Source organism: Oncorhynchus mykiss, chromosome 18 (genome assembly GCF_013265735.2).
Source record: "Oncorhynchus mykiss isolate Arlee chromosome 18, USDA_OmykA_1.1, whole genome shotgun sequence".
Classification (NCBI taxonomy): domain Eukaryota; kingdom Metazoa; phylum Chordata; class Actinopteri; order Salmoniformes; family Salmonidae; genus Oncorhynchus; species Oncorhynchus mykiss.
The window spans coordinates 50,092,728-50,236,906 of NC_048582.1; the positions used below are offsets into that span (position 1 = coordinate 50,092,728).

At 43.4% G+C, this 144,179-nt stretch overlaps 5 protein-coding genes and 1 long non-coding RNA gene across 12 annotated transcripts; 3 read left to right on the forward strand and 3 right to left on the reverse strand.

Annotated features, from left to right (window-relative positions):
* Positions 1-8,700: 8,700 nt before the first annotated feature.
* LOC110496436 (glycoprotein-N-acetylgalactosamine 3-beta-galactosyltransferase 1-like) lies at positions 8,701-12,193 on the forward strand. Its single transcript, XM_021572339.2, has 2 exons — positions 8,701-9,890; positions 11,906-12,193. Exons 1-2 carry the CDS (start codon positions 9,285-9,287, stop codon positions 12,080-12,082), a joined length of 783 nt encoding a protein of 260 aa, XP_021428014.1. The 5' UTR covers positions 8,701-9,284; the 3' UTR covers positions 12,083-12,193.
* Positions 12,194-12,554: 361 nt separating this feature from the next.
* LOC110496842 (collagen alpha-1(XXVIII) chain) lies at positions 12,555-50,641 on the reverse strand. 2 transcript variants are annotated; one of them, XM_036953015.1, is made up of 38 exons: positions 50,434-50,641; positions 49,468-49,614; positions 49,165-49,336; positions 46,817-46,943; positions 46,258-46,524; positions 46,007-46,027; positions 45,852-45,911; positions 44,636-44,689; positions 42,326-42,370; positions 42,193-42,219; positions 41,880-41,924; positions 41,550-41,594; positions 40,339-40,392; positions 40,159-40,227; positions 39,967-40,035; positions 31,941-32,009; positions 31,695-31,763; positions 31,359-31,427; positions 31,156-31,224; positions 30,964-31,032; positions 30,770-30,841; positions 30,479-30,547; positions 29,720-29,791; positions 22,036-22,104; positions 21,721-21,789; positions 21,523-21,591; positions 21,216-21,284; positions 20,971-21,039; positions 20,628-20,696; positions 19,382-19,450; positions 19,113-19,193; positions 18,984-19,019; positions 18,847-18,883; positions 18,309-18,535; positions 17,759-18,086; positions 16,158-16,300; positions 15,272-15,548; positions 12,555-13,516 (listed from the first exon to the last, which is right to left on the reverse strand). In XM_036953015.1, exons 2-38 carry the CDS (start codon positions 49,586-49,588, stop codon positions 13,344-13,346), a joined length of 3,519 nt encoding a protein of 1,172 aa, XP_036808910.1. In that variant the 5' UTR covers positions 49,589-49,614; positions 50,434-50,641; the 3' UTR covers positions 12,555-13,343. The 2 variants fall into 2 exon arrangements, with proteins under 2 accessions (XP_036808910.1, XP_036808911.1); XM_036953016.1 differs by lacking the exons at positions 49,165-49,336; positions 49,468-49,614; positions 50,434-50,641 and adding an exon at positions 48,635-48,678.
* Positions 50,642-55,576: 4,935 nt separating this feature from the next.
* On the reverse strand, positions 55,577-56,878 carry rfa3 (Replication protein A 14 kDa subunit). The gene is given in 4 exon segments (NM_001165089.2): positions 55,577-55,802; positions 56,144-56,255; positions 56,453-56,527; positions 56,675-56,878. Coding segments are annotated over 4 exon segments (366 nt in total). The 5' UTR covers positions 56,771-56,878; the 3' UTR covers positions 55,577-55,719.
* A 170-nt stretch (positions 56,879-57,048) lies between these two features.
* On the forward strand, positions 57,049-69,193 carry LOC118941182 (UBAP1-MVB12-associated (UMA)-domain containing protein 1-like). 2 transcript variants are annotated; one of them, XM_036953019.1, is made up of 5 exons: positions 57,049-57,250; positions 57,431-57,459; positions 57,557-57,659; positions 65,448-65,533; positions 66,954-69,193. In XM_036953019.1, the coding sequence occupies exons 3-5, from the start codon at positions 57,575-57,577 to the stop codon at positions 67,257-67,259; spliced, it is 477 nt and encodes a 158-aa protein (XP_036808914.1). In that variant the 5' UTR covers positions 57,049-57,250; positions 57,431-57,459; positions 57,557-57,574; the 3' UTR covers positions 67,260-69,193. The 2 variants fall into 2 exon arrangements, with proteins under 2 accessions (XP_036808914.1, XP_036808913.1); XM_036953018.1 differs by lacking the exon at positions 57,431-57,459.
* LOC118941183 lies at positions 59,296-104,487 on the reverse strand. The gene is made up of 3 exons (XR_005037496.1): positions 104,361-104,487; positions 94,282-94,382; positions 59,296-59,705 (listed from the first exon to the last, which is right to left on the reverse strand). It is a non-coding gene; the product is annotated as an uncharacterized LOC118941183 (long non-coding RNA).
* LOC110496437 (glucocorticoid-induced transcript 1 protein) lies at positions 72,158-115,687 on the forward strand. Of its 5 annotated transcripts, none has more exons than XM_021572343.2 (8): positions 72,158-72,995; positions 86,715-86,866; positions 104,192-104,278; positions 113,354-113,503; positions 113,743-113,889; positions 114,322-114,538; positions 114,702-114,822; positions 114,962-115,687. In XM_021572343.2, exons 1-8 carry the CDS (start codon positions 72,596-72,598, stop codon positions 115,266-115,268), a joined length of 1,581 nt encoding a protein of 526 aa, XP_021428018.1. In that variant the 5' UTR covers positions 72,158-72,595; the 3' UTR covers positions 115,269-115,687. The 5 variants fall into 5 exon arrangements, with proteins under 5 accessions (XP_021428018.1, XP_021428019.1, XP_021428016.1 ...); XM_021572341.2 differs by having other exon boundaries at positions 72,159-72,995; positions 86,712-86,866; XM_021572342.2 differs by having other exon boundaries at positions 72,203-72,995; positions 86,712-86,866; positions 113,357-113,503.
* Positions 115,688-144,179: the final 28,492 nt, after the last annotated feature.

Here is a 144,179-nt window from a genome sequence, read left to right on the forward strand (position 1 = left end):
TTACTCTTAAATCGACATAACCTGAAAGGCCGCTCAGCAAGGAAGAAGCCACTGCTCCAAAATCTCCATAAAAAAGCCAGACTACGGTTTGCAACTTCACATGGGGACAAAGATTGTACTTTTTTGAGAAATGTCCTCTGGTCAGATGAAACAAAAATAGAACTGTTTGGCCATAATTACCATAGTTATGTTTGGAGGAAAAAGGGGGATGCTTGCAAGCCAAAGAACACCGTCCCAACGGAATAAATCATTCTCTCTACAATTATTCTGACATTTCACATTCTTAAAATAAAGTGGTGACTCTAACTGACCTAAGACAGTGAATATTTACTTGGATTAAATGTCAGGAGTTTAAATATATTTGGCCAAGGTGTATGTTAATTTCCGACTTCAACTGTACTTATAGTCTCATCATCAGATGTATCAGGGAAGGAAACATCCAGTCAAACCTACTTGGTATCATCCTGTAAAACAAAAATATTCCAAAATGTGTTTTTTTTTTTTACTTTAAAAAGCAACAATGTCTTTGGTTACAATATATTTTTTTATTCATACTCCCCCCTTTGTAAACTGATCTTGAAACTGATAGCACAATCGATTGCAGTTGTATACTGTATTCAGTATATGTGCATGTTTGCATATTATTTTAACAGGTTGGAAGTAACACGTGTTTGTTCCCCTGCCCTAATTCACTTTTCCTTCATTTTTTTTCACAGGGTTTGGTCTGAAAGAGGGGAATGAAGATCACACTTTCACCTGTACTTTTTGTGTCTGTGCTGTGTATAGAATTGATGTATATCCAATACTTTGTTTACTCAGACCCTAGCACTGTAGAACCTGCTGTTTTCTCACTGGGTAACCCCAGTAGAGATCATTATGACAGCGGGGTTCCAAGACACATGCACCCAGGTACTTGACTTCTGAATATCAATTCACTGTATGTGTGTGTATATACGTCCAAAAATTTATGTAGCAGCTACAGATTGCCCTTTAAGTCTATCAAATTTAGATTGAGCAATAAAAGCTTCACTTTTATACCATTGGCTGGGATCACATTTTTCATTGGCTGTCAAAAACAATGATTGATAGGCAGTTTAAACTTCTTGAATTCAACCATTATTGGATTCAAATACACATTTAGATTTGTGAACAGCCATCCACAACAACCACAATCCATAAGGCGCAAATAGCTAAATGAGAGAGCAGCAGTGTGATTCACATCAATGCGCTATTTAGATATCAATAATAAATTATGTCCGTATCGTCATAGACTATACCACTGCGGTCATCCTTACCTTCAAGCGTTTATTCAAGTTGGATAATCTTTGGATGCCGACAGCAGTCGCACCATTGGAAGACATAGCTTGGACTGTGGCCTGCAAAAGCCGTTTCCTGCACTTTACCCACAATCCATCAAACACATTTGGTGTCATCATAGTGGTCTCTGATTTACGGTCATACTCGCTCAAGTGGAACAAATTTAAATTTAGTGCTGATTTGAATGTCATTGAGAAAACAAAGAAGTGTCAAATATATTTTTTTCGCAAGCATCCTTTCTGGATTCAAAAGTATCTGTAATCTGAATACAATATTTTTGCTGGCAATGTAACAGATTACATTTACCGTTTTTTTTAATCCCTTACTTTTAATGGATTACATGTAATCCGTTACTCCCCAACCCTGGTTACATACTAATCTTCAACATAATAGACATTAATGAATATAGAGCAAATTAATAAAAACCAACTGGGGTGGTTTAAACTATAGAGTAATATAATAGAAATGTGTTTTTTAATGAAATTCTTTCTAGTGTGGGAACCATGCTTGGGGTGCCAAGGTTTAGTTAGAGCATTGGGCCAGTAACCAGAAGGCTTCTAGTTCAAATCCCCAACCTGACAAGGTAAAAATCGGAAGCTAAGGTTTTAATACAAGGTCACATGACAAATTTAACAGCTTCCTATTGTTTGATTTTATTACGCTCCTAAGTGAACAGCTATCAACTGATATTAAATCATAGGTCACCATTTCTCTCCCTCCCCAGCATATCTGGTGTTTGGGTTAAAGATAAGTTGTGCCCTTGACGTTGTGAACTCAAACAGTCTGTAAGAGACACAGTGGACAAATTGGAACAGAGTTAGGCTATATGAATAATTGAATAGGATACATGTTTGTCAATCTAAGTGGATTTCTAATTATTATTTCTCAATTCGATAGTTTAAATAACGCCAGTGACATAAAACAGTAATTTTCATGGAAAACTGTCCAAAATGAAATTAAATTAGATCCATAGGAATGTTTTTAGTACAAGTGAACCAGAAAAAAGCTGATAAACTGGCACCAACTTTTGCAGGCCCTAGCAGATTTACTAAACAATAAGTTTCATATTTTGACTATTTGATCTCCCAGTGACAGAAAGTACAGAATGCAGGCATTTGTCAATGCAACAGGTCTGTACAATAAGATTACAAGTGAAAGGAGCTCTGGGATTGTTTTACTTTAGCAGGTGCTTATTCCGGTATGATTACAGTTGAAGTCGGAAGTTTACATACACTTTAGCCAAATACATTTAAACTCAGTTTTTTACAATTCCTGATATTTAATCCTAGTAAATATTCCCTGTCTTAGGTCAGTTAGAATCACCACTTTATTTTAAGAGTGTGAAATGTCAGAATAATTGTAGAGAGAATGATTTATTTCAGCTTTTATTTCTTTCATCACATTCCCAGTGGGTCAGAAGTTTACATACACTAAATTAGTATTTGGTAGTATTGCCTTTAAATTGTTTAACTTGGGTCAAACTTTTCGGGTAGCCTTCCACAAGCTTCCCACAATAAGTTGGGTGAATTTTGGCCCATTCCTCCTGACAGAGCTGGTGTAACTCAGTCAGGTTTGTAGGCCTCCTTGCTCATGCACGCTTTTATAGTTCTGCCCACAAATCTTCTCTAGGATTGAGGTCAGGGCTTTGTGATGGCCACTCCAATACCTTGACTTTGTTGTCCTTAAGCCATAACTTTGGAAGTATGCTTGGGGTTATTGTCCATTTGGAAGACCAAGCTTTAACTTCCTGACTGATGTCTTGAGATGTTGCTTCAATCCACATACTTTTTCTCCCTCATGAAGCATTCTATTTTGTGCAGCAAAGCAACCCCACAACATAATGCTGCCACCCCCATGCTTCATGGTTGGGATGGTGTTCTTCGGCTTGCAAGCCTCCCCCTTTTTCCTCCAAATTTAACTATGATCATTATGGTCAAACAGTTCTATTTTTGTTTCATCTGACCAGAGGACATTTCTCCAAAAAGTACGATCTTTGTCCCCATGTGCAGTTGCAAACCATAGTCTGGCTTTTTTATGGTGGTTTTGGAGCAGTGGCTTCTTCCTTGCTGAGCGGCCTTTCAGGTTATGTCGATATAGGACTTGTTTTACTGTGGATATAGATACTTTTGTACCTGTTTCATCCAGCATCTTCACAAGGTCCCCTGTTGTTTTTCTGGGATTGATTTGCTCTTCTCGCACCAAAGCACGTTCATCTCTAGGAAACAGAAACGCCTATCCTTCCTGAGCGGAATGACGGCTGCGTGGTCCCATGGTGTTTATACTTGCGTACTATTGTTTTTTCAGATGACAAACGTAACTGCAGGCGTTTGGAAATTGCTCCCAAGGATGAACCATACTTGTGGAGGTCTACAATTATTTTTCTGCGGTCTTGGCTGATTTCTTTTGATTTCCCCATGATGTCAAGCAAAGGCACTGAGTTTGAAGGTAGGCCTTGAAATACATCCACAGGTACACCTCCAATTGACTCAAATGATGACAATTAGCCTATCAGAAGCTTCAAAAGCCATGACATAATTCTCTGGAATTTTCCAAGCTGTTTAATGGCTCAGTCAACTTAGTGTAAGTAAACGTCTGACTCACTGGAATTGTGATACAGTGAATTATAAGTGAAATAATCTGTCTGTAAACAATTTTCTGAAAAATGACTTGTGTCATGCACAAAGTAGATGTCCTAACCGACTTGCCAAAACTATAGTTTCTTAACAAGAAATTTGTGGAGTGGTTGAAAAATGAGTTTTAATGACTCCAACATAAGTGTATGTAAACTTCCGATTTCAACTGTATATGTAGGGTGAATTCAGAAAAAGTGGGACACACGTTCGGAGATTTAATTTTTTCAATTTATTTAAACCTTTATTTAACTCGGCAAGTCAGTTAAGAACAAATTCTTATTTACAATGACAGCCTACCAACGGAGGGGTGCAACTCATTATTAGGAAGGTGTTCTGAATGTTTTGTACACTCAGGGTAGGTTCTGCCAGTGTCTGTTTGTGCAAGGACCACCAATAACCACCAAGGACAGCGAGTGTTGCTGTTTTATCGAGTGAAAAACAGACTTCTTGGCATTTATAGATAAATGATGCTGTTTAATTAGAATGTATGAGAAGAAATGTGTAGCTGAAATAGGCTACTGCCGAGAAATGTTTCCAATTCCAATGATGATGATGATTATAAGTACATGATGTGGATTATTGCCACAACACAACTTTGTCTTCAGGGTCACTGGCTCTGTCAGACAGATTTACTATGGGTTCTATGGTATGTAATTACACATGTTCTGTCATCAGTAAATTTCACACAGTTCACCCGGTTTATTTTGATTTGATTTGTTTTTATGTATGTATTTATTTAATAATTTTGTTACTTTACTATCTACCTCCTGTTGCATTTTGTGAAATGTAATCTGACATAATGACCAAAGTTGCATCCCTGAAGATGATAGACAAGTAATTATTGTTGTTATTGTATATTGATTGTTAATGCTGTAAAGGATTTCCCCCTCAATTATATCCAATTCGTTTTTTTGCCTGCCTAGTACATTTATCCAGTAGAGTCCCATTAAGTATTTTTACCTTCCTTATATCATTCTTCCTTTTCAGGAAGGGTTTTTGGGTTCTTGGAAGCAGCTTTCATTCTGCCACTGATTGAAATGCCCTGATGGAATGGAGGAAAATAGTCTCTTCTCCAAAGAGAATGTTAAGAATGTTTTTTCCCAATTGGTACTTAGCCTCTGGGTAACCTCTCTAAGGTCAGAGGTCACCATAAAGCAGAACCTGGTAACTTGGTAAGCGGGCCTTTAGCTGTAATCCAGCCAGGGTGACTCCCAAGCAAGATGTTCAAATGTTTAGCCTACTTTGACCCGATGCAATATTAAACTACGCTACATTGTTTTGACCAGGGTCCCGGAACACTTGGAGAACAAACAGATAATCAAGAGTATTTATGCCTGCCTGCCCTTGAGGAGGTTTGCAGATTGCTATGAACCTTTCAGAAGAACGAGTCTGTCTCCCCATATGCATGTGTCTGTCTATTGTTTGTCTATTTAATTATTAAATATAGAAGTTGTTCGCCTTCTGCTTGGGTTCAACTTTTTTCACACCTTGAGCAAATCCATTATTCCCGACAGCTCCATTTTTCAACACTGTTGCATTATCCACAATCAGAGGAGAATAATACCAATATTTCAATACATTTTTGTGTGAACAGGTAAGCTAATATAATTTATTAAAATATTCAAACGTGTTTTTGTAACTTTAAAAGCAACAATGATTTTGGTTGACATCCATTATTACAATGCATTCTTTTTCAAATACTTTTCCCCCTTGTAAGCTGATCTTGAAACTGATAGCACAATTATTGTTAGTTGTATACTGTATACAGTATATTTGCATGTTTGCATATTATTTTAACAAGTTTGAAGTAGCACGTCTTTGTTCATCTGCCCAAACTCACTTCTCCTTCATATTTGTATCACTCACAGGGTTTGATCTGAAGGAGAGGGGAATGAGGATCAATCTTTCAACTGTATTCTTTGTGTCTGGGCTGTGTATAGGATTTCTGTCTATCCTATACATTGTTTACTCAGATCCTAGCACTGTAGACCCAGCTGTTTTCCTTCTGGGTAATTCCAATGGAGTTCAGTATGACAGGGGGGTTCCAAGACACATGCACTCAGGTAAATGACTTATTACTTATTATTGATAATAAATTACAAATAGCTGTAATTAATTTTTTATTACAATGTAATATCATTCAGTTATAAAAATTGAATTTAATTGAAACAACTAGGTTATTGGGTCTCTTTCCTCTTAATATGGAGGTGTACAGTGAGTGTACAAAACATTATGAACACCTGCTCTTTCAATGACAAACTGACTTTGTGAATCCAGGGGAAAGCTATGATCCCTTATACGGTTACATAAAAACTGTAATATCTTATGCTTCACGGAGTCGTGGCTAAACGACTATATTATCAACATGCAGCTGGCTGGTTATACCTTGTATCGGCAGGATAGAACAATGGCGTCTGGTAAGACAAGGAGTGGGGGGCCTATGCATAAGTCTCACGGTTTTGCTCGCCTGAGGTAGAGTATCTCATGATAAGCTGTAGACCACACTATCTACCTGTATCTTTAGTAGCTGTCTACATACCACCACAGACCGATGCTGACACTAAGACCGCACTGAATGAGCTGTATAAGGCCATAAGCAAACAGAAAAACGCTCATCCAGAGGCGGCGCTCTTAGTGGCCGGGGACTTCAATGCAGGGAAACTTAAATCTGTTTTACCAAATTTCTATCAGCATGTTGAATGTGCAAACAGAGGGAAAAACTCTAGACCACCTTGACTCCACACACAAAACTCTCCCTCACCCTCCATTTGGCAAATCTGACCGTAATTCTATCCTCCTGATTCCTGCTTACAAGCTAAAATTAAAGCAGGAAGCACCAATGACTCAGTCAATAAAAAAGAGGTCAGATGAAGCAGATGCTAAGCAACAGGACTGTTTTGCTAGCACCGACTGGAATATGTTCCCGGATTCTTCCTATGGCATTGAAGAGTACACCACATCAGTCATTGGCTTCATCAATAAGTGCATCGATGACGTCGTCCCCACAGAGACTGTATGTACAAACCCCAACCAGAAGCCGTGGATTACAGGCAACATCCGCACTGAGCTAAAGGCTAGAGCTGCCGCTTTCAAGGAGCGGGACTCTTACCCGGAAGCTTAGAAGAAATCCCGCTATGCCCTCCGACGAACCATCAAAAAGGCAACGTGTCAATATGGGACTAAGATCGAATCATACTACACCAGCTCCAAAGCTCGTCAGATGTGACAGGGCTTGTAACCATTACAGACTACAAAGAGAAGCGCAGCCGAGAGCTGCCCAGTGACACGAGACTACCAGATGACACGAGCCTTGTGTACCCTCAAGCATGCGCTGACCAACTGGCAAGTGTCTTCACTGACATTTTCAACCTCTCCCTGTCTGAGTCTGTAATACCAACATGTTTTAAGCAGACCGTCCAGAGTCCTTGTGCCCAAGAACACTAAGGTAATCTGCCTAAATGACTACTGACCCGTAGCGCTCACGTCTGTAGCCATGAAGTGCTTTGAAAGGCTGATCATGGCTCACATCAACACCATTATTCCAGAAACCCTAGACCCACACCAATTTGCATACTGCCCTAACAGATCCACAGATGATGCAATCTCTATTGCACTCCACACTGCCCATTCCCACATGGACATAAGGAACACCTATGTGAGAATGCTTTTCATTGACTACAGCTCAGCGTTCAACACCATAGTGCCCTCAAAGCTCATCACTAAGGTAAGGACCCTGGGACAAAACACCTCCCTCTGCAACTGGATCCTGGACTTCCTGACGGGCCGCCCCCAGGTGTTAAGGGTAGGTAACAACACATCCACCACGCTGATCCTCAACAAAGGGGCCCCTCAGGAGTGCGTGCTCAGTCCCCTCCTGTACTCCCTGTTCACTCATGACTGCATGGCCAGGCACGACTCCAACACAATCATTAAGTTTGCCAATGACACAAGACTGGTAGGCCTGATCACCGACAACGACGAGACAGCCTATAGGGAGGAGGTCAGAGACCTGGCCGTGTGGTGCCAGGATAACAACCTCTCCCTCAATGTGATCAAGACAAAGGCGATGATTGTGAACAGGAAAAGGAGGACAGAGCACGCCCCCATTCTCATAAACAGTGCTGTAGTGGAGCAGCAAACTAACATGGTCCAAGCAACGAACTAACATGGTCCAAGCACACCAAGACAGTCGTGAAGAGGGCACAACAAAACCTATTCCCCCTCAGGAGACTGAAAAGATTTGGCATGGGTCCTCAGATCCTCAAAAGGTTCTACAGCTGCACCATCGAGAGCATCCTGACTGGTTGCATCACTGCCTGGTATGTCCACTGCTCTGCATCCGACCGCACGTCACTACAGAGGGTAGTGTGTATGGCCCAGTACATCACTGGGGCCAAGCTTCCTGCCATCCAGAACCTCTATACCAGGCGGTGTCAGAAGAAGGCCCTAAAAATGGTCAAAGACTCCAGCCACCCTAGTCATAGACTGTTCTCTCTACTACCGCATGGCTAGCGGTACCGGAGCGCCAAGTCTATGTCCAAGAGGCTTCTAAACAGCTTCTACCCCCAAGCCATAAGACTCCTGAACATCTAATCAAATGGCTACCCAGACTATTTGCATTGCCCCTCCTCTTTTACACTGCTGCTGCTCTCTATTATTATCTATGCATAGTCACTTTAATAACACTACCTACATGTACATATTACCTCAATTACCTCAACTAACCGGTGCCCCAGCACATTGACTCTGTACCGGTACCCCCTGTATATAGTCTCGCTATTGTTATTGTCTATTTTTAAACTGCATCGTAAAACATCTATTACTCCTGAAAGCATTGTGGTTCCAAGAGGCCAGTGGGTTAGAGAGCACAGTGCTGGAAACACTAGGTGTTTGATTCCCATATAGAGGACACATATCAGGGTTTGGGTCAATTCCATCTCAATTCCAGTCAATTCAGAAAGTAAATTAAATACCAATTCAAATAAAAAAGTGTCCTAATTGAAAAGCATTGGAAGATAATTGGAATTAGAGTTGGAATTTAATTGTACTCCCTGAATTGACTGAAATTGAAATGGAATTGACCCCAAACAATCCACACACTGAGGAAAACTACTCAATTTCGAAATTGCACCTTGTGCATTCTACTATTACAACTTTAAAAAGTAAGTTGAAAGCCGGACTCAGTTCGGGGGGAGGGGGGCGTCCTCTCAGTTTGGGAACCACTGTGCTAAATGACCACAATTTTCATTAATTATCTTTAAATGATCTCTTTCAGATGAGAACAGGAGTGTTGCAGCCAACCTGTCCCAGAAGGTGCGTCTGCTATGTTGGATCATGACTGGACCTAAGAACCTGGAGTCTAGAACCAAACACATCCGGGCCACCTGGGCCAACCGATGCAACAAAATCCTCTACATGAGTTCAGTGGAGACAGAATTCCCCACGGTGGGGCTCAACGTAACCGAGGGACGAGACCAGCTCTACTGGAAGACCATCAGAGCCTTCCAGTACATCTATCAACACCACCGCAACGACTACGACTGGGTCCTCAAAGCTGATGATGACACGTTTGTGGTCATCGAAAACCTCCGCTACACCTTGTCCAAACAGGACCCGGAGAAGCCTGTGTACTTTGGGAGAAGGTTCCGCCCGTTCGTCCACCAGGGTTACATGAGCGGTGGAGCCGGCTATGTCCTCAGTAAAGAAGCCGTCAGAAGGTTCATCGAGGGATTTGACATGGCGAAATGTACCCACTTTTCCATCATAGAAGACATGGCTCTGGGGAAGTGTATGGAGACAATGGGTGTGGAGCCGGGAGACTCCAGAGATGTGAAGGGAAGGCAGACGTTTCATCCCTACCCACCAGACAAGTACCTGATCAAAAAGCCACCCAGAAAACGGCCTTGGTTTCTCTTGTATGACTACTACAAACCCAGAGAGGTAAGCATACCCTACCCAAAATCAACTGTTCACTTACAAGTACACTCATACCATTCTATTCTATTCTCAACTCTGTGTGTGGTTGTGATGCTCTCTCAATCACGTGTAGTATGGGAGAATTGTCATAGGTGCTTAAGGTTTGGCATTCACAGTGTAATGACTGACTAGATAAAGTAAATCTTTACTCATAGATTTACTCATGGCTTTGTACTTATTATAAATAAGTAGCCTTGCACAAACCTTGGCTTACGTTAGTGAGCATTTCTCATTTGCCAAGATAAACCATCCACATGACAGGTGTGGCATATCAAGAAGATCATTAAATAGCATGATCATTACACAGTTGCACCTTGTGCTGGGGACTATAAAAGTGAACTCTAAAATGTGCAGTTACACAACACAATGCCACAGATGCCTCAAGTTTTGATGGTGCGTGCAATTGGCATGCTGACTGCAGGAATATCCACCAGAGCTGTTGCCAGATAATTTAACATTCATTTCTCTACCATATGCCGCCTCTAACGTCGTTTTATAGAATTTGGCAGTACGTCTAACCGGCCTCACAACCGCAGACCACATGTAACCACGCCAGCCCAGGACCACCATATCCGGCTTCTTCATCTGCGGGATTGTCTGAGACCAGCCACAGGGATAGCTGATGAAACTATTGGTTTGCACAACCAAAGAACTTCTTCACAAACTGTCAGAAACCGTCTCAGGGAAGCTCATCTGCATGCACGTCATCCTCACCGGGGTCTTGATCTGACTGTGGTTCAGCGTCGTAACCAACTTCAGTGGATAAGTGCTCACCTTCAATGCCCACTGGCACTCTGGAAAAGTGTGCTCTTCCCGGATGAACTCCAGTTTCAACTGTACCTGGCAGATGGCAGACAGCGTGTATGGTGTCGTGTGGGTGAGCGGTTTGCTGATGTCAACGTTTTGAACAGAGTGCCCTATGGTGGGGTTATGGTATGGGTAGGCATAAGCTATGGACAACAAACACAATTGCATTTTATTGATGTCAATTTAAATGCACAGAGATACCGTGATGAGATCCTGAGGCCGATTGTCGTGCCATTCATCCGCCACCATCACCTCGTGTTTCAGCATGATAATGCAGTCCCATGTCACGAGAATCTGTACACAATTCCTGGAAGCTGAAAATGTCCCAGTTATTCCAGGGCCTGCATACTCACCAGACATGTCCCCCATTGAGCATGTTTGGGATGCTCTGGATCGACTGCCATGTGCGACAGTGTGTTCCACTTCCCACCAATATGCAGCAACTTCACACAGCCAGTGAAGAGGAGTGGGACAACATTCCACAGGCCACAATCAACAGCCTGAACAACTCTATGTGAAGGAGATGTGTCGCGCTGCATGAGGCTAACGGTGGTCAAACCAGATACTGACTGGTTTTCTGACCCACGCTCCTACTTTTTTTTTAGGGTATCAGTGACCAACAGATGATTATCTGTATTCCCAGTGTTAGGTTCTAATCTTTAAGAGTAAATGACTCCACGGACACCAGAGAATCTTAACCAATTTCTATTCTTCCCAAAGGGTCGATACTGCTGTAATTCAGACAAAGACATGGCTTCCCACGTGGTATTATTCATACCCCGCTTTGGGTGGCGTCTCCTCCTTGTCTCGAAACATTGCATCATTCTTACTAGTCAGGGAGCTAAGTGATATGAGCCTTCAACGGTTTCTCCCCTTATCAGTGCTGTCACATGCGATTGTTTTCCCTGCACTCAGCCCCTCCCAAGCTTATTTATGGCACCTAACTAATGTTCCTATACCTCTGAGTATAACAATGTTCAAAATGTCACCCTGAAGCCAACACCAGTCATGTGAAATCCATAGATTATGGCTTTATTTATTTCAATTGACTGATTTCCTTATATGAATTGTAACTCTGTTTGTAATCTTTGAAATTGTTGCATGTTGGGTTTATATTTTTGTTCAGTGTATAAAGTTTTACACAGGCTTAATACAGCCTTTCTTTCTCCCAGGGCCCAGAATGTTGTTCAGATCACACCGTATCCTTTCACTACATCTACAATGTACAGATGTACATGCTGGAATATCTGACCTATAACCTACGGCCCTACGGATACCAGTACAGGTACAACCCTGATTCTGCAGGAACTGAAAGTGAGAGTAACACACCCACACCGGTCTCTGCCTAACACAGAGATAACACAGACAGACTACTGCACTGAAGAAAGTATGTATTACTGTGTAATGTTTAAATGCCAGAAACAACAGCTGACCCTGCCACTTTGTTTGGTATGCTGAGCGATGAGACTGGGGAAATGTAACCACTCTCAAATTCATCGACACGGTAGTTTTAAACATATTTTGAAACGATACATGGTTTGTTTACGACTCAAATGACAGCAACTATATTAACAATGAAGTTCTAGAGTTATTGTGAAAAGGGTGAGACAGTTGTAGTAAGCTCATAAGGCATTTACTATTTATTGTATGTCATTAATCAAATTTGATTTGAGAAGCAGGGAATCTTCCAGACTGCCTTTAACTGTAGGTTTGTAATAATGACCACAAGTGTCAGTCATTTCCCCTGTTTGTCATTCAAAAGTACATATGATACTTATTGTAGCTGAAAGTGCTTATGATTTAAGCACTCCATATGTTTTATTTTTTATATATTTATTAAAACAAACACGTTTATTCTGTTGTGTGAGCTTCACATTTCCTTCTTTGCTTTTGTTGTACAATATTAAACAAAAATATATTTTACAGCCAAGTGTTCATTTTTTACAACTTACAGTAAAACAAAGGTTAACATGGTAGTTTGTTAATATGAAAATAGAAGTATCTACTTCCTGTCTTCTACAGATTTCTGGAGGTCGAGCACGATATATAACACCCCGTTTGTTAGCGAAAGATGACACTGAGATAGAACTGGACAATATACAACACACATACAGTAGATATGTCATTTTATGTCATGAGAATCCTGACCTGTGAGAATCTGTTCAGATCACAGGGTTTTTGGTTTGGAAGTTATTAAGGTGTCTTTTTATTGGACAATTATTTGAAGCAACACAATGGGTAAAAACAATAGTGTGTGAAAATAGACAAAATGTAAACAGGTTGAACATTTGTACAGTACAGGGGCTGGTTCACAGACTACATAAAGAACACAGAAATAAAGAGACAGTATACAGGTCCTCTCTGGAGCATCAGTGTAGCAGTGCTGTCGTTCGCCTGAGCTTTGGTCGAACTATAACTGATAGAAAGCTTATGTCCCGATTCTCCACCCTTCTGCGAAGTATGCACTTACACACTCCCCATCCTCAAGAGAATTGGTACGCAGCCATAGATAGATAGATAGGAGCCCATGTCCTCAGTGCATCCCTCTGACATTATCATTGGGGAATTTGCACACGGCCCTTCTCTCTTTAAACAAAGCACAACTGTCTGTTACGTGCGGACGCAAACGCTCCTGCACCCGGCCTCCGACTCAAACTGGTTTCCGTTACCCTGGCAACCTCCATACCAGAACTGGGCGCAGGAGTTGGCTTCCGGGTCGTAGTACCACCTGACCACATACTGACGACACGGCCCAGGGTCCAACGGCTGTCTGCACCCCACCACTGGAACAGACAAGAGGTTTTTGTCATACTGTTTCATTTATAATTAGGGGGTAGATCAGCTTTAATATTGCCGATAGATTGTAGCTTCCATCAATGTAATCGTCTGCATCATTTCCAATCGCCCATACATAGATTTTTTCCTTTATTATTTTCCCCTAACCCTACCATCCCTCCCCTAATTGGAGTAAACTAATGGACAACAACTCTTAGGCTTCTCCTTCCAGATCATACATACAACATACATTTGATGGAGACAGTATATTTTACAATAGTTATCTTTTGTTTGTTTTGAGTCCCATCCTTCAGCTCCACTCAACCCCTCCCAACTATCTCTGAACACCATCCGGTTATGGTTAACTGTACTGTGATGTTTCAGAAAAGTTCTGATTCTAAATGAAAGATACACATTTTTGCTAAGAGTATTATTATATTATTGATCGATTGACTATGACTTTTTTTTAAATCATCCAGCAGCCATTCCTGAAGCTGCGACCAAAAACAACTACATATGGACAGTACCAAAACAAATTATCTAATGATTCTCTTCTCTTCAGTTTTTGTAAGACTTTATAAAGGCTTCTTCATCCTAATAACAAGTTATAAAGCATTACACTTGTTTTATAAATACTTATAGGACTTTATACTTCAACACACAGACTAACAGAGAGGCAAATGGGTTAATACGTCTGTTTGTTAAAGATGTGACAACCCTGAACAAGTAAACAGATCTGAGTCTACCAGGTAACAGCAGGTAGCCTAGTGGTTAGAGTGTTGGACTAGGCAGGTAGCCTAGTGGTTAGAGTGTTGGACTAGGCAGGTAGCCTAGTGGTTAGAGTGTTGGACTAGGCAGGTAGCCTAGTGGTTAGAGCTTTGGACTAGGCAGGTAGCCTAGTGGTTAGAGTGTTGGACTAGGCAGGTAGCCTAGTGGTTAGAGTGTTGGACTAGGCAGGTAGCCTAGTGGTTAGAGTGTTGGACTAGGCAGGTAGCCTAGTGGTTAGAGTGTTGGACTAGGCAGGTAGCCTAGTGGTTAGAGTGTTGGACTAGGCAGGTAGCCTAGTGGTTAGAGTGTTGGACTAGGCAGGTAGCCTAGTGGTTAGAGTGTTGGACTAGGCAGGTAGCCTAGTGGTTAGAGCTTTGGACTAGGCAGGTAGCCTAGTGGTTAGAGCTTTGGACTAGGCAGGTAGCCTAGTGGTTAGAGCTTTGGACTGGGCAGGTAGCCTAGTGGTTAGAGTGTTGGACTAGGCAGGTAGCCTAGTGGTTAGAGTGTTGGACTAGGCAGGTAGCCTAGTGGTTAGAGCTTTGGACTAGGCAGGTAGCCTAGTGGTTAAAGCGTTGGACTAGGCAGGTAGCCTAGTGGTTAGAGCGTTGGACTAGGCAGGTAGCCTAGTGGTTAGAGTGTTGGACTAGGCAGGTAGCCTAGTGGTTAGAGTGTTGGACTAGGCAGGTAGCCTAGTGGTTAGAGCATTGGACTAGTAACCCAAAGGTTGCTAGACCGAATCCCAGAGCTGACAAGGTAAAAATCTGTCGTTCTGCCCCTGAAAAAGGCAGTTAACCCACTGTTCCTAGGTCGTCATTGTAAATAAGAATTTGTTCTTAACCGACTTTCCTAGTTAAATAAAAGGATAAATAAATACCATAGACAAAACATTTTAAAGGAGTAATGAGGAAATGTTTCCCAATCAATTGTTTGTACAGTTCGAGATGTATCCTACATAATGTAATTTCTCAAATGGTCATTAAAAAAAAGAGACACACCTGGTACAAAGATGTCTGGCAGAGGCTGGGTGGTCTTGGGGATGTACTGCCAGTTGGTGGGTGTCTGGGGGGTCTGGGGTCCCACCATAGAGATAACAGGGGGTTGCTGCTTCCCCCCCTGGCCGCCTGATGCTGCTGTCATGACGTCTGGGAGCTTGTTCAGGGGTACCTCGAATACCGATGTCTTGCCAGTGTCAATTTCATTCTCGTTGATGCCGGGGGATTCTGGGGCCCGTGAGGAGGGAGGGCTCTCATTCTCAAATATTGGTGGTCCAGGCTGGGGAGGGAGAAATATACAGAGGAAGAAATATCAAACGACTACACATTCCAGACAGTGATCACTGCAGCAGTCATGGTAACAGACTGGATGTTAGAGTCTTACGCAGCTATTTACAGCCCTATGTAGTTTGTTAGAGTGTAGTTTATTAAAGTGTAATACATAAGTTTGTTAGAGTGTAATTTGTGTATTGGTATTGGTATGATCATGTGAAATGTCTACTTTCATGTGGTTTTGGCCATTGTCTGTAATGTCTACTTTAATGTGGTTTTGTCCATTTGTTCGTCTTAAGTGTCTTAGTAAGTTCCTCCCGTAAGTCCTACAAAATTCAAAAGGCACTTGCACATCTGAGCAATATTTTTTGCAGGTGCATGGCAACAGTTGAACAAGATGAAGGAACAAGGAAACCGCACACTGCTCTTGATCGTATCACGGATATTTAATATTTAATAAGCTTACGTATTGGCCTCGCGGCCTTTGTCAGAGAAAGCTCTGACAAAGGCCGTGAGGCCAATATGTAAGCTTATTAAATATCCGTGATACGATCAAGAGCAGTGTGCGGTTTCCTTGTTCCTTCATCCCGTAAGTCCTAAAAGTGTTCTCTCTTACTCTTCTGTAATCGTCCTCAAAGTTGGGTATGCCCCCCCTGTCTGGGACTTCTCTGAAAACCTCAAGGGTGGGTATGGGGTTGTGGATGAAGAGGGTTCCACCGTTGTGCTCACAGATCTGGGTTAGCAGCGTACTCTCCAGGGCTGTGCCAAGACAGACAGTTTAAAAGACTGTAATCAACCTCAATCAAGTTCATTTCAAGCTATTAAAGGATTAAACAGTCATCCAGGGAGTTTCAAAACACAGAACAATCATCACCAGTCATAATAGAATGTCACTGGCCTGTTTCTCTAGCTAGTGTGTGGGAACTCCACCACCTGGTCATGTATATAACCTTTGGTTTAAACTTTAAAGAGCGACTGAACACGTCTATTGGCACATGTGTTTTTCTGTTGCTCATTAGAAAAATGAGATTTCAGTCTTGGAGGTGTGTTTTCTGACCAATTCTGCATTTGGTTAATGATATTTGTCCCCCATAAAACACTGTATAAGTGGAAGCCCTCCCCAAAATCCGCAGAATGAGGCTAAGATACAGTAATTCAAGAAATCTGTAATTCATTTAGAAATTTTTGCTGAGGATGTTGCACAATTTTACATCTGACTAAGGTGTTTGGTGCAGTATTTCTCAAGTTAAATGTGTGACATGTTGTCTTATGTAAACAAATTCGGAGCTGCTGGGCAGGTCTGTCTCACTGTCTATGCTCCATTTTAGACAAGACTGACTTTATGACCAAAATTATCCTATTTTGACTCTGTAGTCAATTTTGACACTAGAATACCTGTTTCTGACTTATCATTGACACAGGACGTCTTCAAATGGATTTGTTGCTTTTTAAAGGCAGTTCTTTAAAGTATCTGATGGCAGTGATGGCAGGCATCCCGAATAAGGGTGACATTTTCCCAAATGTCCTTTTTAAACAGGCCATGCAGTGAGCATAGTTGGGATGTGATGAAACATGATCTATCACACTTAAAGACTTTACAATACTGCAACTATAGTGACAGCGTTTTGTGCAATGCATTTTCACACTGTTTGTTTATACTCAAATACTTACATTTTAAATATTCTATTTATATATAAAAGTTATAGCATTATCACGTTATTGTTATAAAGCAATTTTGGCACTGTTCCGTGCCGATCTACAGAAATCAAGATATCTCCTTCACAAACCCCTTAACGGGGCTCGTCAGTAGAGTTGTTAGAATAGATCTGTTGTCTGTTCTTTTATCAATTTAAGCATATGTATTTAGATAGGCCGATGCCGTTCACATGGATTTAATTTTGTATTGACTGCTATGACTGTGGATGTAAATAAAACCGAACTAGAACCATATACTAGGCAGAGTCTAGCACTTCATCTAGAGTCTAGCAGTTCATCTCGAGTCTAGCACTTCATCTCGAGTCTACAACTTCATCTAGAGTCTAGCACTTTATCTAGAGTCTACAACTTCATCTAGAGTCTACAACTTCATCTAGAGTCTACAACTTCATCTAGAGTCTACAACTTCATCTAGAGTCTACAACTTCATCTAGAGTCTACAACTTCATCTAGAGTCTACAACTTCATCTAGAGTCTACAACTTCATCTAGAACCACATACTCGGCAGCAGCATGAAGTCGTCGATCAGGTACATGTGTTCCTCGTCTGGGTCGGAGGCGATAGCGATCATCTCAGATTGGAACTCTGCGTACAGCGGGTCTTTCTTATTCACCACGCCGATGACAAACATCTCAATGCCGGCGGTGTGGGCCTCCCTGGCAGCTTCCTCGGGCTGCACTGCGTCACGTCGGTCTGCCTGCCCATCGGTTAGTACCACGGCAACTTTACGCACACCGGGCCGCGAGGCCTGGAACAGCTGGTTGGCTCTCCCAATGGCACTACCCGTAAAGGTGCCCTCGCCCAGGTACGGCATTTTCCTCACCGCAGCCTGAGAGAAATTACACAGACAGACAAATATATTTAGATATATAGATAGATGATAGACATACCAGGGGATGAAACAGTGAGTGTAATTAACATCAGACAGAAAAAGGTCTGCTTCAAGAATGCCTAGGCTTTAGCTCAGAGGGCAATGCAGTTGTGACATGCAGGAGACCCGGGATTCGAACCCAGTCTGTGACAGGTACTCATCTGCTTTAATACTACTGACCTTGACGTCATTCTGGCTGGACTGCTGCGTCAGACTGACCACCACTATGTCCACATGACTGTAGAGGACCACACCGATCCTGCTGGCCTCGCGGTTCACAGATACACGGTCAATCAGGGTGTTCACAAAGTCCTTGACCACCTCGAAGTTCTCCGGTCCAACGCTCTCTGAGCTGTCAATCACAAACACCAGCTCCAGAGGACTCTCTCTGCACTTCACACCACAGCCTGAGAACATAAACATAGAGACAGTCTGTATCAATCAATCAAATGTATTTAAAAAGTCATTTTTACATTCGCAGTTGTCACATAGTGTTTTACAGTAACCTGGCCTAGAACCCAAAGAGCAAACAGAAGCAGATTTGATTTATTCATGTTTATTTATTTAGCAAAGGATTGTCCAGCAATAGTAAGAATTGCCACTGTTTTCCAGGGAGCTCTGTGCACAGTTTCTTAGAAAGAAAAAATGTTGGCTAACACTTTAACAATGGTGTTTATGTTCTGTAGGTATGAATAATCAATGAGCTGTTTTAACTCACCACAACTTTCCCTGATAATTTTGATGACTTCCTCTCTCTGTGGGTGGAAGAGGAAAACATTTATGATATTAAAATATGGTTGAGAGACATAACAAAGGTGCCATTATGAAACCGTATGGATTTTGTGCTCTACTCACTGTCAAGCCAGGATCCCCCTTCTCACCGGATTTCCCCTGCAAGTTTGAACACAGGTTAGCGATCAACATATAAATTAACCATGACATATGTTATTTTATGACCATGATGGGACCAGAAGACTATCATACCATGGGTCCTATAGATCCTGGCTCTCCAAATTCTCCCTTGTCTCCTTTCTTCCCACGGTCTCCAAGAATCCCCCTGTCTCCCTGTGTACAGTAATATGACAACAGTATCGTTAAGAACATCAACAAGAACATTTATATTGAACAGCAAATGGTTGTGTGTCCATGTTGGCATTGAACCAGTCTGTGTGTGTTTGGCAGTTACAGTCCTGTGTGGCTCAAGTTGCTGGTTCAATTCCTGCAGGGATCAAAAGCATTGGTTAAGTTTGTACCTTTTCTCCTGGAAAGCCGTCCCCTGGAGGCCCCCGGGGGCCCTTTGGCCCCTCGAACCCAGGCTCTCCCTGAATGTCGAAAAAAGACAAGACTAATGATTAGTATGATTAATCATTGCTAATGTTAAAACAGCTCACAATACTGTATACAGCAGCACACAGAATATTGTACCATGTCAGATTGATAGTACCAAAACCAATTTCCCTCTGAACATACAGGTAGCTGCCAAAATAAAATAAACACTTGAGTAAAAGTATATTGAAAGCAAGTGCTTCCACACAGGTGTGGTTCCTGAGTTAATTAAGCAATTAAAACATCCAATCATGCTTAGGGTCATGTATAAATAAATACACAGTTGCCCATTGTCTTGGCTACCATGGCTAGAAGAAGCATAGGGGGTTTAAAGGGTGTGTGTCAGTCACCAGATCTCAACCCAATTGAATGGTTATGGGAGATTCTGAAGCTGCGCCTCAGAGAGCGTTTTTTTCACCACCATCAACAAAATGGAATTTCTTGTGGAAGAATGGTGTTGCATCCCTCCAATAGAGTTCCAGACCAGTGTAGAATCTATGCCAAGGTGCATTGAAGCTGTTCTGTTGGCACGTGGTGGCCCAATGCCCTATTACCTGTGGTTCCCCACTTGAACATAGCACAGTCTTTCGTTTCTGGGGCCATGAATGACATACTGCACTATAATTACATTGGCATTTAATTAGAATTGCAGTTGATAGATTGTCACTATGACATAAGTATCCAATAAATCGTCACGCTCTGATCTGTTTCACCTGTCCCTGTGATTGTCTCCACCCCCTCCAGGTGTCGCTTATTTTCCCCAGTGTATTTATCCCTGTGTTTCCTGTCTCTCTGTGCCAGTTCGTCTTGTATGTTTTCCAAGTGAACCAGCGGTTTTCCCGTTCTCCTGCTTTTTGCTATTCTCCTTTTTCTAGTCCTCCCAGTTTTGACCATTGCCTGTTTCTGGACTCTGTACCCGCCTGCCTGACCTTTCTGCCTGCCTTGACCATGAGCCTGTCTGCCACTTCTTCTGGACTCTGGTTTTGACCTTTTGCCTGTCCATGACCATTCTCTTGCCTACTCCTTTTGGATTAATAAACATTGTAAGACTCCAACCATCTGCCTCCTGTGTCTGCATCTGGGTCTCACCTTGTGTCATGATATAAATATCACACCATTACCATCATTATGATCACTATCTCAGGCCAGTCCAGCGTGATAATGAGGCCCTACCTTGGGCCCCTGGATGCCCTCTCCTGTGATTCCTGACAGACCAGGTGGACCTGGCTGACCCACAGAACCCTGCAAAACACACCAACATTAGTTCAGTTCCACATTACAATTTTCAAAAATAAACCTTAATTAAAAGTACACTGGCATTGAAAAGAAACAAGAGATGTTGACAAAAGGTGTCTACAAGAAGATCTACAGCAGATGAAGGATCTATGCCGGGGGTAGGGGCTAGGCTAGGGGGTAGGGGTTAGGGGGTAAAGGGTAGGGGCTACGCGGTAGGGGGTAGGATTAACGGGATGCAGGCTATTTCTTGACTAATCCTGTGTTTCCAGTCATCACTGACCTTAAGTCCCAGCAGACCAATACCAGGAGGTCCTGTTGGCCCTGGAAGTCCTGATGAACCTCTGTCACCCTGAAACACAAACATAATATGAATTAATGTTTCATTGTACACATACAGTGCAGTATATACACTCATGAGAGATAGAGAGAGAGAGAAAGTGTGTAAAACCGTGCCTGCAAAACTGTGATTCATTGTGTGAAGGATTAGAGTTAACATTGTGTGTTTAAGGTAAGTTCAGCGCTTACCTTAGGGCCAGGGAATCCTTTCCCTTCAGGTCCCAACTCTCCTGGTTGCCCTGGCAACCCTGGGAGGCCCTGTTTACCAACAAGAACAAGACTGGGTTCATGTGTTGGGATTTAATTTTCAATGCATACTAAATCTCTTATGAAGGCTATGAGGATGCTATGTAACTTAATAAACAAGTGAACGGAGTGTGCAGTTTTTATATTATATATATTTCCCACACATCTGCAAGTAACTTCAAATACAGAGATACAGGGCTGGCGAACTAGACAAGGGTTTTTAAATAACTAGCAACATCAATAGTCCCACCTGAGGTCCTGTGTAGCCATCTCCCTTCAACCCTGGTGGTCCAACAGGTCCAGGGTTCCCCCTCTCACCCTGAATGGGAGAGAAACACACACACACACACACAGAAAAATATGTGTCATTGTAGTACTAGCTTGCTGCCAAAACCTTGGCAATAATGTAATAAAGCTAGGCCTTGTTCTAACTGTCCGTTGAGGTTACCTTCGACCCAGCGATGCCCACTCCAGGGTCTCCTACAGGCCCAGACTGCCCCACTGGTCCAAGGTCACCCTGTCAATGTGGACCATACGGTTTTAGTGCTGTGTATGACAGAGCATTACATGCATGGGTGTGTTACTCAGTAGTCACTTTATCTGAGACCTGAAGACTTGAATTAGTTCCTAGAGTTAATGGCTAGGCTTTAGTTTACCGGGCTTATGGCACACGCAGGGGACCATGGTTTCCAACACAGGTCAAGAGCTGATATTTTTAAGACACTATGCTGTGTGTGTGTGTGTGTGTGTGTTTACCATTTACCTTTGACCCAGGTAGGCCCCTGCCAGGAGGACCTGGTAGACCCATCATTCCAAAACTGCCAGGCTCTCCCTGAACAGAAGAACAGAGACGTGAGATACATGACACCGTGAACCTCACGGATGACAAACAAACAATAGCCAGGTAACTACAGCAAACACACACGACCTGTCCCGCTGATATGTTGAACCAGCAGTCAAAATCCACATCTCATATTATGAGCCAAATCTACTGTAAAGGAGCCTAATGGGAGTTTACTGATATTGTCACGATAAATGTTTTGTTAAAAAATACCTCTCATAGGGTAAACAAGCCTAAAAGAGATGTAAAATACAGTTATGGGTGGGAGAGCTTACTGGTGTCGTTATAAAGAATACTGTTCATCTGTCTTCTTTATCCTTAATCAAACAATTTCATATAACAGCCCCAATAAAGTAGTAACTCAAATAGTTTGTCAAGTAACATAAGCAATACTTCTTTAAAAAAATATCTTTATTTAACTAGGCAAGTTAGTTAAGAACAAATTCATATTTTCAATGACGGCCTAAGAACAGTGGGTTAACTGCCTTGTTCAGGGGCAGAACAACAGATTTTTACCATGTCAGCTCGGGGATTCGATCTTGCAACCTTTCGGTTACTAGGCCAACGCTCTAAACACTAGGAAACCTGCCGTCTGTGTGCTTTGAAATCTGAGGATTATGCCATGAAGGCAAACACTGATAGTAAAACAAACTGCATTGTAAGGAAGTGACTTGATGCGAATTGATGACACTAAAATGCAACCAGGTCTGAGAGTATTTCATATTATTTTGTACGTAAATCCGAGACACCCCAGATATACTGAACAAAAATATAAACGCAACATGCAACAATTTCAACGATTTTACTGACTTAGAGTTCATATAAGGAAATCAGTCAATTTAAATAAATAAATTAGGCCCTAATCTATGGATTTCACATGACTGGGCATGGGTGCACCCAATGTGGAGCGAGGCCCAGATAATCAGAATCAGTTTTTCCCCACAAAAGGGCTTTATCACAGACAGAAATACTCCTCAGTTTCATCAGCTGTCTGGGTGGCTGGTCTCAGACAATCCCACATGTGAAGAAGTCGGATGTGGAGGTCCTGGGCTGGCGTGGTTGCAAATGTGTTCTGCGTTTGTGAGGCCGGTTGGACATACAGCCAAAAAAACAACGTTGGAAGTGGCTTATAGTAGTGGTGGACATTTCTGCAGTCAGCATGCTAATTGTACGCTCACTAAAAACTTGAGACATCTGTGGCATTGAGTTGTGTGACAAAACTGTACATTTTAGTGTAATTTTATTGTCCCCAGCACAAGGTGCAACTGTGTAATGATCATGGCTTTTAATCAGCTTCTTGATATGCCACACCTGTCAGGTGGATGGATTATCTTGGCAAAGGAGAACTGATCACTACAGCGATGTCATTTCTTTATTTCACCTTTATTTAACCAGGTAGGCCAGTTGAGAACAAGTTGCGACCTGGCCAAGATAAAGCAAAGCAGTGCGACAAAAACAACGACACAGAGTTACACATAAACAAACGTACAGTCAATAACACAAAAGAAAAATAGAAAAATCTATGTACAGTGTGTGCAAATGTAGAAGAGTAGGGAGGTAGTCAATAAATATGCCCTAGAGGCGAAAATAATTACAATTTAGCATTAATACTGGAGATAGATGTGCAGATGATGATGTGCAAGTAGAGATATGGGTACAAAAGAGCAAGAGGGTAAGTCAAATTATGGGGATGAGGTAGTCGGATGTGCTATTTACAGATTGTACAGGTACAGTGATCGGTAAGCTGCTCAGACAGCTGATGCTTAAAGTTAGAGAGGGAGATATAAGACTCCAGCTTCAGAGATTTTTGCAATTCGTTCCAGTCATTGGCAGCAGAGAACTGGAAGGAAAGGAGGCCAAAGGAAGTGTTGGCTTTGGGGATGACCAGTGCAATGTACCTGCTGGAGTGCGTGCTACGGGTGTGTGTTGCTATGGTGACCAGTGAGCTGAGATAAGGCGGGGCTTTACCAAGCAAAGACTAACATTGTGCACAAAGTAGACAACTTTGTGCACAAAATGTGATAGAAATACAGTGGGGCAAAAAAGTATTTAGTCAGCCACCAATTGTGCAAGTTCTCCCACTTAAAAAGATGAGAGAGGCCTGTAATTTTCATCATAGGTACACTTCAACTATGACAGACAAAATGAGAAAAAAAATGTATTTGCCAATTATGGTGGAAAATAAGTATTTGGTCAATAACAAAAGTTTATCTCAATACTTTGTTATGTACCCTTTGTGGGCAATGACAGAGGTCAAACGTTTTCTGTAAGTCTTCACAAGGTTTTCACACACTGTTGCTGGTAATTTAGCCCATTCCTCCATGCAGATCTCCTCTAGAACAGTGATGTTTTGGGGCTGTTGCTGGGCAACACAGACTTTCAACTCCCTCCAAAGATTTTCTATGGGGTTGAGATCTGGAGACTGGCTAGGCCACTCCAGGACCTTGAAATGCTTCTTACGAAGCCACTCCTTCGTTGCCCGGGCGGTGTGTTTGGGATCATTGTCATGCTGAAAGACCCAGCCACGTTTAATCTTCAATGCCCTTGCTTGATGGAAGGAGGTTTTCACTCAAAATCTCACGATACATGGCCCCATTCATTATTTCCTTTACACAGATCAGTCGTCCTGGTCCCTTTGCAGAAAAACAGCCCCAAAGCATGATGTTTCCACCCCCATGCTTCACAGTAGGTATGGTGTTCTTAGTCCTCCAAACACGACGAGTTGAGTTTTTACCAAAAAGTTATATTTTGGTTTCATCTGACCATATAACATTCTCCCAATCTTCTTCTGGATCATCCAAATGCTCTCTAGCTTCAGACAGGCCTGGACATGTACTGGCTTAAGCAGGCGTCTGGCACTGCAGGATTTGAGTCCCTGGCGGCATAGTGTGTTACTGATGGTAGGCTTTGTTACTTTGGTCCCAGCTCTCTGCAGGTCATTCTGGGATTTTTGCTCACCGTTCTTGTGATCATTTTGACCCCATGGGGCGAGATCTTGCCCAGATTGAGGGAGATAATCAGTGGTTATCAGATTATCAGTGGTCTAATAATTGCTCCCACAGTTGATTTCTTCAAACCAAGCTGCTTACCTATTGCAGATTCAGTCTTCCCAGCCTGGTGCAGGTCTACAAATTTGTTTCTGGTGTCCTTTGACAGCTCTTTGGTCTTGGCCGTAGTGGAGTTTGGAGTGTGACTGTTTGAGGTTGTGTAAAGGTGTCTTTTATACTGATAACAAGTTCAAACAGGTGCCATTAATACAGGTAACGAGTGGAGGACAGAGGAGCCTCTTAAAGAAGAAGTTACAGGTCTGTGAGAGCCAGAAATCTTGCTTGTTTGTAGGTGACCAAATACTTATTTTCCACCATAATTTGCCAATAAATTCATTAAAAATCCTACAGTGTGATTTTCTGGATTTTTTTTCTCTAATTTTGTCTGTCATAGTTGAAGTGTACCTATGATGAAAATTACAGGCCTCTCTCATCTTTTTAAGTGGGGGAACTTGCACAATTGGTGGCTGACTAAATACTTTTTTGCCCCACTGTAAGCTCTTTGTGCAAATGGAACATTTCTGAAAACTTTAATTTCAGCTCATCAAACCTGGGACCAACACTTTATTTATATTTTTGTTCGGTATAGTACGATATGTTACGTTTCGTATGGTATGTATTAATTTGGGGATGTCCATCATCCAGTTAGTATAATATGTTCCGACTTAATATGTTACAAATTCCAATTTGTTGTGGTTAACGTTAGCTGGGTGGCTAGGTGGCTAACGATAACATTAGCTAGCTGGCTAACATTAGCTAGGCGAGGAGTTAGGGTTAGGAGTTAGGCTAAAGGGTTAAGGCTAGGGTTAGGGGAAGGGTTACGTAAGTAGCTGCAAAGTAGCTAAAAAGTACTAAGTAGTTGAAAAGTTGCTAATTAGCTAAAATGCTAAATGAGATTCGAACACGCAACCTTTGGGTTGCTAGATGTTCTCGTTATGCACTGACCGATCCACTACGACCACTACGACCAACCATCCTCCTTTTGTTTTTGCTTTAAGTAACCTTCTGTCTTCTGTAACCATACCAAACATAACATATCATACTAATTTGAGTGTCCCCAGATTTACTTTACTAAGTTCCGTCTAGTCTATGAGACCAGGCTGTAAAATGTAGTGATGGAACACAATGGTTGCTGGCTTCTTGTCAATGCTTATGGGAACCATTGAGGAAACAGAGCACATATTTGGAATTTGAGCAAGCGTTTGCATAGAGGGCCTGATTGAGTGTTGAGAGAGGTACAAATAAAATCAAATCAAATAAAATGGTATTTGTCACATACACATGGTTAGCAGATGTTAATGCGAGTGTAGCGAAATGCTTGTGCTTCTAGTTCCGACAATGCAGTAATAATCAACAAGTAATCTAGCTAACAATTCCAAAACTACTACCTTATAGACACAAGTGTAAGGGGATAAAGAATATGTACATAAAGATATATGAATGAGTGATGGTACAGAGCGGCATAGGCAAGATACAGTAGATGGTATTGAGTACAGTATATACATATGAAATGAGTATGTAAACAAAGTGGCATAGTTAAAGTGGCTAGTGATACATGTATTACATAAAGATGCAGTAGATGATATAGAGTACAGTATATACATATACATATGAGATGAATAATGTAGGGTATGTAAACATTATATTAGGTAGCATTGTTTAAAGTGGCTAGTGATATATTTTACATCATTTCCCATCAATTCCCATTATTAAAGTGGCTGGAGTTGAGTCAGTGTGTTGGCAGCAGCCACTCAATGTTAGTGGTGGCTGTTTAACAGTCTGATGGCCTTGAGATAGAAGCTGTTTTTCAGTCTCTCGGTCCCAGCTTTGATGCACCTGTACTGACCTCGCCTTCTGGATGATAGCGGGGTGAACAGGCAGTGGCTCGGGTGGTTGTTGTCCTTGATGATCTTTATGGCCTTCCTGTGACATCGGGTGGTGTAGGTGTCCTGGAGGGCAGGTAGTTTGCCCCCGTAGATGCGTTGTGCAGACCTCACTACCCTCTGGAGAGTCTTACGGTTGTGGGCGGAGCAGTTGCCGTACCAGGCGGTGATACAGCCCGACAGGATGCTCTCGATTGTGCATCTGTAGAAGTTTGTGAGTGCTTTTGGTGACAAGCCGAATTTCTTCAGCCTCCTGAGGTTGAAGAGGCGCTTCTGCGCCTTCTTCACGATGCTGTCTCTGTGGGTGGACCAATTCAGTTTGTCTGTGATGTGTACGCCAAGGAACTTAAAACTTACTACCCTCTCCACTACTGTTCCATCGATGTGGATAGGGGGGTGTTGTGGGGCCCCAGTGTTGAGGATCAGCGGGGTGGAAATGTTGTTGCCTACCCTCACCACCTGGGGGCGGCCCGTCAGGAAGTCCAGTACCCAGTTGCACAGGGCGGGGTGATGACGAGCTTGGAGGGCACTATGGTGTTAAATGCCGAGCTGTAGTCGATGAACAGCATTCTCACATAGGTATTCCTCTTGTCCAGATGGGTTAGGGCAGTGTGCAGTGTGGTTGAGATTGCATCGTCTGTGGACCTATTTGGGAGGTAAACAAATTGGAGTGGGTCTAGGGTGTCAGGTAGGGTGGAGGTGATATGGTCCTTGACTAGTCTCTCAAAGCACTTCATGATGACGGAAGTGAGTGCTACGGGGCGGTAGTCATTTAGCTCAGTTACTTCAGCCTTCTTTGGGAATAGGAACAATGGTGGCACTCTTGAAGCATGTGGGAACAACAGACTGGGATAGCGATTGATTGAATATGTCCGTAAACACACCAGCCAGCTGGTCTGCGCATGCTCTGAGGGCGCGGCTGGGGATGCCGTCTGGGCCTGCAGCCTTGCGAGGGTTGACACGTTTAAATGTTTTCCTCACGTCGGCTGCAGTTTAGTTGCGGGCCGTGTCAGTGGCACTTGTCCTCAAAGCGGGCAAAAAAGTTATTTAGTCTGCCTGGGAGCAAGACATCCTGGTCCGTGACGGGGCCGGTTTTCTTTTTGTAATCCGTGATTGACTGTAGACCCTGCCACATGCAGTGCCTTGCGAAAGTATTCGGCCCCCTTGAACTTTGCGACCTTTTGCCACATTTCAGGCTTCAAACATAAAGATATAAAACTGTATTTTTTTGTGAAGAATCAACAACAAGTGGGACACAATCATGAAGTGGAACGACATTTATTGGATATTTCAAACTTTTTTAACAAATCAAAAACTGAAAAATTGGGCGTGCAAAATTATTCAGCCCCCTTAAGTTAATACTTTGTAGCGCCACCTTTTGCTGCGATTACAGCTGTAAGTCGCTTGGGGTATGTCTCTATCAGTTTTGCACATCGAGAGACTGAAATGTTTTCCCATTCCTCCTTGCAAAACAGCTCGAGCTCAGTGAGGTTGGATGGAGAGCATTTGTGAACAGCAGTTTTCAGTTCTTTCCACAGATTCTCGATTGGATTCAGGTCTGGACTTTGACTTGGCCATTCTAACACCTGGATATGTTTATTTTTGAACCATTCCATTGTAGATTTTGCTTTATGTTTTGGATCATTGTCTTGTTGGAAGACATATCTCCGTCCCAGTCTAAGGTCTTTTGCAGACTCCATCAGGTTTTCTTCCAGAATAGTCCTGTATTTGGCTCCATCCATCTTCCCATCAATTTTAACCATCTTCTCTGTCCCTGCTGAAGAAAAGCAGGCCCAAACCATGATGCTGCCACCACCATGTTTGACAGTGGGGATGGTGTGTTCAGCTGTGTTGCTTTTACGCCAAACATAACGTTTTGCATTGTTGCCAAAAAGTTCAATTTTGGTTTCATCTGACCAGAGCACCTTCTTCCACATGTTTGGTGTGTCTCCCAGGTGGCTTGTGGCAAACTTTAAACAACACTTTTTATGGATATCTTTAAGAAATGGCTTTCTTCTTGCCACTCTTCCATAAAGGCCAGATTTGTGCAATATACGACTGATTGTTGTCCTATGGACAGAGTCTCCCACCTCAGCTGTAGATCTCTGCAGTTCATCCAGAGTGATCATGGGCCTCTTGGCTGCATCTCTGATCAGTCTTCTCCTTGTATGAGCTGAAAGTTTAGAGGGACGGCCAGGTCTTGGTAGATTTGCAGTGGTCTGATACTCCTTCCATTTCAATATTATCGCTTGCACAGTGCTCCTTGGGATGTTTAAAGCTTGGGAAATCTTTTTGTATCCAAATCCGGCTTTAAACTTCTTCACAACAGTATCTCGGACCTGCCTGGTGTGTTCCTTGTTCTTCATGATGCTCTCTGCGCTTTTAACAGACCTCTGAGACTATCACAGTGCAGGTGCATTTATACGGAGACTTGATTACACACAGGTGGATTGTATTTAATATGATAACTGATGATCAATGGATGTAATTTGACCATGTATACTACAAGTTTAGATATCTGGCCACTAGACTAACTTACCAATCTAAAACATGTTAGCTGACATGGGCTAACTGATGATGGGCAACCAAATTTCGAAATTACACCTTGTTCGATGAGAGTGCAGGGGACAACTTTTTAAGGCTATGCACAAACTAAGAAGTGTGGCTTTAACATACCTTGGCTCCTGCAGGTCCCACGGGCCCTGCCGTTCCTGGTAGTCCCCTCACCCCCCGGTCACCTCGATCACCCTGTAGATAAACACACAAGTGAAATCATTCAAAAATATTATATGTAGAAACAAAGATAGAGAAAGTATGTACCAACCTATGATGTGCATACCATAGAGCTATGGTCTAAAGTAGTGCACTATATAGGAAATCGGGTGCTATTTGGGATACTGACACTGTCAGGATTCTCTGGAATGCAGCAATACTGTGTTTGCACTTCCGTTTCCAATGCAGGTGCCATTCATATCTTATTATATTTTGATGTATAATCTTGCTTGGAATTGCTTTTCAAAGGTGAAGCCAGGGAGTCTAGTTGTATTGGATAAAGACTTTGTGAAAATTTTCAGTAAATGTTTATTCATCCAGCCTGATCTATACGGCATGTTTAATATGGCGATAATGTTGAAGATTTCTCTGTTGTTACACCCTTTGACCTGTAAACTTACTCAACTCAATTGTGTAAGGCCCAGCGCAAGATTTGTCTATCCTGTACTTTGAAGGTTGAACATTCAGGAAGTCCTCTCCTGTATTGCTTAAGGTGGAGTTTAATAAATCGGTCGGACTCCTATACTGGACGCAGGTAATCCTGTGTTTAACGTAGGTGTATGTAGGTATGCCAGCACAACAGTATCAGAGGTTTCTATAGGACTGTGGGTGGTTGTCTGGGTAAACATTTTATATCCAAAACCTTCAAAAAAAGAACTCTACCTTTTCTCCAGGAATTCCTTTCCCAGGCTCACCCTCTGTCCCTCGCAGTCCTGGTAAACCAATCTCACCCTGTTTCAAGACACCAAGGAGAATATAAAAATGCAGACAATGAACAAGTTAGCAAATTAACTATTTCAAATGTCTGTGCTCTGTGCGTTTGCGTGTGCATTTTAAAGCAGTTGGACGAATAAAGATTACTTAAACTTTAGAGCAAATAATTCCTTACTTTAAACTCTAGTAAATATACAATGGGGCCCAATGAACTTTGACCTCCTTTGACCCCTTGCTTACCTTAGGTCCGACCGCTCCATCTTCCCCGGGTATACCAGGTATCCCAGAAGATCCGTCAGGTCCTGGTTCACCCTGGAGAAGACCAAAGACCAGACACTCACATTCAACACCTGCTCATCTCAGCTGTACATACAGTGAATGTACATAATATCCAGTGTTGTATGTTTCATTGGGGACCTTTGCCATTAACTCACCTTTGACCCTGGCTCCCCGACTCCTCTCTCTCCCTGTGGTCCATGCTCTCCTGGGAAACCCTGGTCACCCTGTGGAGAAGACAACTGGATCAGTCCCTGATTAGAGGTGAAGAATGAAAACAAGCAGTAGTACGGACCTCATGGTCTGGATTTGAGTAAGGGTCACCCACCACCATATTTAGTTCCACCCACCTTTGGGCCGACTATTCCCAGCCCTGGTGGCCCCCGAGGGCCGGAAGATCCAGATGGACCACTGTCTCCCTGCAAGGAGAGAGAGGGACAGAGATTGGTCAGTTTACTTATAATTGAGTGATAAAACAAACCAGAAAGTCAGTTGGATACAAATTGAAATAGTGGAACACAGTGGAAACAATTTAATAATTTAATAGGCCTGCCTTTTCTCCTTGGATCCCTGCACCTGGAAAACCCACCAATCCTGGCAAACCTGGAGCTCCTGTGTTTCCCTGGAGGTCAGAGGTTAAAGGAATCAGGGGATAAGCGGTAGTCCCTTAGTGCAGAGGTTCCCAAACGTTGTTTTTTTTGCTTCTGAGCCCCTTTTATGATAGCAACTTCATCAGGGACACTGTCATAATATCAAAATACAGTGCTTCTGCAGTGCATGGCCGGACTTACCAAGTCTCGGCCCCTGGGAATTAACATTTAAAAGGCCCCCCTCTTGGCATCAGAGAGACAATTTTGATAGTTTAGGGTCAGGGTTAGGGCCAACATACCTTGTCACCTTTCAACCCTGAACCCGGGGTGCCGCGGGTGCCCTTAGGACCCTCGTAACCCCTGTCACCCTGAAACACAAAATACACCCTGAGCCATCAGCTAGGTACACACTTTACTGTATAAATAAGAAAGATATGTGATTCCTACATGTCATATCTCACGCACAGCTCACTATAGCCTACACATACAGAACATATCCAAGCTAGACTATTCAGTGGTATGAACAGCTAGTGACGGTGTCTCACCTTAGGCCCTGGTAGACCCTCTCCTGGGAACCCTTGTGTTCCCTGGACCCCTGGAGGACCAAATGGACCCTAGTAGACATAATAAAGAGGATAAAAATGACCGTCAGCAAAGAGCAAAGCTCAATTATTAACAATATGTCTCAACCTAGTGGATATCCTGACACACTGCAGGGTAATTCTACAATTGTATTTTTATTTAACCTTTATTTAACTAGGCAAGTCAGTTAAGAACAAATTCTTATTTACAATGACAGCCTACCAAAAGGCAAAAGGCCTCCAAAAGGACAAAACACACATCACGACAAGAGACAACACAACACCACATAAAGAGAGACCTAAGACAACAATATAGCAAGGCAGCAACACATGACAACACAGCATGCTAGCAACACAACATAACAACAACATGGTAGCAACACAACATGGTAGCAGCACAAAACATGGTACAAACATTATTGGGCACAGACAACAGTATAAGGGCAAGAAGGTAGAGACAACAATACATCACACAAAGCAGCCATAACTGTCAGTTAGAGTGTCCATGATTGACTCTTTGAATGAAGAGATTGAGATAAAACTGTCCAGTTTGAGTGTTTGTTGCAGCTCGTTCCAGTCGCTAGCTGCAGTGAACTGAAAAGAGGAGTGACCCAGGGCTGTGTGTGCTTTGGGGACCTTTAACAGAATGGGAATAGCAGAACGGGTGTTGTATCTGGAGGATGAGGGCTGCAGTAGATATCTCAGATAGGGGGGAGTGAGGCCTAATTAAGCATCAACCAGTGGGTCTTGCGGCGGGTATACAGAGATGACTAGTTTACAGAGGAGTATAGAATGCAGTGATGTGTCCTATAAGGAGCATTGGTGGCAAATCTGATGGCCGAATGGTAAAGAACATCTAGCCGCTCGAGAGCACCCTTACCTGCCGATATTTAAATTATGTCTCCGTAATCTAGCATGGGTAGGATGGTCATCTGAATCAGGGTTAGTTTGGCAGCTGGGGTGAAAGAGGAGCGATTACGATAGAGGAAACCAAGTCTAGATATAACTTTAGCCTGCAGCTTTGATATGTGCTGAGAGAAGGACAGTGCACCATGTAGCCATACCCCCAAATCATTTTATGAGGTGACTATCTCAAGCTCTAAACCCTCAGAGGTTGTATTAACACCTATGGGAGGAGAGGCATTCTTCTTACCAAACCACATGACCTTTGTTTTGGAGGTGTTCAGAACAAGGTTAATAAATCCTGTCAAGGACACTGGTTCCCACTTGGGAACTGTTTACAGAAATTGCCTAATATGTCACTATTAAACATATTTAACTTCAATTAAATCAGAAGTGCAGCACACCAAATGAAAGCTAAACCTCTTGCTAATCTAGACACCATGTCAGATTTCAAAAAAACTTCCAGCAAATCCGCTTATCGATCAGTAGACAACACATTGGGTACAGTTACAGCAAAGTAGATTTTTCACAAAAGTCAAAAATAGCAATAAAATGTATCAATTACCTTTGAATATCTTCTTCTTTTGGCAACACTAAAGGTCACGACGAAACAGTAAAGGGTTGTTTTGTTCATAGAATCCATTTCTATAGCCTAACCTAAACATTTTGTAAATGGCTTGTGTCGTCAATTTCGTGTCCTCCAACTTTGGATGTAACGTTCGATGTAATTACTCAATCTAAACTGACGTTTATCAAGTCCTGTTTGGCGTCGATGCAGTCCTCTGTTTGTTAGTAGAACAACCCCAACGCATGGTTATTTTCTGGGACATATTGACCGAAAGGAAGTGATTTGAAAGCAGCAAACAATGACCTATTTGCGCACCATTGATTGGATCGGTTCTTCATTGATTGACTGTATTTCGGACCAATTACCACTGATCCTCTTGAAATTTACCTGGTTAGATAGCCAATGAGCTCAGGTAAACCACACCATGTGATGGTTCTATCAAAGAAGCCTATCTGTTGTGGGAAAGCCGTGCGTATCGACAGCCATTCTCAATTGAAAATTATTCAGGACGCACAAACTTTGGTTACGCGCAGCATTTCTTTTGGAGAGCAGTTTGAAAGAGTAAATATGGCAAGTAAATCTTTAAAATCGAAGACCAAGACAAAGTACACAGATGTACACGATGTAATTGATGAGATTTGTCGAGAAAGTGACACTGAAATTGTACAAGATGAGACCGACAGTGACCAATCTTTTGACTCTTTAGCTGAGGCTATGTTCTTAGAGGGAGAAGATTCTGTTTTGGATCGGTGAGTAACGTTGTTTGAAAATATAATATCACATATTATTCATTTGAGTTGTTTGAGATATTTATATTTTATTTGCCATATATAAAAATATGACTAGGACATGAAATATAAAGTACATATAAGTATAATGAAATGTATACAGTAAACATTGCTCTACATTTTGGGTGTATGTCTGTGGCCCTGTATATAGCATGGGTTCTTTTTAGCTGAGAGGCCTGTAATATAGCATGGGTTCTTTTTAGCTGAGAGGCCTGTAATATAGCATGGGTTATTTTTAGCTAGGAGGCCTGTATATGGCATGGGTTCTTTTTAGCTAGGAGGCCTGTATATGGCATGGGTTCTTTTTAGCTAGGAGGCCTGTATATGGCATGGGTTCTTTTTAGCTAGGAGGCCTGTATATGGCATGGGTTCTTTTTAGCTAGGAGGCCTGTATATAGCATGGGTTCTTTTTAGCTAGGAGGCCTGTATATGGCATGGGTTCTTTTTAGCTAAGAGGCCTGTATATGGCATGGGTTCTTTTTAGCTAAGAGGCCTGTATATGGCATGGGTTCTTTTTAGCTAGGAGGCCTGTATATGGCATGGGTTCTTTTTAGCTAGGAGGCCTGTATATGGCATGGGTCCTTTTTAGCTAGGAGGCCTGTATATGGCATGGGTTCTTTTTAGCTAGGAGGCCTGTATATGGCATGGGTTCTTTTTAGCTAGGAGGCCTGTATATGGCATGGGTTCTTTTTACATGTGTTTTATCTAAACATGAAATGACCAACACCTCACTTACTCTGTATATAATCTGTGTCTGTTTGTCTGTCTTTATTTCAGTCCCAGTGATTCTGATTGGGAGCCCATACTACATAGAAGCAAATCCCCCACTGAGGCTGGTCCATCCAGCCGGAGCCATCCTGTCTCTGGCCCCACACCTACCCACGCCCGGCCATCAAGAGGTGTGAAGCCGGTGACAAAGAAGCGGAGGAAGGGAAGTGTGGAACCTGCTGGCAGAGTGGAGGAGGATCGTTGGCACTCTGTGCTGGAGGAGGATGTGGCCCCACCCCCTCCACTTTTCAGACCAAAGAGACCACCAGGTCCTCAGCTGGACATGACCTCTAAGTACAGCCCCATTCAACTTTTTCAGTTGTTTTTTACCACACGAGTTGTTGATTCCCTGGTTTTGAACACTAATAGGAACGGAGCTAATAGGCAGGAAGGCCAGAAAGAGGCATGGAAGCCCATTTCCATGTCAGATCTTTTTTGTTTCTTTTCTATGGTCATTTACATGGGCCTAATAAAGCTAAAAACCCTGAAAGACTACTGGAAAACTGAATCACTATATCAACTGCCTTTTCCCTCCACGGTCATGTCATGCAAAAAGTTTTTGACAATTTCACGGGCACTTTATATCAGTGACCCAGAAGTTGATAAGGTCAATGAGATGAAACGAGGCACGGCGGGGTTTGATAAGCTATGCAAAATTAAACCTCTCTACCTCGACATCATTGAGGCCTGCAAAACCTATTTTCAGCCTGGCCAGAACCTTTCCATAGATGAGAGAATGGTAGCCTCAAAGGCCAGAATTGGCCTGAAACAGTACATGCGTAACAAACCGACTAAATGGGGTTACAAACTGTTTGTTTTGGCCGATTCTGCGTGTGCATACACGTGCAATTTTTTTGTCTATGAAGGGAAGAACAATTGTGCTACCGGGAAGGGACTGAGCTATGACTCGGTTATGCAGCTATTAGATTTTCAGCTGCTAGGGAAGGGCTACAAACTGTTTGTGGATAACTTCTACACAAGCCCTACCCTGTTCACAGACCTGAGGAAGCTGGAGATGTGGGCCTGTGGCACCATCCGTTCCAACAGAGTGGGCTTTCCAAAAACTAGGGTGAACGACATGCCTAGGCGGGCTGAGCGGGGGACCATGCGATGGATCCGACAAGATGGCCTGCTGTTTGTGAAGTGGATGGACACAAGAGAGGTGATGATGTGCTCCACTATACACAAGTCCTTCACTGGTGATCGCGTCGCCAGGCATGTGAAGGACGCTACTGGGGCATGGATCACAAAAAATGTCCCCATTCCAACAGCAGTGAAGGACTACAATAAAAGCATGGGAGGAGTCGACCTGTCAGATGCGCTCATCGGTTACTATAATGTTCTTCACAAAACCATGAAATGGTACAAGACATTTTTCTATCATTTCATTGACATTGCTGTGGTGAATTCCTTCATCCTCCAGAAGGAAATGGCCAAGAGCTGTGGACAGCCCCCCATCTCACAGCTGGCATTCAGGGAGCAGCTCGTCCGTGAGCTTGCTAGCTACAGCAGGTCCACTGCAGCACCTTCAGTCCCTTCTGCTCCTTCAACCAGTGGTTTGCACATGCTGAAATTCCTTATTGCAGGCGAGAATGAGTGCAAAAGGAATTTAGTAAGGAGGCTTCGTTGTGCTCTTTGCAAAAATAAATCCTCTGTCGGCTGCAACACCTGTGCAGTGACCCTCTGCTTCACAGCAGAAAGAGACTGCTATGCGCTGTGGCATCAGCAGCACAATATTGTGTAGAGGGTCTTCACATTATTGAACATTGAGTGTAAATAGTTACCCATGTTAATTTTTTGTTTGTTTGGAAATGTTCATTTTTTTTCTTCAATTTTCCAAAATATATTTTTCCGGGTATGTTTGAATAATTTTTTTGTATTTTGTATATAGTTATTTTCAGCAATGTACCCATGTACAAATTCGGCCACTTGGGTACATTTGGGAAACTTGTGAGGGACCCCTGGGTGACTACATACCCAATGGCATGTACCTCACTCATTCCTAGAGGTATCTGTCTGAAACTTTGGGCAAATACTGTTGCATGCTTATTCTCTCATTTGAAAGTATCCAGAGTATCATAACTGAATATTTTGATGTTCTAGTTGATTTTAAAGATGCTACAACAATAAAATAACTGAAAAACGCCTGTTTATTTCCTTGTATTTTCTTCTACCAGATATATTGTGTTATGTTCTCCTACATTCAATTCACATTTACACAAACTTCAGAGTGTTTTTTATCAAATGGTAACAAGAATATGCATGTCCTTGCTTCTGGGCCTGAGCTACAGGCTGTTAGAATTGGGTATGTCTTCAGGCGGAAATTGCACAAAGTGGGGGGGTATCCTTAACAGGTTTTAAGGGTAGAGAGAGCTTGTTGGACCCTAAGAAAGCTTAGTTGTAGAGGGCTATGTCAAGCAAGCGTTGACGTAAGAAAGTTATCTTGTCACGCCTGCTCCCGCTCTTTCCTTCCCCTGGCGCTCGAGGGCACCAGGATCCCCAGCATTACGCACTCAAGCCACCATCAGTACGCACACCTGCCTTCCCCCCGTCGCACGCATCAGCGATCATTGGACACACGTGGACTCAATTACTTGTGTCATTAACTATACCTATTTCTGTCTGTTCCCAAGCTCTGTTCCCTGCTTCGGGATTGATTGTTATATGCCCGTGTTACCCGTGTTCTGACGCTGTTCCTATCGTGTTCTATGCCGGTTCGCCAGGCTCCCACACCCCTCCCGGATCGCGGGGAGTTTACCCCCAGCCGATTTGCACGCTCATGGGCGCCAGGCTGCCCTGCATTACGCACTCCTGCCGCCATCATTTATGCACACCTGCCTTCCCTCGTCAAGCGCTTCAGCGATACTGGACTCACTCAATCACCTGTTTATTACCTCTCCTATATTTGTCAGTTCCCTGCTCTGTTCCCGCTGCTGCATTGTTTCTCATATGTCCGTGTTTCCTGTGTGCTGACACTGTTCCTGTCTTGTTCTATGTCTGTTCCCGCTGCTGCATTGTTTGTCATATGTCCGTGTTTCCTGTGTGCTGACGCTGTTCCTGTCTTGTTCTATGTCTGTTCCCGCTGCTGCATTGTTTGTCATATGTCCGTGTTTCCTGTGTGCTGACACTGTTCCTGTCTTGTTCTATGTCTGTTCCCGCTGCTGCATTGTTTCTCATATGTCCGTGTTTCCTGTGTGCTGACGCTGTTCCTGTCTTGTTCTATGTCTGTTCCCGAATAAATGTCTGACTCCCCGTACCTGCTTCTCCTGTCCGGCGTCGGCCCTTACATACAGTTGAAGTCGGAAGTTTACATACACTTAGTTTGGAGTCATTAAAACGTGATTTTCAACCACTCCACAAATGTCTTGTTAACAAACTATAGTTTTGGCAAGTTGAGTTAGGACATCTACTTTGTGCATAACAGTAGTAATCTTTCCAACAATTGTTTACAAACAGATTATTTAACTTATAATTCACTGTATCACAATTCCAGTGGGTCAGAAGTTTACATACACTAAGTTGACTGTCCATTCAAACAGCTTGGAAAATTCCAGAAAATGATGTCATGGCTTTAGAAACTTCTGATAGGCTAATTGACTTCATCTGAGTCAATTGGAGGTGTACCTGTGGATGTATTTCAAGCCCTACCTTCAAACTCAGTGCCTCTTTGCTTGACATCATGGGAAAATCAAAAGAAATCAGCCAAGACCTCAGATAAAAAATTGTAGACCTCCACAAGTATGGTTCATCCTTGGGTGCAATTTCCAAATGCCTGAAGGTACCACGTTCATCTGTACAAACAATAGTATACAAGTATAAACACCAAGGGACCACGCAGCCGTCATACCGCTCAGGAAGGAGACGTGTTCTGTATCCTAGAGATGAACGTACTTTGGTGTGAGAAATGCAAATCAATACCAGAAAAACAACAAACAACCTTGTGAAGATGCTGGAGGAAACAGGTTCAAAAGTATCTATATCCACAGTAAAATAAGTCCTATATCGACATAACCTGAAAGGCCGCTCAGCAAGGAAGAAGCCACTGCTCCAAAACCGCCATAAAAAAGCCAGACTATGGTTTGCAACTGCACATTGGGACAAAGGTCGTACTTTTTGGAGAAATGTCCTCTGGTCTGATGAAACAAAAAATGTAACTGTTTGGCCATAATGACCATCGTTATGTTTGGAGGAAAAAGGGGGACGCTTACAAGCTGAAGAACACCATCCCAACCGTGAAGCACGGGGGTGGCAGCATCATGTTGTGGGGGTGCTTTGCTGCAGGAGGGACTGGTGCACTTCACAAAATAGATGGCATAATTTCAAGGAAAATTACGATGATATATTGAAGCAACATATCAACACATCAGTCAGGAAGTTTAAAGCTTGGTCGCAAAAGGGTCTTCCAAATGAACAATGACCCCAAGCATACTTCCAAAGTTGCGACAAAATGGCTTAAGGACAACAAAGTCAAGGTGTGGCCATCACAAAGCCCTGACCTCAATCCCATAGAAAATTTGTGTGCAGAACTAAAAAAGTGAGTGCGAGAAAGGAGGCCTACAAACCTGACTCAGTTACACCAGCTCAGTCAGGAGGAATGGGCCAAAATTCACCCAACTTATTGTGGGAAGCTTGTGTAAGGCTACCCAAAATGTTTGACCCAAATTAAACAATTTAAAGGCAATGCTACCAAATACTAATTAAGTGTATGTAAACTTCTGACCCACTGGGAATGTGATGAAATAAATAAAAACTAAAATACATAATTCTCTCTACAATTATTCTGATATTTCACATTCTTAAAATAAAGTGGTGGTCCTAACTGACCTAAGACAGGGCATTTTTACTAGGATTAAATGTCAGGAATTGTGAAAAACTGAGTTTAAATGTATTTGGCTAAGGTGTATGCAAACTTCCGACTTCAACTGTATCTAGCCATAACACCTAACGAATATTGTGAACTTACCGGCAGTCCTGGTTCACCCATACCCAAGGGACCGGTGGGTCCAGGCCTTCCCTGGTTTCCTTTATTGCCCTGGGATACAGGAGAAATTAGGATTAGAGTCTGAAATATCATTAGAGGGATTACTAGAGAGATCACTAGAGAGATTGCATGACAGAAGTAACGCCTCCAAAAATAAAGAATATCTAAACTAACTTTAGGTCCAGGAAAGCCGATGCCAGTATCCCCGGGAGGTCCTGTCACTCCACCAGGTCCACGGTCACCCTGGGAAAGAGAGGGGCCTCATTCACCTTACCCCAACTTCCCCAATACATTTTAGCTGTATTTTTATCTAGAACATTTCTGGAGGTATTGGAAGTTTAACATCATCCTTACTTTGGGTCCTACAAGTCCTTCAGGGCCCTGGTCCCCGGGACCTCCACTAAGACCCTGCCACAGAGACAAGAAAACACCTCGGTCAATGCCTGAATTTAAATAATTTAAATATTCACAGGGTTTTGAGTTTTTCCTGGATAGAACCCCCCCCCCCCCCCCTAACTTCTTTTGTAATTGTAAATGCGTGTGAGCAGCGATGTGTGAGTTAAACCTAAGCTTTGGTTTCACATTCTCTGGTCAATGTTATGGTATGACAAACAGATCATGTATAGTTTGGAGGGTCAGGGTGTGGTCAATCAAATGATGTTTCCACTAGCCTCATCCTCCTTAGTTCTACAATTATTTGCATAGGTACTCCCTAGTCCCCATGGGAACATGATCTAGGACCAGGGCTAAAGTTTTCATCTAAAAACCACCACCGTATTCAGGTGATGGACTGCTGTTGTCATGCTAACGCTGGAGGGACGTGAAAAGCGTTTAAGGAGGAATTAAAGGGGGTGGATAACGTGCCGAAACACTAATCCTGCAGGACAATAGTCTGGTGGGAGATAATAAACTGCAGGCTTGGATTGACTGCTTTAGATAGGCTCCATTATGGCGGGATAAGGACTAAGCCAGGACTCACATTCCATAAGTGCAGACTGGGAGAAGAGCTTCATACTCAGTGTGCATCTCCATGAGATACTGATGGTTCCAGTGAAGGGTCGGATGTAGGGGTGTAGACACAGGAATCGTTCAATTTGACCACTCACTCATTCACACACAGGTATGAATGGGCAGAGCGTTGTGTGAGGAGTGGGATTCTTCCAAATGTATAAAGCCATGGGGATTTCTCCTCAGTATGTAAATCGAAGACATTCATTTAGAACACATGCAAGTACATATACTGGATTCTAAAGATACTCAGGGCCTTATTCAATTAAACCTAGTTGTTTTACTGTTTCCAGCAGAGGAGGCTGGTGGGGAGTGCTATAGGAGGACGGGATCATGGTAATGGCTGCAATGGAAAATTGCAACGGAGTCAAACACATCACACATACGGAAAACACGTTTGACTCCGTTCCATCGATTCCATTCCATGCATTACAATTAGCCGTCTTCCTGTAGCTCATCCCACCAGCCTCCTCTAGTTTCCAGGGTAAGTCAAATATAATATTTTACCGGTACAGTGCTAAAGTGTGTTAGAAAGAATCGATATGAAGTTGAGTCACCTGCTCTCCTTTGGGTCCCCGAGGGCCTGGAGGTCCGTCTGGCCCCTGTGGGAACAGGTCACAGTCAGGCGGGGAAGAGGGACATAACAGCCTATTGAGGTTGCAGCCAAAAGTCACAAGAACTTTAAAAGGACATGTGCAACTCTCACTCCCAGTTACAAGCTTGCAAGCTGTTGAGTCTAGCGTATAGCTATCTCTTCACAATGCAGTTAATCCTCAGTCAGGAATTCATCCGAATGCACTGAGCAGCAGTTAGTGGGGGATAGCCATTTACAATGAACAGAGCAGAGGCATGGAGAGAGCGGAGAGAGTCATTCATAAAAAACCTACTTGATCTCCCTTCATCCCGCGGACGCCACACTCGCCTCTTTCCCCCTAGAAAACATTTTAATCAGAGAAGACTGAATTTTGACTGCGCTGAGTGTTTTAACCCGTGGCGTGCCAGAAGACCAGGGTACTGATTAAAACTGATGTTATCTAGCTAGCATGTAGTGTAGAACAAACACTACAGTCTACTGTTTGTTGTCAGGGTAGAATGGGGATCTTGACCAGCTGTTTCACTATGATTCAGTATCTAATCCATCATGGGTCAATTATCTTTGCACAATTAATTTACGGTCACCAAGTAGTACTGGTATCTCACCTTTTCCCCTCTAGTGCCGGGTCGACCCTAAAACAACAGGAGAGATCTCAATAAAAATCTATACATCAGTTATAATTCAACAATATACCTATTGTAACTATAACTATTGTTTTAGTCATCTATGCTACAGTACCTCGATACCCTCCATCCCAGGCCTTCCGTTGATACCAGGTTCCCCCTACAGTGACACCAGAGACCAGACAGTGAATGCATCCATACAGTATATCCCTCAACATCTATAAAAACATCCCAACGAATGTCAACGTCTATAAAAACATTCCAACGATTATCAACGTCTAGAAAAACATTCCAACAAACATCAACGTATATAAAAACATTCCAACAAACATCAACGTCTATAAAAACATTCCAACGATTATCAACGTCTATAAAAACATTCCAACAAACATCAACGTATATAAAAACATTCCAACAAACATCAACGTATATAAAAACATTCCAACGATTATCAACGTCTATAAAAACATTCCAACGATTATCAACGTCTATAAAAACATTCCAACGATTATCAACGTCTATAAAAACATTCCAACGATTATCAATGTCTATAAAAACATTCCAAAGATTATCAACATCTATAAAAACATTCCAACGATTATCAACGTATATAAAAACATTCCAACGATTATCAACATCTATAAAAACATTCCAACGATTATCAACGTATATAAAAACATCCCAACGATTATCAACGTCTATAAAAACATTCCAACGAACATCAACGTCTATAAAAACATTCCAACGATTATCAACGTATATAAAAACATTCCAACAATTATCAACGTCTATAAAAACATTCCAACGATTATCAACATCTATAAAAACATTCCAACAATTATCAACATATATAAAAACATTCCAACGATTATTAACGTATATAAAAACATTCCAACGATTATCAACATCTATAAAAACATTCCAACGATTATCAACGTATTTAAAAAAATTCCAACAAACATCAACGTATATAAAAACATTCCAACAAACATCAACGTCTATAAAAACATTCCAACGATTATCAACGTCTATAAAAACATTCCAACGATTATCAACGTCTATAAAAACATTCCAACGATTATCAACGTCTATAAAAACATTCCAACGATTATCAACGTCTATAAAAACATTCCAACGATTATCAACGTCTATAAAAACATTCCAAAGATTATCAACATCTATAAAAACATTCCAACGATTATCAACGTATATAAAAATATTCCAACGATTATCAACATCTATAAAAACATTCCAACGATTATCAACGTCTATAAAAACATTCCAACGATTATCAACGTATATAAAAACATTCCAACGATTATCAACGTATATAAAAACATTCCAACGATTATCAACGTATATAAAAACATTCCAACGATTATCAACATCTATAAAAACATTCCAACGATTATCAACGTATATAAAAACATTCCAACAAACATCAACGTATATAAAAACATTCCAACAAACATCAACGTCTATAAAAACATTCCAACGATTATCAACGTCTATAAAAACATTCCAACGATTATCAACGTATATAAAAACATTCCAACGATTATCAACGTCTATAAAAACATTCCAAAGATTATCAACCTCTATAAAAACATTCCAACGATTATCAACGTATATAAAAACATTCCAACGATTATCAACATCTATAAAAACATTCCAACGATTATCAACGTATATAAAAACATTCCAACAAACATCAACGTATATAAAAACATTCCAACAAACATCAACGTCTATAAAAACATTCCAACGATTATCAACGTATATAAAAACATTCCAACAATTATCAACGTATATAAAAACATTCCAACGATTATCAACATCTATAAAAACATTCCAACAATTATCAACGTATATAAAAACATTCCAACGAACATCAACGTCTATAAAAACATTCCAACGAACATCAACGTATATAAAAACATCCCAACGAATGCCAACGTCTATAAAAACATTCCAACGAACATCAACGTATATAAAAACATTCCAACGATTATCAACGTATATAAAAACATTCCAACGAACATCAACGTATATAAAAACATTCCAACGATTATCAACGTATATAAAAACATTCTAACGAACATCAACGTATATAAAAACATCCCAACGATTATCAACGTATATAAAAACATTCCAACGATTATCAACGTCTGTAAAAACATCCCAACGATTATCAACATCTATAAAAACATTCCAACGATTATCAACGTCTATAAAAACATCCCAACGATTACAAACGTCTATAAAAACATTCAAACGAACATCAACATATGTAAAAACATTCCAACGAACATCAACGTATGTAAAAACATTCCAACGAACATCAACGTATATAAAAACACTGCATTCTTTCTGTCACTACAAATTAACATGGTGGGATTATCTCAGGACAAAACGAAGAACTTACATGAAATCCTTTTGGACCGGGAGAACCGTCAGATCCAGGCTGGGCTGATTTCCCCTGCAGATTTCAAAGGAATGGAGAGATCATTCCATCAAAGGATCGAGGACAGATCGTTGGACAGAATGTGACTTTTTTTTCATCACTGGTTGTTCCCATAACATCCCCATAGTGTGTGTAGATTCGTGCGTACAGTAGGTGACCGTGGTCGTTCGGTGCGTGTCCCTGTCTATGCTCTTCCTGTGACCTCTCTATGTAATATCAGTCTCAAACCTTAAGTGGTAGCCTATACAACCTCAGTCAACTCAATAGTGTGAGGGGCCTCTGTGCCGTATAGCCTCAGTTAACTCAATAGTGTCAGGGGCCTCTGTGCAGTATAGCCTCAAATAACTAAATAGTGTCAGGGGACTCTGTGCCGTACAGCCTCAGTTAACTCAATAGTGTGAGGGGCCTCTGTACCTTATAACCTCAGTTAACTCCCTAACACCCTAATGCTCATCCCCTCCCTGTGTGTTTGCCCACACCTAATCTCCAATCCTTGACCACTGCTTCCAGCCAAAAGCCTCTCTTCAAAAGGCCTGCTAGTCAAGTCCCACTACTCTATTATGTTATTTTACGCCATGACCCTTCGACCCCTTGCACAGTACAGGCCTGCTACACTTGCAGTGTGGGAAACACTTCCTACTCTTTGATGTGATGCCCAGGACCACTCTTGTATACACAGAGGCCCACAAAGAGGCCAGATGCCCCGGCTATGAGCACCTGCTATGAGTATTCAGGGGTGTTACAGGGGCGTTGAGCAGTTTAGGGTGGGTTAGGGACAGGGGGGGCTATTACTGGAAAAACCTCTGTTTGCAAACAAAAGGATATATAGGGGGGTTTACAGCCCAAGGTTGTCCAACTGGTGAACATGCCAGCAATAACACAGGCCTGTCTGAGGATTACTGCTCCTCTGTACTGCAGAGTAAACCACTGTCAACCTGGACACATCAACCTGGACACATGAGGTCAATTCACCAAACCAGTCAGTGCTTTTCAATGACGGAAATTGGAATTAAAACGTCAGTGTACTTCCTGAATTGAATGAATTGACAAAAGACAGAAGAGGACAACAAAATAAAAACTGAAGAAGAGTTATAGCGTATGGTATGTACTGGCTACTAGAGGATGCTTTTGAGCAAAAACAAGAATAGGTTAGACGATGAGACAGAAGTGGACTCACTGGGCTTCCAGGGGGACCTCTTTCTCCTTTATCACACAGACAGGACTTCGGCTGTGGGCACTGGAACCAAGGGAAGCAACATTTGAGTAGACACCTCAGAGATAGTCATCTTTACATTCCAAATGGAAGGTTACAAGAAAAAGGGACATACTTACCCCTGTGTTGACAAGCGTGTTCTAAAAAAATAAGAAATAACAGCACTTTATATTTTGATAGCTCACACTTAGGTGCTCCGTAATGTACATGGTTAAATTGAGCCATTTTAATCCTGGTCAGGTAACTCACTGCGTGAGCCCTCCTGAATTGGGATTTAGGGGGTGAAGGAAAACATAAACATCTAGAAGTTTATGGCAATGTCAAGACATGTTGGTATCCTTGAGGACAGCTCACTCCCACCACCACTCACCAGTTCCCTGAAAAGTTTATCCTCCAGCAGGTTGTCTGTAAGGCTGAGGACGTGCTGCTGTGGCGGGGCGCTGGCGATGGAACGTAACCTGGCATTGGTGGGCATATCCCTGGGTAGACCCGACAGCCCGATGGTGAACAGACGAATGTTGTGGTTCTTGGCCTCGGATGCGGCGGTCACAGCATTGGGGCTCCGGGGATGGTCCACGCCGTCAGTCATCAGCAACATCACCCTCAGGCTGTTGGCCGCTGTCTCACGGCTAAACATCTGGGTGTTATAATCATTTGATTGTACTTTGATATTGGGTCTAACACTTGTTTTTTGGTGTAGTGCACTTTGTTCTCAATTGGGTTTACTTTTTTTTGTATAGTCCTCTATGGATAATCCAACTATCAACAAACTTTCATATGCAACCCTATTGGCTTGGGGCTAAGACTAGGGTTAGGTTTAGGTTTAGTGTAGAGTTAGTTGAACGGTTAGTTGATGGTTAGTTTAACATCCATCAACCATCTGCAAGGGACAATCCAAGTAAAGTGCTACTAGATAATGATATGCAGACCTGTGTAGCGTTAGTGATGGCGTAGGCTGAGTAGGTTCCGTGTCCGATGTAGGCCATGGACGCCACTCTGCTCTGGAACACGTCCACATCCTGCCAGTCTCGGAAGTTGTGCTCCAGAGAAACAGAACTAGGAGGAGAAGAAAAATAAGAAGAAGAAGATGGAGAACAGTTAAACCTAGAGATGTTAGATGGAAGAGCAGTTAAACCTAGAGACGTTAGCTGGAGAGTGTAACAGTATAACTTTAGACTGTCACCTCGCCCATACCCGGGCGCGAAGCAGGGACCCTCTGCACACATCAACAACAGTCACCCACGAAGCATCGTTACCCATCGCTCCACAAAAGCCGCGGCCCTTGCAGAGCAAGGGGAACTACTACTTCAAGGTCTCAGAGCAAGTGACATCACCGATTGAAACACTATTTAGCACGCTAACTAAGCTAGCCGTTTCACATCCGTTACACTCACCCCCCTTTTGACCTCCTCCTTTTCCACAGCAACCAGTGATCCGGGTCAACAGCATCAATGTAACAGTATAACTTTAGACCGTCCCCTCGCCCATACCGGGGGGCGAACCAGGGATCCTCTGCACACATCAACAAGAGTCACCCATGAAGCATCGTTACCCATCGCTCCACAAAAACCGCAGCCCTTGCAGAGCAAGGGGAACTACTACTTCAAGGTCTCAGAGCAAGTGACGTCCCCGATTGAAACGCTATTTAGCGCGCACCACCGCTAACTAAGCTAGCCGTTTCACATCCGTTACAAGAGCAGTTAAATCTAGAGACGTTAGATGGAGAGCAGTTAAATCTAGAGACGTTAGATGGAGAGCAGTTAAATCTAGAGACGTTAGATGGAGAGCAGTTAAATCTAGAGACGTTAGATGGAGAGCAGTTAAATCTAGAGATGTTAGATGGAGAGCAGTTAAATCTAGAGACGTTAGATGGAGAGCAGTTAAATCTAGAGACGTTAGATGGAGAGTAGTTAAATCTAGAGATGTTAGATGGAGAGCAGTTAAATCTAGAGACGTTAGATGGAGAGCAGTTAAATCTAGAGACGTTAGATGGAGAGCAGTTAAATCTAGAGATGTTAGATGGAGAGCAGTTAAATCTAGAGACGTTAGATGGAGAGCAGTTAAATCTAGAGACGTTAGATGGAGAGCAGTTAAATCTAGAGACGTTAGATGGAGAGCAGTTAAATCTAGAGATGTTAGATGGAGAGCAGTTAAATCTAGAGACGTTAGATGGAGAGCAGTTAAATCTAGAGACGTTAGATGGAGAGCAGTTAAATCTAGAGATGTTAGATGGAGAGCAGTTAAATCTAGAGACGTTAGATGGAGAGCAGTTAAATCTAGAGATGTTAGATGGAGAGCAGTTAAATCTAGAGATGTTAGATGGAGAGCAGTTAAATCTAGAGATGTTAGATGGAGAGCAGTTATATCTAGAGATGTTAGATGGAGAGCAGTTAAATCTAGAGACGTTAGATGGAAAGCAGTTAAATCTAGAGACGTTAGATGGAGAGCAGTTAAATCTAGAGACGTTAGATGGAGAGCAGTTAAATCTAGAGATGTTAGATGGAGAGCAGTTAAATCTAGAGACGTTAGATGGAGAGCAGTTAAATCTAGAGATGTTAGATGGTGAGCAGTTAGAGTTACGTGCCTTGCTCGAGGGCACAAGGGCAGAAGATGACATCTTCAGTGGGATACTAATACCAGCAACCCACTGGTTGCCAGCCCACTCCCGCCCAGATTTGTATCCCGGCTGCCATGGGATAGAACCTCTCTGGTTGTTAGCTCATCCCTCTAACTGCTACAGTACCAACCTGCTGTACTGCAGTGCAGCCAGCCTCATCCCTCTAACCTCTACAGTACCAACCTGCTGTACTGCAGTGCAGCCAGCCTCATCCCTCTAACCTCTACAGTACCAACCTGCTGTACTGCAGTGCAGCCAGCCTCATCCCTCTAACCTCTACAGTACTAACCTGCTGTACTGTCGTGCAGCCAGCCTCATCCCTCTAACCTCTACAGTACCAACCTGCTGTACTGCAGTGCAGCCAGCCTCATCCCTCTAACCTCTACAGTACCAACCTGCTGTACTGCAGTGCAGCCAGCCTCATCCCTCTAACCTCTACAGTACCAACCTGCTGTACTGCAGTGCAGCCAGCCTCATCCCTCTAACCTCTACAGTACCAACCTGCTGTACTGCAGTGCAGCCAGCCTCATCCCTCTAACCTCTACAGTACCAACCTGCTGTACTGCAGTGCAGCCAGCCTCATCCCTCTAACCTCTACAGTACCAACCTGCTGTACTGCAGTGCAGCCAGCCTCATCCCTCTAACCTCTACAGTACCAACCTGCTGTACTGCAGTGCAGCCAGCCTCAACCTCAGTCTCCAACCTGCTGCCTGGATCTGCATGAGCCGCGTGCTGATACGCAGGACGAAGTCTTTCTGCTTCTCAAACAGCAGCACCTTGGCCTTCTCTGAGCTGTCCAGGATGAACATGATCTCCACCGGGCAGATCAGAACTATTGGGAAGGGGGGGAGAGAGAGGGATGGAAAGAGAGACAGGGTGGAGAGGATTGCAGGTCAGTGAATGAATACATGAATGAATGAATTAATTAATGGATGAATTAATTAAAGAATGAAACCCACTTACTTTTCCCTTCATTTTGGAAGACCTGGTTGTCGTCTCTCTGGCCCTTCCTCCTCCTGCCCTGACCCCTGGCTGTGTGTGTTAGTACCAACACGAGGAGCAACAGCTCCACAACCTTCCTCATCTTGATCTCTTGTCCAGCAGCTCAGCCTAGAACCAACCAAACATGAGTTTGAGACAACTTCTCCTAATTCAGAACACACACAGCACACACAGCACACACAGACACACAAACAGACACACACGCACACAAACACGCCTCGTCACAGAAGAGTGCTATGACTTCTGTACACACTAGAGGGCGGCAACACCATAATACAACTTTAAATGACGCCAGATCAATTTGGGTTAATGCGATATCCTCGTTTGTTTGCAAGCAAAGGGAACAGGTTGTACATGAAGCCTCCAGTGAAGGAATAGCTGCAGCTGTAACTTCATAATGACTACCCAGGAAACCATAATCACTACTCTCTGTGTGAAATCATCTGTTTCTTTTACCAAAGTTATTGCCAGTTACTGTTTGCCTTTACAGCAGTAATTTTCAGGATATGGTCAGACTATTTTTTCTTCAGAAAATGTTCCCATTTAGTAACAAAATATTTTTTTATTTCATGAATTTAATTTTTATAGAGTTATTTGAATTGGAATTTGTCCCAGCCTTATTCATAATATTTAGCTGCAAATATTTCCTTGTGTGATTGTAAATGCATAATTCCTGAGAATTATTCGGAGAACAAGTTAATGCTATCAAATCAACGGATTGATTGATTTAAAAGCGCAGACAACACCGAACTCATCATTATTATCACTATTTATAAAAAAATAAAATATATTTCAATCTGGAATACAATATGCAACAAATGCGATTGTCATTGGACTGTCTACAACAATATTCTCTCTACGTGTTCAATAGCCTATACTTGATACAAATGTGTTACATAGCATAGTTTCAATTCAATTAAACCTTACCTTGATTCTCATTTAAATACAATCAATCACAGTAATAGTCCGCTCATTTGGTCTCAATTACATAATCCGGTGGGCGAGTTTTTTATCCCCGGTTTAGTCCTAAAGCAAGAGAGAGCAACGGTGATCGACCCGCTCGAATCGATTCAAACATGCACGAGGGGGCTGCACTGGGAACACTGAATATTTATGAAGCGCACCTATCATCGCACTGTTGTCAAACAGCACGGGATGCCTCCCTTTACCAGTATTTTATAAAGCTACAGGGCTGATTCTTATCAGATTGATGGGGGAAAATGAGTTTAGGTTATTGCACATTTTTCATGTTGATAACATCAATAGTAAATCAGTTTTTTTCACTCTACAATATTGAGGCCAGTCCCACCACCTTGTTTTCTCAGTCATCATTCATGCCAACTATTGGTCTATAATATTTATTCATAGGCCCTATGCATAAACCTATCAACCTTCAACACCCTTCCCACCCAACCTCTAGCGTTATTAATGTGTTACAATCAAATAAATAACCCTAGTGGGACTACTGTACATGTTGACATTCATAGCTGTAGTCAATTGAGTCTTATTGAACCCACAGACAACCCCCCCCCCCCCCCCCCCCCCGAAGGCTTTTACCACTCGATCTTTGAAGATTTTAATGTGAGCACTTACTCATCCAGCACACAATGCATGGTTCAATGTTCTGAGTGATTGAGTTTCTACCATGATCCGCTGGGTCAAATACCAACCCTCACCGACATGCTTCTAGAACTCAACAGGGCCAATATGGCACTAAATATGACTTAAGGGGTAAAACACATGAGTACTGTAGACCTGGATCAAATATAAGTCAAATCCTTCAAAAAAATGGAAGTGCAGTTGATTTAGCTTGACCGGTAGGCTAGCCTACAATGAAGCCAATGTAATTATCCCAAAAGTGCCAACTCGGCCCACCTTGTATGTTGGTCAAACCACAGAAGTAATGTGCACTTCAAGAGTTTCGGTGACAATTTTTAAAAAGGGTTCTTCAAAGGGTTCTCCTATTGGGACAGCCAAGTAACCCTTGTAGGTTCTAGACAGCACCTTTTTTTCTAAGAGCGTAGGGATGGAGTGAATTATCTGTTAAAGGAAAGGAATAGGAGAAAAACATCATTGACAAATGACCTTTGAGTAACATCTTGGACCCACTCCAAGCAGCAACCCCACAAGTTCATGGAATGGCAAGTACCAGACCTCATCTGGATGACTGCAATATGAAAGAAACATCATCACTGTACCTGTCTCCTTCCTATAACTCACAGTAAGGAGACGTGACCGACAGGGTTTTTATGGCATTTCCAGACAAAGTAAATCAAAAGTGTCTAAGAGGGGTTGCTCTAGCTGAAAAGGTTAGCAATCTTCACATGAGATATGTCAGGTTTGGTGCAACAGGCCAGAAGGACTACAGATGTTGACACAATGTGTTTTTCTGAAGATGTAACGAAAAGACCTAGCAACTTCATTAAGGTCACTCACTATCACAGGAACCCAAGAGAGCAAACTTCATGACATGTTATCAAACACAGTCTAAACTACCTTACGAACTGTTAAAATGCTCAAATTAGCAACCTATATTCACAATAGGACACAGGAGTTAGTTGCATTAGTAGCCTAAAATATTTATATTTCACAATACTCAAAATGTCCTCCTGAGGAATCGGCCATAAACTTCCCTAGTTCCCTAGTTGAAGGGTGCCTAGGAGGGTGCTCACTAGCTGGAGGGGGGAAGTGATCTACATCTACACTGTGTGACAGGGATCATGATGCTTCTCCTTCCAGGCACTACTAACCCTGTGTCACAGCACAGTAGACTATAAAGATGTCAAACCACAGAACATGCCTGTCAAAAGGTTCTGCTTCCGAGAATGTTGAAGGAATGTTCCTTGATAACTGCCTGGCTGGAATTGAAGTCCTGTGTTGCTCTGTTGGTAAGAGCAGGACGCTAGCTAAATCCAAGGTTGTGGCTTCAATTCCCACAGGGATTACAAAGGCCTACACTTACAAAAAAATGTATGCACTGTACTGTGCTGTAAGTCGATTTGGATGAAAGTGTCTGCTCAGTGGCGTGTAGTGTTATTATTATTCAGTGTGGTGCTGTGAAAGCCATGCTCTGGCACTGTGTGAGTGGGTACTGAGTCAGTGTCTGGGCTCAGGCTGGGTGTCTGGGCCAGGCTGTTAAACCAACAGAGCCTGGCGGCAGGACCGATGCCAGCCCCGCCACCACCGGCCAGGGAGTTTGGAGGGCGGCTTCCTGCCATCTCTCCTGGTGCAGCAACTAAACATGCGACTGAGATAATGATTGACAAACAACATTAGACCATATAGAAAACAACTCCACGGAGGTGGCAGGCGCTGATGGAGAGAAGGAGAATCTTACACAGGTTGTCTTGTCTTACCATCAGTTGGGAGTTTGCACAGTCTATCATCCGTGAGGCCAAAACACCAAAGTGTTATGACTAGACATGGGGGTGTGCTGTTCAACAGGGTCCATGTTCTATTGGAAACATTCGAAAGTTTCCATGTTCTATCGGAAACATTCTAAAGGTCTGTGTTCTTTCTGCAACATTCTAAGTGTGCCATGTTCTATCTGCAAAATTCTCAAGGTTTCATGTTCTATCTGCAAGATTCTAAATGTTCTAATGAATAAGCCCTTGATAGGACTTGCAGTGGCATCCATGGTATTGAACTAGATAAATTCCACAAGGCCTGTCATTTAGGGATATGTGAAGCTGCAGAGAAGCTGGTGTGTGACCTTTTCCCTTTTTTACAGCATTTGCCTTGCAGCCTGTGTACAAGCACCAACGAGGCTTTGGTTTAAAACTGTAAAATGACATTTGTCCGGCCTGAACTCTGGGTGTTCAGTTTAATAAAAAAGAATTGCTCAAAATGTACGAAACGTGACTTCAACGTGTTACATGTATCTGCAGTAGCAAGCAGAACTCAGGAAAGATCATTTTATGCCCTTGGGTGCTCATACATGAGTGGCCTGCGGGTATATAGTTTTCCTGAATCCGCCATACTTGGATCATTTGTTAAACACGTGGCAGTTTTCAGCTTAAAATTTGAGTGCTTCATGTGGTTGTATCAAACCTTTTAGATGGGTACCTGATAGGCATGATGCTGGGATAGATATGTGAAACTGGGAAAGAGGTTGTTTTAAACATAGTTCATATTGTATGATGGAGAGTCGTTACATTCATGAAAAAGAGCAACATGAAGTTAATTGAAGAAATGTCTGCCTTGGTATGCAAACTATTAGAAAATGAGAGTTAGCCAGAGTCTCTCTATCCTTCTCTCTGACAGACTGTCTCTGATTGGGAGAAGTGATATCCAGTGAAGGTGATAGGCTAGCAACTTAACAATCTTGTATGTATCTACAGTATGTCTGAATATGCCACAGTATGCAGCTGTCCTGCCTTCCCCTAGGCTACTCTTCTCCTTTCCCACCCATCAAGAAGAAGAATATAGCAAGCAACGTATCAAATAATAGTACCACTATCAGACAATCATTACAGCTCTTGTGCCATTAAGCATTATTTTATTTATGTTTCATTTCAAAATCAAATACAATTGTATTTGTCACATGCTTCATAAACAACAGGTGTAGGCTAACAGTGAAATGCTTACTTATGGGCCCTTCCCAACAATGCAGAGAGAAAATAGAGAAATAGACCTTTTTTTTATTAAATGTCTTTATTTTTTATATAACCTTTATTTAACTAGGCAAGTCATTTAAGAACAAATTCGTATTTACAATGACGGCTTACACATAAAAATGTGAAAACACGTAATAATAACATTTATAATAAATACACAATGAGTAACAATAACCTGGCAATTCACAGGGTACCAGTACCGAGTCGATGTGCAGGGGTACGAAGTAATTGAGGTTGATATGTATGGAATAAAGTGACTAGGATAGATAATAAACCGTAGCAACAGCGTATGTAATGAGTCAAAAAAGCTAGTGCAAAAAGCATCAATGCAGAAAGTCTGGGCCGCTATTTGGTTAACTATTTAGCAGTCTTATGATTTGTGGTTAGAAGCTGTTCAGGGTCCTGTTGGTTCGAGATTTGGTGCATCGGTTCCGCTTGCCGTGCGGTAGCAGAGAGAACAGTCTGTGACTTGGGTGGCTGGAGTCTTTGACAATTTTTATGCCCTTCCTCTGACCACGCCTAGCAGTGGTCCTGGTTGGCAGGTAGTATGGCCCCAGTGACGTACTGGGCCGTACCCACTGTCCTCTGTAGCGCCTTGTGGTCAGATGCCAAGCAGTTGTCATACCAAGTGGTGATGCAGCCAGTCAAGATTCTGTGAATGGTCCAGCTGTATTAACTTTTTGAGTATCTGAGGCCCCATGACAGTTCTTTTCAACCTCCCGAGGGGGAAGAGGCGTTGTTATGCCCTCTTCACATTTGTGTTGGTGTGTGGACCATGATAGATCCTCAGTCATGTGAACACTGAGGAACTTGAAGTTCTCCAACCAGCTCCACTACAGCCCCAAAAACAGGTCTTCTATAGAATGACTCAATTGAGAAATGAAACTCCTTTGAGAAAAGCACATACTGTCTGAGCAACTTCTACAGATGAGAACATTAGTTTGAATATTACACTAGTGTTGTTCACTGTCAATTGTATATCTCAGATTAAGTCAAGAATGCGAACCATTCATAGATGTCATAATATTTAGAGAGCATTTGTCAAAACAATGTGATGAACACAATCCCAACTCCACCCATGAATACATTCCTGTGATACAATAAAAGAAACAAAGTCTTGAAAGTTTACATTCAGCTATTGTGTGGGGAAACGTCACTTTTTGCTGATAAGTGTGTTGCTGAAGCTTATTTTAGTCCCCACCTCACCACTTGGTGGCAGGGTAGAGAAGTGTGGTTACAGCAGTACAGTAGCTTGTGTTAAACATTTGTACCAACAGAGGGTACTATAACACAGCCATTTCAATTCAGATTTGAAATAGTTTATATCAATTATCCTGAGAAAGTAACTTGGTTGAGATGTCAATAATGCACAGTTCAGTTGATGCTGATAATCTCAAACTCTATCATAGGTTATTTTAGGTTTATTTACAAAGATTGTTATGACTAAACAGACAAGTTAAAGGCTTTTATTTTCAAAACAGAAATAGAGAAAAAACTATACATATCTATTTAGAACTGAGATGTATGGGGAAAAAAAAGGCAACAAGACAATTGAGGTTCACATTGACAATGATCTGAATGAATAAGTGGATAGTGCTCATCCACTGGTGGCTAATTCAAACGGATAGTGCTGGGGGTATTCATGGATGACTTTCAGGGCTTCATTGTACAACTCCAAGTCTGAAAGGAAAAAAAAACACAAAAAATATATGCAAAAACATAGATCTGTAAAAAAAAACAAAGAGACGTCAAACCAGCTAAAGTCTTTGGCAAGTTAAAAAGTTCACTCAGCAATATCATCACACCGTGGGGCAACATCAACAATAATTCAAATAAGACTACCACTACAGTTTCTCCCATATCTGTGCTCTCCCTTGATACCCCAAGGGTTGCCCACATTGGTAAGAGAGCATATTTTTTTAGATTTTGTTGGAGGAAGTCACTGTGTATAATGATGTAACTTTGCAGAGTGTACCTTTGAGAACACATTCCCTTTTCCACAGGAGAGATGACATACTTACCGAAAAGAATGCCTTGGTCTTCTCTGAGCATGTTGTATGCGGAGGCCATTATTGCCCCTTTGTTGGACACTACACCAACCACCTCCACCACCCCACTCAGCTCCTCATCAAGCTGGGAAAGAGAAACAATGTTACATCAGGCAATGCACTAATAGCCATATGCCTTTGAAACTCAAGTACAATGTTCACTTTCAGTTTTAGGATGCCATGTTGTCATTGTCAGATCGTTTCATTCCTAATTCCTAGAAGATAGCTACTGTTCAACCAGTCTACTGTAGTTGGCTGGTTAAGTCTTGCAACTATACTCACCGGCTCGTTAAGTTCCACTGATGCAGACTTCCCTTCTCCATCCGAAAGAGTGAATGATTTTCCAGTTGGATGGACCTGTCATAGACGACAAAATAATGAATTGCGATTTAGTCATGCCAACTAGCTAGTTTGTTATAAAAGTAGCGACCCTTTCGTCAAGACGGCCATCCAATTTCTAGTGCTGAACTAACGTTAGGCCCAACAACAGCACTAACATATTACCTTCTCAACACGTCCAACGAAGCAAATCGCCCTGCTGATATATTGAGACAGCATAGAATGGTTTATTCTGGGTTTTGGTGACTCGAAAACTGCCATTTCGATAGATTTTGCAGAACACAACTTGAAATTCTAGCTACGATTGCGTAAAACAAGCAGGCGATAGCGCGGGAAATACTTTGTTACGGCGACGTTTCCTCGTTGTTCTATGCTCCATTCTTTCCCCGGACAGAAGCTTATGTTAACTATCGTTCCTCATATTAATATTTAAATGTCACATGCACGGATAATTTCATATACATAAACCTTCAATCATTTAAAGTGGAGAATAATATATAAACACCAGATTCAAAGCGACAGATTGCGGTACAATCATTATAAAACTGATTAGAATAAAATTGTTCTCGACATTGTTTCTAAACGGACCATTTACAGAACAGGAATGACCGGAAACAGATAAGACAACAGCAACAACACACTGGTCAAGGACTAACTACACGAAATCGCATAGATAATCTAACAACAACAAAAGTGTATGTTACTTTATTCGACTTTTTAACGAAAATAAAGACTGGTAGGGTAAGTAATTTGCTTTGGTTTGACGAACACCTAGCTAACCAGCTAGCTAACTAGACACTAAAGAACATTTAGCTAGTAGAGCATACGTGACATTTGATACTTCGGAAGTTGAAAGAAATCAAACTGAAAGTCACTCACTTGTATTCAGTTATGATATTGCGATCTGTGATCAACTTTCAGGCATACTCCTAGGTTCTACATACCAAAGGGTAAACACAACATGATTTCTTTATGCATTTTCCCATTCCAAGTGCCGTGATGATGTTGCCATATGCTTGCTAACGTTTGTTTTTCTCGCCTTTGCAGACCCAGTAAGGAGTCAGTATGTTCAGTTTTTTCGGAAATCGTAATAAAGACTCTTCCAAGAAGTCATCGTCAGAGGGTGGTACAGATGGGTTCGTGATAATAGGTGAGAAACAAATAATCAAACGTCAACCTGCTGACTTTGTAAGAGTCAGAGATGTGTATTTGCTTGATACTCAAAGTCTAGGTGTTCAACAGAACTTTGACGTTTCAGGTCGTCCTATTGCTCAGTAGACTCTGCTCAGTTCTGAAACGACCACATTTACCAAACATTTAACAAGTTGGGCAGAACACACACACATAAAGTAATGCTGTGATTTGTTATTGAATCCATGAAATGTGTGTATTCCACAATGCTCTACTGGTTGAACCATCCTTGTTTCATAATTAAATGACCAGGCCTCTCCTGGTTGCCTATTGATATCACCCAGAACAATGCTGTGGGGGTTGTGTGTCAGAGTTGCACACAATGACATGTTCAGTGCTACTGTATTAAACAATTGATTTTTAAATGTTTCAAAGCACTGTACACATTCAGTCAATAACATCGGTCTATATTTTTAGTTTATCTTTTTTTTTTTTTAATTTAAATTTCTATTAATATTTTTTGTCAACAAGACTAAATCCCGAACCTCTACTTTGTAACACTAGTAAATACTATAAGCTTAAAAAGTCCACATGTAGTTGTAAGTTTGTCACCAGCATTGAATAATGTCTTTCACCACTTCCATGAGGCTGAAATGAACCTGAAATGAAAATAAGTTGCGCAAAAAAGAAGTTTCCTCGTGCTCATGGGTCGTGGTAATAAGTCATAACAACAAGTTAGCATATGTTTATCATAAAGTTCAAAATGATAATATAGGATTTCTACTTGCTTTATGAAGATAAATCCTGCCAATTTTAAAGGTTAAAGGCAGAAACAACTTCTGTGGGTACCTTTCAAATTCTAAGTCCAAAATAATAAAAATGTTATTGTTAGTCAGGAATCTCCCTCCTCCCTCTTTCCTCTACCAGGAAAGTGCAGTATAATTGGCTCTTTATCCCGTGGCTTTGATTGGGAGCGCTGCTGGTGGACCTGGATTCAAATAGTACTCAAAATAATTTCAAATACTTTAGCTGGGCTTGATTGTGCTTGACTGGCACTATGGAACCAATAAAGTAGTCGCAAAAGTGCAAACACTGTCCATCTGGCACTCCAGACAGGCTAAAACTAACGCCAGAAGTAGTTAAAGTGATTTCAAATAGTATTTGGACCCAGGTATGGCTTTTGATGAAGCAGTAGACACAGATGGTCAGGAGTTGTATGTTTCGCTTGGCAGACAGAAGAGAGCCAGTCTCAGAGCCAGCGTTTCTTCCCAGATAAAGGAGAAAGAGTCTGACTGAGCACACAGATGTTTTAGTGTAAACCCTATGACTGTGCTCTGTTTAATCACATTCTCTGATTTAAAGATGCCAATGATGAGAGAGAGTGTGTGTGTGTGTGTGTGCGTTTCGTAAGGGAGGGATCAGTCAGATAGCTGATGAAACCAGGGAGTTTAAAAGGCAAATCACCAAATGGAATTCATAGATTTACTCTGGGTGTAATCAATGTTGATAGGAGTTGTTACAGAGCGCAAATCCAACAATGTAGGACTATGCTTCAGTCAGAGTTGGGGTAGTGGCTTTCAATTTAGGTACAGTTAGGTTAGTTTGTCCCGTTGCATTGAATGAATATTCAAAGATCATTTTCTGTGAGGATCATTTTTTATTTATTTTTGAAATAGTTTTAACTGTATCAAATGTAAAGTGTAGCTACTTGTTTCCCTGAAATCTGCCATTACATTTGCCATCTGCACCACAGCCTCTTTCCACTTTTCGAGAATTCCTGGTACTGATGGCTCCAGACCAAAGGGAGCAGATGTTCTTACAAAGCTGATCTGTGGGGCTCAGTCTGTGTCCATATGGCAGGGGGCATATCATGTGCCACTCCACTACCCTTTCACTTCCCCAGCCAGCGGCCTGCCGGTTGGGTATGTTCGGGCCAGGGCTGGGCTGTGGGAGAGAGCCAGCGGAAAATCCCAGTGGGCAGGGAACTGTGTGGCTGGCAGGCTGATCTTCTGAGGCCCTTCTCGCCTCCATCCACGTTTAGTTATTCAGACCAAGATAAATCCTCCTGGGGAAAGAGCAAGAAGGAGCAAGGCAGTGCAGTGAAAAAAGTCATATTTTCAATTTTCTCAATGTTTCAGCACTATAAGATTGAAATAACACTCTGAAATTGTGAAAATGATAATGCCCTTTTAGTGAAAGAGCTTTTTTTGTATGTAAAAATATACATATGTGTCAACACACCCACATGATCAGACTGAGCAATTCAATGGCAAAATGAAAATAAATGATAAAAAGAGCTAACTTTATTTTTTTTGGGGGGGGGGTTATTTTCATTGAATAAACACACAGTAATTATGTTAGACAGACAGTGACGATTTAAAAATAACATTTATAAAGACTGCATGGGGGCTTTAAGGGAAACAATCTGCAGAGTCCGCCCCTGATGCTAGATGGAGGGATGGCTCACATTTGTCAGGGGGTCATGGAGTCGAATCTCATTTTACCTCAGACGATTATCAAATTAGCTATTACAATAACGCCCTTTGACAAGGTTTGTATCCTACATCAGGCAAATTTCTCCCCAGTCTAAGCTGTTAATTTGTAACACCTAATATTTTCTCCTCCATTCTGTCAGATGGAATCCGATAAGAAAGGATTTGTTTTATTATCTCTGAAGTCATGAAGTCATCCAAGTCTAGGGCCTTCAGTCCCTCAAAGTGTGTGGTGTGTGTGTGCACCTGCCTGCAGCTGACACTCTTGAGGAGTGGTGCTGGTTGACTGCTGAAGTCATGAGCAGCTGCCTGTGCCTCTTCTGGGAGCCCATCTCCCTCTCACAGGCTCTTAACCCAGCCGGCAGACAGACAATAGCCTCACTTGTATTTGGATGGCTGTCAGTGTCTACAAGGAGTCTTTTTCACTAACATCGTGTTCAAAGGCCTACACCCCCACACCACGTTCATTTGAACATTTGTCCTCATGTTGCTTTTCCTTGTCTGAAGTCTTTATTTATTGTGCCAGGATAGTAGGTCACTCAGTAACAATTGCCACAGTTTTCCAGGGAGTCCTAAAGTCATTGCAGGTAATGCAAGGATGGGTGTGCATGCGTGCATCATGCATGCGAGTTCATAAGTGTTTTAGTAATTGGTCACTGGTCATTAACAGAAGATTGTGAAAATAAATGTGAGGCTACTAACAGTGTCCAGCATTACTAGAGCTAGTTTGTTCTGCACTGGCAAAGATGTTTACGAGAAGCCTGCTAGCCTGACAAGCTGCACGTCATTGACCATGTCTATGCTCTGAGCAGGTCCCACAACTCCAGCACGAATCATGACATAACGTGATGTCATTGACAAGATCCACACTGCACAGAGCAGGTCGATGCAGAATGTAATGTGCTCCTTTTCTTTCCTCTTCACTTGATCAGCACATGATCCAAGCCAGAACCTTAGGCCTCTCTCCTGACCTGACACTGTTCAGAAAATATTTTATTTGAAACATTAATATATATATATATATATGACACACACACACACTACCGTTCAAAAGTTTGTGGTCACTTTTGTTGTTTTCCATGAAAACATACATGAAATGATTTGTAAAATGAATGGAAAATATAGTCAGGGCGTTGACAAGGTAATAAACCATGATTTTTTTTATTTAAATAATAATTGTGTCGTTCAAACTTTGCATTCGTCAAAGAATCCTCCATTTGCAGCAATTACAGCCTTGCAGACCTTGGGCATTCTAGTTGTCAATTTGTTGAGGTAATCTGAAGAGATTTCACCCCATGCTTCCTGAAGCACCTCCCACATGTGATTGGCTTGATGGAAACTTCTTACGTACCATACGGTCAAGCTGCTCCCACAACAGCTCAATAGGGTTGAGATCCGGTGACTGTGCTGGCCACTCCATTATAGACAGAATACCAGCTGACTGCTTCTTCCCTAAATAGTTATTGCATAGTTTGGAGCTGTGCTTTGGCTCATTGTCCTGTTGTAGGAGGAAATTGGCTCCAATTAAGCGCCGTCCACAGGGTATGGCATGGCATTGCAAAATGGAGTGATAGCCTTCCTTCTTCTAGATCCCTTTTACCCTGTACAAATCTCCCACTTTACCACCACCAAAGCACACCCAGACCATCACATTGCCTCCACCATGCTTGACAGATGGTGTCAAGTACCCCTCCATCATCTGTCAGTCTGCCAGTTCCGTTTCTTGTCTATTTCTCGCATGGAATAGCCTTCATTTCTCAGAACAAGAATAGGCTGATGAGTTTCAGAAGAAAGCCCTTTGTTTCTGGCCATTTTAATCCTGTAATCGAACCCACAAATGCTGACGTTCCAGATACTCAACTAGTCTAAAGAAGGCCAGTTTTATTGCTTCTTTAATAAGCACAACAGTTTTCAGCTGTAACATAATTGCAAAAGGGTTTCCCAATGATCAATTAACATTTTAGAATGATAAACTTGGATTAGCTAACACAACGTGCCATTGGAACATAGGAGTGATGGATGCTGATAATGGGCCTCTGTACGCCTATGTAGATATTCCATTAAAAATCTGCTGTTTCCACTACAATAGTAATTTACAACATTAACAATGTCTACACTGTATTTCTGATCAATTTGATGTTATTTTAATGGACACTCAAAGGTGCTTTTCTTTCAAAAACATGGACATTTCTAAGTGACCCCAAACGTTTGAACTGTAGTGTACACGTTTGCCAGTCCAGGTTCACTTACAGTTATCCAAACACAGTCTTTCCATGATGTTGAATGTGAAAACATGCAGCCTTACTATAATGTGAAGTCAAGTACAACTGACCTGACCTGTCCTCTGTATCATCAAGCAGAGGTGTGTGTGTGTATTCTTGCTTTTGCCTCGTTGTCCCTCTCCTCCTGAAGCATTTAGTGAATGGGAGGTATAAACTCCTGCATGCTATTGAGCAGATGACGGATGCATGCTCTGTGTGTTACTGACTGAGAGAGAACGGGAAGGCGGGGCCTCTGTCTAACTGACTGAGCCCAGAAACAAGGCCATGCATGTACAATGCTGATGACGCATAACGGGGAGAACATAGGCTTACTTTACATGGCCCCTGTTGTCCTAGAGGACTTGCTCTGGAGGTGAACAATGCCAAGAATTTCTTCACAGATGTGGATGGAAATGTGAGCTAAATCTTGTGATGAAATTGTGGGAACTTTTGTACCTGTAGGACTAAAAGGGGCAAATCAAAGCTTTAAATACAAGGCATAGAATGAATTAATGTTGCATACTTATATCAAATTAAATGTATTTATATAGCCCTTCGTACACCAGCTGATATCTCAAAGTGCTGTACAGAAACCCAGCCTAAAACCCCAAACAGCAAGCAATGCAGGTGTAGAAGCACCTGGAAAAACTCCCTAGAAAGGCCAAAACCTAGGAAGAAACCTAGAGAGGAACCAGGCTATGTGGGGTGGCCAGTACTCTTCTGGCTGTGCCGGGTGGAGATTATAACAGAACATGGCCAAGATGTTCAAATGTTCATAAATGACCAGCATGGTCCAATAATAATAAGGCAGAACAGTTGAAACTGGAGCAGCAGCACGGCCAGGTGGACTGGGGACAGCAAGGAGTCATCATGTCAGGTAGTCCTGAGGCATGGTCCTAGGGCTCAGGTCCTCCGAGAGAGAGAAAGAAAGAGAGAATTAGAGAGAGCACACTTAAATTCACACAGGACACCGAATGGGACAGGAGAAGTACTCCAGATATAACAAACTGACCCTAGCCCCCCGACACACAAAGTACTGCAGCATAAATACTGGAGGCTGAGACAGGAGGGGTCAGGAGACACTGTGGCCCCATCCGAGGACACCCCCGGACAGGGCCAAACAGGAAGGATATATGCCTCAAACATGGATGGAAATATGAATATGATAATAGAAAAGTAAGACACTAGACAAAATATTTTTATTTAAAAAGATTTTAAAGCTGCAATATGTACAACTTTTTGTGCGACCTGACAAAGTTCATATTCACATTGTAAGTTATAGATCTGTCATTCTCATTGAAAGCAAGTCTAAGAAACTGTAGATCTGTTCTATGTGCAGTATTTCTGTGCTTCCGTTTTTAAGTTTAGTTTTTGTGTCTTTTACATTAGGTTTTGTACACAAGCTTCAAACCGCTAAAAGAAAATACAATATTTCTGGTTCTGGAAAATATATTTCACAGCGGTTTAGGTGGTACAATGATTCTCTACACTATGCCTGCTTGTTTTGTCACAAACTGAAATTAAGTGAACCATTCGAATTTTAGCTACCAGGAAATTATTTCTGCATAGTGCATCTTTTTAAATAAAAAATCATCTGAATTTGAGGTTACTGAAGCTGAGAGACATTGTACTACTAGACTAGAGTAAGCTGATAGATCCCATATTGATCCCGTGTTTTTATCATGGGGCTCTGGGCCTCCGTTCCCTTTCATGGAGATCATTTACCCTCTATAGAGAGAGACATTGGGTGACTGGAGACACTGAGCTCAGATCAAAGGAATCTGGTGAGATCAGGGAGGATGACTTCATGATGCAGAAAGAGTTCAGTCCCATAGGAAAGGGGAGTGAGGAGTGGAGATGGCAATGGTCACAGAGGAGAAGAAAGAGTTCAGTCCCAGAGGAAAGGGGAGTGGAGATGGCAATGGTCACAGAGGAGAAGAAAGAGGGGGCGAGGGAGAAGAGGAGACGACAATGTGCAGTTAATTAGTTTAGTTACTAAGGCCCAGTCGTTCTCCCCCAGATGACATGATGCAAGAGGAATGGGTTTGGGAACACAGGCTAGGCTACACCAGAGAGAGGAATGGGGTTGGGAACACAGGCTAGGCTACACCAGAGAGAGGAATGGGGTTGGGAACACAGGCTAGGCTACACCAGAGAGAGGAATGGGGTTGGGAACACAGGCTAGGCTACACCAGAGAGAGGAATGGGGTTGGGAACACAGGCTAGGCTACACCAGAGAGAGGAATGGGGTTGGGAACACAGGCTAGGCTACACCAGAGAGAGGAATGGGGTTGGGAACACAGGCTAGGCTACACCAGAGAGAGGAATGGGGTTGGGAACACAGGCTAGGCTACACCAGAGAGAGGAATGGGGTTGGGAACACAGGCTAGGCTACACCAGAGAGAGGAATTGGGTTGGGAACACAGGCTAGGCTACACCAGAGAGAGGAATGGGGTTGGGAACACAGGCTAGGCTACACCAGAGAGAGGAATGGGGTTGGGAACACAGGCTAGGCTACACCAGAGAGAGGAATGGGGTTGGGAACACAGGCTAGGCTACACCAGAGAGAGGAATGGGGTTGGGAACACAGGCTATTATACCAGAGAGGGGAATGGGGTTGGGAACACAGGCTAGGCTACACCAGAGAGAGGAATGGGGTTGGGAACACAGGCTATTATACCAGAGAGAGGAATGGGGTTGGGAACACAGGCTATTACACCAGAGAGAGCTGCAGACATGCTCTGATCCACATAGTGCTCTGTGGAACAGTATTAATGTGTTACTTTGTTAATGCTGTGTAATCCATGAATGTGATCAGAATGCCACTCCACTCTTTAAACCACGTCTAATCACCCAATTGACCTGCTTTCCCAGAAGATGGAAAAAATAACCCAAAGAGGCTAATGACTTCTGTTCTGAAGACCACAGGGCAAGTAGGCCATTGTAGATGGGGCTAGTAGTGGGTCTCGTGCACATGTATGTTGATGAAGAATCCAGGCCTAGGCCCGTGGTGTATAATGACAGAATATCTTTCTTTTTTGTTTTCCTCTCCAGGAGAAACTGTGGAAGAACAGAGGAAGACGACCCAGAACGCGAACATCGGCAAACCATCATGTAACGTTATTGTGCAACCATCAAAGGTGATTGTCTTTTATAACCAGGGGGCAGCGCTATGCAGAACATGCAGTATAACACGCTATGTAGGAGAATGGCCAATGTAGTGTCATTTAGGACCCAACCTGGGCGATGTAACTCAAAACTGCCAAGTGGTTTGTCTCGTAAATGCTGTCCTCAGTACCAGGAAACACAACTGTTGTAGACTTAAACAGACAGCAGTGAGACTGACTGGCTCATCCTGCCTTCATATAGTCTGCCTACAGTCTGTTGCTGCTGTGTTGGGGACAGATGCTGAGTGGCATGGGTGTGATCCTGCACACACACACACAGAGACTTGAGGACCATCACATGCCACTACCATTCAGCACGCTCCATGCCTGCTTCACTGGGTCTGGACTGCAGTCTGGACATATGGTGGCTGTAGAGAAGCTCTATGGTGTTGCTGCTAGTTCTCTGTTTGATCTGGTTGGTCCTTGAAGTCGCCTGTGGTCATTATTATGGGTTTAATCAAGGCGTGTGTGTGTGTGTGTTTGTTTGTGTGTGTGTGTGTGTGTGTGTGTGTGTTGAAGCGTAAGCTGCATATGGTGACATGGCACTGCTGCTTGGCTCCCATTCAATGAGTGTTATCTACAGTGCTTTGCCTCCATGTTGCGCACCCTTCACCTACATGATGTACAAACTCCTACCTCCACCAATATAAACCTGTCCAGCTTCACACACTCTCCTGTGTTATGGGCAATATATGAAACATATGGAGGGCCAGATGGCAGGACCACTACCTACAGTGTTCTGTATTGGTTATTACAGAGGTAATTAGTGGTTAAGATGTAACGTTACTTTACATGTGAAGTGCTAGAAGTCATGAAAAAGCAAAGCACCACACTGCTTGCTGATCATGCTCCCAAGTGAGTCCTCGTCACCACCGTGTTTGAGAGAACCAACACTCAGACTCTTTTAAGGACGTTTCCGTGGTTACGTCCCAACCGAATGCTCTCTTAATTGAAGAGGAATAAGCCATTTCCTGTAACATCTTCTCTGCATTTAGGCTTTTATTCCAAGGCCCGAAGCACTGCTTAAGTCTCCAATCTAGCACTTTATGTGTACACCAAATCCTTTTGAATCAAATAAGTCAATTGAAGAGTACAAATAGTAGGCCGATTTAATATCATGGTAGACAGAATAATTGTATTGTGTGACGCTTGCTTGTGTTTAGTAGTACACTTACTGGTACACTAGTTGAGTTGCTACGGTTACGGTTTGGGACAGCACCCTAGTGACTTCCTCCCATGGATGTTGCTGAGTTCTGAAACCTCATCGGCATCAATCTGTTTTCATGTCTGACAAAAGTTAGCCACGTTAAGTGTTCCTTTTTCATTGTGTAGCCTACACTTGTTTCTAAATGCAATGTCTGAAGGTGGATGTTTTCTCACCTCTTCTCCTTAGTCCTCCAGTACCACACCTACCCAGGCCCACCACTCTCCAGCCCCTGCTCCACCTTCAGTGATCGCCCCATCACCAGGACCTATGTGGAAGCCCCCCGCACCCATAGTGGAGGCAGCACTGTCTCTCCCAGAGCTACTAGGAGATGTCCCATTCACCCTGGCCCCCCATGTTTTGGCCATGCAGACAGGGGGTCCTGGGTTCCCCCTCTTCTCTGAGATGCTGATGTCGCCCCAAGACATCAACCACAACCTGGCCTCCTTCACCTATGACTTCACCCTGGAGAACTCTGTGCTCTGTGACCATTGACCTGTAGATTGACTTGCTGACTATGACCGCTGACCTTTTGATCTGTCAACCTCCCCTCCAATACCAGCCCTACGTCAACCCTGGGTCGTGTTCATTGGGCAGCAAACAGATGAAAACGTACTGAAACAAGACGGGACTACCTGTGCCTGTCCAATAAGAAAGTCACATGTTTGTTTTCCAAAGTGTTTAGCTACGTTTGCCCTACTGAACACTACCTTGGACTGTCTTGGCTCGTTACCAATCAGGTTTAGTTTCAGTCTGAGAATGGTAGTACTATAATTAATGGGAAACCTGGTTATTGTGATGATCAGAGTTAGAAAACAGGTGTGAGTCAGTTGGGGTCAAAACTGCACCTGCCGGCAGTGATGTAGGTTACACACAGTATGTAGGTAGATGGGTTCGCAGAGTTCCACCATTAAGATTGTAGACTACTAGTTCAAGGTGAATCACTTTCTGATGCGCCTGTCATAGTAGTGCTGGTTCACTGTTTTAAGAACGGTGTGTATCAGAAGAGCGCTAGCTTCATGTCTGACTGGCATGCTTCATCATAGCTTTGTGTTTCATTTGAACAGTGTCTGGGTCTGTAGATTCACCTGTTGTTGCTGTTAGTTTAGAAGTCACTGATTGACCTTTGGGTTTGCACTAATGTACGCATGAGACAGATTTCAGATAGTTTTCAAATCTTAGAAAGGAAATTACACGTATTCTTTATTTGGTTACGATGTTTTCTCTCTGCTGTCCTCACTTTTGCCCATGAAGTTAAGAACGCTTTAACAAAACATTTGAAAAAAGTGTTTGTGTAGCATAAGCATTTCTATAGAGGAACTATGTAGCTTTCTGATCTATTTTAACCTGTAAGAATATATATCCCCTATTTTTCAACATGTATTATCAGGACTCACTCGATATGGTGACTCTTATGTGGCCTTTCTCTCTTGATCATCATCAGCATGGCTCTAATGAACGCATCATGTGTTGTAACTTTCCCAAACGTTGTATTTATTGTTATTTATTCTGAACCAACCAAGTTTCCCCCAGTCTTCATGGCACAGTTTAGATTTGACAGTGTTTCAATGTATCCTGTCACATATACTGCATTCATTGCACACTGGCGAACAAATGATCTTGTGAACACACATATGTTCAGTTACCTCTGACTGCTGTACAAATGTGAGGGGGCAAGAAAATACCAATTATATATAGTTAAAATACTTTTTAGGACTATTATTTGAAGGAAACTCCCTATGGGTTAACTCCTAAGACAACCACTCAAGAACCCGAAAAGATGACTCATAAGTTGCTGTTATTTTCAGTGCCATGTTGTGGTATTCCACATCATGTGAAATCATCCATAGAGGCTGCATTTACACACACAGCCAAATGATTCTTTCTTTGATCAGTTCTTTTGCCAATAATTGTGAAAGAAAATCTGAATTGGGCTGCATGTGTAATCGCAGCCTTACTACTGCATACATTATGAAATATTTGGGATTTACCCTGTCTGGACAATCCTTTGCTGTGCATACCTGGAAACCAAGGGTATTTATATCTGTCTGTGTTAAACAATACTGTGGATTTCCCCAGGCCTCTTCCTCTCTTTGTAATTCAATCACTGACCTATAACATAGCATTTTTAAATTATTTTTTATTCACCGGCGTGGAAGGCTACAGTTGTTTGCTTTGTATTTTGGGGGGGGATTTGAGTTTGAGTAACTTAATTTATTTGGTTTACTTGGATGTGTTTTGGGGGTTTAGTTACGGTGTGGTTAATTTGTGGTTGTTGTGCATGTTTGCTATTAACAATACATTGTTTTCATTTATCTTGTCATTTTTAACTGAGGGGGTTTCTCTAAAGATGGTTGACCTGTAAAATCGTGAGTACTGTGTTTTTATTAGTAGTAGCTGGTACATAGGAAATACAGCACATTCGGAAAGTATTCAGACCCCTTGACTTTTTCCACATTTTGTTACGTTACATCCTTGTTTTAAAAGTAATTAAATTGTTTTTCCCCCCTCAATCTACACACAATACCCCATAATGAAAAACTGACATCACATTTACATAAGTCTTCAGACCCTTTACTCAGTACTTTGTTGAAGCACCTTTGGCGGTGATTACAGCTACAAGTCCTCTTGGTTATGATGCTACAAGCTTGGCACACCTGTATTTGGGGAGTTTCTCCCATTCTGTGCAGACCCTCTCAAGCTCTGTCAGGTTGGATGGGGAGCATCACTGCACAGATATTTTCAGGTCTCCTGAGATGCTCGATCAGGTTCAAGTCTGGGCTCTGGCTGAGCCACTCATGGACATTCAAAAACTTGTCCCGAAGCCACTCCTGCGTTGTCTTGGCTGAGTGCTTATGGTCGTTGTCCTGTTGGAACGTGAACCTTCGCCCCATTCTGAGGTCCTGAGAACTCTGTGGCAGGTTTGCATGAAGGATCTCTCTGAACTTTGCTCTGTTCATCTTTCTCTCGAGCCTAACTAGTCTCCCAGTCCCTCCAGCTGAAAAACATCCCCACAGCATGACGCTGCCACCACCATGCTTCACTGTAGGGATGGTTCCAAGTTTCTTCCAGACGTGACACTAGGCATTCAGGCAAAATAGTTGGTTTCATCAGACCAGATAATCTTGTTTTTCATCGTCTGAGAGTCCTTTAGGTGCCTTTTTGCAAACTCCAAGCAGGCTGTTATGTGCCTTTTTACTGAGGATTGGCTTCCTTTTGGCCACTCTACTATAAAGGCCTGATTGGTGGAGTGCTGCAGAAATGGTTGTCCTTCTGGAAGGTTCTCCCATCTCCACAGAGCAATTCTGGAGCTCTCTCAGAGTGACCATCGGGTTCTTGGTCACCTCCCTGACTAAAGCCCTTATCTCCCGATTGCTCAGTTTGGCCAGGCGGTCAGCTCTAGGAAGAGTCTCTTGGTTAATTCCAAACTTCTTCCATTTAAGAATGATGGAGGCCACTGTGTTCTTGGGGATTTTCAATGCTGCAGACATTTTTTGGTACCCTTCTGCAGATCTGTGCCTCAACACAATAATGTCTCGGAGTTCTACAGACAATTCCTTCGACCTCATGGCTTGATTTTTGCTCTGACATGCACTGTCAACTGTGGGACCTTATATAGACAGGTGTGTGCCTTTCCAAATAATGTCCAATCAATTGAATTTACTCCAATCAAGTTGTAGAAACAGCTCAAGGAAGATAAAAGGAAACAGGATGCACCAGAGCTCAGTTTCAAATCTCATAGCAAAGCGTCTGAATACTTGTGTAAATAAGGTATTTCTGTTTAAGTTTTTGTAAATTTGCAAAAATGTCTAAACCTGTTTTGCTTTGACATGATTGTGTGTAGATTGATGAGGGACAAAATGCATTTAATCCATTTTAGAATAAGACTGTAATGTAAGTAAATGTGAAGGGGTCTGAATACTTTCAGAATGCACTATATGTCATATTGGGTTAGAGGATATGTTTTACATCCTATCTGCCCTACTTACCTGCTTCTGTTTTCATACCTGACCATCAGCCAAGTGTTTGCACGTTATCCTGATATTATGTACTCCGTGTTGGGGAAGCTACTTTGAACAGATCACGCTGTAGTCAGATGTTAAACTAATATGAAATTTATCCAATTAATCACAACAACAAAATTCAAGTGAGAATTTAGGCAGTCCGATGCTGAAAAAGAAAGATGATTGCCTATTTCACCCATATTTTATTTTTGGAAAATAGTAGTAGAATGTAGTTCCAGTAGTTAGCCACACCAGTAAATGATTTCAATGTAGTTCAACTACCACCAAGCTAGTGCAAAAATGTTGTTAAATCACCAGTTGAACTACATGTACAGTACTTCACTACTTTCCAACACTGCAAGTACTGTAACTTCAAATTGATATTAAGAGTTATGGAGGATGTTACATGCAATAATACATCTGGTTAACCTCTGAACATGCAGTTGTGCGTTCTTTGAAAATGTGCCTACCTCTGAAGAAGTTTGAATGCCACTTTAAAAAGCAAACTATTTTACCTTGTGGTAAATCTGCCAAGTTTACACCCCCTTATTCTGAACCCTGTCTTCAGCTTTACTTCCTTTTCAGTCCTTGTCCAATGCCTTTTATTTTGGTTCTGTATCTTGTATCTTGTGTTTTAATTGTATATGCATTTCATTTGTGAATCAGCTATACATAATCTTATGTTTGAATGTGGGTGAAAGAACTTGATCAAATTTGTACAAAAGCAGACTATTAAAAAATATGTAAACTATTGTGATGATTCTTGTCTTGTTGGTAGGGAAAATACATATGGTGCAAGTTTAGTACTTTGTAAATCTGTAATAAATGTGTTTGAACAGCAATATGTGGCTTTTTAGGAGGGGTCTAGATACAATAGTTTAATCTTTAAACTGTGCAGTGGTTGTTTCAATTTACTCAAACTTGTCAATGCCACGACGATGACTGGTCTAAAGCCGCTTGGGGAAAAATCGATTTGATTGGTCATCCAACTCGGGAACTCTGCGTCTTTCTAGAGCTCCGACTTTCTGACTTAAAGATCACCGACGTCATGATTTGACATCATTTTTCCGAGTTCCCAGTTGTTTTTCACTCGGCATTATGGATACAGTGCAGTTATCAACATAAACTCAGATGACCTTTCTTTTTTTACGGAATATTCTGCACAACCCATTTCTCTAAGATTTAACTCCGCATCAATTTAACTCTGCGCCACTCAGGGCAGTCCTTTTAGCTATCTCGAGAGCAGTCTACGTTGAATTTTCAACTAACTTCAATGAATCGATTGGTGGATGCTTAGAATTTGGCCAATGACCTCGACCTTACAGTATTATTTTGACCAATCAGAGCTTTACAGTGAGTGATTTTGCCACGCCCTGATTCGTCAACCAGTAGTTTTGACAGAGGAGGAACACAGGAAAGGGGTTGCGTGTTGCAAGACAACATTGAGACAAAACTAGCTAGCTATGTTGTGATTGCGCTTTTATAAGTACAGTTCGTGGTTAAAGTCGTTTTTGTTCAATATGAAGATGTTTAATTGAGAGTTTTTCGGGAATCCATACTTGTTCGAACACTTCAAAAATGACAAGTAGCAGGAAAAGTGCGAAAAATGTAGGTAGCTAAGCAGTTTACTCTAAACTACACTTTTACAAAAACATATGTTCCAGCTAACTTTTTTGGGAAAGTTACCAACTTGCTTTCTTATGTCACATTTATATTCTTGAGCAAGCCAACGAAAATACTTTCCGGTAACGTGAGTTTTATTCAAGACTACTTTGTATTTTTGCCAAGTTTTTTAACTGGAAGAGTTGCACTGTGGCAATCAACATCATGTCGACAGCATCATCAGCAACCAATTCAACCCAACCGCAGCAAAAGAGGGTCAAGCGTAGCGGTGACGGCTCTCCAACCATCTCTCCAGCCGGCTGCAGCAACTGCAACACCACCACGATCCGGCTGCAGCCTATTCGTGCCACGGTGCCGTACCAGCTCTTGCGTGGAAGTCAGCACAGCCCAACCCGCCCCTGCTCCTCTTCATTCACAATCGCGAGCAATACAGGACCGACATCGACGTCCGGTTGCAACAGTCCTGGCAGTCCGACGCAGCTGCTACTCGCGAATCCGGTTGGAAACGGCTCGGTGGAGGGCAGGCTGGTCGCAAGGCAAAGACGATCGCCGCCGGACAGCAAGGGCTCACCTGAGCAGTGTCCGAACTCGCCTGTTTTCAAAGGTGCAGTAGTACCCGCTTGTCCATCATTTATTGCTTCCAAAGCTAAATATGCAATATGTTGCTATAATTAGCAAGCTAATTGGGTCAGATCGGGGGTCTCTGCTAGACGCATCAGCATCACTAGCACGCAAACATTATTTTTCTCAACATTGTGTGTTTATAAGCCTATCCAGATATAGTAACTAACATACCTTTCTAACCCTGACAATGATGTAATTTATTGCGTATGAATGATTATGGACCCAGTAGCCAAATGTTGTCATGTTCAAATAATGAATTGGCATCGAGGGGATACTTCGAAAGCAGACGTGCATATTAACTGTTGTTTAATGTTCAAACAATTGCTTTGGGCTTTCGATGAATGGTCTCGGTGGCTATTATATTATTATGGTGATGATGCAGTTACTGTACCCCCAGGCCAGCGCGCGCCAGTTAGGCTAAATACGGGTTACATATCTAGAATACTGGCAACGGCAACCACATAGTGGACATGTTAAAATGGTTAACTAAATACCAATCATGATTAGTGTGACATAGTCATTTATTTAGGTATCTTGTCAAGTGTACGCTTGTTTGCCGGTGCTAAGGAATGGAAAGAATTACGTAGTCGAGGGAAGGTCGTTCGCTTATGACAACACTGAGGCCTAGCAGGAGCGAGTGCATTTCGAGACGTAAACACGATAATTATATTGCAAGTGCTGCTCCTGCTCGTTGCAAATACGTTTTTCTAAAGCTGCACTGTTATTCGACACCTTACAGGTGTGCAGGAGTGCAATGTACTATATTTGACAGATAAATACATCCATCTAAGAGGTGAAATGCTATTTTGGAGTGCTATTCTTTCCCAGCACTTATGATTGCATGGATCCTAGAAGAGGTAGAGACAGGGTATTCCAATGCATTTCTCTAGCTACCAGGTCCACAATATATGGTCTCTATTCACCCTCTTTCAAAATAGGAGACCCAAATATGACTACAGTACCCAGGTGTGCAATGCAAATTCTGCAGGTCTAGTAGTACTGTCTGCTGGTAGTACTACTGCTTTGACAGTGGGATACCATGACCCAGACCCCCTAGAAAGCCTTGACCCTTGACCTTACTCTGTGTCAAGCCAGAGATGATGAATGCAATATGGAGATGTTCTGCACATTTTAGGTGCAGGGCATTGGACAGTTGGCCCCATGACTTGGGTTGGGCCCCATGACTTGGGTTGAATCCCATTCTGCCAAAACTAACCTCCAAAACTAGGTTTTGGCCTTTCTAGGGAGTTTTTCCTAGCCACCGTGCTTCTACACCTGCATTGCTTGCTGTTTGGGGTTTTAGGCTGGGTTTCTGTACAGCACTTTGAGATATCAGCTGATGTACGAAGGGCTATATAAATACATTTGATTTGATTGCAGCGCACAGAATGGAAAAGCCCCCCAAAATGAGCCGTCTTATCATACAATCTCATAGAAAGCACATGATATTCTAAAGGCTAGATTTCTCAGATGTAACTGTTTAGGATAGGTGTTCCATGTAACTGTGCAGCATGCACTAGTCTGTGCATAAATGTTGTTTGTTTGATAATGGGTGACAGGCAGGTCTGTTAGGAGACAGGCTATTCATTCCTTCCTGCTCACTCTGGTTGGTCGCTGCTGAAAGTGTTCAGGCCATGGTGACATATTCTGACGTTCCATCACATTACCTTTTAAAGTGGCAATATGTAACTTTTTGACTGACCAAATTCACATGGAAATGTGAGTTCTATAACTATCATTCTACTTGAAAGCAAGTCTAAGAAGCGGTAGATCTGTTCTATGTGCGTTATTTCTATGCCTCCCGTTAAGTTATGTTGTTGTGTCTGTTTTGTACATCAGCTCCAAACAGCTGAAACAACAATATTTTTGCTTATGGAAAATATACTTCACAGCTGTTTTAGATGGTACAATTATTTCCTACACTATACTAGCTTATTCTGTTACATAAACTGAAATTAAGCAAACTAGATGTTTACCAACCAGGAAATGGTGGAGCAATTACTGTATCGTGCAACTTTAAGCATGATGATGGTGATGTCATCTCTCAGAACCTTAGACTTGGTGAACCCCTGTAGAGTGATGGTCCCACAACAGTCTCATTCATTTTCATTCATCGTGACTCAAAAGGCCCTATTAACAAATCACCTTTAGCTGAAATCTAGCTTATATGAACCAGAAATAACAGGAAGGTGTTTAAAACCATCTGTTTGAAGTTGGCTAACACTCTGTCAGTTCTCTGTTGGAGTAGAAACAGGCCTAACTCACATTGCTACAGGGGCATTCTGTTGAGGCATTGATTTTGAGCGGGGGTGTTCTGCAGAGTACATCTGCTGCTTGCATTTCCATAGTATATTGAATCTGGGCTCATAACCCATTATGTATAGAACAATCAATACCTTGTTGTACAAAAGGAGGATTCGTGAGACGAGAAGTGGCGAAGCTGTAAAGTTGTGCCGTTATGGTTACAGGTCTTTAAGCATATTGCTTGTAAAGCAGGCTTATAGAGGACTGCAGGCTGGGAGTGATTTAGAATACTCTGGCATGAATGGCTTTAATGGTGAAAATGGAACCGTTTTATCTTCGGGGGGGGACAGATCACTTCCATATGTAACCTAGGCCTAAACCTGTGACATGTCAAGTTATGAACAATGGGACAGTGAATATGTTTACGTAGGTGTTATCTAATCTAATATACGTTCCTTTTGACACTTGAAGTCATTAACTACAAGGGATTTCTTTTGAACTCTCTCCAGGTATAACTTCAGAGAGAGAGAGAGAGTGTTGTAAACTACACTGAAAAGTGTGTGTGTGACGCATCAGTTAATTAGCCAGTCCACTATGCTCTCGTGAAGCTGTAAAACAAAGTTAAGGCAGCTTCCGGTAATAGGCTTGGCATTAAAGGAACACAACACCACAACAACCATCTACTTCCTGATGAAAGTATCCATACTGCAAATCTGTGAGCTACGTCCTATATTAAGCTAGTGCACTACTTTTGACCAGAGCCACAGGCTTCCAAAATGGCACCTAGTGCACTAGTTTTGGACAGCTCTATAGGAATCTGTCATGTAAAGAGCCTGTTCTGCTAGTGACATTCCTTGTGTGACCCTGTGCTGAACTGTCAGCCACACTTAATGAGAGAGCTATTATGACTGATTAATAGGTGACCTCATCACCTTGAACAGTGAACACAACCGGCCTCTCTTCCAAACTCCAATATTTTATCTTGCCTTTAAATAGTAAGTGGTTGAATGAATGAGTTAGTTGTGCAGATGGAGAGGGATTGTGTATCTTGTGTGAATGCTGTGCATTCAAACTCTGGCAACACAAAGACCACGGGTTAAATTCCTGCAGGGATCACTTGCACACACTCAAAATATATTCACACACTACTGCAGGTGGCTTTGGATAACAGTCTGCTAAGTGTCATGTATTATATTATTATTAAACCCTTCGTAAATCTTTCAACGCTGTTCGGCTGCACAGTGAGAGTGATTTCATCTACACCATTATTTAAGAACTATAATTTTGAATCATCCCATTCTTTTCTGTCACAACTGTCAAATAAGTGTCCCCTAGCCTTCTCCATGAAAGGTAAGCCTACATCTTGGCTAGAGATGCTTGTATCTGCGACCAGACACAAATGTTAGGCTATTTCAACTTATTCTTTCCATTGTTTACGTTTTGACATTTTGGTCTGGCTGGGAATCATTGAAATTGCCGGAAAGCATATGCACCCAGGGCATTGTTCCAAAGTGGGAATAAGGGTGTTTTTCTTTATATTTTGAGGGCATGATGATGGGCGCTCTCAATGTAGAGGCAGGAAGTTCTGTTTCCAAAATAGTAGTTTAGCTGAAGTTCTTATCCAGAGCCACCGATTTTATAGTTTGTTTGTATGTATTGGCTAGAGATCGGCAATCATTTCCAAGTATAATCAAAGCATTATTTCAAAAGTTATCTTGGCCAGTTTCATTGAATCATTCAATGTTTAGATTAGTAGTTGTTTTAGTCACATTATGTTAGTGGTTACATAATGTGAACCTGTGAATGGTCATGCTGTAGTCAATATGCTATTGTAATGGGGGCCATAACCATATTAGGGTTATTAAATGACCTGAGACTGATGGTTATTGCATGGTTTAGCTGTTGTTTCCGTCACATATGTAACCTAGGCCTGTGACGTTCCTGTTAGGATAGGTGTTCCATATGTAACCTAGGCCTAAACCTGTGACGTTCCTGTTAGGATAGGTGTTCCATATGTAACCTAGGCCTAAACCTGTGACGTTCCTGTTAGGATAGGTGTTCCATATGTAACCTAGGCCTAAACCTGTGACACGTTCCTGTTAGGATAGGTGTTCCATATGTAACCTAGGCCTAAACCTGTGACATGTTCCTGTTAGGATAGGTGTTCCATATGTAACCTAGGCCTAAACCTGTGACATGTTCCTGTTAGGATAGGTGTTCCATATGTAACCTAGGCCTAAACCTGTGACATGTTCCTGTTAGGATAGGTGTTCCATATGTAAGGCGTTCCGTCAAACATTGTTCTGGTGTGATGTGGGAGAGTTTCTCTGTCAGTCAACACCGTTCCTTTCTCTGTTTGTTCCCCTGGTAATTGCCATCGATCACCTTCATCTAAATCATTTTGTGTGTATTTGATACATAGTTGGTCCATGCCTCACCATTGTTCAGCAGTTTAGGATTAACTGGAAGGTTGCACTGTGCATTTATGTGTGTGTCAGGTAATGGTATGGGCATTTGTGTTAGCCTGTGGCCTGGGGAGAAAGTATGTTGGGCTTAGAACAGTCTTTGTAACCGTCATGGCTTCATTAGTTGTAGGCCCTGATTAGCACCCTGTTTTATTTTAAATTATTACTTATAGTAGGCCTATTTTATATAGTATCGTGTTCTACATTTTCCAGCACTGTTTAACTATTATTTTAAAACTGACTGCAGGTTGGCCAAGCATGGGAACCAAACAGATTTGACTACGTTTCTTTCGTGAGAGCAGCATTCAGTCTGGTTGGCTCTCTTTCCTTCATTAAATTCTCTACTTCTAGGCCAAACCTTGTGAAACCTGACTGTAACCGTTGGGCTTTATTTTGATAAGATCCCCTGAAGACTCCAGCTTATATGTTTAGTATTTATCTGACTAGTGCCATTGGTTTTCTAACCTTCCGCGTGACAGCGTGTCACATTGCCTAGCTTTGAAGGACATTTGCATATATATCCATTCCTTTACAGCCCCCCCCACCCCCCCCTTGTGCGTTAGGGATTTACCTACCGTTTTATCAGATATTATCAAAGTGCTGTTTGATTTTCTCGTTTCCTAATGTTGATATTAATGCTTGTATTGCCAACTATGACAAAATACAGGAAGTGTTTTAGACAACATGTATCTGTGACAGATGTTTTCAGTGCTCTAGGTTCTCTGGTAACATGTCTAAGTTCTGTATAGCGTTTTCTTCCCTATACCATGTCACTTTTTGGAAAAGGTCAAACCTTGTTCTGAGCTGGACTGAAAGAACTCTCCTAAGGTTGTTGGTGCAGTTTGTTAGTCATTGACTGCCTACGTAACGCAAAGGCTTAGGCATGAGGAGGCACATACAAACTCATGTTTACACTAGAGGTCGACCGATTATGATTTTTCAATACCGATTTATTGGAGGACCAAAAAAAGCCGATGCCGATTAATCGGCCAATTTTTATAAATGTATTTTTATTTATTTGTAATAATGACAATTACAACAATACTGAATTAACACTTATTTTAACTTAATATAATACATCAATAAAATCAATTTAGCCTCAAATAAATAATGAAACATGTTCAATTTGGTTTAAATAATGCAAAAACAAAGTGTTGGAGAAGGACATGAGAACATATGAAAGCTGGTGGTTCCTTTTAACATGAGTCTTCAATATTCCCAGGTAACAAGTTTTAGTTTGTAGTTATTATAGGACTATTTCTCTCTATACCATTTGTATTTCCTATACCTTTGACTATTGGATGTTCTTTTAGGCACTTTAGTATTACCAGTGTAACAGTATAGCTTCCGCCCCTCTCCTTGCCCCTACCTGGGCTCGAACCAGCGTTACCCATTTAGAGCAAGGGGAATAACTACTCCAAGTCTCAGAGCGAGTGACTTTTGAAACGCTATTAGCGCGCACCTCGCTTACTAGCTAGCCATTTCATATCGATTACACCAGCCTAATCTCGGGAGTTGATGGGCTTGAAGTCATAAACAGGGCTGTGCTTGAAGCACAGGGAAGAACTGCTGGCAAAATGCACGAAAGTGCTGTTTGAATGAATGCTTACGAGCCTGCTGGTGCCTACCATCGCTCAGTCAGACTGCTCTAACAAATCATAGACTTAATTATAACATAATAACACACACAAATACGAGCCTTAGGTCATTAATATGGTAGAATCCGGAAACTATCATCTCGAAAGCAAGACGTTTATTTTTTCAGTGAAATACGGAACCGTTCCGTATTTTATCTAAGGGGAGGCATCCATAAGTCTAAATATTCCTGTTACATTGCACAACCTTCAATGTTGTCATAATTACGTAAAATTCTGGCAAATTAGGCAGCCCAAACTGTTGCATATACCCTGACTCTGCGTGCAATGAACGCAAGAGAAGTGACACAATTTCACCTGGTTAATATTGCCTGCTAACCTGGATTTCTTTCAGCTAAATATGCAGGTTTAAAAATATATACTTCTGTGTATTGATTTTAAGAAAGGCATTGATGTTTATGGTTAGGTACACATTGGAGCAAGGACAGTCCTTTTTTCAGTCCTTTTTCGCACCGCATCGGTTATATGCAAAGCAGGACACGCTAGATAAACTAGTAATATCATCAACCATGTGTAGTTAACTAGTGATTATGATTGATTGTTTTCTATAAGATACGTTTTGGTAGCTAGCAACTTACCTTGACTTACTGCACTCGCGTAACAGGCTGGCTCCTCGTGGAGTGCAATGAGAGGCAGGTGGTTAGAGCGTTGGACTAGTTAACTGTAAGGTTGCAAGATTGAATCCCCCGAGCTGACAATGTAAAAATCTGTCATTCTGGCCCTGAACAAGGCAGTTAAACCACTGTTCCTAGGTCGTAATTGAAAATAAGAACATGTTCTTAACTGACTTGCCTAGTTAAATAAAGATTAAATAAAGGTGTATAAAAAAATATAAAAAAATCGGCCTTAATGAATCATCCATTCCCTAGTTTATACACACACACACACACACACAAGGTGGAAACAACATCATTGCACGTGCTGCACTGACCATGCAGACTGAACGCAAGTGTCTCGTGGTCAAGAAACAACAAATTCGCTCCCTGAGTGACGGGGTGGGACGAGGTCTGTGTGGAAAGCGGCATGGAGAGAGAGCAGAGAGGGATGACTCAAGTAGGGGAGTAAACTATAAAAATGGACGTTACACACGGCATATCACATTTAACAAACCATTATAGAAGGTAAAGTAAAAACCCAAACCGGTTCCTGCATTAATACCGGTATATAGTAAAATACGGTATACCACCCAGCCCTACCTACTAGGCCGTAGGAGAAGCTTGATCCGTTTTGAGCCCAGACCTGTTCCACCTAGCCTCATCATGAGCAATAATCTCCTGTGTGTCACATCCTAGTGTAACTTATCTAACCATTACAGACACAGCCGCCTGAGGCTGTAGAGCTGGTGTGAGGAAGACCTACACTCTTAGCACCCTTATTCTCTATCTAGAACCGGCTGTCCACATAGGAGAACCCTTTGAAGTAGTGTTGTCAAGATACCAACATTATTCTAATGTTAGACAAGTTTTCTTTGCTGTAAACATGCCTGTTGCACGCAGTACTCAGACTGCCCTGTGCTCGTATACCAGTGAGGAAATACACAATGTATCAAACTCTGCTCCAATGTATCAAAATGTAACAGAAGACTCATCAGGGACTGCATCTCCACTCACCATCACGGTTCAATTCTGATTTAAAAAATGATATAGGAATAGGTATGCATGAGGAGTGGATGGAGAGAAGCAGGTGAGGGATGGAGAAATAGGTGTACAGGAGGACTAGAAGGAGAGAAGCAGGTGAGGGATGGAGGAATAGATGTACCTGAGGACTAGAAGGAGAGAAGCAGGTGAGGGATGGAGAAATAGATGTACCTGAGGACTAGAAGGAGAGAAGCAGGTGAGTGATGGAGGAATAGATGTACCTGAGGACTAGAAGGAGAGAAGCAGGTGAGGGATGGAGAAATAGATGTACCGGAGGACTAGAAGGAGAGAAGCAGGTGAGGGATGGAGAAATAGATGTACCGGAGGACTAGAAGGAGAGAAGCAGGTGAGGGATGGAGAAATAGATGTACCGGAGGACTAGAAGGAGAGAAGCAGGTGAGGGATGGAGAAATAGATGTACCGGAGGACTAGAAGGAGAGAAGCAGGTGAGGGATGGAGAAATAGATGTACCGGAGGACTAGAAGGAGAGAAGCAGGTGAGGGATGGAGAAATAGATGTACCTGAGGACTAGAAGGAGAGAAGCAGGTGAGGGATGGAGAAATAGATGTACCTGAGGACTAGAAGGAGAGAAGCAGGTGAGGGATGGAGAAATAGATGTACAGGAGGACTAGAAGGAGAGAAGCAGGTGAGGGATGGAGGAATAGGTGTACAGGAGGACTAGAAGGAGAGAAGCAGGTGAGGGATGGAGAAATAGATGTACCGGAGGACTAGAAGGAGAGAAGCAGGTGAGGGATGGAGGAATAGGTGTACAGGAGGACTAGAAGGAGAGAAGCAGGTGAGGGATGGAGAAATAGATGTACCGGAGGACTAGAAGGAGAGAAGCAGGTGAGGGATGGAGGAATAGGTGTACCGGAGGACTAGAAGGAGAGAAGCAGGTGAGGGATGGAGAAATAGATGTACCGGAGGACTAGAAGGAGAGAAGCAGGTGAGGGATGGAGAAATAGATGTACCGGAGGACTAGAAGGAGAGAAGCAGGTGAGGGATGGAGAAATAGATGTACCGGAGGACCAGAAGGAGAGAAGCAGGTGAGGGATGGAGAAATAGATGTACCGGAGGACCAGAAGGAGAGAAGCAGGTGCGTGATGGAGGAATAGATGTACCGGAGGACTAGAAGGAGAGAAGCAGGTGAGGGATGGAGGAATAGATGTACCGGAGGACTAGAAGGAGAGAAGCAGGTGAGGGATGGAGAAATAGATGTACCGGAGGACTAGAAGGAGAGAAGCAGGTGAGGGATGGAGAAATAGATGTACCGGAGGACTAGAAGGAGAGAAGCAGGTGAGGGATGGAGAAATAGATGTACCGGAGGACTAGAAGGAGAGAAGCAGGTGAGGGATGGAGAAATAGATGTACCTGAGGACTAGAAGGAGAGAAGCAGGTGAGGGATGGAGAAATAGATGTACCTGAGGACTAGAAGGAGAGAAGCAGGTGAGGGATGGAGAAATAGATGTACAGGAGGACTAGAAGGAGAGAAGCAGGTGAGGGATGGAGGAATAGGTGTACAGGAGGACTAGAAGGAGAGAAGCAGGTGAGGGATGGAGAAATAGATGTACCGGAGGACTAGAAGGAGAGAAGCAGGTGAGGGATGGAGGAATAGGTGTACAGGAGGACTAGAAGGAGAGAAGCAGGTGAGGGATGGAGAAATAGATGTACCGGAGGACTAGAAGGAGAGAAGCAGGTGAGGGATGGAGGAATAGGTGTACCGGAGGACTAGAAGGAGAGAAGCAGGTGAGGGATGGAGAAATAGATGTACCGGAGGACTAGAAGGAGAGAAGCAGGTGAGGGATGGAGAAATAGATGTACCGGAGGACTAGAAGGAGAGAAGCAGGTGAGGGATGGAGAAATAGATGTACCGGAGGACCAGAAGGAGAGAAGCAGGTGAGGGATGGAGAAATAGATGTACCGGAGGACCAGAAGGAGAGAAGCAGGTGCGTGATGGAGGAATTAGATGTACCGGAGGACTAGAAGGAGAGAAGCAGGTGAGGGATGGAGGAATAGATGTGCAGGAAGTGTATTCTGACTGGTTGCATCACTGCCTGGTACGGCAACTGCTCAGCCTCTGACCGCAAGGCACTACAGAGGGTCATGCGTATGGCCCAGTACATCACTGGAGCTAAGCTTCCTGCCATTCAGGACCTCTATTCCAGGCGGTGTCAGAGGAAGGCCCTAAGAATTTTCAATGACCCCAGCCACCCCAGTTATAGACTGTTCTCTCTACTACCGCATGGCAAGCGGTACCGGAGTGCCAAGTCAAGGACCAAAAGGCTTCTCAACAGTTTTTACCCCCAAGCCATAAGACTCCTGAACAGGTAATCAAATGGCTACCTGGACAATTTGCATTGTGTGCCTCCCCCTCACCCCCCAACCCCTCTTTTACACTGCTGCTACTCTCTGTTTATCATATATGCATAGTCACTTTAACTATACATTCATGTACATACTACCTCAATTAGCCCGACCAAACGGTGTCCCGCACATTGGCTACCCGGTCTATCTGCCTTGTGTCCTGCCAACCCTTCTTTTATGCTACTGCTACTCTTTGTTTATCATATATGCATAGTCACTTTAACCATACCTACATGTACATACTACCTCAATCAGCCTGACTAACCGGTGCCTGTATATAGCCTCGCTACGGTATATAGCCTCTATACTGTTAGTTTTCAGTCTTTTTACGGTTGTTTTTATTTCTTTACTTACCTATTGTTCACCTAATACCTTTTATTTATTTTTTATTGCACTGTTGGTTAGAGCCTGTAAGTAAGCATTTCTGTAAGGTTGTATGTATCCTGTTGTATTTGGCGCACGTGACAAATAAACATTGATTTGAATAGCAGATGAGAAGCAGGTGAGTGATAGCCGGTAGTGGATATAGCTGGCTGATTACAGCTGCCACGTGATTATGTGCATAAAAGTGAAGTGGACATTATTGGACCGGCACATGCAGTGCATTCGGACAGTATTCAGACCCCTTCCTTATCTCCACATTTACTTACGTTACAGCCTTATTCTAAAATGGATTAAATGCATTTTTTTCCCTCATAAATCTACACACAATACCCCATAATGACAAAGCAACGTTGTTTTTGAAAATTTATAAAAAACAAATCTTAGTTACGTAAGTATTCAAACCCGTTGCTATAAGCCTCAACATTTTGCTCTGGTGCATCCTGTTTGCATTGATCATCCTTGATTTGTTTCTACAACGTGATTGGAGTCCACCTGTAGTAAATTCTATCGCCTGGACATGATTTGGAAAGGCACACACCTGTCTATATAAGGTCCCACAGTTGACAGTGGATGTCAGAGTGAAAACCAAGAACACAGTGGCCTCCATCATTCTTAAATTGAAGAAGTTTGGAATTAACCAAGCTGAGCAATCGGGGGATAGTGACCAAGAACCTAATGGTCACTCTGACAGAGCTCCAAGTTCCTCTGTGGAGATGGTTGTCCTTCTGGAAGGTTCTCCCATCTTTGCAGCACTCCACCAATCAGGCCTTTATGGTAGAGTGGCCAAAAGGAAGCCACTCCTCAGTAAAAGGCACATGACTTTGCCAAAAGGCACCTAAAGGACTCTCTGGTCTGATGAAACTGAAATTGAACTCTTTGGCCTGAATGCCAAGCATTCTGGAGGAAACCTGGCATCATCTCTACGGGGGCAGCATCATGCTGTGGGGGAGTTCAGAGGCAGGGACTGGAAGACTAGTCAAGATAGAGGGAAAGATGAATGGAGAAAAGTACAGCGAGATCCTTTGATGAAAACCTGCTCAGGACCTCAGACTGTGGCACACAGCCAAGCAGGTGAAGCTTTGGGACACATGTCTGAATGTCCTTGAGTGGCCCAGCCAGAGCCCGGACTTGAACCCGATCGAACATCTCTGGAGAGAACTGAACATTGCTGTGCAGCAATGCTCCGCATCCAACCTGACAGAGCTTGAGAGAATCTGCAGAGAAGAATGGGAGAAACTCCCCAAATACAGGTGTGCCAAGCTTGTAGCGTCATACCTAAAAAGACTCGAGGGAGGGTGTAATCGCTGCCAAAGGTGCTTCAACAAAGTTCTGAGTAAAGGGTCTGAATACTTATGTAAATGTAACATTTCAGTTTTTTGTATTTTTCTGTAAACCTGTTTTTTCTTTGTCATTATGGGGTATTGTGTGTAGATTGAGGGAAAAACGTTTTAATCCATTTTTAGGATAAGGCTGTAATGTAACAAAGGGTCTGAATACTTTCTGAATGCACTGTACAAGAGATTAGTTGCTGTTGCTTAAATTCTTTAACAATGTATGAACAACTGACTTCTTCATAAACATTTTATAAGAGGTGTCATCTGGTTGTTTTAGATCTGAGAAATTTGGTTGTATCATATGAAACGGTACTATAGTATTCTAAGATTTGGGTATAATAAAAACTGACTTTGCACACGGCTGAGTGGAGTTTCAAAATATTGCATGTGATATGGGTCTCTTGCGAAATGGATATTACTCGTCAATATTGTGATTTTTGAATGTGAGTTAGATACATTTTGCAGCCCTAGTGTTAAAATGCAACAATTCTAAAGCTTCCCAGTGCTTTTTGTGTTTAGTCTGAAAAAGACTTCAAGCCAGACATGCTGACTTAGCTTTCTGAGATGAAACACAAGCAGCATCTTTCAATAAGAGCTCAGCATATTATTTCCTCTTTCTTACTTCCTGTTCTTCTTCAGACCTCAGCTGTGTCAGGTCAGCAAACTGCTGCTTGACAGTGTGTCAGATCACAGTCAAGGCCTTATTGTTACTTCTCTCAGAATGTAGTAGTGTTTACCTGTAATCCAGTGGATTTGTCCCAGGTGACCCTGCCCAGTGCCTTTGTCAGTGGGCTTTGATCCCACTAAGGCCTACAGGGCTTGTCAGTCACCTCATGGGCAGGGTAAGGGGGCCCGCTGCCCTAAGTCCACCTAGTACACTCAAGGACACCACTGCTGTCCTAGGGTCTTTTGAAAAACGTCAAATGCTTCACTCAAATCCTGCGATCATAGCCATACATTGAGGTTTTGTAGCACAGGAAAAAAATATCAGCTTCAGCATAGATCAAGTCCTCCATAAATCAGAGGTGTTACGGTACACAGCACAAGTCTGTTTCATTTCATACCGGAATGTTGTTCTTAGAAATCTGGCCTGTTTGGTCAATTTTGCTAAATGCCTACTATATTAGCTAGCACCTTGTGAGTTGAAGCCTTTTGCTTTTGAAAATTCTAGCCCCATACAAGGCCACATGGTTAGGAGGGTGTAAATATTGTTGTTTCTATCTCACGCGTGCACTCACACTAGAGCGTGTTGCTAGAACAAACACACAACCCTTGACCCAGATCCTTGGGTATGTGTGATTTTTTTTTTTTAATCAGGTTTTGCCTCACAGTGAGGGAGGACAGGCTGGGCTGCTCTCGGCTGCTCCAAGGGTAACCAAGTCAACCTGCAGTCTCTGAAAACAACACCATGACGTCTCAGTCTGCATCCTCACATATTGCCTCTAGAAAAGAGATTGTGGGGATTGCGTCTGACAGTACAGAATGTGAAGGTGGATTGGCATAGTAATCTGATCAGTTGTTAATAGATTATAAGCACAAAGTATTGGACTTGGTCAGGCAGAGCCTTCTGAGAGCCTCCTCAATTAAAATGTCTCTCCCCCCTCCCGTTCCAGTAGAGCGGTCCAAACCCCAGCAGCAGGTGCGTAACTCAGGAGAAATCCGGCGGACTTCCTCCCTGGGTACCATCACCGGCCCCTACCTCACTGGCCAGTGGCCTCGAGACCACCATGTGCACTACCCCTCATGCATGAAAGATAAATCCACTCAGGTAGGTGTCCCCTTACTTCCTCTCTCCTATATTTCATGTTTTATTGGGTCCCCCCCTGCTGAGATGAATGAATTAATGAATGTACACTATGCTTCGTGCATTAAAGAGAAATCCACTCCAGTTGGGGCCTCCTCACTTCCTGTCCCCCTACCCTTCATGTGTCACGCTTTGTTCGGTCGTCCTAGAGAGATGAGTGCAAGTGACATTTATTCAACAAGAAAGAACAAATGATATTCCAGCTAGAAGAAACTAGATGTATTTATGGCTCTGGTTTATTGATGGCTCTGGTTTATTGTTAGCTCTGGTTTATTGTTAGCTCTGGTTTATTGTTAGCTCTGGTTAGCTCTGGTTTATTGATAGCTCTGGTTAGCTCTGGTTTATTGTTAGCTCTGGTTTATTGATAGCTCTGGTTAGCTCTGGTTTATTGATAGCTCTGGTTAGCTCTGGTTTATTGTTAGCTCTGGTTTATTGTTAGCTCTGGTTAGCTCTGGTTTATTGATAGCTCTGGTTAGCTCTGGTTTATTGTTAGCTCTGGTTTATTGATAGCTCTGGTTAGCTCTGGTTTATTGATAGCTCTGGTTAGCTCTGGTTTATTGTTAGCTCTGGTTTATTGATAGCTCTGGTTAGCTCTGGTTTATTGATAGCTCTGGTTAGCTCTGGTTTATTGATAGCTCTGGTTTATTGATAGCTCTGGTTAGCTCTGGTTTATTGATAGCTCTGGTTAGCTCTGGTTTATTGATAGGTCTGGTTTATTGTTAGCTCTGGTTTATTGTTAGCTCTGGTTAGCTCTGGTTTATTGATAGGTCTGGTTTATTGTTAGCTCTGGTTTATTGTTAGCTCTGGTTAGCTCTGGTTTATTGATAGCTCTGGTTAGCTCTGGTTTATTGATAGGTCTGGTTTATTGTTAGCTCTGGTTTATTGTTAGCTCTGGTTAGCTCTGGTTTATTGTTTGCTCTGGTTTATTGTTTGCTCTGGTTTATTGTTTGTCTGGTTTATTGTTTGCTCTGGTTTATTGATAGCTCTGGTTAGCTCTGGTTTATTGATGGCTCTGGTTAGCTCTGGTTTATTGATAGCTCTGGTTAGCTCTGGTTTATTGATAGCTCTGGTTTATTGTTTGCTCTGGTTTATTGTTTGCTCTGGTTTATTGTTTGCTCTGGTTTATTGTTTGCTCTGGTTTATTGTTTGCTCTGGTTTATTGTTTGCTCTGGTTTATTGTTTGCTCTGGTTTATTGTTAGCTCTGGTTTATTGTTAGCTCTGGTTTATTGTTAGCTCTGGTTAGCTCTGGTTTATTGATAGCTCTGGTTAGCTCTGGTTAGCTCTGGTTTATTGTTAGCTCTGGTTTATTGTTAGCTCTGGTTTATTGATAGCTCTGGTTTATTGATAGCTCTGGTTTATTGTTAGCTCTGGTTTATTGTTAGCTCTAGTTTTATTGTTAGGTCTGGTTTATTGATGGCTCTGGTTAGCTCTGGTTTATTGTTAGCTCTGGTTTATTGTTAGCTCTGGTTTATTGTTAGCTCTGGTTTATTGTTAGCTCTGTTTTATTGTTAGCTCTGGTTTATTGATAGCTCTGGGTAGCTCTGGTTTATTGATAGCTCTGGTTTATTGATAGCTCTGGTTAGCTCTGGTTTATTGATAGCTCTGGTTAGCTCTGGTTTATTGATAGCTCTGGTTAGCTCTGGTTTATTGATAGCTCTGGTTAGCACTGGTTTATTGTTAGTTCTGGTTTATTGTTAGCTCTGGTTAGCTCTGGTTTGCTGATCTGCAAAGCATGCTTGTTTTGCACCAGTATACTGAGGTGAAGGACAGGTACTAATTGTACGTATATTGTCACAGCAAAATAATACTGCATCAACAGGATTCGAACATTTAGACCATAATGTTTCTTGATCTGTGGTTAGGCTATTAGCTGGCCGAGGAGAATTCTCAGCAACAAATGTGATCAAATGAAGTGGCTGAGTACTGCGCTGCATCACCATAGGGAAGTGGGCTCTTTCAAGTTACTGGTGGCAATCCAGATTGTACACTACTCAGTCACTGATTCACTTACCCACACAGATATGAGTTAGCCTCTGTTGCCCTCTTTCACAGGTCTACACACCCTGTTTCCGCCAGTCACTTTGACGTTTACCACCTACGCAGCTGCGGGCCTGTCTAGCCTTGCTATAGATTAACCAGCCTGGCTCTCTGTATTAAATGTCTGCTTTTTTGTATTGACCAAGTAGGCCCTAGGTGTCATGGAAGCACAAAGGTGTCATTGTGGAGAACATGTGAGCTCCTGTCTGTCTGAGTGACACATGGCTTCTGCTTGTCAGATGAAGTCAACTGTTTGTACAGAGCCATGTTGCTGCCAGTCCAGCTGCGGCTGGAATTTTCCCTTCCTCCTCCATGTCTTTCTCCTCCTCCTGCTTTTCTTTCTCCTTCTTCCCCTCCACCCTTTCCTCGTTCTATTCTGTAATTCTCAGCCATTGGGTCTGTGAACTGGAATTTCTTTCCTCCTCCCCCTCTTCTTCCTGGTCCTATTCTGTATAGTGATGTGACCTGCAACACCCACACCATCCTTCCAGGTTATGACAGACATGCCCAAACACATAGCACAAAGATTATACCGAGAGCAATAAGTAGAAGTATGTGGAAGATTGATTGTGCAGGCCTAGGTAGTGTACTGGGCCAGTTTCACTGACCTAGGTTAAACCTACTTCCCAACTGGACGAAAAGGCCTTTTAATGGACATTCTGCTTTCTGTGTTGAACATGATTGTACAGTGTCAGCCCAATATTCTGGATCCCTCAAACTGGTTGTTAAAGGGGTAGATTTGGCCTTTAGTTTATCCTTTCTGCTCTGGGTCTAGTGCAGTCAGTGGTGGAACAAGTAACCAATTGTCATACTTGAGTCAAATAAAATGAGTGAAAGTCACCCAGTAAAATACTACTTAAATAAGTCTAAAAGTATTTACTATGACATATACTTAATTATTAGAATTAAAAGTACAAATTATTTTAAATTCCTTATATTAGCAAATCCGATGGCACCATTTTCTTATTTATTGAATTTATGGAAAGCCAGGGGCACACTCCAACACTCTTCATTTACAAATGAAGCATATGTGTTTAGTGAGTCTGCTAGATCAGAAGCAGTAGGGATGACCAGGGATGTTCTGTTTATAAGCGTGTGAATTAGACCATTTTCCTGTCCTTCTAAGATTTCTAAATTTATTGAGTACTTTTGGGTGTCGGAAAATGTATGGAGTAAAAAGTTAATTATTGATATAAGGATTGTAGTAAAATAAAAATTGTCAAAAATATAAATAGTAAAATACTGATCGCCCCAACAACTACTGAAGTTGTACTTTAGTCGTTTTACTTAAGGACTTTACACCATTGAGTGCAGTAGCCAGTCACAGTGAGAGCAAGCTAGCAGGGTTATGACACCACCGCAGCCAGTGCCAGTTGGAGTCAGAGATGACATCCCATTACTTGTATTTGTATTTATTATGGTTCCCCATTTAACTGTTGTCAAGGCAGCAGCTACTCTTCCTGGGGTCCAGCAAAATTGAGACAGTTAAACATTACAATACATTCACAACAGATTTCACAACATATTAATAAGTGTGTGCCCTCAGGCCCCTACTCTACCACATATCCACAACACAAAGTCCATGTGTACGTGTGTTTGTATGGATGTGTCTGTGCCTATGTTTGTGTTGCTTCACAGTCCCCGCTGGTCCATATGGTGTATTTTTACCAGTTTTTTTTTTTTTTAAATCTAATTTTACTGCCTGCATGAGTTACTTGATGTGGAATAGAGTTCCATGTAATCATGGCTCTATGTAGTACTGTGCACCTCCCATAGTCTGTTCTGGACTTGTGGACTGTGAAGAGACCTCTTGTGGCATGTCTTGTGGAGTATGCATGGGTGTCTGAGCTGTGTGTAAGTAGTTCAAACAGACAGCTTGGTGCATTCAACATGTCAATACCTCTCACAAATACAAGTAATGAAGTCAATCTCTCCTCCACTTTGAACCAGGAGAGATTGACATGCATATTATTAATGTTAGCTCTCTGTGTATATCCAAGGGCCAGGCTTGCTGCCCTGTTCTGAGCCAATTGCAATTTTCACAAGTCCCTCTTTGTGGCACCTGACTACACGACTGAACAGTAGTCCAGGTGTGACAGAACTAATACCTGTAGGACCTGCCTTGTTGATAGTGCTGTTAAGAATGTAGAACAGCGCTTTGTTATGGACAGACTTCTCCCCATCCTAGCTACTGTTGTATCAATATGTTTTGACCATGGCAGTTTACAATCCAAGGTTACTCCAAGCAATTACCATGTTATTCATTACAACGTTTAGTTGAGGTTTAGTGAATGATTTGTTCCAAATACAATGCTTTTAGTTTTTGAAATATTTAGGACTAACTTATTCCTTGCCACCCATTCTGAAACTAACTGCAGCTCTTTGTTGCAGTCATTTCAGTTGCTGTGCTAGCTGACGTGCAAAGTGTTGAGTCAGCCGTATACAATAGACACACTGGTTTTATGCAAAGCCAGTGGCATGTCGTTAGTAAAGATTTTAAAAGTAAGGGACCTAGACAGCTGCCCTGGGGAATTCCTGAGTCTATCTGGATTCTGTTGGAGAGGCTTCCAATTAAACAACACCCTCTGTGTTCTGTTAGACGGGTAACTCTTTGTCCACAGTATAGTAGGGGGTGTAAAGCCATAACACATGTTTTTCCAGCAACAGACTATGATCGATAATGTCAAAAGCCGCACTGAAGTTTAACAAAACAGCCCCACACAATCTTTTCATCATCAATATCTCAAGTAATTTGTGTAAGTGCTGTGCTTGTTGAATGTCCTTCCCTATAAGCATGCTGAAAGTCTGTACATTTGTTTATTGTGAAATTGCTTTGTATCTGGTCAAACACAATTTTTCCCGAAAGTTTACAAATTGCTGGTAACAGGCTGATTGAAGATATGGCAAATAGGAGTGGTAATATAATGCACTAATTATCCTCAGTAACTTGTCAGACCCCAGTGGCTTGTCATTGTTGATAGACAACAACAAAAAATGACACCTCTTCCACACTTACTTTACAGAATTCAAAAAACAATGCTTGTCTTTCATAATTTAGTCAGATATACTTGGATGTATAGTGTCAACGTTTGTTGCTGGCATGTCATGCCTAAGTTTGCTAATATTGGCAACTACATTAATTATTTTTTCTTTGGCAAGATCAGTGGGTTTTGTAATAAGTGAGCCATCTGATTCAATGAATGATGGAGCAGAGTTTGCCTTTTTGCCCAACATTTCATTTAAGTTACTCCAAGGTTTTTACTATCATTCTTTGTCATTTATCTTTGTTTTATAGTGTAGTTTCTTCTTTTTATTCAGTTTAATCACTTGATTTCTCAATTTGCAGTACGTTTGCCAATCGGTTGTACAGCTAGACCTATTTCCCATTTATTTTGCTTCATCGCTCTCAACCATACAGTTTTTCAATTCCTCATCAATTCACAGGGATTTAACATTTTTTACAGTAATTTAGTTCATGGATGCATGCTTATTAATAACTGAGATAAGCAATTTCATAAATGTGTCAAGTGCAGCATCTGGTTGCTCCTCATTACACACCACGGACCAACAAATATTCTTTACATCAACAACACCTCTTATACACTATTAGGCCCAGACTTTGGAACTTTGGTTTTCCTACATATGGCTACTATATTGTGATCACTGCATCTGATGGATTTGGATACTGTTTTCAAACACATTTCTGCAGCATTAGTAAAGATATGATCAATACATGTTGTTGATTTCATTCCTGTGCTGTTTGTAACTACCTTGGTAGGTTGATTGATAACCTGAACCAGGTTGCAGGCACTAGCTACAGTTTGAAACTTTTCCTTGAGTGAGCAGCCTGTCAAATCACCCAGAAAATATACCTGTCTATTGATATCACATACATTATCAAGCATTTCACATGATATCCAGATACTGACTGTTAGCACTTGGTGATCTATAACAACTTCCCACCAGAATGGGTGAGGCAGATGAACCTGTAGCCATATTACTTCAACAGTATTTAACATGAGATCCTCTCTAAGCTTTACAGGAATGTGGTTCTGAATATAAACAGCCACACCTCCACCTTTGGCTTTTCTGTAGATCTTATAACCATGTATCAAAAATATTATCTAAGTGAGTTTCAGAGATAGTCAGAATATTAATTTAATCTGTTAGAAAAAACACAGTAATTTCAGGAACCTTAATTTTTAAGCTACATTTGTTAACATGGGATTTTTTTGTACTCTTTTCTGGGATTCTTGATTGCTTAGCTTCCCAGTAAAGCAAGAAAAACAGAGTTAGACATCCTCTGGTTATTTTATGTTAGTACAGGGTGAGTTGCCCACAGTGAACTTCCTGCTAGGGCACACCACCTCAGTGCTAACAGTTCCAACACCTTTGGGATAATGTACATTTGCTGAAGCATCATGACAACTCAGCGACGCAATGGTAGGGATTAAATAAGCTGGACTTGGGTCGTTGATAAGTCATTGTCTCAACACAGCCTTATAATGCTGTGAAAGGATCCAGGAACCCAAATGATTTGGGTGGAAGCCATCCTCCTTATAATACGAGCTTTGTTTCCAGAAGGTATCAAAATTGTCAACAGAGCTGCAATAGTCTTGTAGCCAGTTATGGAGGGATAAAAGTCTGCTGAAACGTTCAATGCCACAATTTAGGGAGGGCAGAGGGTCAGATATTATGGGCTGTTTGTTGGTGTCAAGTAGTGACCCAATCAGTTCTTTAAAATCCATCTTCAGCTGTTCTGAGCTGCCCCTGATGACCTCCTACATTCTGTTTTACTGCACTGCTCGGCAACCAGGACCTAATAACCTCCTCAGCCCAGCCCATAGCCAAATTGCTAGATCATCTCAAAAACCATATTACTGTGGAGTCAACCTGGCAGCCGGTTTACTATATGAACCAACCCGTCCATTCCACTTCTCCTTTGTCCACATGCATAGAAAAATCTGACATATCCACATGTGCAGTACGGACCTGCTCTCGTCCTCAGCATCGGAAAAAGGTTTATGGCTTGTGGTATAAGGACACTTTTCACATGCCAAACGGTCCGAACCCTAACCAACGGAAAAACTGGAATTTCCTTTGGAGTGTTTGTTCATTGACCGAACACATGCAGGGCAGGGAACGGTATGCGGTCACACATGGTCCACTGTAAGAGGAGAGGATATGGTGTGTGTGTGTGTACTCTTCTCTTTAAAGAGGAGATGAAAAAGGCAATGTTCAAAGCTGTCTCTCTCCGTTTCCTGCCTAACTTGGTGAGGGTGTTGAACTGGGTACAGAAGACAACAATGTGAAGATTCCACAAATGAATAGAAGAACTCACCATTTTACAATATTTACTACCTCTTCTGGCAACAGCATTGACCCAGCACTTCCCATTGGTCCTTGCAGTATATATTCACGGATGCTGTGATGAAGGTATAACTGCAGAAAATAAAAAGGTGAAATGAGGTTACGTATTCTACACAAAAAAAAAAAAAAACATTTTGGAGAGCCGTTGTTTCCCAATGTTCTTGGACTTGGGATTTTATTTTCTCTCTCTCTCTTTATTCCATTTCTCACTCTTTTATTATCTCTCTTTGCCTTCTCTCAAGCAGACACACAGATTTGGCCTATTCTTTATCACAGCACACACTCTATTTAATTCCTGTTTGATGCCTGCCATGTGTTGAAAGAGCCCGGCAATGTACAAGATGGTGCTGCCTGACATGGTCACCCTGTTTCTAGTTCCTGTTATTTCTTACATTATTTGCTCAGAACATTTCTTGCATTATTACATGCATTCGAAAATAACTTTTGGATAGTACATCCGTGGTCACTCATCACAAATTCGACTTCCCTGAATTGGATCCTTTGTTTGAACTCTCCGAGGCAGTTCCATTCATCCCGGGGGCTGCTCCAGAAGAGGAGTGGGCTCCTATTCAGACGCAGGAGGCGTGCATACCATCCACCGCTTCCAAGTATATTACTCTCTAACGGTCAGTCCCTGGACAATAGACGAGGTCAGGGTGAGGATCTCATTCCAGAGAGACATCAGGGACTGTAACATACTCTGTTTTACATACATCTTATTCCAAAATCATTGGCATTAGATGTTGGAAGATTGCTGTGGGGAATTGCTTCCATTCGGCCACGAGCATTAGTGAGGTCGGGCACGGATGTTGGGTGATTAGGCTTGGCATCTGCCAAACCCAGATTTGTCCAGGTGGTTAAGCATGATTCATCACTCCAGAGAATGCGTTTCCACTGCTCCAGTGTCCAATGGCGGCAAGCTTGACACCACTCCAGCTGACGCTTGGCATTGCACATGGTGATCTTAGACTTGTGTGCGGCTGCTCGGCCATGGAAATCCATTTCATGACGCTCCCGACAAACAGTTTTTGTGCTGATGTTGCTTCCAGAAGCAGTTTGAAACTCGGTAGTGAGTGTTGCAGCCGAGGACAGACAATTTTTACGCATTTCAGCACTCTGCGGTCCCGTCCTGTACGCTTGTGTGGCCTACCACTTCGCGGCTAAGCCGTTGTTGCTCCTAGACATTTCCACTTCACAATAAGAGCACTTAGAGTTGACCGGGCAGCTCTAGCAGGGCCAAAATTTGACAAACTAGAAAGGTGGCATCCTATGACGGTACCACGTTAAAAGTCACTGAGCTAATCAGTAAGGCCATTCTTCTGCCAATATTTGCTATGGAGATTGCATGGCTATTTGCTCGATTTTTGTATTTATTTTTATACACCTGTCAGCAAGGGGTGTGGCTGAAATAGCAGAATCCACTAATTTGAAGGGGTGCCCACTACTTTTGTGTGCGTATATACATATCTCCTGTGCTACCCGCGTATCGAGCACTCTTGACCATTGCTACTCCCCCTTCTGGGACGGCTCTAAGATCCTCCCCCGCCCTGCCTTCGGCAAATCAGATCACACCTTAATTTTGCTCCTCCCCTCCTATAGGCAGAAACTTAATCAGAACCAATCAGAATCTATACTTCAAGATTGTTTTGATCACGTGGACTAGGAAATGGTCTGAGTTGTCTCTGAGAATAGTATCAACATATACATTGACTCTGTGTGCATAAAGGATGTTGTTTACACTGTGACAATTAGGATGTGCATAAAGGATGTTGTTTACACTGACAATTAGAACTTACCCAAACCAAAAACTGTGGATTTGCGCAAAACTGAAAGCGTGAACCACCGCATTTAACCATGACAAGGTGACTGGGAAAATGGACACGGGTGGCGCAGCGTTCTAAGGCTCTGCATCTCAGTGCAACCAGTCCCTGGTTCAAATCCAGGCTGCATCACATCCGGCCGTGATTGTGCGCCGCCCTATGGGACTCCCAATTGGCCCAGCGTCGTCCGGGTTTGGTCGGGGTAGGTCGTCATTGTAAATAGGAATTTTGTTCTGCACTGACTTGCCTATTAAATAAAGGTAGATTTTTTTTAAAAATGTGGCAGGGACTCCTGACAATCACGGATTATGAAGGGAAAGCCAGCCACGTTGCGGACTCCGTCCTTCTCCCGGACAACCTAAACACCTTTGCCTGCTTTGAGAAAAACACTGAGCCGCCAACGCGTGCCACCGCCGCTCACGAGGACTGTGAGCTCTCACTCTCTGTGGCTATGTAAGACATTTTAAGCGGATGCCGCTCAGACAGCATCCCAGGCTGCGTACTCAGAGCATGTGCATCCCAGCTGGCTGGAGGGTTTACAGACATATTGTATCTCTCCAAATCCCAGTCTGTTGTCCAAACTTGCTTCCATATGTCCACCATTGTTCCTGTACCCAAGAAAGCCAAGGTAACTGAAATAAATTACTATCACCCCGTGGAACCCACTTCTGTTATCATGAAGCGCTTTTGAGAGATGGTTAAGGATCATATCACCTCCACCTATCCTCGACACTCTAGATCAGGGTTCCCCAACTGTTGGTCCGTGGGTGGTTTTATTTGGCCCTCCAAGTTTTCTGAGCAACAACAAAAAATGAAATATATATACAGTACCAGTCAAAAGATTGGACACATCTACTCATTCAAGGGTTTTTCTTTATTTTTACTATTTTCTACATTGTAGAATGAAGACATCAAAATTGTGAAATAACACATGGAATCATATAGTAACCAAAAAAGTGTGAAACAAATCAAAATATATTTTATATTTTTGAAAGTAGCCACTTTGCCTTGACAGCTTTGCACACACTACTGTGTGTGTGTGCATAGATGGACGGACGGACGGACGGACGGACGGAGTCGGAAGTTTACATACACCTTAGCCAAATACATTTAAACTCAGTTTTTCACAATTCCTGACATTTAATCCTAGTAAACATACCCTGTTTTAGGTCAGTTAGGATCACCACTTTATTTTAAGACTGTGAAATGTCAGAATAATAGTAGAAAGAATTATTCATTTCAGCTTTATCACATTCCCAGTGGGTCAGAAGTTTACATACACTCAATTAGTATTTGGTAGCATTGCCTTTAAATTGTTCAACTTGGGTCAAACGTTTCGGGTAGCCTTCCACAAGCTTCCCACAATAAGTTGGGTGAATGTTGGCCCATTCCTCCTGACAGAGCTGGTGTAACTGAGTCAGGTTTGTAGGCCTCCTTGCTCGCACACGCTTTTTCAGTTCTGCCCACACATTTTCTGTAGAATTGAAGTCAGGGCTTTGTGATGGCCACTCCAATACCTTGACTTTGTTTTCCTGAAGCCATTTTGTCACAACTTTGGAAGTATGCTTGGGATCATTGTCCATTTGGAAGACCCATTTGTGACCAAGCTTTAAAACCCTGACTGATATCTTGAGTTGTTGCTTCAATATATCCACATAATTTTCCGACCTCATGATGCTATCTATTTTGTGAAGTGCACCAGTCCCTCCTGCAGCAAAGCACCCCCACAACATGATGCTGCCACCCCCGTGCTTCACGGTTGGGATGGTGTTCTTCGGCTTGCAAGCTTCCCCTTTTTTCCTCCAAACATAACGATGGTCATTATGGCCAGGGCTTGTTTTACTGTGGATATAGATACTTTGGTACCTGTTTCCTCCAGCATCTTCAAATCAAATCAAATCAAATCAAATTTTATTTGTCACATACACATGGTTAGCAGATGTTAGTGCGAGTGTAGCGAAATGCTTGTGCTTCTAGTTCCGACAATGCAGTAATAACAAGTAATCTAACTAACGATTCCAAAACTACTGTCTTGTACACAGTGTAAGGGGATAAAGAATATGTACATAAGGATATATGAATGAGTGATGGTACAGAGCAGCATAGGCAAGATACAGTAGATGGTATCGAGTACAGTATGTACAAATGAGATGAGTATGTAAACAAAGTGGCATAGTATAGTATAAAGTGGCTAGTGATACATGTATTACATAAGGATACCGTCGATGATATAGAGTACAGTATATACGTATGCATATGAGATGAATAATGTAGGGTAAGTAACATTTATATAAGGTAGCATTGTTTAAAGTGGCTAGTGATATATTTACGTCCTTTCCCATCAATTCCCATTATTAAAGTGGCTGGAGTTGAGTCAGTGTCAGTGTTAGTGGTGGCTGTTTAACAGTCTGATGGCCTTGAGATAGTCTCTCGGTCCCAGCTTTGATGCACCTGTACTGACCTCGCCTTCTGGATGATAGCGGGGTGAACAGGCAGTGGCTCGGGTGGTTGATGTCCTTGATGATCTTTATGGCCTTCCTGTGACATCGGGTGGTGTAGGTGTCCTGGAGGGCAGGTAGTTTGCCCCCGGTGATGCGTTGTGCAGACCTCACTACCCTCTGGAGAGCCTTACGGTTGAGGGCGGTGCAGTTGCCATACCAGGCGGTGATACAGCCCGCCAGGATGCTCTCGATTGTGCATCTGTAGAAGTTTGTGAGTGCTTTTGGTGACCGAATTTCTTCAGCCTCCTGAGGTTGAAGAGGCGCTGCTGCGCCTTCTTCACGATGCTGTCTGTGTGAGTGGACCAATTCAGTTTGTCTGTGATGTGTATGCCGAGGAACTTAAAACTTGCTACCCTCTCCACTACTGTTCCATCGATGTGGATAGGGGGGTGTTCCCTCTGCTGTTTCCTGAAGTCCACAATCATCTCCTTAGTTTTGTTGACGTTGAGTGTGAGGTTATTTTCCTGACACCACACTCCGAGGGCCCTCACCTCCTCCCTGTAGGCCGTCTCATCGTTGTTGGTAATCAAGCCTACCACTGTTGTGTCGTCCGCAAACTTGATGATTGAGTTGGAGGCGTGCGTGGCCACGCAGTCGTGGGTGAACAGGGAGTACAGGAGAGGGCTCAGAACGCACCCTTGTGGGGCCCCAGTGTTGAGGATCAGCGGGGAGGAGATGTTGTTGCCTACCCTCACCACCTGGGGGCGGCCCGTCAGGAAGTCCAGTACCCAGTTGCACAGGGCGGGGTCGAGACCCAGGGTCTCGAGCTTGATGACGAGCTTGGAGGGTACTATGGTGTTGAATGCCGAGCTGTAGTCGATGAACAGCATTCTCACATAGGTATTCCTCTTGTCCAGATGGGTTAGGGCAGTGTGGTTGAGATTGCATCGTCTGTGGACCTATTTGGGCGGTAAGCAAATTGGAGTGGGTCTAGGGTGTCAGGTAGGGTGGAGGTGATATGGTCCTTGACTAGTCTCTCAAAGCACTTCATGATGACGGATGTGAGTGCTACGGGGCGGTAGTCGTTTAGCTCAGTTACCTTAGCTTTCTTGGGAACAGGAACAATGGTGGCCCTCTTGAAGCATGTGGGAACAGCAGACTGGTATAGGGATTGATTGAATATGTCCGTAAACACACCGGCCAGCTGGTCTGCGCATGCTCTGAGGGCGCGGCTGGGGATGCCGTCTGGGCCTGCAGCCTTGCGAGGGTTAACACGTTTAAATGTCTTACTCACCTCGGCTGCAGTGAAGGAGAGACCGCATGTTTTCGTTGCAGGCCGTGTCAGTGGCACTGTATTGTCCTCAAAGCGGGCAAAAAAGTTATTTAGTCTGCCTGGGAGCAAGACATCCTGGTCCGTGACTGGGCTGGATTTCTTCCTGTAGTCCGTGATTGACTGTAGACCCTGCCACATGCCTCATGTGTCTGAGCCGTTGAATTGAGATTCTACTTTGTCTCTGTACTGGCGCTTAGCTTGTTTGATAGCCTTGCGGAGGGAATAGCTGCACTGTTTGTATTCGGTCATGTTACCAGACACCTTGCCCTGATTAAAAGCAGTGGTTCGCGCTTTCAGTTTCACACGAATGCTGCCATCAATCCACGGTTTCTGGTTAGGGAATGTTTTAATCGTTGCTATGGGAACGACATCTTCAACGCAAGTTCTAATGAACTCGCACACCGAATCTGCGTATTCGTCAATGTTGTTATCTGACGCAATACGAAACATCTCCCAGTCCACGTGATGGAAGCAGTCTTGGAGTGTGGAGTCAGCTTGGTCGGACCAGCGTTGGACAGACCTCAGCGTGGGAGCCTCTTGTTTTAGTTTCTGTCTGTAGGCAGGGATCAACAAAATGGAGTCGTGGTCAGCTTTTCCGAAAGGGGGGCGGGGCAGGGCCTTATATGCGTCGCGGAAGTTAGAGTAACAATGATCCAAGGTCTTTCCTCCCCTGGTTGCGCAATCGATATGCTGATAAAATTTGGGGAGTCTTGTTTTCAGATTAGCCTTGTTAAAATCCCCAGCTACAATGAATGCAGCCTCCGGATAAATTGTTTCCAGTTTGCAAAGAGTTAAATAAAGTTCGTTCAGAGCCATCGATGTGTCTGCTTGGGGGGGGGGATATATACGGCTGTGATTATAATCGAAGAGAATTCTCTTGGTAGATAATGCGGTCTACATTTGATTGTGAGGAATTCTAAATCAGGTGAACAGAAGGATTTGAGTTCCTGTATGTTTCTTTCATCACACCATGTCACGTTGGCCATGAGGCATACGCCCCCGCCCCTCTTCTTCCCAGAAAGATGTTTGTTTCTGTCAGCGCGATGTGTGGAGAAACCCGTTGGCTGCACCGCTTCGGATAGCGTCTCTCCAGTGAGCCATGTTTCAGTGAAGCAAAGGACGTTACAGTCTCTGATGTCCCTCTGGAATGCTACCCTTGCTCGGATTTCATCAACCTTGTTGTCAAGAGACTGGACATTGGCAAGAAGAATGCTAGGGAGTGGTGCGCGCTGTGCCCGTCTCCGGAGTCTGACCAGAAGACCGCCTCGTTTCCCTCTCTTTCGGAGTCGTTTTTTTGGGTCGCTGCATAGGATCCACTCCGTTGTCCTGTTTGTAAGGCAGAACACAGGATCCGCGTCGCGAAAAACATATTCTTGGTCGTACTGATGGTGAGTTGATGCTGATCTTATATTCAGTAGTTCTTTTCGACTGTATGTAATGAAACCTAAGATGACCTGGGGTACTAATGTAAGAAATAACACGTAAAAAAACAAAAAACTGCATAGTTTCCTAGGAACGCGAAGCGAGGCGGCCATCTCTGTCGGCGCCGGAAGTAGGTCCTTTGCTGTTGTTCTGGGATTGATTTTCACTTTTCACACCAAAGTATGTTCATCTTTAGGAGACAGAAGGAGTCTCCTTCCTGAGCAGTATGACGGCTGCGTGGTCCCATGGTGTTTATACTTGCGTACTATTCTTTGTACAGATGAACGTGGTACCTTCAGGCGTTTGGAAATTGCTCCTAAGGATGAACCGGACTTGTCGAGGTCTACAATTTTTTTTCTGAGGTCTTGGCGGATTTCTTTTGATTTTCCCATGATGTCAAGCCAAAAGGCACTGAGTTTGAAGGTAGGCCTTGAAATACGTCCACAGGTACAGCTCCAATTGACTCAAATGATGCAATTAGCATATCAGAAGCTTCTAAAACCATGACATTTTCTAAGCTGTTTAACCAGTTGCGACGAGCAAACCCTTATCCGGAAGCGTAATCATAGCCTCAAATGCATTAGCATAACGCAATGGACATAAATACCCCTAGAAACTTTTCCTATTTATGAAAATCGCAAATGAAATGAAATAAATATATTCAAACACAAGCTTAGCCTTTTTTTTAACAACACTGTCATCTCAGATTTTCAAAATATGCGTTACAGCCAACGCTAGACAAGCATTTGTGTAAGTTTATCATGGCATAATGCTATGCTAGGCTCTGCTGGCAGCAGGCAACATTTTCACAAAAATAAGAAAAGCAACCAAATTAAATAATTTACCTTTGAAGAACTTCGGATGCTTTCACTCAGGAGACTCCCAGTTAGATAGCAAATGTTGCTTTTTTCCAAAAATATTATTTTTGTAGGTGAAAAAGCTCCCATTTCTTCACCATGCTTGGCTGAGAAATCGACCGAAAAATGCTACAACTATAACGCCAAACTTTTTTCAAAATTAGCTACACAATATCGACAGAAACACGGCAAACGTTGTTTAGGATCCATCCTCAAGGTGTTTTTAACAAATATATTCAATAATATATCCGTCGAGGCAGTTGGTTTCTCATAAGAAGCGATTGGAAAAATGGCTACCTCAGTATTTTACGCAAGGTGTTCTGCGGGAGACACCATGTGACCACATGCCATATATGGTCCCTTACAGCCATTCATCAAGGGAAATGCCTAAAAAGACGTCACAATGCTGTAGACACCTTGGTGAAAACGTGGAAAACGTAAGCTCATTCGTAGCTCATTCACAGCCATATAAGGAGTCATTGGCATGAGGCGGTTTCAAAAAATGCGGCACTTCCTGGTTGGATTTTTATCTGGGTTTCGCCTGTAACATCAGTTCTGTGGCACTCACAGACAATATCTTTGCAGTTTTGGAAACGTCAGAGTGTCGTCTTTCCAAAGCTGTCAATTATATGCATAGTCGAGCATATTTTCGTGACAAAATATCTTGTTTAAAACGGGAACGTTTTTCTTCCAAAAGTTTTCATCCAAAAATTAAAATAGCACAGTCAACTTAGTGTATGTAAACTTCTGACCCACGTTTGTCTGTAAACAAATGTAAAAATTACTTCTGTCATGCACAAAGTAGATGTCCTAACCGACTTGCCAAAACTACAGTTTGTTAACAAGAAATTTGTGGAGTGGTTGAAAAACGGTTTTAATGACTCCAACCTAAGTGTTTGTAAACTTCTGACTTCAGCTGTGTATTCCAGACTCTGACAGTGCTCGTTCTGCTATTTTTTTTTATTTGTGTCTAGTGTTAGGTGTTACTGCTCTGTTAGCTACAAACATAAGCATTTCTCTGCACCCGCGATAACATATTTGTACGCGACCAGGAAAATTATATTTACTTTATTCTCATTTATTTTTACGCTCGTCTTCCTCCTTCTGTCTTTCTCCTCCTCCTCTCAGCTCCAGTAGCAGACCAGGGGGCGAAGCGAGGGCTACTTTATCTCTCTCAGCTCAAGTAGCAGACCAGGGGTAACCAGGGGACGAAGCGAGGGCTACTTTATCTCTCTCAGCTCCAGTAGCAGACCAGGGGTAACCAAGGGGCGAAGCGAGGGCTACTTTATCTCTCTCAGCTCAAGTAGCAGACCAGGGGTAACCAGGGGACGAAGCGAGGGCTACTTTGTCTCTCTCAGCTCCAGTAGCAGACCAGGGGTAACCAAGGGACGAAGCGAGGGCTACTTTATCTCTCTCAGCTCCAGTAACAGACCAGGGGTAACCAAGGGGCGAAGCGAGGGCTACTTTATCTCTCTCAGCTCCAGTAACAGACCAGGGGTGACCAGGGGGCGAAGCGAGGGCTACTTTATCTCGCTCAGCTCCAGTAGCAGACCAGTGGTAACCAACGGACGAAGCGAGGGCTACTTTCTCTCTCTCTCCATTTGACATCACTTATTCATCACAGTATCTTTAGCTGAGCCTGCAGCATTTAGAGGCCTCTCCTTTTTCTGTTGTGCTCTGACACACAGCAGAGCACTCACAGCTAGTTGAAGCTCCATTTTAGATCTCGTTATACATGATGTATGCACAGCAAAGCATCCATGTCAAACCTGCCACTGCTGCACGGTAGAGAGACCAAGTTCACATAACTGTCTGAGGTTTTGTGTCGCAAAGGCAAATCTGAAATAGCAAAGTAGTGCACTGCTTAGGCTGGGGGTCAAAGGCCCATCTCCCAGGCTGCGGACTTGTATTCCCTACCACGAGTTTCACGATGATTGACATAGCTGATGAGAATATGAGGTTGGCAATTAGATAATGATATTATTGGTTGTTTCCTTGTTGAATTCAGACACCTGGATGTTGGAGTGAAGAAGCAGGAGAGAGGGGCACACACCAGCGCTCTGCTTCTTGGGGCAGCGCAGACCAGCTCAAAGAGGTACACACTCACTCACGCTTGTGTATGCATGCACGACACACACACACACACACCACTAAAACACGTCATTAGAAAGCCTAACCTTTCGTTAGAAAACACTACTTGCAGCACTTTCCTAATGACGATTGGACCAAGGTGTTATCAGATCAACAGTGACAACATACTGTAAGTAGGCCTGATGAAATCTGTACAGTAGGCCTGATGAAATCTGTCATCCTCCTTTAACCCGGATGTAGATTCTGCCAGGTTGAGATGACTTGAAGTTGACATGACGATTAGAATGTCAATGGGGAACTGCCTACCATCTGCCGTGATATGCCCCCTCCCGCTCGCCACCTTCTAGATATAACTTCCTGTATGACGTCCGCATGCTCAGGGCTTCTCTGTTCTAATGCTGGGTGTCAGAGACGTAGTGCCGGGGCGGGCAGTCGTTGTCTTATCATCCCCTCTCCGCTCCACCCTGGTACTATACGGCCACAGGCAGGGAGGAGGCAGATAACACTATCTATCTCCCTCGCAACTAACCAGAAACTTCCCCTCACAGCAACCAACCGCCAGCCCAGCCATAACCCAACAGGCAATTTATTGACAGAAAAGATAGCCAGGCAGACCTGAGATTCCTCTCTCTCTCTCTCTTTCAGCCCCTTTCTTTCATTCCTTCTGCCTCTCTCTGTTTCTGCCTCTCTCTCTCTCTACAATTCAAAGGGCTTTATTGGCATGGTAAACGTATGTTTACATTACCAAAGCAAGTGAAATAGATAAACAAAAGTGAAATACAAATTGATGAGTAAACATTACACTCACAAAAGTTTCAAAGGAAGAGACATTTCAAATGTAATTTGGCTATGTACAGTATTATAGTGATGTGCAAATAGTTAAAGTACAAAGGGGAAAATAAATAAACGTAAATATGGGTTGCATTTACAATGGTGTTTGTTCTTCACTAGTTGCCCTTTTCTTGTGGCAGCAGGTCACAAATCTTGCTGCTGTGATGATGGCACACTGTGGTATTTCACCCAATAGATATGGGAGTTTATCAAAATTGGATTTGTTTTTGAATTCTTTGTGGGTCTGTGTAATTTGAGGGAAATATGTGTCTCTAGTATGGTCGTACATTTGGCAGGAGGTTAGGAAGTGCAGCTCAGTTTCCACCTCATTTTGTGGGCAGTATGCACAGCCTTTTCTCTCTTGAGAGCCAGGTCTGCCTATAGCGGGCTCTCTCTTGCAATCTCCCTCTCCCTCCCTAGTTTAGCAGCAAGGAGAACAGTTAAAATAGTAGTGCTCAGGCATGTTCCTTATTAATGGTAATGGAGCATGGAGCTGTCGTGCAGAGGGGTTGAGGTCCCCTACATTTACACCGTGATTGTTCGTAGGCCTATATAACCTCAAGAGATACCAGGGTTGTTAAGCAACCGTAATCCTAATCTTATAGACCTCATTATTTACCAACACTTCCTCACTTAACTCTTGTGTTCTTATTTCCTCAGCATTATATAGGATGTACTTGCTCTATTTGCATCCCTGTGTGAAGTGCTGTCCAGCCTCGCTGAATGTCTTAAAACTCACACACACACACACACACACACACACACACACACACACACACACACACACACACACACACACAGACACAAAAAATGTTTTTTAGCTTCTGTGTACTAGCAGAATGTATTTTTAAGTGAATCGCTGGGAAGGTACAGTGAGAGGAGGAGTTCATGTGAGTTAATTTCACCTTTATTTAACCAGGTAGGCCAGTTGAGAACAAGTTATCATTTACAACTGCAACCGGGCCAAGATAAAGCAAAGCAGTGCGACACAAACGACACAGAGTTACACATGGGATAAACAAACGTACAGTCAATAACAAAATAGAAAGTCTATATACAGTGTGTGCAAATGTAGTAAGGCATAAATGGGCCATAGTGGCGAAATAATGACAATTTAGCAATTTAACACTGGAGTGATGGATGTGCAGAAGATGAATGTGCAAGTAGAGATACTGGGGTGCAAAGCAGCAAATAAATAATAATATGGGGATGAGGTAGTAGGTGGGCTATTTACAGATGGGCTATGTATAGGTGCAATGACCGGTAAGCTGCTCTGACAGCTGATGCTTGACGTTAGTGAGGGAGTTATAAGTCTCCAGCTTCAGTGATTTTTGCAATTTGTTCCAGTCATTGGCAGCAGAGAACTGGAAGGGAAGGCGGCCAAAGTAGGAGTTGGCTTCGGGGGTGATCAGGGAAATATACCTGCTGGAGCGCATGCTACGGGTGGGTGCTGCTATGGTGACCAGTGAGCTGAGATAATGTGGAGCTTTACCTAGCAAAGACTTATAGATGACCTGGGTTTGGCAACGAATATGGAGCGAGGGTCAGCCAACGAGAGCATACAGGTCGCAGTTGTGGGTAGTATATGCGGCTTTGGTGACAAAACGGATGGCACTGTGATAGACTGCATACAATTTGCTGAGTAGAGCGTTGGAGGCTATTTTGTAAATGACAACGCCGAAGTCAAGGATCGGTAGGATAGTCAGAACCGTCCAGAGTAGTGATGCTAGACGGGCGGGCTGGTGCGGGCAGCGATCGGTTGAAGATCATGCATTTAGTTGCATTTAAGAGCAGTTGGAGGCCACGGAAGGAGTGTTGTATGGCATTGAAGCTCGTCTGGAGGTTTGTTAACACAGTGTCCAAAGAAGGGCCAGATGTATACAGAATGGTGTCATCTGCGTGGAGGTGGATCAGAGAATCACCAGCAGCAAGAGCGACATCATTGATGTATACAGAGAAGAGTCGGCCCGAGAATTGAACCCTGTGGCACCCCCAGAGACTGCCAGAGGTCCAGACAACAGGCCCTCTGATTTGACACACTGAACTCTATCTGAGAAGTAGATCGAGTAGGCTTTTGAGTCTGCCGATATGAATGTGGTGATTTGACACAGTTGAAATCCTTGGCCAGGTCGATGTAGACTACACACAGTACTGTCTTTTATCAATGGCGGTTATGATATCGCTTAGGACCTTGAGCGTGGCTGAGGTGCACTCATGACCAGCTCGGAAACCAGATGCATAGCGGAGAAGGTACGGTGGGATTCGAAATAGTCGGTGATCTGTTTGTTAACTTGGCTTTCGAAGACTTTAGAAAGGCAGATAGATATTGGTCTGTAAAGTTTGGGTCTAGAGCGTCTCCCCCTTTGAAGAGGGGGATGACCCCGGCAGCATTCCGATCTTTAGGGATCTTAGACGATATGATAGAGAGGTTGAACGGGCTAGTAATAGGGGTTCCAACAATTGCTGTGGATAATTTTAGATAAAGAGGGTCCAGATTGTCTAGCCCAGCTGATTTGTAGGGGTACAGATTTTGCAACTCTTTCAGAACATCAGCTATCTGGATTTGGGTGAAGGAGAAATGGGGAGGCTTGGGCAAGTTACTGTGGGGGGTGCAGAGTTGTTAACTGGGGTAGGGGTAGCCAGGTGGAAAGCATGGCCAGCTGTAGAAAAATGCTAATTGAAAATCTTGATTATCGTAGATTTATCGGTGGTGACAGTGTTTACTAGCATCAGTGCAGTGGGCAGCTGGGCGGTGCTCTTTTTTTCCATGGACTTTACAGTGTCCCAGAACTTTTTGGAGTTTGCTACAGGATGCAAATTTGTGTTTGAAAAAGCTATCCTTTGCTTTCTTAACTGCCTGTGTATATTGGTTCCTAACTTCCCGGAAAAGTTTCACATCCGGATGAAATGCATGCCCAAATTCAACTGCCTGCTACTCATCCCCAGGAGATAAGATATGCATATTATTAGTAGATTTGGATAGAAAACACTCTGAAGTTTCTAAAACTGTTTGAATCATGTCTGTGAGTATTTAGCAGGCAAAACCCCGATGACAAACCATTCAGATTTTCTTTTTTTTGAGGTCACTTTCTTTTCAATGGTTTTTCATTGGGAATCCAGATTTCTAAGGGACCTTCTTGCAGTTCATACCGCTTCCACTGGATGTCACCAGTCTTTAGAAATTGGTTGAGGTTTTTCCTTTGTGTAATGAAAAAGTAGCCCTGTTCAGAACGAGGGTCACTTGTAGTGCACTGTTATAGGCATGTGACCAGAAAGGTAGTGTCAGGTTGTTTTTCTTACTGTATTGAACACAGAGCATACCGTCTTCAATTTTATCGATTTTTTTTTTACATTAAAAAACACCTAAAGTTGTATTACAAAAGTAGTTTGAAATGTTTTGGCAAAGTTTACAGGTAACTTTTGAGATATTTTGTAGTCCCGTTGTGCAAGTTGGAACCAGTGTTTTTCTGGATCAAACGCGCCAAATAAATGAACATTTTGGATATATATCGACGGAATTAATCGAACAAAAGGACCATTTGTGATGTTTATGGGACATATTGGAGTGCCAACAAAAGAAGCTTGTCAAAGGTAAGGCATTAATTATATTTTTATTTCTGCATTTTGTGTCGCGCCTGCGGAGTTGAAATATGCTTTTCTCTCTTTGTTTACGGAGGTGCTTTACAGAAGGTTTAAAAGGTGCAGTGAAATGGTTACTTGCATAGTAGTCTTTTTAGACAGCTAGCTAAACAAGGCACCATAATCCCAACTCATAACATTACTACCCTGCAAATAGCTAACCAACTAGGTTCAATGTTAGCTAGCTAACATAGGCTATAACTAGCAATGCAAATTACTCTGAGATACGAATAATATTACTACACAGGTCATACATGTAACGTTAGTGATCAAGCCAGCCAGCTAACATTAGCTAGCTAGCTAACAGTGCGCTTTAATTTCTAAGGTTAATTTGAAATGTATGATATCTGAAAATGTAGCTATCTAGACTCTTACTCGTGGATGAACACCTCTCCCTTTCTGTCACGGATGACATGGTTGAAGATGTAATTCGGTGACAGGTGTTTTTATACAACAGCCTTCTGTGTTCTCTTTTCAACTCCCTCTGCATATTTGCAATCAAACGGCAGAATTTTCTACATCTTTTTAGCTATCACACTCTGCTTCCACCGGGCATTCCACTGATTTCAAAACTCGGTCCTCCAGAAAGTGGAGAGCAACACTTTTGCAGTTCTTTGTGATATCTTTTAAAAAAAGCAGTGTTAGAAAGGATTACCTAGACATACTGACCAGCTCATGTTATGGACAGAAGCATGCTACATGACAGACCTATTCCACCTCATCTCTAGGCATGTCCAGTCCATCCATTATCTCAGTCAATCATGGCTAGTGGGCTGATTTCTGTCTTTTTCTGTAGCTTAACCAACTAAGCTTGTAAATTAACACTTTTTATTGCATTTACAGATGACATACACGTTTTAAGGCACATGAAAGTTCACATATTCCATAAGGCATTTCTCCCAAAAAATGCATTTTGATAAAAAATTCATTAAAATGCCTCTCCTGTGAAGTAGTGACACGCGACCATATGGCTAGTTTCCTGAAACAAGTCGCACATAAGAGCTTGAGTGAGTTGTCAGTATGTGTGTTTGAGTTGGTGTATTCAGGAGCGATGTTGGTGCTGGAATAAAGCAGTTGAGAAACACTGTTTATAGTATATGTAGGCTTTTCTTTCATTACTATCTTTATTTTGGGCCCAGCATCATAAGATACATTTGTGATGTGCCTATTATCGCCTACTGATTATTGAGTTATCTGGAAAGCTGACTAACTATTGAGTGCACCAGGCCCACTATGGCTGAAGAAAGTGGATCACATATCAGCCTTTCCATTCAGACAGAGCCTCCTTTGATAAGGACCTGTTAGGCTGGGTGTTTGTGTTGTGTTGCTATAGTAAAATAACTTGGTGGAAAAGGACAAGTTGAAGGACGGGTTGTGTAAATGCATTGTGAAAATAGCATGTGTTTCTGGTGTAAGAGGGGACCTGTGTTGCTATAGTAAAATTACTGCAATGACTGAGCCTACAATGACTTGTGTGTAAAGGCACAGGGAAAAGAACTGGGCTTGTCTGTCTGGGCTTGTCTTGTCTGGTTGTCGTGAGATGCTATATGCATAAAATAGCTACCATGTGGCAAGCAATTTATAGCTACAAGGCTATCAGTGATTTTTGCATAATTTCCAGTCCCCCATATAATGAAAGAAAATATATTTTCTTTCATTACTTTCTGCTAACCCTCACCTAATTGGAGTAAACTAATGGACAACAATACTTAGGCTTCTACTTCCAGCTTATTCATACTATATACATCTTACGGACACAGTACATTTTTACATCTCTTATTTATATATATCTCAACCTTCAGCTACCCTCAACCCCTCCCATCGATCTCTAAATAACATCTCGTCTTGACTTCTTCTACTTGCCAAATATCTTTCAACTGCGATACTGTATGATGTTTTAACTAAAGTTCTGAAAAGCTATTCTCAGAGTTTCCACAGATTCTAAATAATAGATGAACTCCTTTACTAAAAGCACCCAGCAGTGTGATAGTTCAGCCATTCCTTAACCTGCGACCTGAAACAGGCTACATATGGGCAGAACCAAAACAAGTGAAATAATGATTGTTTCTTCACAGCCAAATCTGCAGAGTTGGGATGGTTGTAACCCCCATATACATAACATTCTATTGGTTGCAAGAATTTAGTATAATTAAAATGGAAAAACTCAGTTTTTAATCCAGCGTTGTTTTGTGTGTCAGTTCATAAACCCTGTGCCATGGAATCTGAAATCAAAAATCTCTTCCCAACTATTTTGCAACCTGTACGGCACAGCTGTCCACTATTTTGCAACCTGTACGGCACAGCTGTCCACTATTTTGCAACCTGTACGGCACAGCTGTCAACTATTTTGCAACCTGTACGGCACAGCTGTCAACTATTTTGCAACCTGTACGGCACAGCTGTCAACTATTTTGCAACCTGTACGGCACAGCTGTCAACTTGTTGGTCCTTAAATGGAACTGGTATACGTTCCTATTTATTTATATTTTTTCAATTTTGGTCTTTAATGCAGGGCCGACCGACAACTTCCACTAGCCTTCATTTTTGCAGTAATGCTGCAATCAGCTGGTTATAATTGTGGATAGAGCAGACATTCCATATATTGTTGGTAGATGCATTGGTCACAACTCACCCAGTCCCATGTATGATATAATTAACAAAGACTATATATATATATATATATATATATATATATATATATATATATATATATATATATATATATATATATATATATATATATATATATATATATATATATATATATATATATATATATATATATATATATATATATATATATATATTTATTTATTTATTTATTTATTTATTTATTTTTTATTTTTTTTTATCAATTAGTATATTTGCAGTAATACTTTTCTAGTGGATTAAACTGAAATTGCAACCAGCTGTCTATGGCTTGTTTTAAAAATAGTGATATTTTAGGGATTTCATTTTCAAATAACCAAAAGTGAGGGGTTGCGTTTTGAAGAAATGGAAAATGAGGGTGAGCCATTCTTACTAGGGTGAGCCATTCTTACTAATCTGCTGGAGAACCCGTTTGGATTTAGGTATAACTTTTGTATGACTGAAGCCTTTAGTGAGAGGTTCAATTCCTTAATATTCAATAACTGTAGCCCTCCGAATTCATATTAATTATATAAATATGCCTGTTTTTAATTTTGTCTGACTTGCCGTTCCAAATAAAGTGGAACATTGTTTTGCTAATAACATTGTTTTTAACAAGTTGTCCGGTGTTGGCACTTGGATGTCAGGGTGATTTTTCCACAAATGGACAAGTTTTTACCTTTCCATGGTAGCAAGATCTTACCTATTTTTGCTAACTTTCTATTAAAATGTATTGTATTGAGCATTTATTTATTTTGGGATATGAATACCAAGTATGTCCACTTACCGGTCAGACCATTTTATTTGTAAACCACACTGTAATGTAACACTTATTATTTAGTAATCCAATATGTAATATGGTACGCTTCTCATAGTTCGGTTTGTAATCCAAAGTGGTTTGAGAAGTGATCTAGATCCTCTGAGGCTGTGCAGGGATCAATATTGTGGATTTAAAAGAAAACGTCATCAGCGTACAATGTCATGTTTGTTTTTAGGCCCTGGATTTCTAGCCCCTTGATATTATTGTTGGGTCTGATTTTAATAGCTATCAAATAGATATGCCGGTAGTGGACAACCTTGTTTACTCCTCATGGCAGTTTTTAACACTTTCTGAGAAGTAGCCATTATTTACACCTGTGGTTACGATACATAGCCATTATTTACACCTGTGGTTACGATACATAGCCATTATTTACACCTGTGGTTACGATACATAGCCATTATTTACACCTGTGGTTACGATACATGAGCAACTATTCATCTGATTTGCCATTAACTGTACTGTGCTTCTATCTGACACACAAAAGGCCCCCACTTGTTTGAGAGTTTAAAATACTCTTTTAGCAATTGAAACTTCCCTCTGTGGGCTAATATATGAATGCAGAATTATGAAGACCTATAGATGTGGGTCAAAGATATACCTAGAGCCACACAGGACTGGAGTTCTAGCCCTTTAGTCCTTATTGGTCAGAGCCAATACACAGTCATCTTTTCTGTTAGATGCACAGTTTAGCACAGTCTGTGGGTCTTTCAAAGGTTTTAACAGCACCATGCAAATGAAAGACATTACATTGTAAATGGCCTTTTTATGTGTTTAAAAAAATATATTTATGGATTCTTCCTTTAGCGATTAGATCGATGACTAGCCTGCAAGATAGTCTGAAAGGAATGTCTCCTTTTAGATGTACATAGGGACTGCACAGCTCCAGCTATATATGTAATCTGATGCATTCATTACTGAAGCTGCCTGCCCTGAGCTATGGGGACCCCTGGTGGAAATATGGGGTTATGTCAAAACGTGATAAGATTAAATTGGCTACATTACATGAGACAGAGGTTCATCTGTTAACATGTTACTGTTCCTTTCTCTCTCTTTCCCCGTGTTTATTTTCTCTTTCCTTTGTCTCTGTCTTACTCTCCCTCTCTTTTCCTCTCCCTCTTTCCACTTCCTTTCCTCCTCCTCCTCCTCTGTTCTCCTCAGCAGATAGCCAAGCTCCGGCAGCAGCTGCGTGGCAGTAGTAAGCAGCAGCAGGGAGGTCGTCCGTCTCTGTGTCAAAGAGACAAAGACGGCTCATCTCCTTTACAGGGACCTATCAACACCTCCATCAACACCACATCCGACCAAGCACAGGTAAGGCACAATACTGCCATCCAGACTTGGGTTTATATTTATTTATTTATTTATTTATTTGTGTCATGCTTTAGGGGAATGCGTGATTTAGCTTGCTGAACGGAATGGAATCAAGGCAATCGACCCAAAAGTGCAAACCTAACACGCCAGGGAAGCTTAATCACCAGAACTCTGCTTATAAGTGTAATATTGAGGTTTTGTTTTTTGAATATCTGCCATTGTGTCCCTGGTCCCTGCAGTGGTCCTGCATGTCTAAGTCGTCCCCGATGTCCAACATGACGGTGCCCAAGTCCTCCATCACCAGAGTACCCAGCAGCATGGAGGGAATCAACCACGAGCTGGAGAAGGTCTTCATCAGAGACAACGGAGAGAAGGAGGAGCTCAAGGTGGGGGGACGGACTGTTAGATGCATCCAATCACATATTTACAATATGCACTCTCACACAATACTAGCGGTGGCCACTCGCAGTCAAGCATGACATCAGTCATGGGCTGCATGTGTCAATGTGTAGTTCATATATCGTCTATAAGCAGAATGACTATCTTTACTCAATTAGCCACAAAATCCCTACTTTGAAAGTGACTGTTTTCTTGAAACTGTGCTGTACCATTTTCTCTACATTCAGAGTTTGCAAGCAAGGCATTTCACTGTACTTGTGCACGTGACATTACAACTTGGAACTTGAAACTCGTGTATCTGGAGGGAGCTGACATGCACACAACCACTCATGCGCCTGCTGTGTCACTGGAAATCCTATTACTTGCAGTACTCAATGACGAGACAACTCTTTTTCCCCTCACTCCTCGCCCTCCCCCAGGTGTTGGAGGTACCAGACGGGCGGCGAGCCCCCTTCCCCCCCCAGCAGCGCAGCAGCAGTACCCGAAGCGTGGACACACAGAACCCCTCTGCCCCCGGCCGCTCCAGCAGTAGTTCCAGCCTGTCCCCCTGTCCCTCTCCTGCCTGTCCCCCGGGGTCCGGCTCACACGGGGGCAGCCCTTACTCCACCGACGATCTGCTCTACGACAGGGATAAAGGTAGGACTGTCAGGATGCTCTCTCAGACCTGGGGCAAGGGCTCCATTGGACATCCTACCGTTGTGCAAGGCTCTGAACTCCCAACGGGGACTGTGTGTCTTGTCCGGGGACTGTAGAGTAATCTTCTTTTCTGTCCTTTTCTGACCATTGTCTCTGTCTACAGACAGTGGCAGTAGCTCTCCCCTGCCAAAGTTTGCCTCGTCTCCTAAACCCAACAACAGCTATATGTTCAAGAGAGAACCCCCAGAGGGCTGTGAGAAGATCAAGGTGTTTGAGGAAATGAGGTAAGCACCACAAGAGACCAGGGATCTTTTAGGATCTCTTTTATCACACCAAAGTGGTTGATACTGAAGGTCAGTGATATATACATGTCACGAAAGGAGTTTATACGGCGTCTCTTACTTTTCTCTTTTGTCTGTCCAGCTCCAGGCAGTCAGCGTCCGTCCCGCTCTTCTCCTGCCCCGACAAGAACAAGGTCAACTTCATCTCCACCGGCTCCGCCTTCTGCCCTGTCAGACTGACCCCCGGCGCCCTGCACCTCTCTGTGACCTCTCACCCCGACGACGACCCCGAGGCCGGCCCCAGCTCAATGATATCAGCATTCCTCCCCACTCAGGTCCACACCTCCACCAGCACAGACGACGCTCCCACCCCCGAGGAGGCTGCCACTCCAACGCCCACCTCGCCACAAGAGACTGACCCCCAGACAGACTGCCTGGCCATCAGCTAGACATGGACAGAGCTGGCCTCTGACACGTGGTTCTGGATCTTCTTCTTCTGAATAATATGATTATTACGCCCCCAGTATCATCAGCATCACTGAAGTCCTGTCTCCTTTGCTAAAGGACCTCCTCTTCTCTCAGTCTCTGCTGAACTCTAAACACTCTGCATGGCGTAGCATTAGCAACAATGTCCCGGGCAACAACAACAACAAACGGAGAAAACAAAGACAAGTCTACCACATGTTCCTAGCGTATTCCTAAGACACTGTTCCTGTCAGGGATAGACATGATGATCTTTAACAGCATGTAAAAAGTAGAGATGCTGGATGATGTCATTGGGTGGATGGGAAGAAAACGAGACACTTTGGATGGGGGGGCATGCATTTTAAACCAGTAGTGTGTTTAAGATTAAAGACATGCTCCTGTACTTTGGAGACTAAGAAAGTCATTTTTGGGGGGGCTGGTTGTGTCAATGTGTGGTTCATACATATGCATAGTCTATAATCAGAATTACTGTCTAAACTCAGCCTTGAAATCCCTAGTTTGAAAGCGACTATTTTCTTGAAGCTTTGCAGCGACATTTTCTCTTATTTCCCCTCACTGGGGCCAGCCCCATAGCGATTAGAGTTCTAGCCAATGAGCTTCAGCCCCTCACATTTCAACCATGTTATCCAATGAGGTTGAAAGGTGGGCATAACTGCTGAGTGAGTGACGCACACCGAGAGTGAGTGACGCACACCGAGAGTGAGTGACGCACACCGAGAGTGAGTGACGCACACCGAGAGTGAGTGACGCACACCGAGAGTGAGTGACGCACACCGAGAGTGAGTGACGCACACCGAGAGTGAGTGACGCACACCGAGAGTGAGTGACGCACACCGAGAGTGAGTGAGTGAGTGACGCACACTGAGAGTGTGAGTGAGTGAGTGACGCACACTGAGAGTGTGAGTGAGGTACACCGAGAGTGAGTGAGTGACGTACACCGAGAGTGAGTGAGTGACGTACACCGAGAGTGAGTGAGTGAGTGACGTACACCGAGAGTGAGTGAGTGAGTGACGTACACCGAGAGTGAGTGAGTGAGTGACGTACACCGAGAGTGAGTGAGTGAGTGACGCACACCGAGAGTGAGTGACGCACACCGAGAGTGAGTGACGCACACCGAGAGTGAGTGACGCACACCGAGAGTGAGTGACGCACACCGAGAGTGAGTGACGCACACCGAGAGTGAGTGACGCACACCGAGAGTGAGTGACGCACACCGAGAGTGAGTGACGCACACCGAGAGTGAGTGACGCACACCGAGAGTGAGTGAGTGAGTGACGCACACTGAGAGTGTGAGTGAGTGAGTGACGTACACCGAGAGTGAGTGACGTACACCGAGAGTGAGTGACGTACACCGAGAGTGAGTGACGTACACCGAGAGTGAGTGACGTACACCGAGAGTGAGTGACGCACACCGAGAGTGAGTGAGTGAGTGAGGGACGTACACTGAGAGTGTGAGTGAGTGAGTGAGTGAGTGAGTGACGTACACCGTGAGTGACGTACACCGAGAGTGAGTGAGTGACGTACACCGTGAGTGAGTGAGTGAGTGACGTACACCGAGAGTGAGTGAGTGACGTACACCGAGAGTGAGTGAGTGACGTACACCGAGAGTGAGTGAGTGACGTACACCGAGAGTGAGTGAGTGACGTACACCGAGAGTGAGTGAGTGACGTACACCGAGAGTGAGTGAGTGACGTACACCGAGAGTGAGTGAGTGAGTGACGTACACCGAGAGTGAGTGAGTGAGTGACGCACACCGAGAGTGAGTGACGCACACCGAGAGTGAGTGAGTGAGTGACGCACACTGAGAGTGAGTGAGTGAGTGAGTGACGTACACCGTGAGTGACGTACACCGAGAGTGAGTGAGTGACGTACACCGTGAGTGAGTGAGTGACTGAGTGACGTACACCGAGAGTGAGTGAGTGAGTGACGTACACTGAGAGTGAGTGAGTGAGTGAGTGACGTACACCGTGAGTGACGTACACCGAGAGTGAGTGAGTGACGTACACCGAGAGTGAGTGAGTGACGTACACCGAGAGTGAGTGAGTGACGTACACCGAGAGTGAGTGAGTGACGTACACCGAGAGTGAGTGAGTGACGTACACCGAGAGTGAGTGAGTGACGTACACCGAGAGTGAGTGAGTGACGTACACCGAGAGTGAGTGACGTACACCGAGAGTGAGTGACGTACACCGAGAGTGAGTGAGTGACGTACACCGAGAGTGAGTGAGTGACGTACACCGAGAGTGAGTGAGTGACGTACACCGAGAGTGAGTGAGTGAGTGACGTACACCGAGAGTGAGTGAGTGAGTGACGTACACCGAGAGTGAGTGAGTGAGTGACGTACACCGAGAGTGAGTGAGTGAGTGAGTGAGTGACGTACACCGAGAGTGAGTGAGTGAGTGACGTACACCGAGAGTGAGTGAGTGAGTGACGTACACCGAGAGTGAGTGAGTGAGTGACGTACACCGAGAGTGAGTGAGTGAGTGACGTACACCGAGAGTGAGTGAGTGAGTGAGTGACGTACACCGAGAGTGAGTGAGTGAGTGAGTGAGTGAGTGACGTACACCGAGAGTGAGTGAGGGAGTGAGGGACGTACACCGAGAGTGAGTGAGTGACGTACACCGAGAGTGAGTGAGTGACGTACACCGAGAGTGAGTGAGTGAGTGACGCACACCGAGAGTGAGTGAGTGAGTGACGCACACCGAGAGTGAGTGAGTGACGCACACCGAGAGTGAGTGAGTGACGCACACTGAGAGTGAGTGAGTGAGGGACGCACACAGTGAGTGAGTGAGTGAGTGACGCACACCGAGAGTGAGTGAGTGAGTGAGTGACGCACACCGAGAGTGAGAGTGAGTGTAGAAGCACACCGAGAGTGAGTGAGTGAGTTTAGAAGCACACCGAGAGTGAGTGAGTGACGCACACCGAGTGAGTGAGTGACGCACACCGAGTGAGTGAGTGACGCACACCGAGTGAGTGAGTGAGTGAGTGACGCACACCGAGAGTGAGTGAGTGAGTGACGCACACCGAGAGTGAGTGAGTGAGTGAGTGACGCACACCGAGAGTGAGTGAGTGACGCACACCGAGAGTGAGTGAGGGACGCACACCGAGAGTGAGTGAGTGAGTGAGTGACGTACACCGAGAGTGAGTGAGTGACGTACACCGAGAGTGAGTGAGTGAGTGACGCACACCGAGAGTGAGTGAGTGACGCACACCGAGAGTGAGTGAGTGAGTGACGCACACCGAGAGTGAGTGAGTGAGTGACGCACACCGAGAGTGAGTGAGTGAGTGACGCACACCGAGAGTGAGTGAGTGAGGGACGCACACCGAGAGTGAGTGAGTGAGTGACGCACACCGAGAGTGAGTGAGTGAGTGAGTGACGCACACCGAGAGTGAGAGTGAGTGTTGAAGCACACCGAGAGTGAGAGTGAGTGTTGAAGCACACCGAGAGTGAGTGAGTGAGTGTAGAAGCACACCGAGAGTGAGTGAGTGAGTGTAGAAGCACACCGAGAGTGAGTGAGTGAGTGTAGAAGCACACCGAGAGTGAGTGAGTGAGTTTAGAAGCACACCGAGAGTGAGTGAGTGACGCACACCGAGTGAGTGAGTGAGTGAGTGACGCACACCGAGAGTGAGTGAGTGACGCACGCCGAGAGTGAGTGAGTGAGTGACGCACACCGAGAGTGAGTGAGTGACGCACACCGAGAGTGAGTGAGTGAGTGACGCACACCGAGAGTGAGTGAGTGAGTGACGCACACCGAGAGTGAGTGAGTGAGTGAAGCACACCGAGACTGTGTGAGTGAAGCACACCCAGAGTGGGTGAGTGAAGCACACCGAGAGTGAGAGTGAGTGAGTGAGTGAAGCACACCGAGAGTGAGTGAGTGACGCACACCGAGAGTGAGTGAGTGACGCACACCGAGAGTGAGTGAGTGACGCACACCGAGAGTGAGTGAGGGACGCACACCGAGAGTGAGTGAGTGAGTGACGTACACCGAGAGTGAGTGAGTGACGCACACCGAGAGTGAGTGAGTTACGCACACCGAGAGTGAGTGAGTGAGTGACGCACACCGAGAGTGAGTGAGTGAGGGACGCACACCGAGAGTGAGTGAGTGAGTGAGTGACGCACACCGAGAGTGAGTGAGTGAGTGACGCACACCGAGAGTGAGTGAGTGAGTGACGCACACCGAGAGTGAGAGTGAGTGTAGAAGCACACCGAGAGTGAGAGTGAGTGTAGAAGCACACCGAGAGTGAGTGAGTGAGTGTAGAAGCACACCGAGAGTGAGTGAGTGAGTTTAGAAGCACACCGAGAGTGAGTGAGTGACGCACACCGAGTGAGTGAGTGAGTGAGTGACGCACACCGAGAGTGAGTGAGTGACGCACACCGAGAGTGAGTGAGTGAGTGACGTACACCGAGAGTGAGTGAGTGACGCACACCGAGAGTGAGTGAGTGAGTGAGTGACGCACACCGAGAGTGAGTGAGTGACGCACACCGAGAGTGAGTGAGTGACGCACACCGAGAGTGAGTGAGTGACGCGCACCGAGAGTGAGTGAGTGACGCGCACCGAGAGTGAGTGAGTGAGTGACGCGCACCGTGAGTGAGTGACGCGCACCGAGAGAGTGTGTGTGAGGGACACGCACCGAGAGAGTGTGAGTGAGTGACGCACACCGAGAGTGAGTGAGTGAGTGAGTGACGCACACCGAGAGTGAGTGAGTGACGCACACCGAGAGTGAGTGAGGGACGCACACCGAGAGTGAGTGAGTGAGTGAGTGACGTACACCGAGAGTGAGTGAGTGACGTACACCGAGAGTGAGTGAGTGAGTGAGGGACGTACACCGAGAGTGAGTGAGTGACGTACACCGAGAGTGAGTGAGTGAGTGACGCACACCGAGAGTGAGTGAGTGAGTGACGCACACCGAGAGTGAGTGAGTGACGCACACCGAGAGTGAGTGAGTGACGCACACTGAGAGTGAGTGAGTGAGGGACGCACACCGAGAGTGAGTGAGTGAGTGAGTGACGCACACCGAGAGTGAGTGAGTGAGTGAGTGACGCACACCGAGAGTGAGAGTGAGTGTAGAAGCACACCGAGAGTGAGTGAGTGAGTTTAGAAGCACACCGAGAGTGAGTGAGTGACGCACACCGAGTGAGTGAGTGACGCACACCGAGTGAGTGAGTGACGCACACCGAGTGAGTGAGTGAGTGAGTGACGCACACCGAGAGTGAGTGAGTGAGTGACGCACACCGAGAGTGAGTGAGTGAGTGAGTGACGCACACCGAGAGTGAGTGAGTGACGCACACCGAGAGTGAGTGAGGGACGCACACCGAGAGTGAGTGAGTGAGTGAGTGACGTACACCGAGAGTGAGTGAGTGACGTACACCGAGAGTGAGTGAGTGAGTGACGCACACCGAGAGTGAGTGAGTGACGCACACCGAGAGTGAGTGAGTGAGTGACGCACACCGAGAGTGAGTGAGTGAGTGACGCACACCGAGAGTGAGTGAGTGAGTGACGCACACCGAGAGTGAGTGAGTGAGGGACGCACACCGAGAGTGAGTGAGTGAGTGACGCACACCGAGAGTGAGTGAGTGAGTGAGTGACGCACACCGAGAGTGAGAGTGAGTGTTGAAGCACACCGAGAGTGAGAGTGAGTGTTGAAGCACACCGAGAGTGAGTGAGTGAGTGTAGAAGCACACCGAGAGTGAGTGAGTGAGTGTAGAAGCACACCGAGAGTGAGTGAGTGAGTGTAGAAGCACACCGAGAGTGAGTGAGTGAGTTTAGAAGCACACCGAGAGTGAGTGAGTGACGCACACCGAGTGAGTGAGTGAGTGAGTGACGCACACCGAGAGTGAGTGAGTGACGCACGCCGAGAGTGAGTGAGTGAGTGACGCACACCGAGAGTGAGTGAGTGAGTGACGCACACCGAGAGTGAGTGAGTGAGTGACGCACACCGAGAGTGAGTGAGTGAGTGAAGCACACCGAGACTGTGTGAGTGAAGCACACCCAGAGTGGGTGAGTGAAGCACACCGAGAGTGAGAGTGAGTGAGTGAGTGAAGCACACCGAGAGTGAGTGAGTGACGCACACCGAGAGTGAGTGAGTGACGCACACCGAGAGTGAGTGAGTGACGCACACCGAGAGTGAGTGAGGGACGCACACCGAGAGTGAGTGAGTGAGTGACGTACACCGAGAGTGAGTGAGTGACGCACACCGAGAGTGAGTGAGTTACGCACACCGAGAGTGAGTGAGTGAGTGACGCACACCGAGAGTGAGTGAGTGAGGGACGCACACCGAGAGTGAGTGAGTGAGTGAGTGACGCACACCGAGAGTGAGTGAGTGAGTGACGCACACCGAGAGTGAGTGAGTGAGTGACGCACACCGAGAGTGAGAGTGAGTGTAGAAGCACACCGAGAGTGAGAGTGAGTGTAGAAGCACACCGAGAGTGAGTGAGTGAGTGTAGAAGCACACCGAGAGTGAGTGAGTGAGTTTAGAAGCACACCGAGAGTGAGTGAGTGACGCACACCGAGTGAGTGAGTGAGTGAGTGACGCACACCGAGAGTGAGTGAGTGACGCACACCGAGAGTGAGTGAGTGAGTGACGTACACCGAGAGTGAGTGAGTGACGCACACCGAGAGTGAGTGAGTGAGTGAGTGACGCACACCGAGAGTGAGTGAGTGACGCACACCGAGAGTGAGTGAGTGACGCACACCGAGAGTGAGTGAGTGACGCGCACCGAGAGTGAGTGAGTGACGCGCACCGAGAGTGAGTGAGTGAGTGACGCGCACCGTGAGTGAGTGACGCGCACCGAGAGAGTGTGTGTGAGGGACACGCACCGAGAGAGTGTGTGTGAGGGACACGCACCGAGAGAGTGTGTGTGAGGGACAGCACCGAGAGAGTGAGGGACACGCACCGAGAGAGTGAGTGACTCACTCACTCTTGATGTGACAAATTACGCCTTCATTACTATGAGACTTTAAAACTCTATAAACGTACACTCAGAACCAAAAAGCACAGTACAACAGCTGCTTACTCATGTCCACCAAAATAATACCAAAATATACGCTTGCTTTATCGACTTCCAAAAAGCATTTGATTCTATTTGGCAGACAGGACTGTTCTACAAAGTTATTGAAAGTGGTGTAGGGGGTAAAACATATGACATCATTAAATCAATGTATACTTGCAATACGTGCAGCATTAAAATTGGTAAGAAAATAATAGAATTCTTTAACCAGGTGTGGCGCCTTCGCCAGGGTTGCAATCTGAGCCCTGCACTCTTCAATATTTACAGTAACGAATTGGCCACTATTCTAGAAAAATCCTCAGCCCCTGGTGTTAGTCTCCACAATGCAGAAGTTAAATGCCTACTCTTCGCAGATGACCTATGCCTGCTGTCACCCACAGCACATGGCCTACAGCAGAGCCTGGACCTGCTAGAGCAGTACTGCCAGACCTGGGCCCTGGCAGTAAACTAAAATAATGATTTTCCAGAGAAGATCCAGATCTCAGGGAATTAGACCAAAGTTCTCAATTGGTACAAAATATATAGAGTACTGTACACACTACAATTACTTAGGTTTAAAAATAAGCTCAACTGGACACCTTAATGAGGCAGTGAATGAACGGAGAGAGAAAGCACGCAGGGCATTCTACGCCATTAAAAAACAAATTCAAATTGAAATACCTATTCAAATTTGGCTAAAACTCATTGAATATGTCATTGAACCAATTGCACTTTATGGTAGCGAGGTGTGGGGGGTACACTTGCCAAACAAGATTTCATCAAATGGGACAAACACCCCATTGAAACCCTGCATGCAGAGTTCTGTAAGATTCTCCTACATGTCCAGAGGAAAACTACAAACAATGCATGCAGGGCAGAATTAGGCCAATATCCACTAATAATAAAAACTCAAAAAAGAGCAATTAAGTTTTGGAAACATCTAAAATACAGTGACCCCCTCTCATATCATTACCAAGCCCTGCAATGCCAAGAGCTAAGCAAAGAAAAGAGTCACCTCATCCAGCTGGTCCTGGGGCTGAGTTCACAAACCTGTTCTGCTAACGCACTGAAGCCTCAGGACCAGAACATCCAAACCAAATTACAACACAGCCAAAACAAAACTATATTACTTATTGGGAAACACAAACACAAAGCAAAATGCAGTGCTATCTGGCCCTAAATCGACAGTACACCGTGGCTAACTATTTGACCATGGTTACTGATCAAAACCTTGAAAAAGTACAGGCTCAGTGAGCACAGCCTTGCCATTGAGAAGGGTAGACACAGGAAAACCTGGCTCCCTGTAGAGGAAAGGCTGTGCAACCACTGCACAACAGCAGAACCTGAGACAGAGCTGCATTTCCTGACAAATTTTCAAAAATATAAAACAATTAGAGAGTGTCATTTTCCCAAATTTGAAACCCTTATTCAAGGTTTCAAAGACCTCTCTGATGAGGATAGGCTGCCCGTCCTGTTGGGGGAGGACGCAGAGAGCTGTGGGTTGGCAGCGCATTACATTGCTGCCTGCCATAAGTTGAGGGACAGTGTCTGACAGACCAATCAACCTGCACATGTACTCTACTGTATAGTTATTTTGACCCTTGGTTATTGTTGTTACTGTTGTCCCGTTGACAATTTTGATTCTCATTTGGATTTTTAAAATGTATTTATTTTAATTGTATTTTTTATATTGTAAACATCCAAAATAAGCTTTGGCAATATGTACATTATGTCATGCCAATAAAGCAAATTGAATTGAATTGAATTGAGAGAAAGAGACTCAAAGAGACACGCAGAGAGAGAGACTCAAAGAGACACGCAGAGAGAGAGACTCAAAGAGACGCAGAGAGAGAGAGAGAGAGAGAGACTCAAAGAGACACGCAGAGAGAGAGAGACTCAAAGAGACACGCAGAGAGAGATACTCAAAGAGACACGCAGAGAGAGAGACTCAAAGAGACACGGAGAGAGAGGGACTCAAAGAGACAAGCAGAGAGAGAGAGAGACTCAAAGAGACACGCAGAGAGAGAGAGAGAGACTCAAAACAGAATATGAATTGGCTGATTATCTCTACTCTGTCAGAGATACGAAGCAGAGACAGATCCTTACCAAGTACAGGCTGAGTGACCACCGATTGGCAATAGAAACCGGCAGACATAAAAAGACATGGCTACCCAAAGAGGAGCGTGTATGTGGTCACTGCATGACAGGGGAGGTAGAGACAGAGATGCACTTTCTCCTTTACTGTGATAAATATTCCTCACAAAGAGACTCATTATTCACAGAAATTACTACATATATTCCAAATTTTTACAAATTGAACCCAGAGGAAAAACTAAGAATACTCATGGGCGAAGGAGCAATGGCTCCTCTTGCAGCCAAATATGTATTTTCCTGCCATAGCCTGAGGGACACTGAATAATAACATCTGCATAGTAAACAGTAACTTACTTATTATTACTATTATTGTTATTACTATAATTATTAATGTTTACTGTAGACTGTTACCATTTTATTGTATTTATTTTTGTATTATTATTTACTACCATTTTATATTATTATTTGCTATCATTTACAATTTTGTTACAATGTATATTGTATACATTGTTGCTTTGGCAATATTGACACAATGTTTTTCATGCCAATAAAGCAGCTTGAATTTGAATTTGAATTTGAGAGAGAGAGAGAGAGACTCAAAGAGACACGCAGAGAGAGAGACTCAAAGAGACACGCAGAGAGAGAGACTCAAAGAGACACGCAGAGAGAGAGAGAGAGAGAGAGAGAGACTCAAAGAGACACGCAGAGAGAGAGAGAGAGAGAGACTCAAAGAGACACGCAGCGAGAGAGACTCAAAGAGACATGCAGAGAGAGAGAGAGACTCAAAGAGACACGCAGAGAGAGAGACTCAAAGAGACGCAGAGAGAGAGAGAGAGAGAGAGAGACTCAAAGAGACACGCAGAGAGAGAGACTCAAAGAGACACGCAGAGAGAGAGACTCAAAGAGACACGCAGAGAGAGAGAGAGAGAGAGACACGCAGAGAGAGAGACTCAAAGAGACACGCAGAGAGAGAGAGAGACTCAAAGAGACACACAGAGAGAGAGACTCAAAGAGACGCAGAGAGAGAGAGAGAGAGACTCAGAGACACGCAGAGAGAGAGACTCAAAGACAAAGAGACACACACACACACAGCAAGAGAGAGAGAGACATACACACAGAGAGACACAGAGAGAGAGAGAGATGCAGAGAGAGAGAGAGACACACATGGAGAGAAAGACACACACAGAGAGAGAGAGACTCAAAGAGACACGCAGAGAGAGAGACTCAAAGAGACACACAGAGAGAGAGACTCAAAGAGACGCAGAGAGAGAGAGAGAGAGAGAGAGAGACTCAAAGAGACACGCAGAGAGAGAGACTCAAAGAGACACGCAGAGAGAGAGAGAGACTCAAAGAGACACGCAGAGAGAGAGACTCAAAGAGACACGCAGAGAGAGAGAGAGACTCAAAGAGACACGCAGAGAGAGAGAGAGACTCAAAGAGACACGCAGAGAGAGAGAGAGACTCAAAGAGACACGCAGAGAGAGAGAGAGAGAGACTCAAAGAGACACGCAGAGAGAAAGACTCAAAGAGACACAGAGAGAGAGAGACTCAAAGAGACACGCAGAGAGAGAGACTCAAAGAGACACACAGAGAGAGAGACTCAAAGAGACGCAGAGAGAGAGAGAGAGAGAGAGAGACTCAAAGAGACACGCAGAGAGAGAGACTCAAAGAGACACGCAGAGAGAGAGAGAGACTCAAAGAGACACGCAGAGAGAGAGACTCAAAGAGACACGCAGAGAGAGAGAGAGACTCAAAGAGACACGCAGAGAGAGAGAGAGACTCAAAGAGACACGCAGAGAGAGAGAGAGACTCAAAGAGACACGCAGAGAGAGAGAGAGAGAGACTCAAAGAGACATGTAGAGAGAGAGAGACTCAGAGACATGCAGAGAGAGAGACTCAAAGAGACACGCAGAGAGAGAGACTGAAAGAGACACGCAGAGAGAGAGAGAGACTCAAAGAGACACGCAGAGAGAGAGAGAGACTCAAAGAGACACGCAGAGAGAGAGACTCAAAGAGACACGCAGAGTGAGAGACAAAGAGACACACAGAGAGAGAGACTCAAAGAGACGCAGCGAGAGAGAGAGAGAGACTCAAAGATACACGCAGAGAGAGAGAGACTCAAAGAGACACGCAGAGAGACAGAGAGACTCAAAGAGACATGCAGAGAGAGAGAGAGCCTCAAAGAGACACGCAGAGAGAGAGAGAGACTCAAAGAGACACGCAGAGAGAGAGAGAATCAAAGAGACACGCAGAGAGAGAGAGAGACTCAAAGAGACACGCAGAGAGAGAGAGAGACTCAAAGAGACACGCAGAGAGAGAGACTCAAAGAGACACGCAGAGTGAGAGACAAAGAGACACGCAGAGAGAGAGACTCAAAGAGACACGCAGAGAGAGAGAGACTTAAAGAGACACGCAGAGAGAAAGACTCAAAGAGACACGCCGAGAGAGAGACTCAAAGAGACACGCAGAGAGAGAGACTCAGAGACACGCAGAGAGAGAGACTCAGAGACACACAGAGAGAGAGACTCAGAGACACGCAGAGAGAGAGAGAGACTCAAAGAGACATGCAGAGAGAGAGAGAGAGAGACTCAAAGAGACACGCAGAGAGAGAGAGAGAGAGAGAGAGAGAGAGAGAGACTCAAAGAGACACGCAGAGAGAGAGACTCAAAGAGACATGCAGAGAGAGAGAGAGAGAGACAAAGAGACACGCAGAGAGAGAGAGAGAGAGACTCAAAGAGACACGCAGAGAGAGAGACTCAAAGAGACACGCAGAGAGAGAGAGAGAGAGAGAGACTCAAAGACACACGCAGAGAGAGAGAGAGACAAAGAGACACGCAGAGAGAGAGAGAGACTCAAATAGACACGCAGAGAGAGAGACTCAAAGAGACTCGCATAGAGAGAGAGAGAGAGAGACACAAAGAGACACGCAGAGAGAGAGAGAGAGAGAGACTCAGAGACACGCAGAGAGAGAGACTCAAAGAGACACGCAGAGAGAGAGAGAGAGAGAGAGAGAGAGAGACTCAAAGAGACACGCAGAGAGAGAGAGAGAGAGAGACTCAAAGAGACACGCAGAGAGAGAGACTCAAAGAGACATGCAGAGAGAGAGAGAGAGAGAGAGAGACTCAAAGACACACGCAGAGAGAGAGAGAGAGACTCAAAGAGACACGCAGAGAGAGAGAGAGAGAGAGAGAGAGAGAGAGAGAGAGAGAGAGGGAGAGAGACATGTAGAGAGAGAGAGAGAGACTCAAAGAGACATGTAGAGAGAGAGAGAGACTCAGAGACACGCAGAGAGAGAGACTCAAAGAGACACGCAGAGAGAGAGAGAGACTCAAAGAGACACACAGAGAGAGAGACTCAAAGAGACACGCAGAGAGAGAGAGAGACTCAAAGAGACACACAGAGAGAGAGACTCAAAGAGACGCAGAGAGAGAGAGAGAGACTCAAAGAGACACGCAGAGAGAGAGACTCAAAGAGACACGCAGAGAGAGAGACTCAAAGAGACACGCAGAGAGAGAGAGAGACTCAAAGAGACACGCAGAGAGAGAGAGAGACTCAAAGAGACACGCAGAGAGAGAGAGACTCAAAGAGACACGCCGAGAGAGAGAGAGACTCAAAGAGACACGCAGAGAGAGAGACTCAAAGAGACACGCAGAGAGAGAGAGAGACTCAAAGAGACACACAGAGAGAGAGACTCAAAGAGACGCAGAGAGAGAGAGAGAGACTCAAAGATACACGCATAGAGAGAGAGAGAGACTCAAAGAGACACGCAGAGAGAGAGAGAGACTCAAAGAGACACGCAGAGAGAGAGAGAGACTCAAAGAGACACGCAGAGAGAGAGACTCAAAGAGACACGCAGAGAGAGAGAGAGACTCAAAGAGACACACAGAGAGAGAGACTCAAAGAGACGCAGAGAGAGAGAGAGAGAGACTCAGAGACACGCAGAGAGAGAGACTCAAAGACAAAGAGACACACACACACACAGCAAGAGAGAGAGAGACATACACACAGAGAGACACAGAGAGAGAGAGAGAGATGCAGAGAGAGAGAGAGAGACACACATGGAGAGAGAGACACACACAGAGAGAGAGAGACTCAAAGAGACACGCAGAGAGAGAGACTCAAAGAGACACGCAGAGAGAGAGAGAGACTCAAAGAGACACACAGAGAGAGAGACTCAAAGAGACACGCAGAGAGAGAGAGAGACTCAAAGAGACACACAGAGAGAGAGACTCAAAGAGACGCAGAGAGAGAGAGAGAGAGAGAGACTCAAAGAGACACGCAGAGAGAGAGACTCAAAGAGACACGCAGAGAGAGAGACTCAAAGAGACACGCAGAGAGAGAGAGAGACTCAAAGAGACACGCAGAGAGAGAGAGAGACTCAAAGAGACACGCAGAGAGAGAGAGACTCAAAGAGACACGCCGAGAGAGAGAGAGACTCAAAGAGACACGCAGAGAGAGAGACTCAAAGAGACACGCAGAGAGAGAGAGAGACTCAAAGAGACACACAGAGAGAGAGACTCAAAGAGACGCAGAGAGAGAGAGAGAGACTCAAAGATACACGCAGAGAGAGAGAGAGAGAGACTCAAAGAGACACGCAGAGAGAGAGAGAGACTCAAAGAGACACGCAGAGAGAGAGAGAGACTCAAAGAGACACGCAGAGAGAGAGACTCAAAGAGACACGCAGAGAGAGAGAGAGACTCAAAGAGACACACAGAGAGAGAGACTCAAAGAGACGCAGAGAGAGAGAGAGAGAGACTCAGAGACACGCAGAGAGAGAGACTCAAAGACACAGAGACACACACACACACAGCAAGAGAGAGAGAGAGACATACACACAGAGAGACACAGAGAGAGAGAGAGATGCAGAGAGAGAGAGAGACACATGGAGAGAGAGACACACACAGAGAGAGAGAGACTCAAAGAGACACGCAGAGAGAGAGACTCAAAGAGACACGCAGAGAGAGAGACTTAAAGAGACACGCAGAGAGAAAGACTCAAAGAGACACACAGAGAGAGAGAGACTCAAAGAGACACGCAGAGAGAGAGACTCAAAGAGACACGCAGAGAGAGAGACTCAAAGAGACACGCAGAGAGAGAGAGAGACTCAAAGAGACACGCAGAGAGAGAGAGAGAGACTCAAAGAGACACGCAGAGAGAGAGAGAGACTCAAAGAGACACGCAGAGAGAGAGAGCGACTCAAAGAGACATGTAGAGAGAGAGAGAGACTCAAAGAGACACGCAGAGAGAGAGAGAGAGACTCAAAGAGACACGCAGAGAGAGAGAGAGACTCAAAGAGACACGCAGAGAGAGAGAGCGACTCAAGGAGACATGTAGAGAGAGAGAGAGACTCAAAGAGACACACAGAGAGAGAGAGACTCAAAGAGACACGCAGAGAGAGAGAGAGACTCAAAGAGACACGCAGAGAGAGAGACTCAAAGAGACACGCAGAGTGAGAGACAAAGAGACACGCAGAGAGAGAGACTCAAAGAGACACGCAGAGAGAGAGACTTAAAGAGACACGCAGAGAGAAAGACTCAAAGAGACACACAGAGAGAGAGAGACTCAAAGAGACACGCAGAGAGAGAGACTCAAAGAGACACGCAGAGAGAGAGACTCAAAGAGACACGCAGAGAGAGAGACTCAGAGACACGCAGAGAGAGAGACTCAGAGACACGCAGAGAGAGAGACTCAGAGACACGCAGAGAGAGAGAGACTCAAAGAGACACGCAGAGAGAGCGAGAGAGACAAAGAGACACGCAGAGAGAGAGAGAGAGAGAGAGACTCAAAGAGACACGCAGAGAGAGAGAGAGAGACAAAGAGACACGCAGAGAGAGAGAGACACACACACACACACAGCAAGAGAGAGAGAGACATACACACAGAGAGACACAGAGAGAGAGAGAGAGAGATGCAGAGAGAGAGAGAGACACACATGGAGAGAGAGACACACACAGAGAGAGAGAGCGGCACACATGGAGAGAGAGACACACACAGAGGGAGACACATACACACACACACACACACACAGAGAGACACACACACACACACAGAGACACACGCAGAGAGAGAGAGATACACACAGAGAGAAACACACACACACACAGAGAGAGATACACACAGAGAGAAACACACACAGAGAGAGGCAGGCCCAGAGAGTGAAAGATTTTCAGGGACCAATTTTGGCTTGTGACTTCTACTTTCAGAACTACTGGCTAAAAAGTATATAGAAGTACCAGAGAATCTCTTTAACTTATGTGTTAACTGTGTTCTGTTCTGACATTCACTACAGCATGAATAAGCTCTAAACACAATATTACACATTATATAGCTTATGGAAAGAAAAAATCCACGCTTGTTTCAATTGAAAATGATCTGCTGTGTTTTGTTATGTAGAGTATCAGAGAAATCCAGGTCCTTTGAAACATGCAACGCAAAACCAGAAAATAATCATCAGAATGGGGGGAAAAAGACATGGACATAAAGAAAGTGTCCATTGTGTCTGTCCTTCAGGTATATATCACAAACGGAGTCTAAACTCAGGTCATTTGGAATGAATGCCATATTCCATGACACAGATTGGCTCTGACTGCATTTCCTCCTTGAAACCGAACAGATCACTCTATTTCCTTTGCTTTTTCTCATTCCAGGTTCCATTCCAGAAATTCAGCACATTTTATTCCCCCTAGACATTCCGTGGCGTTATGATGTGCTGTCCCAAGACTTGACCTGTTCTTGGCTGACAGCAGAGGGCAGAGGTTAAAGGTTGACTGTGTTGTTAGGTGTCTCGGTTGCAATAATGAGTGACTAGCAACAAACCAGGCCCACTGTGAGAGATAACGGCTGTGCTTGTTGAGTCGGGTTCTGACATGTTTGAGGGAAGTCTATAACGGCTGTGCTTGTTGAGACGGGTTCTGACATGTTTGAGGGAAGTCTATAACGGCTGTGCTTGTTGAGACGGGTTCTGACATGTTTGAGGGAAGTCTATAACGGCTGTGCTTGTTGAGACGGGTTCTGACATGTTTGAGGGAAGTCTATAACGGCTGTGCTTGTTGAGACGAGTTCTGACATGTTTGAGGGAAGTCTATAACGGCTGTGCTTGTTGAGACGGGTTCTGACATGTTTGAGGGAAGTCTATAACGGCTGTGCTTGTTGAGACGGGTTCTGACATGTTTGAGGGAAGTCTATAACGGCTGTGCTTGTTGAGACGGGTTCTGACATGTTTGAGGGAAGTCTATAACGGCTGTGCTTGTTGAGACGGGTTCTGACATGTTTGAGGGAAGTCTATAACGGCTGTGCTTGTTGAGACGGGTTCTGACATGTTTGAGGGAAGTCTATAACGGCTGTGCTTGTTGAGACGGGTTCTGACATGTTTGAGGGAAGTCTATAACGGCTGTGCTTGTTGAGACGGGTTCTGACATGTTTGAGGGAAGTCTATAACGGCTGTGCTTGTTGAGACGAGTTCTGACATGTTTGAGGGAAGTCTATAACGGCTGTGCTTGTTGAGACGGGTTCTGACATGTTTGAGGGAAGTCTATAACGGCTGTGCTTGTTGAGACGGGTTCTGACATGTTTGAGGGAAGTCTATAACGGCTGTGCTTGTTGAGACGGGTTCTGACATGTTTGAGGGAAGTCTATAACGGCTGTGCTTGTTGAGACGGGTTCTGACATGTTTGAGGGAAGTCTATAACGGCTGTGCTTGTTGAGACGGGTTCTGACATGTTTGAGGGAAGTCTATAACGGCTGTGCTTGTTGAGACGGGTTCTGACATGTTTGAGGGAAGTCTATAACGGCTGTGCTTGTTGAGACGAGTTCTGACATGTTTGAGGGAAGTCTATAACGGCTGTGCTTGTTGAGACGGGTTCTGACATGTTTGAGGGAAGTCTATAACGGCTGTGCTTGTTGAGACGGGTTCTGACATGTTTGAGGGAAGTCTATAACGGCTGTGCTTGTTGAGACGAGTTCTGACATGTTTGAGGGAAGTCTATAACGGCTGTGCTTGTTGAGACGGGTTCTGACATGTTTGAGGGAAGTCTATAATGTCTATGACCGTCAACGCCTGACGATCCTGTGTGGTCGCCGGGCCCTCTGCTGCCGTCGTGCTGTGGTCAAGGTCAGGTAGCAACTTCAGGTCAGTCTGTGTTGACTGGTCCTAGTCAAGTCCTGGCCTGCAGTAACATCACATAGAAGAAGACCATGAAGCGAGAAGCAGCATATGATTGGTTACATTCCGGTGATATCCAGTCTGAAAGTGTTTAAATATTACTTATTACAACATGACTATGCTTGACTATTGATTCATAAGACATTCCCATTAGATTTGAGCTGGTTTGGGGGTCGAGAAGGCTCATCAAGTCATGTCCAAACGTTCATCTTTATGCCCTCAGGTTTGGATAGAGAGGAGCTAGTTGGTTTATTTCATCTGCAGAATTGGTCGATGTTTCGTGTTTGGATTTCAAAGAAAATGGGTCAACTGTCCTTATCCAGTCCATGTCTTTCTGAACTGAAATGCTTTACAATGTCATGTAATTATTGGCATCATCTTCATCAATGTAGAGCCAGATTCACACTGTAGGGCTGAGCCGTCTTGTGCTGGCTAGGATATTTTATTTTCCAGTAACTATGATGGATGCGTAACCAGGCCAGCGCAGCTCGGCCCAGTTTGGCTCAGTAGTGTGAAAAGCCTAACAGTGTGTTGAGAACCAGCGCTGAGTATCATGTCATCAGAGCACATAGCTTTTAGCTAGCAGGTCATCAGTGTTCATCAGCTCATCCAATCAGCTTGCTCCTTATTGGACCTGTGGGGTCAAAGGTCATACACAAACACAATGAAAGGATTGGTGATGCTGATGTGACTGTCCACTTTGTGTGTTATTCTGACTGTCATTGATTATAGAAGGAGGAGAGGGTGCAAGGCACAGGAGGCTGCTGAGGGGAGGACGGCTCATAATAACGGAGCAAATGGAATGGCGTCAAACACCTGAAAACAATGTGTTTGATGTATTTGATACCATTCCACCAATTCTGCTCCAGCCATTACCATGAGCCTGTCCTCCCCAATTAAGGTGCCACCAACCTCCTGTGGTGTTAGGGACAATGACTGTTTTTGACCTGCCAGTGAAAGGAAACAAGACGAAAGAAAACGTCATTACAACAACAATACCCCAGCAGTATAAAGATGAATACAAACATGTTCCTGTGTACCGCAACCAACCACACGACAAAACTTTGAACGTGATCCTCTCCTCTCTCACCTCTGTGTTAGGTAGAAACCGATGTTGCAAGATTAGTCCATAGGTAACATCTAGAAAAAAGGCTCTTAAGAAACCTTTATGGCATTTGGGTTTCCTCTGTTTTGCTCACGATTCCCTTGGTGTATGCTAAAGACGTTATTGGAGAGTGTTGTTAGGTGATGAGCTCACCAAGTGTACCGTACTTTTACGTCCACTGTTAGTCTGCCCACTGTTCTCAGTTGGCTGGACCTGATGATGCGATGCCACACCTATTGTTGTGTAACGGACGGCCGTGCGTGGCTGATGATCATGTAGTATTTTTATCAACATAGAGATCTCGTGTCTTAAATAATAAGTTATTAGCAGAACCAAAGAACTTCCTCTGGAGTCGTGTGGTCCACTGGAGTCGTGTGGTCCTCTGGAGTCGTGTGGTCCTCTGGAGTCGTGTGGTCCTCTGGAGTCGTGTGGTCCTCTGGAGTCGTGTGGTCCTCTGGAGTCTAGAGGTCCTCTGGAGTTGTGTGGTCCTCTGGAGTCGTGTGGTCCTCTGGAGTCTAGAGGTCCTCTGTAGTTGTGTGGTCCTCTGGAGTTGTGTGGTCCTCTGGAGTCGTGTGGTCCTCTGGAGTCATGTGGTCCTCTGGAGTCGTGTGGTCTTCTGGAGTCTAGAGGTCCTCTGGAGTCGTGTGGTCTTCTGGAGTCATGTGGTCCTCTGGAGTCATGTGGTCCTCTGGAGTCGTGTGGTCTTCTGGAGTCTAGAGGTCCTCTGGAGTCGTGTGGTCTTCTGGAGTCGTGTGGTCCTCTGGAGTCGTGTGGTCCTCTGGAGTCTAGAGGTCCTCTGTAGTTGTGTGGTCTTCTGGAGTTGTGTGGTCCTCTGGAGTCGTGTGGTCCTCTGGAGTCGTGTGGTCTTCTGGAGTCGTGTGGTCTTCTGGAGTCTAGAGGTCCTCTGGAGTCGTGTGGTCTTCTGGAGTCGTGTGGTCTTCTGGAGTCGTGGGGGCACAACATTTTTTTCTGAGGTCCACTTACACCAAAAGTTTTACAAGTATATATCATATCATACCTTTTGTAAATGCACACTGACACCTTTATTTATTTTCACAGCAAGGTAGGTTAAGACTTGTGTGTACATATTATCTAGTCATCTTCGAGGGGTCACTATGAAAAAGCAGAGTGTTCTCTAGTGATAGAAAGGGGCCACTATAGAAGAGGTTGCACTTGATCTCAAACACATTAGTCTCAATAAACCATTCCAGTACTGTACACCACCCCTGGCACCTGCACCCCAGCAAATACCTTTCTGACACCGATGGTGAGTGTCTGGAAATGAAACTGCACTCTAATTGTTTTAATTCTTTGAATTAATAAAACGTTTAAGCCTATAAAGTGACACCCCACCCCAAGTGCTCGCCTTAAAACTGTGGTAATGAATCTTTTCCACCTTTAATGATGCTTTAGCGAGACTTCTGCCGGCTTCAAACATGACTGTGGAAGTTGGTGTGTGTGTGTGGTAGGTCTTTATATCGTAAACTACAACGAGAATCAAAATTCCGGCAACGATGACATGACCGCTGCCTGCTTTCTCGAAAGAGAGCGTCCTTCCTTAGCCTACCCTGAGCGTTGCAATGTAAGACTCCGACGTAAAACGGATGTAAGATGTAAATCTTGAACATTCAGCCTTTCTCTCGCTCTCTGTCAAAGCTGTAGATACACCCTTCTCTACGACAGCAGTAAAGTGGGAATTTACTTCAAACAATCTCCTGTATGCTTCAGGGTAGATTCTGGAATCTCAATAAAGACTGCATCAATGGTGTAACATTTTCCTGACTGAGGATTGATTGATTGATGAATTGATTGATAGAGGGTGAGGAAGAGGGCGCATGTGAATGGCTGAAGGGTTGATGTAAAAAATAAATAAAGTGGGGAGGACAAATATCGGTAGAGGTGATCTACACCTTTTGAGAGGTACCGAGGTCAAAGGGCGTGAATGTATCTTATGTGTCTGACGTAAAAGAAAAGAAAAAGTCACCTGCCTTGAATTTGCCAAGAGTCTCTATGGTGAAAAGTACAACCTTGACAAGATAAATGTTGCCCCACAGCCGTTAGTTAGTGGATGACCATGACTTAGCTGTCATAGCGAGGGGAAAGGAAGGAAGGTTACTGTCTCTCTCTTCTCCTCCTGGGAACACAGCACCAACAAGTACACCCCCATCCGGGCGTCTCCCCTACCTCTACTCTAACCCCACCCTTTGAGAAACATGCATAAGATAGCTCTTTCATAGCTGTGGCCTTGAGGAGTATATGAGTGTTTATACTGTGACTGAGCAGCAGGGTACAGGGTGCCATGCAATTCAGTACAGGCTACAGAAAAGACTGTAAATAGCCTCAATCAAACACATTACGGAAGCTGAAACATGCAGAATGGTGGGTGACAGTGGGTCACGGCTCGGTTATATTTGGATATATCCAAAAACCCTGTCGATTTAGTCTGAAGTATTTAAATGAAGACACTCAGGAATTAAGTCTTATATCGTTACATTAAATATTGTGTATATATGTATATATTTACCAGCTGACCTCATATTACAGATGATGGGACATTAAATGTGAATTTTAACGTGGAACTTGAGACGTGTCCATTTAGAAGTCCCCATTTGAATATCCAGAATTGTAATTTTGGTCCTTTGAGTACGGATGCTGGCTTCTCTTAAGGCTTGGCATCTGGCACCATACAGTGCCTTGCGAAAGTATTCGGCCCCCTTGAACTTTGCGACCTTTTGCCACATTTCAGGCTTCAAACATAAAGATATAAAACTTTATTTTTTTGTGAAGAATCAACAACAAGTGGGACACAATCATGAAGTGGAACGACATTAATTGGATATTTCAAACTTTTTTTAACAAATCAAAAACTGAAAAATTGGGCGTGCAAAATTATTCAGCCCCTTTACTTTCAGTGCAGCAAACTCTCTCCAGAAGTTCAGTGAGGATCTCTGAATGATCCAATGTTGACCTAAATGACTAATGATGATAAATACAATCCACCTGTGTGTAATCAAGTCTCCGTATAAATGCACCTGCACTGTGATAGTCTCAGAGGTCCGTTAAAAGCGCAGAGAGCATCATGAAGAACAAGGAACACACCAGGCAGGTCCGAGATACTGTTGTGAAGAAGTTTAAAGCCGGATTTGGATACAAAAAGATTTCCCAAGCTTTAAACATCCCAAGGAGCACTGTGCAAGCGATAATATTGAAATGGAAGGAGTATCAGACCACTGCAAATCTACCAAGACCTGGCTGTCCCTCTAAACTTTCAGCTCATACAAGGAGAAGACTGATCAGAGATGCAGCCAAGAGGCCCATGATCACTCTGGATGAACTGCAGAGATCTACAGCTGAGGTGGGAGACTCTGTCCATAGGACAACAATCAGTTGTATATTGCACAAATCTGGCCTTTGTGGAAGAGTGGCAAGAAGAAAGCCATTTCTTAAAGATATCCATAAAAAGTGTTGTTTAAAGTTTGCCACAAGCCACCTGGGAGACACACCAAACATGTGGAAGAAGGTGCTCTGGTCAGATGAAACCAAAATTGAACTTTTTGGCAACAATGCAAAACGTTAGGTTTGGCGTAAAAGCAACACAGCTCATCACCCTGAACACACCATCCCCACTGTCAAATATGGTGGTGGCAGCATCATGGTTTGGGCCTGCTTTTCTTCAGCAGGGACAGGGAAGATGGTTAAAATTGATGGGAAGATGGATGGAGCCAAATACAGGACCATTCTGGAAGAAAACCTGATGTAGTCTGCAAAAGACCTGAGACAGGGACGGAGATTTGTCTTCCAACGAGACAATGATCCAAAACATAAAGCAAAATCTACAATGGAATGGTTAAATAATAAACATATCCAGGTGTTAGAATGGCCAAGTCAAAGTCCAGACCTGAATCCAATCGAGAATCTGTGGAAAGAACTGAAAACTGCTGTTCACAAATGCTCTCCATCCAACCTCACTGAGCTCGAGCTGTTTTGCAAGGAGGAATGGGAAAATAATTCAGTCTCTCGATGTGCAAAACTGATAGAGACATACCCCAAAGCGACTTACAGCTGTAATCGCAGCAAAAGGTGGCGCTACAAAGTATTAACTTAAGGGGGCTGAATAATTTTGCACGCCCAATTTTTCAGTTTTTGATTTGTTAAAAAAGTTTGAAATGTCCAATAAATGTCGTTCCACTTCATGTTTGTGTCCCACTTGTTGTTGATTCTTCACAAAAAAATACAGTTTTATATCTTTATGTTTGAAGCCTGAAATGTGGCAAAAGGTCGCAAAGTTCAAGGGGGCCGAATACTTTCGCAATACACTGTATACAGTGCATTCAGAAAGTATTCAGACCCCTTGACTTTTTCCACATTTTGGTATATTACAGCCTTATTCAAAAATGGATTAAACAATGTTTTCAATATACACACAATACCCCATAAAGACAAAGCAAAAATAGGTTTTTATAGTACTTTGTTGAAGCACCTTTGGCAGGGATTACAGTACACCTGTATTTGGGGAGTTCATTCCATTCTTCTCTGCAGATCCTCTCAAGCTCTGTCAGGTTGGATGGGGAGCATCGCTGCACAGATATTTTCAGGTCTCTCCATAGATGTTAGATCGGGTTCGGGCTCTAGCTGAGCCACTCAAGGACATTCAGAGACTTGTTCTGAAGCCACTGCTGCGTTGTCTTGGCTGTCTGCTTAGGGTCGTTGTCCTATTGGAAGATGAACCTTCTCCCATGTCTGAGGTCCTGAGCACTCTGGAGCATGTTTTCATCAAGGTTCTCTCAGTACTTTGCACCGTTTATCCCTCAATGACTAGTCTCCCAGTCCCTGCCACTGAAAAATATCCCAACAGCATGATACTGCCACCACCATGCTTCACCGTAGGGACGGTGCCAGGTTCCTTCAGATGTGATGCTTGGCATTCAGGTCAAATAGTTCAATCTTGGTTTCATCAGACCAGAGAATCTTGTTTCTCATGGTCTGAATCCTTTAGGTGTCTTTTGGCAAACTCCAAGCGGGCTGTCATGTGCCTTTTACTGAGGAGTGGCTTCCGTCTGGCCACTCTAACATAAAGGCCTGATTGGTGGAGTTCTGCAGAGATGGTTGTCCTTCTGGTAGGTTCTCCCATCTCCACAGAAGAACTCTGGAGCTCTTTCAGAGTGACAAAGGCCCTTCTCCCCCGACTACTCAGTTTGGCTGGGCGGCCAGTTCTAGGAAGTGTCTTGGTGGTTCCAAACTTCTTCCATTTAAGAGTGATGGAGGCCACTGTGTTCTTGAGGACCTTCAATGCTGCAGAAATGTTTTTGGTACACTTCACCAGATTTGTGCCTTGACACAATCCTGTCTCAGAGCTCTACAGACTATTCCTTCAGCCTCATGGCTTGGTTTATGCTCTGACATGCGCTGTCAATTGTGAGACCTTACATAGACAGGTGTGTGCCTTTCCAAATCATGTCCAATTGAATTTACCACAGGTGGACTCTAATCAAGTTGTAGAAACATCTCAAGGATGATCAATGGAAACATGGTCTCATAGCAAAGGATCTGAATACTTATGTCAATAAGGTATTTCAGTTTTTTATTTGTAGAAAATTTGCAAGATTTTCTAAAAACCTGTTTTTGCTTTGTCATTATGGGGTATTGATGGAAAAGTGATTATTTAATCCATTTTAGAATAAGGCTGTAACGTAACAAATTGTGGGAAAAGTCAGGGGGACTGAAAAATTTCCGAATGCGCTGTACCTTTTAGGTCTATCATAACTACACGTTGACAGGTTTAGACACACAATTCAAGCAACGCATTGAAGGGAAAGTTATGTAGGCCTTACAATTTCCAACATTTGGAATTAGAATTTGTGTTTTAAAATCAATGAAATGGATTTTGGATTACATTAAAAAATCTAATAACATGAATAATTCAAAAGGAAGGTTTGTACTATTTGTATCCATTAGGTGGCAATGTAGCACCAAAAAAAGAGTCAACTAAAGCAATTTGTTGTTCAGAACTGGATCCTATGAGATTTAAGTGATTTTATAATGTAGAAGAAGGTTTATTTAAAATGCCTCTGGAAATGTAATGCAGTCATAATACGTAGTGGAATGGAGCAAATATCATGTTCCTTTTAAGCAGGCAATTTACATTATGGCAACACATCCTGCTCTATCTGCTAATATTCAATGTAATGCATGTCATCTAGGCATTAACATAGCATACGATCACAACGTAGGAATGCCATTCATGATGATATGAATGATTTCTCAGAGTTCTTACTTTTGATTGAACACACAGCAAGCAGCCTTTTTTTTTAAACAGAGAACTCAATTTGGCCCTGTTTCAATTCTGGCTAATCGGCTTTCAGACAAACTCCATTCTCTGAGCTAATCTCCACCTCCCACCAGCCTTACTGGGAAACATGGAACAAAGGTAAGACTCTTTCTTTTCAAATCAAATTATGGAGCAAAAAGCCTCTTGTAATCCTCTGTTTTCTGTCTGTCTTAGTAGTGTTGTTGTTTCCATATTATTCAAAGCCAATATTTCATGCATAATAATACTAATCTGTCATTCTAATATAGAACCAATGGAACAAAGATAATACAGTGAGGTTCTGTCATATCAGTGACTACCAATATTAGTCATACAGTAAAAGATAGACCTATGTAGCATTATCAATTGATGTACTCCATGTACTTGCATTACAACAACACACAAATGCTACGGACAGAGATTCAAGTGGCAACAACACCCTCCTGACTTTCATTTACTGAACTGTAACAACTTTACTTAAAGACTGCAGGTAACATGCATTATGATGCTGTGTTAATGCATTAAAAAGCCTTATACATGGTTATAACAAATGATAACGCATTATACCTGCACAAAGGGTTTTAAACTAAACTTGACAGAGATGAGTACCGGCAGACAGGTTAGTTTCTTCTTCACACTCGGAGCAATCAGCTCCCCAATTACTGGATAGTTAGTGAGAGCTGGCCCCAATCAGAGCCCTCTTCACCCAACCAATCAGCACTCAGGACACATAGTCCAGGCTCAGAGGTTAAACCCACACTTCCTCACTTTAGTGTCTATTCTCACACTGAGATAGTCCAGTAGATAAGCTCAAACATGGATCAGTTTGGTTTAGAAGCGTGGAAAAATGTGCCCATTTTCATGCTTTTATACCAAAGTGGAAAATGTGGTCTTTTTTGGAGTTTATCTACTGGATTTACTGAAATGCTGAATTACCGACAAAGTACTTATGTTAGTATGCTGTGCTTTAGTAACGTGGATATGTTTTACTTGTTTGTAAGGTGCTATTTCAGGGACAAGATGAAGACAGAATGCTAATACATGTTCACATTGGTATAAACATAAATTGTCAGTAAACACAATTACCACCAATATTTTCTGTAGATTTAATACACCCCCACCCCCCCCCATCAGAGCCCACTGTTGCATTGATACCCGGGCCACAGACAGCTTTATCAATGCTATGAAACCTATCAAATATCAATTGCAACATCAGTCAAAATGTATTTTATGAATCAGGAAAAACTCAGATATGAGTCAGTCCATGCTCCCAGGGGACAGTAGCCATGGCAGTGGATGGACAGGGGATGAACAGGACTGACAGTCTCAGCTTTATTGTGTTTGTGTGTCTGTCTCTGTCTCGTGGGCCCATTGTGTTCAATTGGACAGTCCGGCAGGCAGCAGGCAGATCCCGTGGATGTCAGAGCCTTCCTCCCATCCTCCTTGCCTTGTATGCACATCAGCCTCCCCTTCTCCCTGTGAGCCGATCCCATTGTTCTCTCTCCCTTTCAGACAGACCCTTGAATGCTACAATGATCAAACAAAATAATCAACTGGTCTTTTGTTTTTGCAGCTGTTACAGTAGGAGGTAATAAACGTATGGTAATGAAGCCTTATCCCATTCAGTTCAGACGTTCAGGGTGCAGAGACACGTGATTTGTCTGCCAGTCTGTACAAAAGTAAGCCTTCCTCTCTCTGGCCTGCGATCAGGAGGAGGTTTGAAGCCAGCTGTCTACCATCCAGCTCATTCTAATACTCGAGTGCTTTCTTCTATCTCACCACTTCACCTAAGGCTGTGTGACTATGAGGATTCTATGACATTGGTTGCTCTCTAACGTTGCAGAGACGCTGTGGAAACGTTGTATGAATGTTGGGGGCTTGTCAGCTGGCAGGAAGGAGGGGCAGGGGGATACTGCCATGCCATGGCATCCGCTGTGCCTTTCGTTTTGTTCCAGGCCAAATCATCCACTGAAAGGCTCTGATGGCTCTCATTGTGTGGCTGAGAGAGAGGAAGCCACACTGGCCAACAGGAGGGTGAGCTTTTTACCAGCCATGACAGACAGGTGCCAGACTGGCCAATGTAACGACAGCCTTTTCCCAGTCATATGATCGACTGGCCAATAGGACATGCTGATACTGAAAGACAGGTGTCAAACTGTATGATGGATAAGAATCCAGGTACCTTTTTCACCTGTCTGCCATATGTGTCTGTCTACTGTCATCCAGTCTAAGTACAGATGAAAAGGATGTAATGAAATGATGACTGGGATAGATGACACATAGGCGGAATTCAGTAAACTGCAGATAGTGGTTTGATAGTGTTTTCAGATCCTGCTTTTTGGTGTCTCACCTACTCAAAATGTTCACAGGAGACATTTTTATTAAGTCAGAATAACGCCCTGTGAGAGTGAAAATCCAGGGTGTAAATTGCTGTATTAGCCAACCTATGGTGGTGGTGTGTGTGTGTGAGGTGTGTTTGTGTGAGAGAGAGGTGTCTATGAGAGAGAGGAGGGGGTGATGATCCTGAAAAAAGCATTATTTAAATGGAGCGCTCCGCTAGGGAGATTACACCGACGGGTGTGTGTAGGACACGCTCATCTCATGGAGAGAGAAACCAGAGGAATGGAAGAGAGAGAGAGAGAGAGAGAGAGAGAGAGAGAGACCAGAGGAATGGAAGATAAAGATGAGAATACTGAGAGAAATTACCAGCTAGCGTACCTTTAACCTAGCGCTATCGCCACACCGCAGAGCTGGAGGTGAGAGATAGAACAGAATGGTAGTAAAAAAAACAAACGCAGGGTAAAGAAGAACGACCCTTCAGAATATTATACACAGAGAGCAGGGCTAAGCATCGGTATCTGTCGGCAACACCAGGGCAACCACTCTCACCTTAAATGGGTGTTTTTCTTCACTGTCAGCTTCTGTGGAGCTTGGTGTGGGTAAGGAAGTGTATTGGTGGATGGGAGGAGCAACCCTGGCCTGTATTACATCCTCATCAGAGGGATACCACTTAGGGTAGGTTACAGCCCTCTGTAGGTAACAACACAATGTAATATACAGTGCCTGAAAGTATTCAGACCCCTGGACTTTTTTCACATTTTGTTACTTTACAGCCTTATTCTAAAATTGATTAAATGTTTTTTTTTCCCCTTATCAATTTACACACAAAACCCCATAATGACAAAGCAAAAACAGTTTTATTTTTTTTGCTACAAAGTACTTACATAAGTATTTATATGGGCCTGCTATGCTTAGTGTGTGTGTGATTTAGTATGTGCTGAAATGTTTACCTCAAATGGAATTAGTCAAAATCTGTCTTGAAGACTACCCTGGCAGGAGTTACCAGTCTATGGTCTGTCATCATGAAAAAACACAGAACTATATGGTGTTTGCAAGCCTTGTCCTCTTATAGTATAGTATTAGTATAAGAATAGTGTAGTATTGTATTAGTATAGTATAGTATAATACTGGTAAAGTACAATATAGTAGTGGTGAAGTACACTACTGTACAGTATAGTATACTTTTAGTACAGTACAGTATAGTATAGTATTAATATAGTATTAGCATTAGTATTAATATTAATATACTGTACATAAGGGTGTAAATGTGTTTTTTCCCTGCAAAGAAGCCTACTTCCGTTTTGAAAGTTTGTTTCTTAATTCCTTTGTTATTGTTGTTATGAATTCTTTATAGTCATGTTTTTTTCTTCATCATATTTTAAATAACTTGTAGAAATACACTTTATGACACTGTCATGAAGCATTATGACCATGCTGTGTCACTTTACTTTACTTGGACTAAGAAAATACACGTTATGACACCGTCAAGAAGCATTATGGCCATCATAGTCATATAAGCCAGATAGGCCTACTGTATATCAAATCAAGTCAAATCCAATTTTATTTGACACATGCGCCAAATACAACAGGTATACTTTATGGCTGGTTATGACACCTACATACTGTGAAATGCTTACTTACAAGCCCTTAGCGAACAATGCAGTTAAAAAAATTGAGTTTAGAAAATATTTACTAAATAAACTAAATAAAAAGTAACACAATAAAATAACAATAACGAGGCTATATACAGGGCGTATACTCGGCCTTGTCTCAGGGTAGTAAGTTGGTGATTGAAGATATCCCTCTAGTGGTGTGGGGGCTGTGCTTTGGCAAAGTGAGTGGGGTTATATCCTGCCCGGTTGGCTCTGTCCGGGGGTAT

What these genes read in the sequence shown, in the direction of transcription:
- LOC118941182 (XM_036953019.1), top strand. Translation starts at nt 57,575, where the DNA reads ATGTTCAGTTTTTTCGGAAATCGTAATAAAGACTCTTCCAAGAAGTCA. An exon ending in AGATGGGTTCGTGATAATAG is followed by an intron (nt 57,660 to 65,447) that starts GTGAGAAACAAA and finishes TTTCCTCTCCAG; the next exon opens with GAGAAACTGTGGAAGAACAG. An exon ending in TTATTGTGCAACCATCAAAG is followed by an intron (nt 65,534 to 66,953) that starts GTGATTGTCTTT and finishes TCTTCTCCTTAG; the next exon opens with TCCTCCAGTACCACACCTAC.
- LOC110496437 (XM_021572341.2), top strand. Translation starts at nt 72,596, where the DNA reads ATGTCGACAGCATCATCAGCAACCAATTCAACCCAACCGCAGCAAAAG. An exon ending in GAACTCGCCTGTTTTCAAAG is followed by an intron (nt 72,996 to 86,711) that starts GTGCAGTAGTAC and finishes CTCCCGTTCCAG; the next exon opens with TAGAGCGGTCCAAACCCCAG. An exon ending in TGAAAGATAAATCCACTCAG is followed by an intron (nt 86,867 to 104,191) that starts GTAGGTGTCCCC and finishes TGTTGAATTCAG; the next exon opens with ACACCTGGATGTTGGAGTGA.
- LOC110496436 (XM_021572339.2), top strand. Translation starts at nt 9,285, where the DNA reads ATGACTGGACCTAAGAACCTGGAGTCTAGAACCAAACACATCCGGGCC. An exon ending in ACTACTACAAACCCAGAGAG is followed by an intron (nt 9,891 to 11,905) that starts GTAAGCATACCC and finishes TCTTTCTCCCAG; the next exon opens with GGCCCAGAATGTTGTTCAGA.
- LOC110496842 (XM_036953015.1), bottom strand. Translation starts at nt 49,588, where the DNA reads ATGAGGAAGGTTGTGGAGCTGTTGCTCCTCGTGTTGGTACTAACACAC. An exon ending in CCATCACTAACGCTACACAG is followed by an intron (nt 46,525 to 46,816) that starts GTCTGCATATCA and finishes TATAACACCCAG; the next exon opens with ATGTTTAGCCGTGAGACAGC. An exon ending in AATTATCAGGGAAAGTTGTG is followed by an intron (nt 18,536 to 18,846) that starts GTGAGTTAAAAC and finishes TTATGTTCTCAG; the next exon opens with GCTGTGGTGTGAAGTGCAGA.